Source organism: Melanerpes formicivorus, unplaced genomic scaffold (assembly GCF_026170545.1).
Source record: "Melanerpes formicivorus ecotype bairdi unplaced genomic scaffold, bMelFor1.0.p_v2 SCAF_38, whole genome shotgun sequence".
Taxonomy (NCBI): domain Eukaryota; kingdom Metazoa; phylum Chordata; class Aves; order Piciformes; family Picidae; genus Melanerpes; species Melanerpes formicivorus.
This window is the reverse complement of record NW_027142390.1, coordinates 4,786,347-4,924,492: the sequence shown is the minus strand read 5'-3', so window position 1 is coordinate 4,924,492 and position 138,146 is coordinate 4,786,347. Positions and strand designations below refer to the sequence as shown.

General features: G+C 52.2%; 5 protein-coding genes across 7 annotated transcripts; 2 read left to right on the top strand and 3 right to left on the bottom strand.

Moving 5' to 3' along the window:
- Positions 1 to 24,134: 24,134 nt before the first annotated feature.
- On the bottom strand, positions 24,135 to 39,984 carry GLYCTK (glycerate kinase). Of its 2 annotated transcripts, XM_068157917.1 has the most exons (7): positions 39,901 to 39,984; positions 36,074 to 36,119; positions 33,765 to 33,876; positions 30,179 to 30,550; positions 29,673 to 29,824; positions 27,824 to 27,999; positions 24,135 to 27,245 (listed from the first exon to the last, which is right to left on the bottom strand). In XM_068157917.1, exons 2-7 carry the CDS (start codon positions 36,090 to 36,092, stop codon positions 26,340 to 26,342), a joined length of 1,737 nt encoding a protein of 578 aa, XP_068014018.1. In that variant the 5' UTR covers positions 36,093 to 36,119; positions 39,901 to 39,984; the 3' UTR covers positions 24,135 to 26,339. The 2 variants fall into 2 exon arrangements, with proteins under 2 accessions (XP_068014018.1, XP_068014017.1); XM_068157916.1 differs by lacking the exon at positions 39,901 to 39,984 and having other exon boundaries at positions 36,074 to 36,337.
- Positions 39,985 to 41,552: 1,568 nt separating this feature from the next.
- WDR82 (WD repeat domain 82) lies at positions 41,553 to 58,770 on the top strand. The gene is made up of 9 exons (XM_068157918.1): positions 41,553 to 41,974; positions 46,875 to 46,972; positions 50,252 to 50,318; positions 50,521 to 50,620; positions 53,642 to 53,758; positions 55,219 to 55,374; positions 55,496 to 55,565; positions 57,359 to 57,501; positions 57,915 to 58,770. Exons 1-9 carry the CDS (start codon positions 41,814 to 41,816, stop codon positions 57,942 to 57,944), a joined length of 942 nt encoding a protein of 313 aa, XP_068014019.1. The 5' UTR covers positions 41,553 to 41,813; the 3' UTR covers positions 57,945 to 58,770.
- Positions 58,771 to 63,860: 5,090 nt separating this feature from the next.
- Positions 63,861 to 71,764, bottom strand: PPM1M (protein phosphatase, Mg2+/Mn2+ dependent 1M). 2 transcript variants are annotated; one of them, XM_068157913.1, is made up of 10 exons: positions 71,517 to 71,764; positions 70,265 to 70,388; positions 68,881 to 69,135; positions 68,313 to 68,425; positions 67,699 to 67,783; positions 67,283 to 67,401; positions 66,772 to 66,835; positions 65,836 to 65,943; positions 65,391 to 65,539; positions 63,861 to 65,133 (listed from the first exon to the last, which is right to left on the bottom strand). In XM_068157913.1, exons 1-10 carry the CDS (start codon positions 71,729 to 71,731, stop codon positions 64,989 to 64,991), a joined length of 1,377 nt encoding a protein of 458 aa, XP_068014014.1. In that variant the 5' UTR covers positions 71,732 to 71,764; the 3' UTR covers positions 63,861 to 64,988. The 2 variants fall into 2 exon arrangements, with proteins under 2 accessions (XP_068014014.1, XP_068014013.1); XM_068157912.1 differs by lacking the exon at positions 68,881 to 69,135 and having other exon boundaries at positions 71,517 to 71,742.
- Positions 71,765 to 71,854: 90 nt separating this feature from the next.
- Positions 71,855 to 100,275, top strand: TWF2 (twinfilin actin binding protein 2). The gene is made up of 9 exons (XM_068157914.1): positions 71,855 to 71,963; positions 82,828 to 82,905; positions 87,494 to 87,672; positions 91,322 to 91,417; positions 92,226 to 92,330; positions 97,891 to 98,016; positions 98,094 to 98,244; positions 98,623 to 98,744; positions 98,907 to 100,275. Exons 1-9 carry the CDS (start codon positions 71,939 to 71,941, stop codon positions 99,072 to 99,074), a joined length of 1,050 nt encoding a protein of 349 aa, XP_068014015.1. The 5' UTR covers positions 71,855 to 71,938; the 3' UTR covers positions 99,075 to 100,275.
- An 11,113-nt stretch (positions 100,276 to 111,388) lies between these two features.
- On the bottom strand, positions 111,389 to 119,814 carry ALAS1 (5'-aminolevulinate synthase 1). The gene is made up of 10 exons (XM_068157910.1): positions 119,517 to 119,814; positions 118,428 to 118,634; positions 117,300 to 117,455; positions 116,987 to 117,209; positions 116,340 to 116,524; positions 115,586 to 115,765; positions 115,218 to 115,382; positions 112,856 to 113,124; positions 112,227 to 112,389; positions 111,389 to 111,680 (listed from the first exon to the last, which is right to left on the bottom strand). The coding sequence occupies exons 1-10, from the start codon at positions 119,716 to 119,718 to the stop codon at positions 111,520 to 111,522; spliced, it is 1,911 nt and encodes a 636-aa protein (XP_068014011.1). The 5' UTR covers positions 119,719 to 119,814; the 3' UTR covers positions 111,389 to 111,519.
- Between the last annotated feature and the right edge of the window lie 18,332 nt (positions 119,815 to 138,146).

Sequence of the window (138,146 nt, the reverse complement as noted above, 5' to 3'; positions counted from 1 at the left end):
ATTGTGGCCTTCCAGTATCTGAAGGGGGCTACAGGAAGGCTGGGGAGGGACTGCTCAGGATCTCAGGTAGTGATAGGACTAGGGGGAATGGAATGAAGCTGGAGGTGGGGAGATTCAGGCTGGATGTGAGGAGGAAGTTCTTCACCATGAGAGTGGTGGTTGGGGCCCCGTCCCTGGGGGTGTTTAAAACCAGGCTGGATGAGGCTCTGGCCAGGCTGATGTAGTGTGGGGTGTCCCTGCCCATGGCAGGGGGGTTGGAACTAGATGATCCTTGTGGTCCCTTCCAACCCTGACTGATACTATGATACCATGATCCCAGTGGTGCTCCCCGGGGACATTGTCCATCTCACCTGGTCACCATTTACCTCCCTGGGGAGGGAGAGCCCCACGGCACAGCCTGGGGCTTGATTGTTAATCTCTGGGTGGAAACGGATGCAAGCAGGGGAGAGATAAATTAGTCCCATTCTTCTGGGAAGAATGAAGTGACCCTGCGAGGTGAGGGGCGGTGGCGACGGCTGCCCCACTGGCCGAGGCAGAAATGCTAATTTCTTCTTTCCTCCACCAAACCACTGAGCGAAAAATGCTAATGGGGCTGACGGCAGGCTGGAGATAAAAGTCTGTGTGTCTGCCTGCGCGCAGGCAGATGGGTTTGAGCACCACGATAAGCTGGCAAACAAGGTAATTAAAATAATCAAAATGCTAAACAAAGGGGAGGATGGAGGCAAGTGGTACAAAAGGCTGGGAGGGACCAGCAGCTCCTGGGAAATGGCATCTGGGTGCAGGCAAGGAAGAGGAGGGCAGAGGGATGGAGGTGGGGGTGGGCTGGAGTTGAAGGACCGCAGAATGCGTTCAGGTACCCCACCTCATCTTGGAGCCCTGTCCCCAGGCTGCAGCTGCCCCCTGCCATGGAGACATCTGCCTCTTCCCCAGCCACTGCCAGGCGGTGCCTGCCACAGGGTGCTTCACAATGGGGTTTTGGGGGTGGGGGTCTCTGTCCCAGGCTGGCACTCTGCAGCCAGGAGGGAATGTTGTGCAAAGGGAGCTCAGGCAAATCCCCACCGACTGGGCAGATTTCTCTGGTTTAAAACAAGCTGCCCCTCTTCTACTGCTTGAAATGTCATAAAATCACTGAGTGGTTTGGGCTGGAAAGGACCTTGAACACCATTTACTTCCATCCCCTTTGCCATTGGGGCACACCTGCCACTAGAGCAGGCTGCTCAAAGCCTCATCCAACCTATCCTTGAACGCTTCCAGGGATGGGGCATCTACAGCCTCTCTGGGCAAGGTGTTCCTCACCACCCTCACAGTGAAGAACTTCTTTGCATCTACTCTAAACCTAGTCATTAAATCTAACCTCATGAAGTTTGCACAGCCACACCTCTCAAGCCTGCCCAGGGTCCCTCTGGATGGCATCCCTTCTCTCCAGCATGTCAACCACACCACTCAGCTTGGTGTCATCAACAAACCATCCATGCTACCCACAAGCATGTTAAACAGCACTGGTCCCTGTACTGACCCCTGAGGAATTCCTTATGCACTTGTTCTGTGCAGCATCAGCCTTTACCCTCCCCTGATGCTGTCCTTAGGCCTGGCACAAGGGACAGTGCCACCACACATACTCCCACCCTTTGTCACCCCATGTGTCTCTCCTCCCCAGCTGCACAGCACCCACTGTGAAATGTGCTCTGGGCAGTGGGAACATCCCTTCTGGGCTGCCCCCACCAGACAAGGTGCAAGGTGCAACATGCAGTGGGGATGTCCCTGATGTGCTGCCTCCACTGTGCAATGTGCAGCATGTAGTGTGCAAGAGGGATGTCCCTGATGGGCTGCCTCCATTGTGCAGTGTGCAGCATGTAGTGTGCAACAGGGATGTCCCTGCTGGGCTGCCACCACTGTGCAATGTGCAGCATGTAGTGTGCAACAGGGATGTCCCTGATGGGCTGCCTCCATTGTGCAATGTGCAGCATGTAGTGTGCAACAGGGATGTCCCTGATGGGCTGCCTCCACTGTGCAATGTGCAGCATGTAGTGTGCAACAGGGATGTCCCTGATGGGCTGCCTCCATTGTGCAGTGTGCAGCATGTAGTGTGCAACAGGGATGTCCCTGCTGGGCTGCCACCACTGTGCAATGTGCAGCATGTAGTGTGCAACAGGGATGTCCCTGATGGGCTGCCTCCATTGTGCAATGTGCAGCATGTAGTGTGCAACAGGGATGTCCCTGATGGGCTGCCTCCATTGTGCAATGTGCAGCATGTAGTGTGCAAGAGGGATGTCCCTGATGGGCTGCCTCCATTGTGCAATGTGCAGCATGTAGTGTGCAACAGGGATGTCCCTGATGGGCTGCCTCCATTGTGCAATGTGCAGCATGTAGTGTGCAACAGGGATGTCCCTGATGGGCTGCCTCCACTGTGCAATGTGCAGCATGTAGTGTGCAAGAGGGATGTCCCTGATGGGCTGCCTCCATTGTGCAATGTGCAGCATGTAGTGTGCAACAGGGATGTCCCTGATGGGCTGCCTCCACCATGCAATGTGCAGCATGTAGTGTGCAAGAGGGATGTCCCTGATGGGCTGCCACCACCATGCAATGTGCAGCATGTAGTGTGCAACAGGGATGTCCCTGATGGGCTGCCACCACCATGCAATGTGCAGCATGTAGTGTGCAAGAGGGATGTCCCTGATGGGCTGCCACCACCATGCAATGTGCAGCATGTAGTGTGCAAGAGGGATGTCCCTGATGGGCTGCCACCACCGTGCAATGTGCAGCATGTAGTGTGCAACAGGGATGTCCCTGATGGGCTGCCACCACCGTGCAATGTGCAGCATGTAGTGTGCAAGAGGGATGTCCCTGATGGGCTGCCTCCACTGTGCAATGTGCAGCATGTAGTGTGCAACAGGGATGTCCCTGATGGGCTGCCTCCATTGTGCAATGTGCAGCATGTAGTGTGCAAGAGGGATGTCCCTGATGGGCTGCCTCCATTGTGCAGTGTGCAGCATGTAGTGTGCAAGAGGGATGTCCCTGATGGGCTGCCTCCATTGTGCAGTGTGCAGCATGTAGTGTGCAACAGGGATGTCCCTGCTGGGCTGCCACCACCGTGCAATGTGCAGCATGTAGTGTGCAACAGGGATGTCCCTGATGGGCTGCCTCCATTGTGCAGTGTGCAGCATGTAGTGTGCAACAGGGATGTCCCTGCTGGGCTGCCACCACTGTGCAATGTGCAGCATGTAGTGTGCAACAGGGATGTCCCTGATGGGCTGCCTCCATTGTGCAGTGTGCAGCATGTAGTGTGCAACAGGGATGTCCCTGCTGGGCTGCCACCACTGTGCAATGTGCAGCATGTAGTGTGCAACAGGGATGTCCCTGATGTGCTGCCTCCATTGTGCAGTGTCCAGCATGTAGTGTGCAACAGGGATGTCCCTGCTGGGCTGCCACCACCATGCAATGTGCAAGGTGCAACGTGAGACATGCGAGGTGCAATGGCACCGACGGGACATCGCTGACAGGCTGCCTTCAACACGCAACATGCACCACTCACCATCCAACATGCAATGGGGATGTCCCTACCAGGCTGTGCCAGGTTCCTGTGTGTCCAGTGGAGTGTCCTTCTCCTTCCCTAGGGATGTGCATCCATCCCTGGGGCTTGCCCAGTGGCCATGCCCCCCCCAACACACACCCTTGCTGGAGCAAGGAGCCCGTGAGACAGTTTTAGCAGGAGCCACAGAGGGTAGAGAAGAAGCAGATGCCCTGTGAGATGCTCTGGGAGGGTCAGGGCTGAGATCCCCCTGGCTGAGCTGCCTGCTGCGAAGGAGCTATAGCCAGAGAGCAGGCCGGCGGCTGGCAGCCTGCCCGGCGGCGAGCTGAATCTCCGGCTGCAGTTTGAAGCTCGCAGACAGCTATTTAACACAAACAGCCAAGCTGTTATCTTTTCCCTTAGGGCCACCATCCCTTTCGCTTCTCAAATGCCAAATTACAGCCTACATTTAATTCCAATGCCACGGGGAGATGCGTGTCAGGGGAGGGCAGCTTCATTTAAAATTAGCCACATTAGATTAGCGGCGATACAGCTGTGGAGGATGGTTTTGGAGAGACGAGAGTGCGTCCCCAGGAAGTTTGGGGGAATTCCTCCAGGCACGTCAAGGATTCAGGGTTTGGCAGAGTTGAATCTGTCCCATCTGCTGCATCCCTGGCTCCTGCAGAGATGCTGGCTCTGCCTGGGGATGTCCCACACTGCGTGGGGCCAGGATGTGGGGCGTGGGAGGCACGATGCAGAGCTGCCATGGAGGGATGCAGGGCACGGTGCACGTTTCCAGCCATCACCTCTTAGTGGTTTGACCAAGAGCAATTCATAAAGATCTTTAATTAAAACAGTATATTATTTCACAGTATCACAGTATCACAGTATAACTAAGGTTGGAAGAGACCTCAAGTCCAACCTATCACCACAGACCCATGACTAGACCATGGCACCAAGTGCCACGTCCAATCCCCTCTTGAACGCCTCCAGGGACGGTGACTCCACCACCTCCCTGGGCAGCACATTCCAATGATGAACGACTCGCTCAGTGAAGAACTTTCTCCTCACCTCGAGTCTAAACCTCCCCTGGCACAGCTTGAGACTGTGTCCTCTTGTTCTGGTGCTGGTTGCCTGGGAGAAGAGACCAACCCCTTCCTGGCTACAACCACCTTTCAGGTCCTTGTAGAGAGCAATAAGATCTCCCCTGAGCCTCCTCTTCTCCAGGCTAAGCAACCCCAGCTCCCTCAGCCTCTCCTCACAGGGCTGTGCTCAAGGCCTCTCCCCAGCCTTGTTGCCCTTCTCTGGACACATTCAAGTGTCTCAATGTCCTTCTTAAACTGAGGGGCCCAGAACTGGACACAGGACTCAAGGTGCAGCCTAACCAATGCAGAGTCCAGGGGCACAATGACTTCCCTGCTCCTGCTGGCCACTCTATTCTTAATGCAGGCCAGGATGCCATTGGCCTTCTCTGGCAGCACTCTGGGCAGCAGGGCACAAGGTAGTGTTGACTTTCTGGCCACAGTGCTGGCATTGGTGGGATTCTTGTGACCTTTTTCCTTGTAGGAATATGGGTTGAGCAAACAAGGGGGAATGCAGCTCTGCTGGCACACAACCACATCCTCCTCTGGTCTCTGCCCCCCAAAACGATGGTGGATTGGGTTTGTTGGGTGTTGATGTTTTTCAGGGGGGGCAGGGAGGAAATAATCAGAGGAGTTGGAAACCAGCTGTGTTGGTGTAAAAAGTGTTGGCCCAAGACTCAAAGTTGTTGTTGTTCCTTCTTTTTTTTTCTAATACCAAAATGTGGAAATGCTGCAAAGTGTGGGCAATGCATTCATGGGGAATAGTAGTGACAGCCAGAAAAAGCAGAGAGAGCCTGTAATTGCAGGCTTTCACTGACAGCAAAACAACCCTTTAATAATAACCAAATACAAAGAGCGTGCAGAGAGCAATCTTCTCCAGAAGAAACAAACACTCATTTCTCTTTTGCTTCCTCCTCGCCAGAAGCATCTCTGCTACAAAGGATCTGGCCAGCGTGCCCCACCAGGCTCTCTTCCTCCTCCACGCTGGTACTAGTGGTGCCAGCCTGGCCACACGTGAGGTGTATGATGGGTTCGTGGCACAGAGGATGCAGCATCCTGTGTGCACTGGATGTGTGCTGCCCCCAAAATCCCCTGGGCCAGGGCTATAGAGCACAGGACACTGAGAATGAAGCAGAAGAAATATGGAAGAGGAGATCTCCAGGGTTTTTTTTTGGTGGGGGTAGGGGCCGTGGGGCAGGTCCACCGTTGCTCTGACTCCATGTTCAGAGCAGAGCCCTTCAGGGAGGCTGCAGCAGGAATCCGGACAGCCTCCCCCAGCACACGGATGCTCCTGCACATCTTTGTTGCAGGGCTCCTTCTGTGCATCCTTATCATGGGATGTGCCTGCATCTCCATCACACAGATGGTCCTGCGTGTCCCTGACAGGGCTGCTCTTGCACGTCCCCATTGCAGAGGTGCTTCTGCGTGTCCCTATCTCAGGGCCGCTTCCCATCGAGGGGATGATCCTGCTCGGCACTGGTGCTAGCTGGCTGCATCCCTTTGGGTGCTCACCTCGGTTCACCCTACGTGACCCAGGGACTAGCATGGCTCCAGCAGGAACAGAAGAAATGCTGACAGAGCCACGGCCAGTCCTGTGGGGACCTCAGCATCTCCTGTTTCTCACAGCGTGCTGCGACCCTCTTGCAGCACTCCCAGTTTCAATGGGCAATATTGTCTGGCTCTGCCTTGCAGAACCCCTCTGCCCTGGCACAGCAAATCCAACCCCTTTGTTGTGGGCAGCTCTTCAGCGCCCGAGACCACCCAAAATAGGTTTAGCCTTCCCACGCAACCACCGGCTATTTTTACAGCAGGTGAGAAAGTGGTGGTGAAGGAAGAGAAGAGCGAGGCTGGGTAGAGCCGTGCCGGGCAGCGCTGTGCCGGGCAGAGCCGTGCCGGGTAGAGCTGTGCCGAGCCGCAGGGACGTGCATCAACATGCAGAGCGGCGTGCAAGCCCGACGGTGGCTGGACGGTGTCTAGCTCACCCAGACAAACTGCTGCGGGGAAAGGTGGCAAATTCAGCCCTAAAAATAGCGGTGGAGAAGGAGATTCTTTGCCTTGAGCTGGGGACAGTAAGCTGAATCCTGCCCATGGGACCTGCTGGCAGGAGCTCCTTGTGGCTCCTTCTATATTTAGGCTGCAATTTAGGCGCTAGCTCCAATTAGAGAAGCAAGGCCACATCCTCAGCTCACATAAATCAGTGGAATAACTCTGGTGCCGAAGCCACCCCGTCTGTCCCCTCCTAATCCCCAGGGGTGACATTTGGGGTGGGAAGCCGCTGTGCCCAGCCTGGGCTGGCCAAGCCGCCGGAGCCAGCCCCGGTGTTGGGGAATCTGCCGCCTCGTGGGGCTTCAACTAATGTGACTTGCATCTGTAATTTATTTTTAAAAGGGGATTCTTGCTTCCTCTCTCTCCAAGCTGCCTGCTGGCTGCTCCTGGATTTTCCAAGCAAAGGGAAGGGGAAGAGGGGTATGAATAAAATATCATCATGACAGCTTTTATATATATACATGAACCTGCTCCACCAGGCTGCAAGCTTCATTTTTAAATAAGAAGCTCGACTCTGTTCCCAAGAGGCCAGGAGAACGCGGAGGGCTTTTAAGAGAAGGGACCAAAACAGAAGAGCATTTTCCTCTTCCATCACATCAGGCTGGAGCTGGGTTAATTATGCCTCTCTGTCCTGATTTAAGCACGGGAGCTTATTCAGTACAACTGTTCCTTTATTAATGAATTGCAACCCAATTTTAACCAGAGGAAGCTGGAGGGGGGGTGGAAAAAGAGGAAACCTTTTGCCAGTGAGCTGTGCTTGCTGCTGCCTTTTGCATTTACGTAACTTCAAAGCGATGCATTTTTTAAAGCAACCTATTTTTGGGTGCATGGGTGCATGGACATCCTTGCAGATGTGCTGCCTGCCTTCTCTGTGTGTGTGTGCCCCGTGCTGCCGCATGGTGCAGCCCCTCCTGGGCACGGCTGCGATCCTCCACCCCGCTGGGATGGGACGTGGCCCTCCCGCTCTCTGCCAATGCCTGAGCTGCTGCTGGTTAGCTCTGGCGTGCGTCATGGGGAGCTTAGGACCTGGTGCCAGGCAGTCCCTACAACAGTACCCCAGGACTCTGCTCCTGCCCCAACTCACCCTCCTCGGGCTGGAACAAGGGGCTCTTGGAGGGTGTCCCAGGGAGCCACGGCACATGCTGTCCCGGTCCTGTGCCCGTCCCACGGGGCAGTGCTGACACCTCAGGGTCCTGCTGTGCCTCGCCGCTGCACCGGGGGAGTCGCGGGCACTGCCGCCCGCCGCTGCGTGCCAGGGAACTGGGGACATATGCTGCTTTTTCACGCCACGGAAACAACACCTGCTCAGCTCCCTGCTCAGCCCCAGGCAGGCAGGAAGGGAGCTCATCCTCCCGGTGGCCCTCAGGACATCCCTATGAGCCCCAGTGGGGCTCAGCATACCCCTCCAGCCATGAGCATCCACGGGTGGCTTGACCTCTGGAGCCCAACAAGAAAGCACAGCTGCTCCCCAGTGCCATGCAAGTAGAGAGCGCTGAGAGCACCTTCCCAGCCCTGCCATAGTGCCAGGACCCAGCCTGGCACCGGCGCCCACCGTCGGCACTCACTGATGGCTCACTCCACACAGGCAGAGGTGCCTGGACACGGGCAGCGGGGGGGAGGGAGGGGGTGGGCGGGCAGCCTCATGGATATTCATGAGCAGGGAGTTCGCCGATCAAAAGGCACAATCCTGTTTTCCTTTATAATATATCTGGTTAATACGGACTTAATGAAGGAATGAATAATAAATTAGTCCAATTTTGTTTTCTTTCTTCTTGGAAAGGCAGGCGCAAAGGGGGACTCTGTGCAGGTTTGATTGATAGCAGGGGCTTGCTGGGAGATCTGCTCCTCCAGCCCTTATTAAATATGAAACAAATAATGGTGCAATTGGTTTAATCTGGTTGCAGTGGCGGATGCCAGCCAGGCAGTGGGAGAGAAGGAGGAGGAAAAGGAAGAGGGATTGTCTGGTGCCTTCGGCCCATGCTGAGAGAGGGCACAAGGTCCACAGGAAGGGAGCTGGGCAGCTGGATGTGGTGGGGTGCTCTTGTTGGACTGTTAACCAAAGCAGGCTGTGGATATGGCAATGCAGGAAGCAACACTGCGTGGCACTGGCACGACCTAAAAGCATCACAAGAGGGTGGATGGGCCCTGAGCTGGAGCAACACAGGGTCTTCTGGACTCAGTGGGATGGTGTCTAAGGAGCTTTCACCAGAAGAAGGAGAAGATTACAAGCTCCATCAAGGAGAAGAGTTATGGCCACCCCAATATCATGGCCACAACTCTGGGATGGTGAGGGGTCACATGTCCCCATGCAGGCAGCACAGCTTGCTGATCCATCTCTGCTTCTGCTGGGTATGGCTCAGTACAGCCTTTGGGTTCATTTCACATCCTACCCACTGATGTGAAGCACGAGGACAACGTGTTGAGTCACAGGCCACCGTTGCATCCTGCACCTGGCTCAACCATGGGAAGGGTGCCACACAAAAGCTTGTCATGGGTGGCATGCCCACTTCCAGCACCACTGTGCCCTGCTTGGAGGTGTCACCCAAAGCAGTGCCCAAGGCCAGCTTATACTGCAAGGTCTCCTCTCTGTCCCCCCTGGTATGAAGGACATCTCTGTCCTCCACCCAGCCTCTGTCGGTGCAGCAGGCGTTTGGTGTGAAAGCTGCTCAGCTCCAGGTAGCTTTCCACTCCTATCGCTTCAGTCAGAAAAAAAATCAGGGATTCCCAGCTGCCACATCCCTTTGAGGCTCAAAGTCCCTTACTGGAGTCCTGGCCACGGTGGGAAGCCAGGCTGGGGATGAAAGCGTTGCTTACCTGCTTACTTCTGCTCCAGCGCTCCACGCACGGATTACCAAAAGTAATTCCCCCGAGAGAAGGAGGGAAAAAAGAAAGGGGGGGGGGAGAAGAAAAGGGGGAGGGGGGAACAAAAAAGAAAGAGGAAAAAAAAAGAAAGAAAAGCCTGTGCTGTGGGAATGACCAGCTAACCTCGAAAGCCTCTTACCTGGCTAGATTTAACTGCCTTTGTTGCTGCATCAGCCTGAAAAATCCCCTCTTGCATCATGTTGGTGTCGCCGACAGCTCCGAGCCGCTTCCCGGCCCTTTGTAATGAAAGGCAGCTCTGTGCAGCGCAGCGGCCAGGGCTCCTCTGCTCCCTGTTTGGGCTTTTCTCCTGGGAAACCCGGCTCATGTACTGTGGGTTTTTAATTTGCAGGCCTGTGCACACTGTGGTCGGGGATTCAAAAGCAACCTGGGCAGGATTTGTTTGTTACCAGAGAGCCGGCCCAGCATTAAAATGTCTTCTGCCTCCTTGAGCCTGCTTATCGCCATGATCCGAATCGAGGCACTCCCGGCTCACCTGCAAAGTGGCATTTCTGAGCCATCTCTCCGATCTATTAATTAATTAATGGCTCTATTAATGCTAAACGAATGGTATGGGTTGTGCCTGAGGGCTGCGGACATGAGGGGCAGGGGAACTTTGGTGAACCCAGGATGTGAAGGCGAAGCCTGTGGCTGTCCCAGGGCAATGGCACAGGTGAGCTGCAGCTCCCACACACTCCCCATCCCCATCCTTCTCCAGAGAGAGTTCCAGGGCTCCCTCTGCATCCAGCTGTGCCATGCTCTAGCCAGCAATGCTGTGGGATTGGGAGTGGACAGGACACAATCAAAGGGCAAAGGTGGGGATTTTTGGGAAGCAGCAGAGCATGGACATCTGCAAACCACCTGCAGCGTTAAGCTGTGCCCCAGGCCCAAGGGCCATCTTCCCTCAGGGTTTTGGAATGAAGTTGCTGCCCTTAGGCTGGTATGGGCATACAGGGTCTTCATCTTGCAGCATGGCATTCCCCTCTCACCATTCCCTCTCTGCCTGGCATGAAGGGGAGAACTCCAGGGGCTGGTGTTTCCAAGCCTGGATGCCATCTGTGCATTCCCTTTGATTTTTCTGCTGGCTTGGCCCTAGCCCTCAGAGATGGACAGGGAGGCAAATTGGTTGTGAGGTATCAAAGGCCAAGGCATGCTTATGGATGGGGCACAACACCAGCCCCAGTGCCCTCTCTGAGTTGGTTTCACCTGGGATAGGGTGTGGCAGCCAGCTTACCCATCTTAAAAACATGGAAGAGTGCCCATACATGCATGGTTTTGGGGACCTGTGCGTGCCCCAGCACTGAGCTGCAGCACCGGTGTGGAATACACCTGCAGTGCCCTATTGCCCCGTGTCTGGGGACAGTCAGCCCCTCTCCTGGACCTGACACCACTCAGTGGGCAGGGAGCGAGGAAGAGGCCAGTGATGATGTTCCAGTCTGGCTGAGGTGGATCTGGTCATTCCCCCAGGGTGGGTATCGCAGTCCCAGGCTGTACTCCCCTGGTGCTCCCCCTATGCTGGCCCGTGTGCTCCCCTTGTAACCCACATGCTGCTCTGTGCCCCGATCCGAGGCTTTGCCCTCCATCCTGGACTGGGCTCCACCTTCGCTCCATATCTGAGCTGTGTTCCACCAGTACATCCCCGGGTCTGGGGGTTCCGGGAGGCTGTTGGGCGGCGCGGGGCGGGAGGCCGAGGGCGGCTGCAGCGGGGGCATGGAGAGCGGCCGGCGCTGTCGGGCCCCAGGGTCGGGGCCGGGCAGGGCGGACCGGCGGGGCCGGGGGGAGGACGGGGGCGGGGAGGGGGCTCTCGCCGCCCCCCCTTTCCCACTGCCCGCCCCCGCGGCAGCGCGACTCGGCGGCGGCTGCAGACGGGGACGGAGGCGCCGAGCAGGTAGGACCGGCACCGGCATCGGCACCAGCACCGGCACTGGGACTGGGTCTGGGACAGCGACCGGGACTACGACCGGGACCGGGACCGGGTGATGGAGATTTCGCTGCGGGAGCAGGAACGGGCACCGGGGCGGGTGCACCCCGGCTCGTCTCGCTGAGTGCAGGGGCAGGGCGGGAAGCGGGGCCGGATCCTGCCCGGCCGGTACCGGCCTTGGCGGGAGCATCTCCGCGGATGGGGAGCGGAGGAGCCCGTCGCGGGGGTCGCCCCTCTGTCTCCCCCTGCCCCGGCTGCCGTTGGCCGGCGGCGCCCGGCTGGAAGCGGGGCCGGATTCCTGCTGCTGGAGGGTGCCGGGAGGGAAGCGCCTGCCTCCCGGGACAGAGGGTGTGCGGTGCCGGAAGGCTCTCGGGGTGATGGGAGGTTTCTCGGGTACTCCACGGAAAGCGGGGCTGGGGTATGCTGGGGGCTGGCGAGGGCGTGGGCGCCGGCTGCGATGGTAGGTGGATCTGAGGTGGGGACCCCTCGCCCGCTTGCTGGGTCTCCCACGTCCTCAGTGGCCACCCTTCTGGCCACCGTCGTGGGGACACGGAGGCCTGCTGAGGAGCCCACCCGAGAAAGGAGCAACCATAGGGAGCCGTAGCCGTACCCCGGGGGACCGAGTCCTTGTCTCCCCTGCTCACCCTGCTCCACACAGAGCCCTGGCCCACGAGGGACAGACGCCCTGGGGGACACGGCGTCTCCCTGGCTGGTCCCGGAGGGCTTATCGGGATGGCCGGCATCGGGGTTGCGGTATGTGTGACATGGCCGAGCTCCCCGCTCAGCTCCGGGCTGCTGCCTCTTCCCTCCGCAATTTTTTACCCTCCCATCTTCACGTCTATCTCTGCAGCCTCCGGTTTCTTTTTTATCCTTCCCTCTTGTTTCAAGATCCGTGGGTTTGTGTGTGTGTTTTTCCAGCCCCCCCCCCCACACCCCGCCTGTTTTCTCATCCATGCTCTCGCCCGCTGTAGCCTTCCTCTTTGTTTCAGCTGGGGGAAAAAACAAACACCAAACCAGAAATAATTGCTTCCCTTGTAAAGTTGGCCCTGGCAGAGCGAGCCCCTGGAGAGCGATGCTGCCCTGGTGGCACAGGAGCCAATGGCAGCCCCTCCAGCCGAGGTCCCCAGTGCGGGGGGACAGCCACTCACCCCAATAAATACCTGTCACCTCCCAGGGAGGGTGGCATCGGGATGCCCTGTGGCTGGGGGGCACTGTCTGTTTGCCTGGGGATCTCACAGGTACCTCCCTGTGCTGCTTTCCTAAGGGTGGGCTTTTCTCCCAGCATGATTTGGGTGCGGGCCCTGTGTCTGGGCTTGGGCATCTCGGTCACTTTGGGTCTGTGCAGGGTGCTGTTTCCTGGGGGTCCCACAGGGCTGGGGCAGGGGCACAGACGGACTAGGGTCTCAGGGTGGGGGTTGTGTTTCATGTGTGTGCTGCTATGCCTAGGTTTGCCTTTGTCTGGAGCAGGGATGGGGGACAAGGTGTGGGGGGAGCGTTCAGCTTTTTATTTTCCCTTTTGCATGTGTCTGTGATACCATCCCCAGGAGGGAATCCCGTTTCCCCCAGCCGCCTTCACTTTGTGTCGCTCCTCCTGCGCTGCTGGGATTCACACCGGCCCCAGGTAAAAGAAGCCAGGACCGATCCGTGCTTCCCGCAGCACAGGCAGGCTGTGGGATCTCAGCTGCTCTTCCTGCACAGAGCTGCTTTGTGGCTGGGCCTGGCCTCGCCGCTCAGGTGTTGCCGGCTGGGTGCTGGTGGCAGAATCTGGCCCCTTGTTTGTAAGCGGGGAGTAGTTTTGTCCTTATCGCCATCCGCGACAGAGGACAGAGCTAGAATTTCAACGGCATGCCGCGGATCACGTCGGGCAGCAGCCGGCGTGGACAGCACTCCCGGGGGACAGGGTGCCCGAGGGAAGGTGTGGGCACCATGAGTAGGGCAGAGGAGCAACGAGGTCTGCTGAGCCCAGAGCTGAGCTGAGGGCTGCAGGTTTAGCCCTGGTTTTATTGTCTAGTCCCTTGTCTGTCTTGGGGCTGGCTCTGAAAGGCAGGAAGGAGGTGATGCTCGGGGGGGTGCCACACAGCAGGCACGAGGAGTGTTTTGAGAGGTACAAACACTCTGGGGTCTACAAAACAGTCACACAGATACCTCATCCCCAGGAAGTTTTGTTGGAGGATGTTGTTGTGGCTTTGGGCACCCAACAGTTAAGATAAACTGAATAAGGCTGGGCTGTAGGGGAGCAGAGCATGGAGGCACTCAGCCCTATGCCATGGGGTGTCCTGGCCAGGCCCCTCCAGCTCACCAGTGTCTGCCCCACCACACCAGCTCCGTGGGTTGTGTTTGGAGGAGTGACGTGTTCGGTGACGGGAGGCAGAGGGGCTGAGAGCAGGAGATGGGAGCGGGAGCTGGAGCCTGGCTGCGACCTGGGGCCGGCGTGGGCAGCCGCAGCGGGGACGGAGAGCTGGGGAGAGGGATGATGAGGGATGGCAGCTTCCTCTGACCTGCCCGGCTGCCTTCATTGTGTGCTGAGCACCGGCACAAGGTGCTGCCAGCCTCTGTCTGCCCTCTGGAAGCCGTTTGAACTCAGCTAGGGGGAAAGAAGGCTGGGTGTAGGGTTTCCTCCCACCTCCCCTTTTTCTCTTGTGCTTTTAGACACGAGACATTCCTGAGCGGATATTTGTTGCTGGAGCTGGGACGCCTCCTGCCAGACAAAACTAATGGGAAAAGGGGGGAATTGGTTTGGGAAGTTTTCTCCCTTGTCTTGATCCCTTGAGTTATTGAAAAGCCAGCTGCAGCTCGGCACCACAGGGCGATTCCCGTGTCTCCAGCCAGTCATTTCTGGTCTGTCGGTGGTTTGCAAAGAAGTCGTCATGAGTACAGGAGTGGCAGCTTGCATTGTTGTGGTTACTGCAGCGCTTTACACGGTTTTGTCTCGATTTCCCCCACCCCAGATCAGGTGTTTAGTTATCAGAATTGGCAAAGTACAAATTACAAAGCAAAAAGCCTCCGTGAAATAGTCCTAGCTCTGCCCTCAGTGAGGAGTCAGCCTCTGGAGCTGGGAGACTGAGAGGTGTGCTCTGCTGCTGACCCATGGCCTGGCCACCATCCTATCACCATCCCACCACCCACCCGGCTGGTGGCAGGGGAAGGAGAGGGGAGATGTATTTAGGCAGGCAGGGAGCGGGTGACCTTGCGAGGTCCCTGCTGTCCCGCTTTGCTCCACCACCTCTCATTTTTGCCCAGGCACTGTAGACATCTCTGAAAGCTGTAATCTGCAAAGCCCTGGGGGGCTCCACACTGTACTGCCTGCTATTATCCCCGAGACAAAGAGGGACAGGCAGGCAGATTACCTTGGCCTTTATTTTTTCAGCTGGGAGCAAAGAAAAGCCTTAAATGAGTTTGCTGCCAGGGAAGGATTGAATCGGCAGAGTCCCGAGCAACCTGTGCTCCTATCCCTCACCCCAGGAACAGCTCATGCTGCCACGCTGCTCCCTGCTCTGCCACAAAGCTCTACGGCAGGTTTTGGCTCAGCGCTGGGGCTCCCCTGCAGCATCCTCACCTCCTGAAGGCATGCAGAACGGAGCTTGGGGTGCCCAGGAACAGCCTGACACTTGTAACTGAGCTTGTACCCATCACCTCTGCCTGGTGGTTTCATTTCCAGCCTGGACTGGTGATGGGCATAGGCAGGCCTTGAATGGCCCCATCCTGCACAACTCAGCACCTGGGCTCCTCAGTGTGCTGGGGGCCTCATCCCTGACCGGGTTGGCTCTGTGCCAAGACAGAATTGCCATCGTGAGGGGCAGGTCCCCTCCATATGGTGGCCCTGGCTGGTTCCCAGCACCAGGGCAGGTGCTCTCGTCTGGGCAATACAAAACCCTATTGTTAGCACCCGCAGGGTTTGCCTCCCCGGGTGGGCACCCGTGCCAGCCCCTGCTGCTCTCCTCGCCCCAGCACCGCGGGGGAAGTGGCTTTGCCTGGCTGGGCACAACTGCATCCAACGCAGGCCGCCCCACAAAGGATGCTCTGGTGGAGCAGGTGTCCTCCTGTGGTCCCCTCCACCTTGAGCCTTCCCACTGCTGAGAAGGCTGCTGGGTGGGGTTTGTCAACTGGCCGCTAAAGTGCTGATGGTTTCATGCCTGGCACTTAATTATTCCCCCAGCTGCCGCCGCTATGTGCCGGTGAGTGGTGCTGGCTGTGACCCCGCCGAGCCCCACCAGGCTGCTGCAGCCCGGGGAGCTGATGGCAGAAGCACACCCCACGTGGAGTTTAATTATTGGCTTTCTTCCTTAGCAGAGTACATTGGCTGACCTTAATGCAATTAATTAGGGCTTAATCAACTTCTGGTGGCTCAGCACAGCACACAGCGATTCCTGCCTTTCCAGGAGGGTTTATATGAGGCTGGGGAGGGGTGGGATATGGGCTTCAGGCTCAGTGGGGCTGTGCTAGCAAGTGGAGCTCAGTTAGCTGAGTGGTAGGGTAAGGTTCATGTGTCCTCCCAGGCTGGGCTTGTGCTGGAGATGCTGGTAAAGGCAGGCAGGAGGTGACCTGAGCTTTGTAGAGCCTGTGCTCAAGGTAGTGCCTCTACGAAGAAGTGCTCATGTTGATTGTTTCTGGCATTGTGCTGAGCTCAGGGTGGCTTCTGCAGGACTTACCCCTGTGGCCTATATTGGGCTAGGACTTCCACATTCTTTGAGTGCTCTTTGCTAGTGATGGGACTGAGGCTGAGTTGTGAATCCAGCAGCAGCTGCTGGTGGGTGGCTCCCAGGTTTGCACTGAAGGCGCTGGAGGTGATGTGTGGGGAGCCCCTTCACCCTGCCCCCCACACACACCATAGCAGGTGTTAGCCCTGGAGATGAGAAAGGAACTGCCAGTCACTGGCTCTCCTCAGGCAAGAGGGAGCCTCCTTCCCCTCCTTGTCTAGCAGCATCTAATAACTAATAGTGCTAATTAATACTGCAGGATGTCCTCTGACGTGGGCCCTTGGCTCTGCACCCCATTGCTCCCTGCTGGGTGCCCCACCAGCGTTTGGAGCCTTTTAAAGAGGGACTGAGGCACTGATGCCTAGTGTAAGGGTGTATTTGCATGCTTTGTGACTCCAGCTGCTGGCTTTTAGGTTTCCAAGCTAGTGGACACTTGCTGGCATAACTTGTGACAGGGTGTCCTGTCCCTAGGCTGCTGGCTTCATCTGAGAATGAAGTGACTCAGCCTCGGCCCTGCAGAACGCCCCTGGCAATATGGGTGTCCCTGTGTGAGCAGTGGCATCTCCCAGTGTCGGCTGTGGAGACGGGGACTGGGACCAGGGCAGGCCCTGCCACATGCCCTCATGTTCCAGGTGCTTTGGTGCCAAAGCAGCTCCCACCCCATAGAGTTCCCCTGTTTCACTGGGTCCCCATGTCCCTGGCTGCTCCTAACTCCAGAGGTTGTGTCACCAAAGCCCCCTGGTGCAGGCAGCCCAGTGCCGGGACTGGGAGGTGGTGGCAGGGGCCGTGCCAGCTGCCGTCGCTGGCTTGTTTGCTTCAGTGCTGGTTCATTAATATCGAAGAGCTAATTAGGATTCTGCAGCCCTTTCCATCCAGCCCTCTCCTTCGGAGGCTGGAGGATACTTGTTGTCTGCAGGATTTTGCTGCAGCCCCGTTTAAAGGATTCAACCCTGTTCTGTCCCAGCCTGGAGGTTTGTGTCCCTCTCACCCCTCCCAGCTCATCCATGTGGCTAAAGCCCCTTGAAGCCTGGCAAATGGGAAGTGGTATTTGCCAATAATCCCTCTGCTCCCGTGGGCAGGCTTCTCTTATTACAGATTATTAAAAAACCAAAGCCCAGGCAGCAATAACTGCTGCCTGGGGAGAGCCCAAGCACAGATTGCTCCTGGTCAGTCCCCACCCGGCAGAAGAGCCCCAGGCAGAGGCAGCGTGGCATGGTATGGCAGAGCTGGATCTCCTGGAGCATCTTTAGGTATCTCCAGCCCCTCTTGAAAGCAGAGAAGGGATTAGCCAAGATTGTCTTGCTCCCTGAGAGTGAGTGGGGATTCCTACAAGCTGCAGACTAAATCCTGCTTCTCCCTACAGAAGCTCCATGGAGCCCTGGAGGAGGTGGAATAAACCCCACCCTGGCTTGCCATGGCTCCACACCTTGATGACACTGTCCTCCAGCCTCACTCTTTTCTCCATGGCTGGGCAGGGCAGGGCCAGTTCCTGCACTGGCATCTCGTGGGCACAGTGTAGAGCCACCACTGCTCACTTGCCTTCCCTCAGGGACAAAACCTACCTCTGCTCCCAGTTTTTTGGTTTACTTTGCAAGGCTTTTGAGAAAATATGCCCAGAACTGGGGATGCTGTCTCTGGGACAGGGCAGGGATGTTGCTCCATGTTGCTTCAGGTCTGGCAAAGAGCAGCCCAGGGTCTTCCTTCCTGGAGGATGGGTTTGTCCCATGGGAAGTGCAATCCACAAAAGAGCTGTAGTTGCTTTGCAGCTTTGGTCACAACAACCCTGTGCAGCACTACAGGCTGGGGTTGGAGTGGCTGGAGAGCAGCCAGGCAGAAAGGGACATGGGGGTAGTTGTTGACAGCCAGCTGAACATGAGCCAACAATGTGCCCAGGTGGCCAAGAGGGCCAATGGCATCCTGGCATGCATCAGAGATAGTGTGGCCAGCAGGAGCAGGGAGGTCATTGTGCCCCTGTACTCAGCAGTGGTTAGACCACACCTTGAGTCCTGTGCCCAGTTCTGGGCCCCTCAGTTTAAGAAGGACATTGAGACTCTTGAAGGTGTCCAGAGAAGGGCAACAAGGCTGGGGAGAGGCCTTGAGCACAGCCCTGTGAGGAGAGGCTGAGGGAGCTGGGATTGTTTAGCCTGGAGAAGAGGAGGCTCAGGGGAGACCTCATTGCTGTCTACAACTACCTGAAGGGAGGTTGTAGCCAGGAGGGAGTTGGTCTCTTCTCCCGGGCAACCAGCCCCAGAATAAGAGGACACAGTCTCAAGCTGTGCCAGGGGAAGTTTAGGCTGGAGGTGAGGAGAAAGTTCTTCACAGAGAGAGTTGTTAGCCTTTGGGATGTGCTGCCCAGGGAGGTGGTGGAGCCTCCATCCCTAGAGGTGTTCAAGAGGGGCTTGGATGTGGCACTTGAAGCCATGAGGTGTTGGGTGACAGGTTGGACTTGATGATCTCTGAGGTCTTTTCCAACCTTGTTGATTCTATGATTCTTTTTCTGCCCTTTTTTCCCCTCCTCTTTTTCATGAAAAGATACTAATTTCCCTGCAAGAAGTCTCCACTGCAGCTTGAAAGACTTCACGGCATGGGTTGGGGGGGGGGGGGGGGTTCCTTCTGCTTTTAAGTCATTTCCCCTTAAAATGTCATTCAGGGAAGGCTGCTTTTTTTAAAGCAAAAGTCTGTGATGACATTTTAAGTGGAGAAGAAAATTGCTGCTTCGTTTCAAAATGTCAACTTTGAGTGGGGTGAGTTTCATTTTATTTTTTGTTCCAGTGTTTCCCAGGGGGGGAAAAAAGCAAAATGATTTATTAGGCTCCAGCAGCCACTGCCCACCCCTTCACACCCCCCCAAAAATAAACCCTTTTTGCAACCCAACTGCACTTTTGCAGCAGGGAAACTTATCATAGTATCAGTCAGGGTTGGAAGGGACCACAAGGATCGTCTAGTTCCAACCCTAACTTTAGCCAGGAGACGTGGTGCTTGGGCGGGGTGCTGCCCTGGGAAGGGCCCAACCCTGTTGTAGCTAAACCCCAGCCCCCTACGGCGAATCCTCTGCCACAAAACTCTGCCAGGGGCCTGTGGGAGGCTGACTCCATCGCTGCTGACCAGCTTTGACCACTGTTGGTGTGTCCAGGTTCTGAAGCTCTCCTCTGCTTTCCCTCAGTCTCGCGCTCCTGGTTTTCTTCCACGCAGCTCTCCTCGAAAATTGCTTGTGCTAGATTAGGCTGGAGACTGGAGTTATCTTCCTTTTATTTATTAGGGCAATTATACCTAATGATTCACATGCTCCTGGAGAGTAATTACTCCCAAATACAGCACTGCCAGTGTTCTTCCCCAGCCTGGATGTGGTGATTCACAAACACAATCTTTCCCTACGATTCCAGGGATGATCCCTTAATTGCCGATTTGGTTCGGAGGCAGTTACAAAGTGATCGAGAACCCAGGGGCACCATCACTGCTCCCAGTCCTCTCCAGTGGTGTGCTCACTCACCTGCTTCTCGCCACTGCCACGCCACTGGCCACCACTGCTTGCCTCCTGCCTGGGTTTTGCTGAAGGTTTCAGCTGAGCCGAGCCCCCTAAGCTGTGGGATTGGTGCTTCTCAAGGACCTGCAGTGCTTGGAGGGACTGCTCAGGATCTCAGGGAGTCTCACAGTATCACTAAGGTTGGAAGAGACCTTGAAGATCATCAAGTCCAACCTATCAACACAGACCCCATGACTAGACCATGGCACCAAGTGCCACGTCCAATCCCCTCTTGAACACCTCCAGGGACGGTGACTCCACCACCTCCCTGGGCAGCACATCCCAATGACGAACGACTCGCTCGGTGAAGAACTTTCTCCTCGCCTCGAGTCTAAACCTCCCCTGGCACAGCTAGTGACAGGACTAGGGGCAATGGAATGAAGCTGGAGGTGGGGAGATTCAGGCTGGATGTGAGGAAGAAGTTCTTCCCCAATGACAGTGGTGAAGCCCTGGAATGGGTTGTCCAGGGAGGTGGTTGAGGCCCTGTCCCTGGAGGTGTTTAAGCCCAGGCTGGATGAGGCTCTGGCCAGGCTGATCTAGTGTGGGGTGCCCCTGCCCATGGCAGGGGGGTTGGAACTAGATGATCCTTGTGGTCCCTTCCAACTCTGAGTGATTCTATGGTCCAGTAATGGCTATGGCCACAGCCTGGCTGAGGGAGAGCCAAGGCTACCCCCCATTAGAGTCACTTCTTCCAGGGTGGGCACAGCTCCTCCACCCTTCCAACGTGTTGCAGTGATGTGGCTCAACCCTTATCTCTTCATAGCACTTGGAGCAGTTGGGTGAGAGTTCATGAAATACTGATGTGGAAAGACAAACCTTCCAGGTTTTGCACCACAAAAGGTCCCCTTACTCCACATTGCTCATTGTGGGGCAGTTGCAAGGGATGTTACCCCCTGTCCCAGAGCCTGGCAGCCCTCTTCCTGTGCTTCCTGAGGGAGGGAACATGTAGACACCCTTGCTTGGGGAACTCTATTCACTGTGAAGGGTCTGCCTGAGCCGGAGCATCCTGTGAGGGATGACACACAGAGTCCAACCTGCTGAGCTGCTCTGGCCTCAGGAGAAACCTGAGCCCTTGGGATGGAGGAAGGTTTCAGAGAGTGTTTTGAAGGGTATTGATGCTTCCCAGTGCTGCCACATGGCTTGGAAAGACAGTTTGGAGCTTGAATTTCTGCCTTGTGGGTTAAGGGCAGCCTAGGATGATGGCTGCGCTGTGGTTAAGCTTTGCTGGTGCTGCCCAAGGCCACCCTGTGGTGTTTAGCCAGAGGCTGGTGATTTGCCATAGTGTCTTGGCCCAGTGAAAAGCTGTTTTTTGGTGAGCTCAGTGAGCACAGCATGGCTATGATTTGTTCTTTGCTCTTTTTTAGCTAAAAGAAGCTCTTCCCTTCTCGGTGTGTGCGGGCTGCACTGTGCAAACCTGCACCTGCCACCCAGCCCCTCCTGCCCTGGGCACTGCTCTGGGTCTCCCATCCACAGATGCCAAAATTGCTGCTGGGATGAGAAGTGGGAGGAGAAAAGGCAGCACAAAACCCCCTTACTGCTCGCTGCCACTTGCCTTTATCCCCAGCATGGCTTGGGTGGGTTCCTGCAGCAGCCTGCCCTGGTCACCCTGCTACCCCAGCGTGTGGGGCTGCTTGTGGCAGCTGCACCAGCAGTGCTCAGTGAGCATTCACCAGGGCAATAGCTCCCTGGTTTCATTCCACCCACACCCAACTTCTTAGCAGAGGATCCATGCCCATCTGCACCACTGCCTGGCCTCAGTCAAGAGCTCCTGTGGGCAGCTAGGAGGCCGCTCCTAATGGGCTACCAGGGGATTTGTGCTCTGACAGCTCCCTGCAGCTGCCCTCTCCACCCGCCAGGCTCTCCTCAGTCAGATGGTGGAAGATGCTCTGACCACTGTGGGGAGGGGGCTGGCTCCTTTTTCTCCCCCCATCAGATGTGTGTGATGGTGCTGGGGGGTTGCCTCGGCAGGGCTGGTAAGTCCTGGGGACAGCAGTGGTGCAAGCAGAGGGTGTCTAGGCTGGAGGATGATGCTCTAGAATGGGAATGGGCACGGGGGGGTCTGGGTGTGCCACAGGACAAGTCTTGTTTCAGTTCCAAGAGGGATCTTGGGTGGGAGGCCCCTGCTAGCTGGGAGAGCTGGGAGCAAGTGCTGATATCCTGTGGGGCTCCCTCTCCAGCGGCTCTGGGGCCTCCCACGCTTTCTCCTGGCTGAAACCTCATCTCTCTTCTGTTTGATGCAGGGCTCCTCTGCCTCCCCAAAGACCCTACACAGGGGCTTGGGGGGGTTCCCCAGGGCATAGCCCCATCTCAGTGGTGGCCATGGCAGCCACTGCAGAGGGACTGGCCCGCCAGCCTGCCAGCACAGAGCAACTTGCAGCCTGCTGTCTTGTATGGCTTTTTATTCCTATGTGATTATGCATCCCACTTCATATAGGGATTGAAGCCGTGCAATACGCCAGGGCCCTACGGCGGAGAGCAGCCCCTGTGCCGCAGCAGCTGGCCTCAGAGGAGCCACCACAGCTATCCCCTGGGGGGCTGGAGGAGGGCTTGCTGGCCTCAGCCTGGGCTCTGTTCTGCATCCCAGACTCTGTCCTGCATTCTGGGCTCCCTTGTACTCTTGAGGTGCAGGTGGGAGGGGACCGAGCTGCTTTGGGGTGAGGCCAGCACATACCCTGCTCCCTGCACTGCACCCCCTGGCAAGCGTGAGCCTGGTTCTGCACATCTGCTATGGAGAGCCCTGGTGGCTGCACTGATGTGCTCATACCTGGACACACCCCTACTTTGCCCCTCACTATTCTGGGAGATGGGCAGCACTGTCTGGGTGCAGACACTGGAAGGAGGCGCTGCCAGCACAACGAAAGATGAAGAGAAGGAGCTGGGGGACAGCCACGACAGCAAGGGATGCCCCAAGTACGATGCTCTTCGAAGTTTCTCAGGAGGCCTCAGAAGCCCTTTCAAGGTTTGTGTTAAACCTGTCACATTAGCAAAAGTAGAGCAAATTCCCTGGCTTGTGGAGGAGCTGAAAGGCAGCCCCCTTCCAAGCCCTCCATAAAGGAAGGGCCCCATTAACACCTAGTGAAATATTAGCCATTAATCAGGCTCCATGCAAAATAAAACCATCCACATTTATCATTATTGGATCCTTAATGAAGTGATAATGGGAATGCTGGGGAGCTGTGATATTAATGTCTCCTAAGAGGCAAGAGCAGAGCCAAGGGCAGCAGCCAAGATTTTAATTTACTGCCAAAAGCTCGTGCTGTTAATAAGGCTGTTACTTCTCCTGGCCATTAGCACTGTTTGTCTACAAGCAGCCCACTTGGGAGTGCAAATCAACCCCAAACACACCTGGGCTTTGCTCACCTGCTCCCTGCCCAGTGGCTGGATGTGCTTTTCCCAATGGCTGGCCCTGTGTTCCCTGCCCATGTGCAGGGATGTGGCCAGGGAGCTGTTGGCCATCTCCACCCATCACCCTCCTGGCTGCTGTAGAGTTTCACTTTCCCATCGAAAAGGGAAGGGATTGGGAGCTTCAAAACTAAGCAACTTTTATTGTGCTCACTCTATTTGTGATTCCTTTTCTTAGGCTCAAGCACCCTGGAGCCAGGACAGCACAGAGCTGGCCCCAGTGTGGCCTGCACACTGGGCTCACTTGGTGTGACCACAGTCACAGTCTGGGTTTCCTCATCTGCCCAGGTAGGCTCATGTGATGCTAATATCCCATCCAGCACAGTGCAGGCAAGCTGTAAAGCCTTGCTCAGCTGTGGTGCCTCACTTAAGTTCCCAAAGGAAAAGTCATGGCTCCTGGCAGGCTCTGCAGCCCAGAGACAAATCATTACTGGGCAGGTAAGCAGTGCTGTTGCAGCTTTAGATGCAACTGTTCCCTGCAATCCTTGCAAAACCCAATGAGTGCAGCCCACATCCTGTGCTGGCTGATGCATGGGGCTCTTCACTAGCAGTGAAGGGCTGCAGGCTGGCTGATGCATGGGGCTCTTCACTAGCAGTGAAGGGCTGCAGGCTGGCTGATGCATGGGGCTCTTCACTAGCAGTGAAGGGCTGCAGGCTGGCTGATGCATGGGGCTCTTCACTAGCAGTGAAGGGCTGCAGGCTGGCTGATGCATGGGGCTCTTCACTAGCAGTGAAGGGCTGCAGGCTGGCTGATGCATGGGGCTCTTCACTAGCAGTGAAGGGCTGCAGGTCAGAGGGGCTGGCTTGGGTCAGGAGAACTAGCAGCCAGTTCAGTGCTAAGCACTGTCCAGAGGAGTAACACAATGCCTTGTTGGTAAGGGGTGCACACACTCCAAACCTCCTTTTCTTCCTAGGCAGAAGATACACCAGACCCACCTGAGCAATCCCTCAGAAATGGAGTTTCTATCTACCCAGGTAGAAGCATCAGAAGAGGAAAAGTGTTTCTATAACTGGGCTGTCCTTGGTCAACCTCCCTGTACTGTTATCTCCTCTCTAGAAAAGAAGGGACAAGAACAAAACCATACATGGAGGCCAAGCAAATGGAGATGTGAAGTGCACTTCAAACAGCTCCATCCTTTCAACAAACCTTTTATTATTCTCCTCTCCACCCCAAGACAAAGTTTGTTTAATTGTCAGTGGAAAGCCACTGTGCAGAAAGCAAGGATGCTGCTCAGGGTACAGGTGGGAGGCGTTTCCCACGAGAAGCCAGCCCGAAAGTGGAGTCACTCCGGATGTCACTGGAGCAGAACTGGACAGCCAGCATTAACAACCATTTGGAGCCAGCTCTGGCCAGTTATCCTGGCCCCAGCCCACGCTTTCTGGCTGTACCGCCGCGCGTGTCGGGGTCCCCGCGGTGCTGGCACGCCCGGCACGGCAGAGGCGTCCTGCCAGCAGCCTCCAGAGGAAAATGCGCGGCGCAGAGCTGCTCCTGCACGGCTGCCACCTGACATCACAGGAGCACCACAAGCCTTAAAACGCTTGGCAGGTTTTCCCCGGCAGATCTCAAAGGCGTTTGCCAGCGTGAGCAAGTTCAGGCACGTTACAGAAGACCTTCAGGCTCGGAGGACAAAGGAGACGTGTGGATGAGCTAAAACCACCAGGGCACGACCAGTGTTTTGAAAGCCCCAGGCTTTGCCTTGATGCTACGCCTGGGCTGTGGCCCAGACGGTCCAGCTGCCAGTCTGGCATCAATACTGGGCCCCGTGATGGTCTTGCTGATATCCCTCGTTGTTACATATTGGCTTTGAAACCAAAGCAGGAGGTGTCACATCGCCTCAAACATCCGCCCTCCGACCCCTTTTGGAGCAGGGCGTAGAACAACCGCTCAGTGAGGCTGCACCACCGCTCAGTGAGGCTGCACCACCGCTCAGTGAGACCCCACTGCTCAGTGGGACCCCACCGCCCAGTGAGGCCCCAGCGCTCAGTGAGGCCCCAGCGCTCAGTGAGGCCACCCCACCGCTCAGTGAGGCTCCACCGCTCAGTGGGACCCCACCGCTCAGTGAGGCGACACCGCTCAGTGAGACACCACTGCTCAGGCTGTTGGCAGCAGAGTGTATTTATGTCACAAGATGAGATCAGCCACACCAAGCAGGTTGGTCTGTCTGTCTGAATCAAGCATGTCCTATGAAATCAGGGCTGGATGTTCAAAGGAGCTCAGCTCCCACTCAGGCTCTGTAACCAACAGGCAGATATTCAAAAGGAGTTGGACATGTTGGGTCATACTGGCTGCCGAGCTGAAGTCTTTTGAATATCCAGCCAAAACCTCCACCCTGCCTGTTGCTACAGGCAGAGCCCTTCTGAAATCCAGCCCCACTGTGGGCTCTGCATCCTGGTAAGCCCAGCTCAGCTCTGCTCTCCCACATCTTGCACAGCAGTAGGTGAGGAAGTCGCAATAACCACCACATCCTTCTGCATGTGGAGCAGCAGCTCCCTGTCAACACGCAGCTCCAGCAGCTCTGCCTTTTGATCATCTCAGCAGCGTGGGGCAGGAGACCTGAGCATGAAGGCCTCCTTGCCTTTTGTTCTGGAGAATTAGCAGAGTTAATCAGAGTGACAGCGACTTCTGCCTCAGAGCAGAAGAAAGGTCAGTGGCTCAGGCTGAATGCAGGACTGCTCTCTAGGCAGTTGGAAAACAGCGCTGGGAAAGCTGGTCACACACACACAGCTGGCATGGAGGCTCTCCTGACACCTACCAGCAGGGAAGATGTCCTGTGGAGGGAAGGAGGCTGGAGGAAAAAGCCTCCACTCAGCTGGCTTGCCACTGCACCTTAATGGTCCCCTTCCTTATGCTGCACAGCAAAGGTGTATCACTCTCTGTGTCATTGTCACTGTGCACTGCCTTTCTGTCATGTGTCCAGTATCAAATGCATCTCTTGGCCAATGTGCTCCTCAGCTGCACTGCTAGGTGTGCATCATGCTGGGCTTCGGGTCTCTGTGTCTCCTCAGGTTTCCCTGAGGTCTTTTAACTGTAGTTGAAACAGTTACGAGAGTGGCAGCTCTCAGCAGAAATGTTAAATCTGGCCTGTGTGTCTGTAATGTGACCTCCTGCCTTCCTCTGATCACTTACATGTGCTGGCTTTTGCTGTGGATATCCACTCCTGTCTGATTAGTGGATTCTTTCTGTCAAAGATATTAGAACCCCAGAGTCTTAATGTGAGTAGGTTACATTTGCCTGCAGTATTGATGCTTTCAGTTATCCCTGGTCCTATTAAATGCACCTGGGTATCTGCAGAGGGAGCTCTCATGATCTCTCTGTGGCTCTAATTAAAATAGCCTGGATGTCCATGACGTTGGTGCCAGTCAAGCCTGTCACCAGGAGGTGATGCCCGTCTTGGAACCGGCTGAAGAACGTGTAGGAGTCATTGTTGCTGAGAAAGGCCTCCACATCGAGGCCCTCCTGCAGTGCCTCACCCACCAGCTCTGGGCTGCAGAAGGCTCCTGCTGCCTCCGTTGGCCCATCTTGCCCATCTGTCCCCCCACTGAGGAAGATGATCTCACAGCTCCCCGGGGGGCTGCTGGTCTCCATGGCCTGTGCCCTGTGCAGCCCCAGCGCCACACGCAGGGCCAGCTCCTGGTTCCTCCCTCCCTTGCCGGTTCCTTGAAGCTGCACCGTGGTTTCTCCACCAGCCAGGATGCAGACCGGTCTTTTGGGCCCTACGCCTCGCAGGGCCTGCAGGAACTCGGCAAGGTCCAAACCAGGGATCTCCAGCTCTGCCGCCAGCTGCAGGAGGCTGCCCCTGAGCCCATCGCTCAGGGGCCCTTCTCCGAGGCCAGTGAAGCTGAGGTGCAGCAGCTGGATCAGCTGGCAGTACAGCATGGCAACGTGGCTGACCTCCCCGCGGACTGCCGTGCTCAGAATCACAGCTGTGTAGCCCAGGCCCTCAGCCTGGCGTTTGGCCTCATCCAGTGCCAGCCTGTTCGAGCCGATGAGGACGTTGCAAACGTGGGAGTAGTCTTCTGGAGCAGTGGGCTTGGTGGGAGACCTGGACAGGACTGTTTCCACTGACTTGGGCAGGCTGTGCAGCAGGTTGTATTTGGTGAGTATCTGCAAGCAGTCTTGGATGCTGTGGGAGCTGGCAGCAGTGGGCCCACTTGCTATGATGTCCAAGGGGTCACCAATCACATCGGAAAGGATGAGGCTTACCACCTGCCAAGAGAAATGCCTGCAGATTATTATGGGAGGCAGAGACAGGTGACCACACCCTGGGATAAGTGCTGCTCTGAGTTAGTGTTGCACCAGCAGGGGCAGATCTTGTCTCATTCTTGGTTTAAGGCCCTTTTTGAACTCACACATCTAAAATGTCCTTTGATGCTGCACCATGACAACGGCAGACGTAACCTGTGCCACTGAACCGAGCCTGGGTTCAGTGATGGTGCACACTAAGGACAGTCCCCAGGGGAGCCAAGGGTCAAACCCAGCCTTAAAAGTGCTGTGGTGGAGCACCAGCACATTGGAAGTGCCTGCTGAGTGAGGGCTGAGGTATGCTGAGAGCAGTGTGATGGGACAGGCAGCACAGTCTGAATTCCTCAATCTTTCACCTCTGTTTCCCTGAGAGTTTGGGTCCTCAATGCAATCTGAGCCACAGAGCCCCAAAACAGTGTGCAGAAGTTGTTTACTCAGTGAGGAAAAAACGCTGCAAGCATGCTTAGGGTGGTTGATTAAACCCCTGTACCCCTGTTTTGAGGGGGTGGTCTCTGGACAAGCAGGAGCTTCCCCTCGGTTACCTGCGCAGGATACGCGCGCCGGGCCAGCCCTCCACCCTTCAGCAAGGACAGAGTCTTCCGGACAGTGTTCAGCTCCTGGATGGCAGCTCCTCGGGAAGCCAGCATCTTTGTGAGTTTCTCCTTCTCTTCAAGAAGGATGGGAGGGATGGGAGCAGGCAGTAGGGCAGATCCACCCCCTAGGATATAGAAGAGATAGCAAGGACAGCAGGAAAAGTAGGACAGGAGGGGGGGAAAAAAAGGCTGTTCAGCGCTTGAGCCTTTCCTCTTCCCTCACCAGTGCTCAGTGGGAAGGCAGGGGTGGTTGGGGAACTATGCTAACTTCTCTGGAGAATTCAGTCTTCTTCAGCAGTGGGTTTTGATCACTGCTGCCCTGCCCAGCAGGGAGCACAGGCTCCACGACTCACACAGCAGTCAGCGCCAAGCAGATGGACACACTGCCTGCTTTCCTGGCTCCATTTATTCAGGCCAGTGTGTAAAAAACACCAGCTCTAGCTGCAGCAAGATAGAAAACTGCTGAACTGCACTCATCTAGGCCTAGGAGGAAAGGAAAGTGAGAGTGTAACACAAAAGAAAAAGCACTCCCAGAATGATAGCCTCATGGATGGGAATCCTGTCTGATGCAGGTGGGCACTGGAAAGGTGGCAAAGGTGGCAAGAAAAAAGGCTATAAAGGAAAAGTGGAAGGGATGGAAAATACAGAGCAGAAAGGAACAAGATCTGAGCAGAGAGTGGTCATGCAGAGAACAGCTGAAAGCTACTGTCAAAAGGCAAAGCCTGCTCCGAGGTTTGAGACAAATCAGCATCAATAAAACATGATGAGCAAGAAAAACAAATGCAAATGCCTGTGTTTCAGTCAAGAGCCAGGGCCCTAGCTGAGAGGCAGGAGCCGTCGGGGACCGGCTGCTGTGTGGGAGTGCACATGCACAGGGAGCTGCAGCCGCGAGGAGATGCTGTGCAGGCTCCCCGAGGGGATGAGGAGTCTCTTAGAGATCCCCATAGCCAAGGGATAGGAGGAAACCCAAGGGAATCCCCAGCAACTGCAGCTAGATGCCAGCCACTTGGGTGTTTGCCTAATGGCACTACTTTCTCTGCACCAGATCAGGCAGCAGCAGTGCAACCAGAGGAAAAAAAAATCACTGAGCAGAGAAGGACCAAGGGGTTCCTACAGCACTGCCCCACGCCCTGCATGCTTTTGCCCTGCAGCACTCACTCACCAGGCTGACCTCAGGCTGGGGGGATGTCACTGTATCCCTTCTGATGCACAGCACCCACCATCTTTGTACAGCCCTGCCCCTGGGGACAGCTTGGGCGCCCAGCACCCATGGCCTGGGAGTGTTCATGCCTGACCCCGCAAGGTGTGCAGCGAACTGTGTTGGAACACAGGGGCCTCATTTCCAGGGGCCAGGGAGCAGAAAAGCCCTGGGAATCCTGAGAATCACACCTCTGCAGAAATTTGGAGCATGTGTGTCTACCATGTGCTTGCTTCTCCAAGCCTACATCCCCAGATGTAAGGAGGGGTCAGGAAGAAAGCATGTCCTTGCCAAGGGATGGGAGCAGCTGGCAGGCTGTGCCCAGAGGTACCATCTCACACTGTGCCCCAGGACCGAGCCTACGCAGCTCAGCCTCTCCCCAGTGCTGGAAGGCAGACTATCCACTACAGCACCAGGTAGCCCTGTGCCCTCTCCTTGCTGCCTCCTTGGAGAAAGGCCAGCAGGAGGAGGGAGAGAAAGAATCACAGGGGTGCTGAAAGGGCTTGGCAAGGCACAGCACTCCCCTGCTGCACGGTCGCGTGTGGATACACGGCTGGAGGGGCCCTCAGCTCAGCCCACTCCATGGGATCCCCACTTAACCTGAGATGAGCACCAGGAGCAGGTCATCGGCAGTCAGGCCCTCAGCCAGCTGCTGGATGGCTGTTGCTCCCTTCAGAGCCTCTGGGTCTGGGAGGTTGTTCTTGGCACCTTCGATCACCTGGATTTTGCTGTGTGGCTTCAGGAGCATCTCCCTGGTGAGGTAAGAGAGGCAATCACACCACTGACAGGTGCACCTACACAGCCAGCTAGGCTGTCACTCAGCAGGGAAACAAGCCTGGTGCAGCAAAGGTACACAGCAGGTGACCAGGACAGGGAGGTGTCTTTCCCAGGGCCAGGGAAGCAGTGCAGCCAGTGCAGGAGATGGGCTGTGTCACTGCTGCCACTGGGACGTGATGGAGGTTGAAGAACAGGGTGGTGAGGTGGAAGAGGTAGGCACTAGAGCCAGGACAGCTAGAAAGGACCGAAGGGGTTCAGAGCAACATCACACAGAGGTTAAATCTAGCAGCCTATTCCCCTTAAGACTGTCCAGCCACTGCCCCCCTTACTGCATTCCTGCTTGCTGAAGGCTCTCCTGGATGCCGAGCGGCACATTGATGATCCCCTGGAGCAGATGGTCTCCCAGGATCTCTTCTGCTGCTGCAGCCATCCCCAGCACAGCTTTGCCAAAACCCACCAGGTACAGGTTCCTCTTCACTGGGAAGGCCTGTTCTTTCACCAGCAGCTGGGGCCCCCCATCTCTCTGGAGCTTCACAGCCCTCTTGAGCATCGGGGCTGGCCGGACAGTGCCCACTGCGCTGCGGAAGAGGGCCAGCGCGTGCTCGCGGAGGGACATGCTGCGTCTGCTCGGTGGTGTGGGATTGTACACACTGCCAACACAGGCAAGGCCTTGACAGCTGGGGCAGCCAGCACCCGCCACCCTGCAAAGGAAAGTCAACATTTTTCACTAGCAGAAGAAACGGGGTTGCTACAGAGAGAGCAGGGAGGACAAAACATAAGCCATGGAGCTCTAGCTCCTGTTTCTCCTAGGTTAAGGTGACACACCAACAGCACTTTCCAACCCCTCCCCAAGGCAGGAGGAGTGGAAGGACAGTGTCACATTCAAACTGTCAGCTTGTGGTCCCCCTGCAATCCCACTGCCTCCTCCAGGGAAGGTGAGCCTTGCCAGCCAGCTTCTCCATCACTGTAGTTTGCCACCAGCAAGCCATCATTTGTATTTGTTCAGTGTTTGACACCTTTCCAGAGCATGGAATCTGCTCTCTGTCCTGGAGAGAGCGGGGTGCCCGAGTGGAACAGCTTTTCACTACATTAACTCCCTTCCTCGTGCTAGCCAAGTGCTGATCTCATTCTCTGGCTGTGCACTGCTCCATGTGTCCCTGCAGCATCAGGCACAGGCTTAGGAGAAACAACAGGCTTGCTGGCTGCCTCATCCCTTGCTGATGGTGGCCACAGAGAGACCGATAATGAGGTTCCCCCACCAAACAGCAAATTAACACAAGGCCTCATTTGCCTTCATTTTGTAGTCCTCTCATAATCCATTAAAATCACACCTAGAGCCCAAATAAGAGATCAGATCCAGGCAAAGTTGCCAGCTGTGTCTGTGAAAGCCCATTTGAGCTAGCCTCTGCTGACTGTTAGCATTATATGCAGCAGGTCTGTGTGCGGACCGAAAGATCTCAACTGCTCAAGGGCAGACACTTGTCTTGACAAAGGAAAGGCAGCCCCTGCCAGCACACATGCATCTATTCCCTCCCAGTGTTTCTCCTTCCTTCTGTTAACTGGCAGCAAGTTCACTGTTGGTTTCCCAAGATCAAAGATCTTTGTGATCTGCATCGCTCCCACTCATGGCAATTATGGTGCAGGCAATTAAGGCAGGGTGCCAGGAAGCTGAAGCAGCCTGGGCAACACACTTGATCACAGACTCATTCAAATTACCTGAGAGAGTCATTCCTCTCTCCACTAAACGTCCCTCACAGCAAACTCCTGGCCAACCTGTCAGGCCATGGCTTGGATGGGAGCACACTGCATTGGGTTAGGAACTGGCTGGAGGCTGAGCCCAGAGAGCGGTGGTGAATGGTGCCACATCCAGCTGGCAGCCAGTCACTAGTGGTGTGCCCCAAGGATCAGTGCTGGGCCCTGTGCTCTTTAACATCTTTATTGATGATCTGGATGAGGGCATTGAGTCCATCATCAGTAAATTTGCTGACAACACCAAGCTGGGGGCAGGAGTTGATCTGCTGGAGGGTAGAGAGGCTCTGCAGAGGGACCTCGACAGGCTGGAATAAACTTTATTAGAATAAACCAAAGCAGGTTGGAAGAGACCTTCAAGATCATCGTGTCCAACCCATCAACCAATCCAACCCACCCAAACAGCTAACCCATGGCACCAAGCACCCCATCAAGTCTCCTTCTGAACAGATTCTGGACAGATGGGCAGAGTCCAAGGGCATGAGATTGAACACATCCAAGTGCTGGGTTCTGCACATTGGCCACAGCAACCCCATGCAGAGCTACAGGCTGGGGTCAGAGTGGCTAGAGAGCGGCCAGGTGGAGAGGGACCTGGGGGTGCTGGTTGATGGTAGGCTGAACATGAGCCTGCAGTGTGCCCAGGCAGCCAAGAGGGCCAATGGCATGCTGGCCTGCATCAGGAACAGTGTGGCCAGCAGGAGCAGGGAGGTCATTCTGCCCCTGTACACTGCACTGGTTAGGCCACACCTGGAGTCCTGGGTCCAGTTCTGGGCCCCTCAGTTTAGGAAGGAGGTTGACTTGCTGGAGTATGTCCAGAGAAGGGCAACGAAGTTGGTGAGGGGTTTGGAACACAGCCCTGTGAGGAGAGACTGAGGGAGCTGGAGTTCCTTAGCCTGGAGAGGAGGAGACTCAGGGGTGACTTTATTGCTCTCTACAACTACCTGAAGGGAGGTTGTAGACAGGCAGAGGTTGGTCTCTTCTCCCAGGCAGCCAGCACCAGAACAAGAGGACACAGTCTCAGGCTGCACCAGGGGAGGTTTAGGTTGGATATTAGGAAGAAGTTCTATACAGAGAGAGTGATTGCCCATTGGAATGGGCTGCCCAAGGAGGTGGTGGAGTTACCATCACTGGAGATGTTCGGGAGGCGACTTGATGGGGTGCTTGGTGCCATGGTTTAATTGATTAGGTGGTGTTGGATTGGTTGATGGGTTGGACAATTATCTTGAAGGTCTCTTCCAACCTGGTCTATTCTATTCTATTCTATTCTAAACTGATGTGCTTCAGTGCAAGGCTGGCTTCTCTTGGAGCAGCTGAGGAGTCCAGAGGTCTCTTTATCCTAACACTCCCACAGCACTGCAAGGTGTTAATCATTAAGCCACACAAGCTTTAGAACAGCTCTGCTGGGGCTCAATTTGCCTTATTTTCCTGTGAGGACCCAAAGGCTCTGTGAAATTCTCAACACAAGCACCTTCTCAGGCAACAAAACCTGGGCACACTCTGAAATGTACTGGGCAGGGTCTTGAAAACGATATATATGGAAAATCATCAGCTTGCCAGAGAAAAAATATCTGAGAATCAGTTCAGTTGGAAAAGACACCTGAGATCAGCAAGTCCAATCACAACCTCTGTTCTTAAGAGAAACATTTTAAGGGCAAACCCAAGGCAGATTAAACTACCTTCCTTTAGCTGCTGGTCAGAAGGACCAGCTTCTCAATCACAAGGAGAGGTAAGAACAAAAGACAGGGTGTCCTGACCGCTTAGTTACTGGACCTGAACTTTACGGCAGCTCATGCTGCCAGCAGTTTAAACCACTGAGCCTCAGCCCTCTTACAATGAGGGCCAGAGTAACAGAGCTAACACCAGTGAAGTCATCTGTACACCTCTCAGGAACTGAGATTAGCATCTCTGTTCCCAGCAGATCTCTGATTCACCTGGCAGCCCAGCGCAATCAAAGGAAGGTGTTACAAAACAGAGGTGCATCGCGCCCCAGGTCGCCTCGTCTGAGCTGTGCTACAGGGCTTGGAGAAGTAGTTGGAGAAAAAGGCTTAAATGGAGCCAGGGAGTTTAGGAAAATAGAGCCTAAGGCTGTTAACAGACTCTGTCCCTGCCTTGATGGTTTTGTGCACGGCTGACCCTGATGACCAGGGGAATGGAGAACAACCAGACCTGCCCCCGTGGCTCCTGTCACGTGTGTCCTCCCGGCAGCTCCGCTCAGCTCCGACTCCAGACGCGGCGCAGCAGGCGCGAGGTGTTGAAAAGCGATCCTCTCCTACCGGAGCTGCAAACAGAAGTGCCAGCTTAATTCATCTGGCACTGTGTACATACTGCTAATGCTTGCTCTGGAAAGCATTTCACCACAATAGCAGGCATGTAATCTGTTTTCTGCACTCTGAACTCAGATTATATTTTAACCATGGGGGCCAGCTCCAGAGCCAGCTGAAGCCAGCGTGCATCCTCCCATCGCTTCGAAGGACTCCAGGGCACGCCACCGCCTCCCATCGCAGTGCACAGGTGTAAATGCAGAGTGAACCTGGTATAACTGCCCCCCCCCCCGCCCCTGCAGTCAGAGGTTATCCAGCTTTACACCAGTGCAACAGAGAGCAGAATTTGGCACAGCCCCACTAGCTCTGGAGGTCTCAGTGTGTTATTCTGCTCTTTGTCAGCTCCGATTAGACACGCAGGCTTGCTGAAGGCTCCCCTTGGAATGGGGGTGCTGCTAACGATGCCACAAACCCATCTCTGTGTAATTTATTTATGCAGGCTCAGGCACTGGGTACGAAATGTCATCAGGGAACAGCTATAAATCAGTGTTACATGGATATTAACATGAAGCAAAACTCCTTCTTGTTTTACTAGGACTTTAAGAACGAGACCAAGAGAACTGAACACCACCCCACACACCAAGGCACAGGCAGCCCTGGAAAGAAAAAGTAATCCAAATGGCAACTCTCATGACTACCTCCACAGATGGTAGGTCTAGAAGTGATGCAATTGCCAGTTAGCTGCTGTGTGTTGCTTGTGAGGAAATTACATTCTCACATCCCTGCCTTTTTCCTCTTCCCACTGCTGGATGGGAGGAATCTGGGCTGGGAGAGGGGGTGATGATGTGACTCTTGTTGCTTCACCACTAATCTTGGTTTCTTGGGGCAATCACCCAGGGGCGAGCAAGCTCCCTTCTATATGGATATAAGGTAACATGATACAGGCAGTAGCAGGGCTCAGGTTTGACACCTTCTCTTTGTCTCTGCTCGGGATAATTTGGAGCTGGGGAATAGACAGTCTCTTGGAACAATTTCTAGACGTTTGCATTAAGCTTAGGAGGAAAATGATGCTAAGAATTGCCTGTCCAAAGAGAGCAGGAAGACTGTAAGGGGTTTAGATTAATCCTCTTTTAATGAAAACTTCCTCAGCTTTCATTGATGAATAATGCTCACCATCTACATACTTGTTTCTGTGCATTACCATTATAAGCACTTTCTTCATAGGGCTCCTCCTAAGCCTGCAGAAATTTCTATTGTTAAGTCTCAACAAAAAAGCAGCAAAATCCCAGCTCCTCATTTTCACCATCTCTGGGAAAGAGGGAGGGAGAGGAGCTGGACTGTGATAAAATACAGGCAAAGTGCTCGTTTGCATTACCTTTCATTAACTTTTTAATTAAAGCAATTCTGCAGGCAAAGAGCCAAAGTCAGAGGGAGACAGAAACAATCCAGCACCAGGGGAAGAAATGTGGTAAGCTGCCAGGTAAATTGGATTGTGGCATGAGACCAAAAGCATGGACATAGGGGGGCATAGTCTGAGCCATAAACTTGGAGTCACACTGGGGAGGAAAGCAGTGAATAAATGAGCTGGCCATGCCCATGCAGTGAGGAAAATGAGCCAACGCCTCTCTCTGTGGCAGGTACTTGAAAGCCAGACAAACATTCCCTTCTAGGGCCAGTCTGCCATTGCTGAGCAGAGCTGAGCTACTTCAGGTGCTGTGGCTAGAGGTTTGTTCAGGGGTTTGCACCACAGGCTTGTGGCTCTCTTGAAGTCGGGGCAATTGGGCTCGTTGCAGGCCAGCCCAGCCGCAGATCCTGAGCGTTTCAGGTGCTGCGAGATTGAGGGCTACTGTACATCAATGCTCTGAGGGGGCTAAGTAACTGAGACCTTCAGGGGTCTAACTTAGTTTCTTTTTAATGTCAAGGGGACAACTCTGGATTTCCCCCAGTGTGGCAGTGACTGGCAGCTGGCCTAGCATGCACAGGGGCAACTCCAAAATCCCTGCGGGGCTTGGAAGAGATTCGAGATGGCACAGGATCAAACCCCAATTGTTCTGAGGATAATTTCGAGTTCAAGCTCCAAAAGACAGATTACATCTTTGTTACAGCAGGAAACTACCAAACACAGCAAGTTTTAGCAGTGTCTCCTGCTACTCGTTTTTCCTGCTACATGACTTTCTCCTAGCCCCTTGGAAGGTAAATTACTGCCGGGCTCACCGAGGCTTCCCGCCTCCATCGCTCATGCCTCGCCACGGGAGCTTACCTGTGAAGTACAAGAGAGCTGAGATGTTACTGCCTTTAAGTCCCCTGTTCCCACTTACTGACACATCTTTTCTATCATTTGATAGATCAACTTTAATTTGCCAGGCAAGCTCTGCTCAGGCTCAAACTTGCTGCTCCAGATGGTCCCAAAAGCATTCCGAGAACATTTTCCAGGAGAGGCACTGAACCCAGGAGGAAAACAAAGCGGCGGAGGTTTGTTCCAAGTGACTGTTCTGGGAGGATTAGACAGGGGATTTCTCAAGACTAATCTCTTTAAATGAAAATTTCAGAATTTGATTAATTTTTTAATCTGCACATGGATTTGCATAAAATTACTGCACTGCCTCATTCAGCTCTTGTGAAAGAGAAAATGGCTGCAGCTAGGATGGACCCAGCTCAGCGCTGGTCAGCTCTGAAGGGTCCAGGGCACAAGGGGGTGCTCAGGGACAGGCAGGGTGAAAGGCCCTTTTGCCTGTGCTCACTGTATTTAGAATGGAATAGGAATAGAATAGGAAAGAATAGAATAGAATAGGAAAGAATAGAATAGAATAGGAAAGAATAGAATAGGAAAGAATAGAAGAGAATAGGAAAGAAGAGAAGAGAATAGGAAAGAAGAGAAGAGAATAGGATAGGACAGGATAGAATAGAATAGAATAGAATAGAATAGAATAGAATAGAATAGAATAGAATAGAATAGAATAGAATAGAATAGAATAGAACAGAATAGAACAGAACAGAACAGAACAGAACAGGTGTGGCCAGCAGGAGCAGGGAGGTCATTGTGCCCCTGGACTCAGCACTGGTTAGGCCACACCTTGAGTCCTGTGTCCAGTTCTGGGCCCCTCAGTTTAAGAAGGACATCGAGACACTTGAATGTGTCCAGAGAAGGGCAATGAGGCTGGGGAGAAGCCTCAAGCACAAGTCCTGTGAGGAGAGGCTGAGGGAGCTGGGAGAAGAAGAGGCTCAGGGGAGACCTTATTGCTGTCTACAACTACCTGAAGGGAGGTTGTAGCCAGGAGAGGGTTGGTCTCTTCTCCCAGGCAACCAGCACCAGAACAAGAGGACACAGTCTCAAGATGCAACAGGGGAAGTTTAGGCTGGAGGTGAGGAGAAAGTTCTTCACAGAGAGAGTTGTTAGCCATTGGAATGTGCTGCCCAGGGAGGTGGTGGAGTCACCATCCCTGGAGGTGTTCGAGAGGGGATTGGATGTGGCACTTGGTGCCATGGTTTAGTCATGAGGTCTGTGGTGACAGGATGGACTCGATGATCTTTGAGGTCTCTTCCACCCTTGGTGATCCTGTGATTCTGTAACCAGGCTGGAAGAGACCTTTGAGATCATCGAGTCCAACCTATCACCCAACACCATCTAATCAACTAAACCATGGCACCAAGCACCTCATCAAGTCTCTTCCTAAACACCTCCAGTGATGATGACTCCACCACCTCCCTGGGCAGCACATTCCAATGGCCAAAGCACTGTGGTGCTCCTGCAACCGATGGTGGACAGACACAGTGCGATGAGGCCAGAGAGCTGCACAGAGGGCTTTCCAGGCAGGCAAAGAAGAATGTAGGATGGGGTCTGAACACCTTTGCTTCAAGAATATGCTGAGCTGTTGGGAAACCCAGGAGTCCTAATTTCCAATTCATGGCTTCCTATATGTTTCTTGGGGAAGAAATATGTTGCCCTCCTGACTGATTTACTCAACAGGAAAGTGTCAACAGGGTCTCTTTGCCTTTGATGGGGGATGTTGCCCAAGGCCAAACACAGGGAAGCTAAGTGTTCTGTTCAGCATTTTTTATATATAGATCAATATCATTAGTGAAAAAAATTAACTGGATTTGACATATGCATCTTACTAGTTTTTCTAGGTCACACTCCCTTCACTCCCTATATACCTTTTGGAAATGATTTTCCCATGCACTGGGGATTGGAGGGAAGAAGAATTTTTCACTAGAAAATCCTTCTGTAGCTCAATGCAGAACAGTACTACCCTGAAGCCAAGTCCATGCCAAGTCTACTTTGTTTCATCCTGCAATTTCTCAAACTCCCTATTCTGAGTCAACTTGCAATCAAAGTGGAGAGTCACTTAAAATACAGGGAAGGCTCACAGTATTCTAGAGAAAAGCTGCCAGCCTTGAGGAATGGAATAATAGAAAGGGGTCGGAATTCAGCACTGCAAACACAAGGTCATGCTCTTTGGGATTAACAGGCAAAAATTATGATCTTCTCAGCTGGAAATAATATGAGAGGAGAAAGAGCCAGGAACATTAATCAGTCACAGGATGACAATTACAGCTGCCCTCTAGGCTGAGACAAGAGGCTACGGGGAAAGCAGAAAGCAGATGTAATCTACCTCGACTTCAGTGAAGTTTTGGGCATCATTCTCACGAGAAGTGTGGGCTCAGCAAACACACTGTTAGGCTTGTTGGAAAACAGCTTGACTACTCAAGGGTCAGAGGGTAGAAATCAGTGATTCAGAGTCCAGTTGACAGCTAGTAATAGACAGTGACTCCTTGTTGGGGTTCATGTCACCCTATGGCTTCATTAGTGACCTGGACGGTGGCGTAAAGTGCCACAGCTGGGGGAAACAGCAACACATCCAACAGTGGAGCCACCTCCCAGAGGAACTGTGACAAACTAAAGGCCAGGGAAAACAGAAACCTCATGATGCTCAGCAGGAAGTGTGAAGTCTTCCTGTTGAAACGGGATCCCCATGTATCAGGGCAGGCTGGGAACCAACTAATGAGCAAGCTAATGGCAGCAACAACTACTTGAAAGTTGGTTATAGAGACAGCGGAGGCAGTGGTAGAAAGTACAAGGAGCAATGGCCACAATTTGCAAGTCAGGTTGTTCACTTTGGGCATTAGCAAAAAGTTCTTCACAGAACAGGCTGCACAGCACTGGATTAGGCCACTCAGAGAAGCTGTGGTCTCCATACCACATGGTTTCCAGGATTTGGCTAGGCAAAGCCGTGGCCAAGCAGGAGGGTGGAGCAGGCAGCTCCAGGGGTCCCTTCTCCCCACACTTCTGTGATTCTACATTGTAATAGCAGGGACAAGGTTTGCTGCTTCAGAGCATCATCCTTAGTTTCAAGAGCCCACCAAAAAATGCCACATTGCAGGATACAAGTCCTCCATGCAAGCCTTCAGTCATGACTTACTCACAGAGAATGATCATTCCCCAGCAGAGTCCAACAGAAAAGCATCACCTGAGCAGTGCTGTTTCCATAAGTAGCTCTCTGGAATTCATGCCCACCCATCTGAGCAAGCACAGGTCTGGCTGTATTGTGCAGGTCATGGTGGTATCCAGTACAGAAATGCACAGGTAGAATGACTGCATTTGATCAATATTATTCAAGCAGCAATTAAACATTCTTTTTTTTCATTAACTAGTTTTCCAGGGGCATTATCCATAATTCCTACTTAATGTGACATTTTGCTAGGAGATCCAATTATCCTGCCAGATAAATCCCAGCTTGGTATAAACTGACAAACCCGAGTTCCAGTGATTAGGAAGAAAGGCAGGAGAAAGAATTAAAAAAGGAGTGACAAAATATCAAATCAACAACCCACAGTGTTACACAACTCTAAAACTTAGCTAAGTATTGTAGGTGTTTTGAAGTGAATTGTCTTATGATGGTATTAGTGAGTCACCTTCAGGGCCCACATGAGATAATCCAGGCTTTGATCACGCAATGTACAGTGTGCAAGAGGCTTCCCAGTCCGTGCTTCTCTCCATTCTCTCATCACACAAAGAAATTAATTGTAGGTTTTGAACTGACCTGCAGCGGGGTAGCTGACCCTGAGACCCTCGGGAGTAACAAAGGTGACTTCTGCTGAGCCTCTCTAGACTTTGATGTGAAAATCTTGTCTCCATTTCAAAGTGAACATCGGTGAATCACTGTGATGAGCCAAACCCATCACACCTTGACAGCGTGAAGGGGGTTAGATGTTTAAACCTGTAACAGTGAGCTCTAGTCAGAGCAGTAAGAGCAAGCAATCTGACAAAGGACTTTAGTTTCACTAAATTGTGCATGCACACAAAACAACGAAGCACGTTTGAATGACGTGCCGGCAGACCTTTGACAATAGCTCCCGGACTTACTGTTGTTCGACCACAGGAGGGCAATGCTATTCTGAAAGCAAAATCACACTCTGTTCTGCAGACTATGAAAGGAAAAGGCAATTAACATTTATGAAGGCATCCGTGGTTTATTATTCTTCCTTTTGATTCCGAGTTGCTGGGGGACTGAAACGACAAAAGATCCGGTGTTGTTCTGAAATTAAAATAGCGAGGTGCTGGCAACCTTCAGGGGCGGCAGGGGGTGGGTTTGATACTCACAGCTACTCCAAGAATAACTTTTTAAGGTTGAGACACGTACAAAAACATGAACACGGAGCCTGACATCAATATTCATGAGAGGAAGAAAGAAAAGGGGAAAAAAAAAGAAAGAAAGAAAAAACAATATTTCCAAGGTGCCCGAATCAGAGCATCAGCCTCAAAAGCCAAGGCGTCTGTCTCAAAGGTCAAATGTCTGCTGGTGCTCTTTACGTGACGCCTTGTGTGGTGTAAACCCATAGTACTGCAGCGATGATGCTCCTGCAGCAGCGCCGAGAAGACAGCTGCTAGAATAAAAGTCACTGGGAAATAAAACCGAGTAATAGAGCTGAAAGTAGGGGGAAAGAAGGAGAAAGCGATCACTGCGCATTTCAAAGGGCAAGGTGCTAATCCTGGCCTCACAGCGGGTACAGACACCGGCGGGACTGAGCTCTGGCAGTGAAGGAGCAGCGCGCACTGGACAGTGCCCCGGGGAGGGACCTCTCGGTCCCGTCACTGCCTAGCTCCTGCGGGAGCCCCCACCCCGAGAGGCTCTGCGCCCTTAAAACTCTGCTTCCCGGCTACTTAATGCGGAAAAGTACACTTAATTCCGTATCAGCCATAATACACGCTGCACAAACCGAGCGCGAAGGAGCCCGAGAGGCACCGGCTGCGCATGCCCGCGGCCGGGAGCGCGCTCTCACCTCCCGTCCCTCTATCGCCGCAGGGCTGCTTCGGCCCCGCCCAGCACAGGAAGTGACGTTCTTCCCAGCGGCGCGAAGCTAGTACCCGCTCTACATGACGTTGTCACGCCCTCAATTCGACTTTCCCCCTAACTCAGCGGGTAATGGTTGGATGATAGCCTGGCCCCATCATCGCCTCCCGGCCCTCCTCTGGGTCGCCTTTTCCTACCTGTGGCACCCGCGAGGCGCACAGACGCTGACAGCCAGCCCGTGCCGGAGCAGGGAACCCTTCCTGCCACACTCAATATGGCGGCCGGGCACAGGCCATGCCCTCGCCGCGCTCTCCTCATCCCAGCAGGCCATGCGACCCTCCACCCCGAACTGCCCCAAAGGCCCGCAGCGGCCGGGCATGCGCCTTCCCCCTTCCCAGGGTGCCCTGCGCGCCGTCTCCTGCCGTTCCCGGAGCAGCAAGATGGCGGACACAATGAGGAGGAGCCGCCTCTCCGCGGCCTGAGCAGGCCGAACCGAGCCGGAGGGCGCCGCCCGCCTCGGCCCGCCGCCCCTCCCTGCTTTCTGCCGCTCCCCGCCGTCCCGCGACGCCCTTCCCGTCCGCTCCCGCCGCCGCCCGGAGCCCCGCCCGGCTCCCCTCAGCGCCACCGCCGCCGCCCTCGGCGCGGCCCGGCCCGGCGGCGGGATGAAGCTAACGGACAACGTGCTGCGGAGCTTCCGCGTGGCCAAGGTCTTCCGCGAGAACTCGGACAAGATCAACTGTTTCGACTTCAGCCCCAATGGCGAGACCGTCATCTCCAGCAGCGACGACGACTCCATCGTTCTCTATGACTGCCAGGAGGGCAAGTAAGTGGCCAGAACCTGGCTTGGCCTGCTCCGGTGCCTGGCTGGGGATGGGGGTGCCCGCCTTCGGGAGCGCTTGGGGCAGTTTAGGGGTAGGGCGGGGCTGTAAGGGCGCCAGTTCGGCTGCTGCCCGTTGCGGCTGTCGGGAAGAAGTGTTGCCTGGCTCTTCACCGGCGTGTCTGCGGGGAGGTAGCAGATCTGGACGGTACGCTTCAACTTCTGGTTTATTGGGTTTTAGTGTAGGCTTGGAAGGGGAACCACCATCATGCGCGACGCGGGTGGAAGGCTTATGAACGGTTACAATGGGCTGCAGAGCAGAATGGTTTTATCAGCAGTACGGGTGGTTCTGCTTGTTATCTCTGGTAGGCGGGAGCTAGCAATGGCCATTTCTCCAGTGTGAGAAAAATCACTGCTGTGAGACCTAAGTAGTTGTTAAGTTTGAAGGATTGAGTCTGGCTCCTTTTCCAGGCCTCGAAATTGGTACAGGTACCTAAACTGACTTTTCTGGTTTCTCTGGGGTTCAGTCTCGGTAATTAAAGTAGAAGCAATTGATGTGGACAGCATACAGATGTGCCATTTAAAACAGAATAATTTGAGTGTAGCTTCTTGGGTCAGTGCTGTAAGTCAGATGGGGAAAATGGTGTGATGTGTGTTTGCTGTAACTTCTGAAAACTTGATGTTTTCCTCAAAACCTAACTTCTAAGTGGGGGAATGTTGCAGATAAAGGTGGTCCTCTGTCAATACGTGTGTGATTTGCACGTCTTCAAACATTGTCTTAATTAATATTTAACCAATCAAGGTGTGTATTGATTTCTGTTACCTGTGGGTGATGAATTGAGGTGGTGTTTCCTTACCAAACAAGAGTTGCCCAGTTTATCTTCTGTCTTTCATTGATCAGTTGATGCTTGCCCTCTTATGGCTAAAGCCCCAGAAATTCACACAACACTCGAGAGGATAAAAACGTGCAGATAAGGCCACAAGTAACACGTCTTACATGGGTGCAAAAGGCATTTGTGTTCCTTGAGAGCTGCAACAAGGTGGAACAAATTATTTCATTAACATTGTCCTAAGCTGGTGCAAACATGCTACTTTAAAAATTTTGGAGAGTTTAGTTGTAGTTTCCAGGTACTTTTTGGTGTGGAGATTTAACACTGAGGTTGCTTGTCTGTTTTGTTTTGTAAAGCCAAGACTAGAGAGCACCACATAGATCCAGAAAGGGAAAGAGAAAATGAGCATGTGTACTGTAGGAGTGAGAACAGAAAGGGCAGGATAATGCAGGAATGAAGAAGAAATGGCTTGGGAGTGCCAGGAGGTAGATGTCAGTGCTGCATGAATTTCCTTGTAAAGCAGTGTTTCTGTCTCACCAGATGCATGTGAGTGTGTGTATAGATCCTCCTGTGTTCTCCAGCAGACTAAGATATCATACTTGCTGTGTTTGAAAGATTGCATCCTGCATGCTCTCTTAATGTTGTATCATGTTCATCATGTATTATTTTACACTGGTACTTGGTTGGCTTGCTTTACACATTAAAGTGGTCAGTGTTCCCCATCTGACAGAGTGACCTCTTACTTGTAATGATCTAATTTTGATGTAGGAATAGGTAACTCTATACTTATGGTGTCTGATGTGGATTGTATTCTACATCCTAATTATATACACGAGTAGAAAGGCTGAGTGATTTTAGTGCAGATGGTATTGATTGCTCTTCCCCTTTCAAACTTGTGAAGAATAGTTTGATGGGTTGGGAGTCATTCGGTCCTTTTATCCCCATCTCCATCCGCTCCTGATGTGTGCTTTGCATTCAGAGGGTTTGCTTTAATTAAGTTAAATGTGGAAGATCGATGGTCATCTACTGCGGCGCTACAGGACAGTGAGAGTAGTTCCATCAAGGTAACCCCACTTTCAGGATGCCTTTCTCTGGCAGCTGTAAAGTTAATTTAAAGGATTCTCAGGTATTCCCAATTGACTTAACAGTGTAACAGTGATTTTCTTAGAGGTACTTGGGTACGCAGGACACCCTTTGTCCCTCACCTGGAAAGTTTTAGCTGTGAATGGCTTTGTCACTAGGGATTTGTGTGGAGATGAAATATCAAATCTGCTAATGACTGTTGAACTGAAGTGGTGTAGTTTGTCAGTTTCAGGTCTGTAGTGTTTTGGGTTTGTTGTTTCTTAAAGCACCATTTTGCAGTCCTGGATCTGTCACCCTTTTGTCTATTTCATTACTAATGAATGGCTAAGCAGAAACCTTCTGCTTGCTGGGTTTCATGATGAGATAACGTTTAGGTCGTTTGAAAAAGTAGGGTAAAACTTTCACCCAAGTCAAAATGGCAAATCTGAGGATCTTGTTGATTGAGCAGTATGAGCAGCTCTGGGGGCAGAATCACAGCACAGTTGTGTTTGACTGTTTTAGGTACAGCCTCACCGAGTTTGCTTTGTTTTGCCACACCAAAAGGAGCCTTACAGCTATGAGAGCTGTTACCAGCGTCGCCAAGCCCCATCTTGCTGACTTTCAGTTTCTCACAGTGTAAGCAGTGATGTGTAGCCAATGACTGACAGGATAAGATTATCTCCTTGAAACATGGATTTCCTTATTGTGTATTCTAAGCTTAGGTAACAAGCTTGAAAAACATGTCCTCATTCATGAGCACCCAGTAATCTTGGACCTGAGGTTCCATTTCCATGTCAAAATGTGTACACTAAATTGTTGTTAATTTTTTAACCCATTCTGCATCACCAGATAGATCAAAACTGTAGCAAGGAGCTTAACCTGTATCTTGTTGAGGTTTGAGAGCAGAGCTGTGTGTGAAGGCAGCAGTCCTGGAGGCTGGGAATTTGTGGCTTGTGGCTGTACCCCTTGGTGGGATACAGTGGTGCTCTAGCAAAAGTTTGATTTGTATTTTAGGGTATATAAATTGTGTACTGTTTGTACAAATGAAGAGATGATGGAGCTGGACTCCTGCTTAGCTGCAGTGTTTGGTAGATCTTGGTGAGCCTGGTGGTGGTTTCCCTTGCAGTAGTAATTGCCTGGGGTTTGTTCCGTCGTCGTAGTAGATTTGACTGTGATCCATTAAAGCATTTTCCTTTGGCTGTATTGCCTTACTGGCAAGTGGGCTGGATAGGTTAGCCTCTGACTTGGAATTATGTTTAGTGGTTGTGATTTGATTTTAAAAGTACATAAAAGTGAGTTTTCTTGTTTGTTTTTTAAACACTCAGTGGGGCACAGGCAGCTGGTCTTGCATGAAGTGGCATGCTTCTGCTTGTATCAGCCTACAGGGAAACTTCACCTCTGTGAGAACACAGAAGTACCTTTTGGTAAATGCTTTCTGTCTGAATGTTGACCTCAATTGTCTCTGAATATGAATTGATTCTTCACAGAGCTTCTGTGCTCTAAACTTTTCACAGATCAGGAGGAGCCAGACTAGGCAGGAATGTCTTCGTGTTTTGAGGTTGGTGGGATTTTTTTCCAGCTTGGTCAACAGTGTAGCTGAGGTAATTACAGAGAGCAGCATGGAGAGATACCTGGGGCATAATGCTCCAGAGTTTTGGGGTCTACATTTGCACTTCATGTGCTCTTTTCAGTTTGTAGCCTGTTTGCTTCTGAAAATTGGTTTAAAAAGCCATTGATGGAGCTGAGGAAGGATCTGCTTGTGATCTGGTCTAAATGGTGCAGGTGGTGTATGGGCTTTAGTTACACTGGCCAGATTAGCTTTCAGGTAGGAGAGGGCTTGTCCCTAGCAAGTTGGTTTGAAGTCAAGGCTCTGTGGCTTCTGCTGTCTGAGAGTGAATGTCTAGTTTTGTTCTGATATGAAAAGTCTCCAACTCACTGGGTGTGTCACCTCAGACTAATGAAAACAAGGAAAAAGGAGAACATTTTAGAAATACCTTGTCTGAGGGTGTAGCCTGATAAACTTTTGGCAGTAGTGTTGGGTTTAAACCACTCCTGTTTGCTTTCATTCCCGTGCTGTTGTCTTTGGTGTGTGTTGGTAAAATATACTGCTGGCCTGTGGAATAACCAGGGTTATGACTTTCTGGATTAAAAATAACCTTTAGAAGAGACTGTATTATTTCTGGTGTGGGTCTGTACCCTTGTGGGTTGAGTGCCCAGCTTTGAAACCTCTGTGCTACCTCGGTTGAGGAAGAATGGGGGTATGTGTGGAGGCCATGCAGTGCTTAAGCAGGCACGGCTGCTGCAGGATATGCCTGTTAACCAGCTACCCCTGAGTTTACTTTGCAGTTTAAGTTTCTAGTACAGCAGTGTATCATTTACTTACCAGACCCCTAAAAATCCATTTGTTATATTACCTTCACTCTCACTGGAATGTCTTTAATTCTGTTGCAGTTTCACACTTTAATTAAGATTGGATCCGAGTGTAATTCTCTAGCAGTTTGAGAGTCCCTCTGTTCCCATTGCTTTTACAGACTACTGATATAGCTCCATGATTGTGGTAATACCAAGAAGCCCTATTATGAGTAAGACACTGTGTTCTAGGTTTTGAAGTAAGAGAACAAAAGGACAAATTATTCTCAATCTAAAATAAGTAGCAGGTTAGAGATTTGGATGGACAAGGGGATGACGAGGCACTGCTGCTTGACATGAAGGGCTCATTTTGCTTCCTCTTTATGCTCTTTTTAGAGTAGACATGGGAAAAGGGATTTTTGGAGGAGACAAGTGCATTTTGCAGGTGTTACAGAGTGCTCCTCAGGCCTGGAGATGAGATTGAAGAAAGCACCAAGGTGCATGTTTGAAAATCAAATACCAAAAGCTTTTCTTTATTTGTGTAAAATACCTGATTGCTTGAACAAATCTTATAAAATCTCAGTGAAAAGAGGCCTTGTTAATGTGTGTTTTAGTTGGGACTTCTTGTAGCAATGAGTGCCATCCTTTGTGCTTCCTTCTGGCAGGCCAAAGAGAACACTGTACAGTAAGAAGTACGGAGTGGACCTCATCAGGTACACGCATGCTGCCAATACTGTTGTGTACAGCTCCAACAAAATAGATGGTAAGTGATCCACTGGAGTTGAGTATCTGTAATCTCCTTTCACCTAAAGCTATGTGCCTGGATAAATAGCTCTAAAAAAAAATGGGAGGAAAAAACTGTACCAGCTTTTCAGTGAGAAACTGATAAAGGCTGTTAGAGATAGAGGGATTAATGTTCAACTGTAATGCACAGTGATACTCCCCTGAGCATGCTGATGTGAGCTTTATTTGTTGCTGCAGTAACTAAGAGGTTAAATGTTGTTAGTGTCATAAAAGTTCTTCTGGTCACTTTGATGTTTGATACCAGTGCTGTCAGCCAGCCTCTGTATCTTAATTCTTATGGGTGAGATGAGGTAGAAGGAGCACCTGGCCAGAAGGTGGATTAGGTGCCTTATCTCTGTGTGGTACATGCATGAGTCAGTTGCCAAAGGGGGGAATGTTTTCCCATTCTCTGTATGCAGCAGGAAGTTCAGGTAACTCAGGTCACCAGCCAAGCCTGGAGGGAGGTCACAGATCTCTTCTGAGGTTAGCTTTGCTTCTGTAATTCTTTTTTTTCCTATGTGATAGACCACTCATTTTTATGCTGTTTCTCCAGAGTGTCTGTGAGAGCTATGCTCTATAAACTGATGACATCAAAGGCTGTCTAGACCTTTGTGCCAGATTTTCTGTTAATGTATTTGAATTGAATTTAAAATGAAACTTGACCTGGCATGAAGTCTTCCTAAGGTTGGAAACAGCTACTGTTTGCTTCAAACTTTGTCTCAATTTTGTTTGTTACAGCCAGGGAGAGGTTTTTTTTCCCAGTGAACAAGTCTCTTAGCATTTTATAAATGGGTTAGAACACTGTGTATGTAAACTTGAACTAATTTCTAGAGTAGTGGCTTTGTTTTGGGTTCCCTTTTGCAGAGATGGAGCATGACAGCAGAGATACTGGTGCTTTATGGTGTGCTAGGTTATTAAGGAATTGAAAAGGTTGTGAATGTGCATCAGGTGGCAGTTAGGAGCTGGGAAGTCAGGTTAAACTAGAACAAGCTGGGCCCAAAACCAGAGGAATAAGGCAAGTTCCAATAGTGTTTGATTTAATGGTCTAAAAGGGTTAGAATTGTGATGGGAAGCTCTTGGCTTTTTAGTCTGATTCACAACCTACTTACCTTATTTACTTAGTAATTTATGTTCTGTTGCTGACTTGGCTGTTATTTCATTTACAATTAATCAATGAAATATTTTTAGTATCATTTTGAGTTCTTAAGTTTTTGTTTCTAAGCACTGATGAGCCTTTGAGGAAACAAAGCTTCATAGTCTTTGTCTTGCAGGGGTATCAAGCATGATAAATGCTTGATGAGGAGAAAAGAGAGCGAAATGATTTGGTGCTGGTACACACTATAAGCCTAATAAAACCAGCAGTGTGTTCTTTTGGGGTCTAGATACTCTCTAGTCCACAATCCATGCAGTCCTGGGCAAGGCACATTGTCTGTAACCTGTTAAGCAGTTACTGGGTGGGGAATTGAGCCCAGGAGTGTGTTATCGGAGTACTGCCGCTTGCTCCCAAGAATTGTGTGTGTTGGGAGTTGCTACCAGTCCACTCCCCACTGAATATTTCCTCAAGACATTGGAAGATAATTCCTCTTGCCTGATTCCAGGCTGAGGTAGTAGTTTGTACAGTTTGAGGGTCTATGATACCACCCCGGTACAGGAGATAACTGTACAGGCCACTGCCTTGCCTGGGACAGAGCGCTGCCGACAAAACGGATCATAAAGGATCGTCACTCCCCAGGGCTTCCTCTTGAGGAAAGGAAGGTGGAGTCCTGCATGGATACTTCAGAAGCCAGGTAACAACAGTCCTTGCAGAAGAACCTAGAAATGTGTCTTAGGAGCTTACTTGAAGCGTGATTGATACTGGCCATGGTGGGATGTGATGATGGTGTTGGGGATTAACGCTTTGGATAGTCGCCTCATGTCTCTTGGAGCCTATGTGTGATCAGCACCATGTTTCCAGCTTGAGCAGTCAGCTTTAGTGTTTTTGTCAAATACTGGAGGATGATCTGGAACTCTGATCTCAGCTTGGTGCGAAACCTCAAGTGAAAAATGGTAGCTTGAGCCTTTTTTTTCACAGCAACTGAATTTTGCTGAATGAATGAGCCTTTCAAAAAGCTCTAAACACAGTTGCCCTTCTGAGTGTTAAAATGCTGTCTGCATATTGTATCCTCTTGGCTCTTGTTCTTCTGAATCAAAAGTAAAAATGTCCTTTTCCCTCAGTATCTTTGGAGCATCAGCAGTGTGGAGTCTCTTCACGCTCCGTGGTGCAGGTGCATGATGACAGTCTCTCTCATCCAGACATAAGTTAGTGCCCTCTAACTAGTGAGAGAAGGAATTTTGCTGTTATTTTCAGATATCAGAGGTTCAGCTGGTGCTCTTGACAGTTCATCTCTCAGATGGATCTGCTCATAAAGATTAAACAGTGGCTTCTGTGCTTTAATAGCTGTTTCCTCTTACAAGGGTTTCTTGTACTCTCTGAGAGGAAGGCTCAACAGCATCTTCCAGAACCCTGAGCTACTCTTGGTATATTCATCTATACTCAGAATAAAATTGCCACTTGAGAAATGGTGGTGGTGCTGCTGCTTTGATTTATTCCATATGTTTTAAGATTGCTTTAGGTGGCCTAAGTTTTAGATTACTCTTCTGTCCTCTTCTTAAAGCTTAGCTGCTCTAAGTACAGAGGAGGTATGAAGCTGCTGATCATCAGATTAAGAGAACAAGAAAGGAAATTTTCTACTTCTTACTGCTGTTGTCCTGGCTTTGAAGCTCATGTTTTTATCTTCTCTGGATAAATGGTAGCATTTGCACACTTCCTGTGCCTGCTATTTAGGTGGAGACTCACTTGCTGGATGTGTATGTAGGCAAGACAGCCAAATTTATGCTGTACAGGGGGGAAAAAAAAGCCTGGTAGTATCAGCTTTGTAAATGTAATACTCATTTTTGTGAGAACAATGAAGTCAAACCCAATGCTACTTAAATCCTAGCACCTTTGAAATTACCTTACACAAATCACATGGGAGTTTGGCCTTTGAGATATGATAGGACTTAAGACTGTGGGAAGTATTTTTTTCCCCCCCTAGTGCCTGATTTTCAGTTCTGCCTTGGAAACAAAGTTGGTTTGTGTCTGTTTCTTGATTCTGTTTCAAAGGCTGACTTGAAATTAACCGACCCAGCTTACTCACCTTGGCAAGATTGCTGTTCGTGAGCAGTTGTAGGTAATGTTTGGCTGGGGGTGCAATAAGGCTTGTGGTTTGCTTGTTTTCAGACACAATCCGATACCTCTCCCTGCACGACAACAAATACATTCGGTACTTCCCGGGGCACACAAAAAGGTAAGAGGTGGCTTTGGAGACAGTGCAGGAGAAAATGAAATGATGATTGTAACAGCCTTGAGTTACATTAGGCTTGCTCTGATTTTCACTTTGCAGAACTATTAATGGTAATCAGGAGCTTGTGCACAGATGTGTGGGGGTAGGTGGGGTTCCATTCACTTCGTTTGTATGTCTCTGATGCATGTGGTTGTCTGTGTTGCAGAGTGGTTGCTCTTTCGATGTCTCCAGTGGATGATACTTTCATTTCTGGGTCCCTAGATAAAACTATTCGACTTTGGGATCTCCGCTCTCCAAACTGCCAGGTGGGATGTCAAGTTCTTGCCCACAGTGTGTTGCCTTTTCAGTAAAGGGATGGCAAATAGATACATGCTTGTTACGAAACAGCTGCTGCCAGAAATGTGTGCTGCTGATGTGTTGTTGACACCTTCCTGGAACGCTGAAGGAGCCTCACTCACAAATCTCTCTGAAATATGTATGTCACATTGTGTAACACCACTCACTTTCACCTTTGTCTCTGCTGGAGTGACACTGGAAAGGCTAAGAAGTAACACCCACAGCTGATGAAACAAGAGAAGAGCTGGGTGTGATCAGCTTGTTCATCTGGCTGCTACCTCAGGCAGAAAATGTTTTCTGTTAGCCAGCATCTCTGCTGGCTTGTGAATGTGTCTTAGAGTGGTTATAGTGTGTTTTAAATTGGTGTCATTCAACTTGATGAAGAAACTGATGATCTAAAGTAATACAGCAGCTGTATGGTCTACCTGCTCCTTTTATCAGCTTTGTTGTTTATCAGACCTGTTTGGGGAGAGATTCAACTTTCCAGCAAGGCAAAACCTGATTTATTTTCATTTCTTTTGCTGGAATACTTTAATTGTTTTTATTGGAAGGAGGCTTGTGTGGGCTGAGAAAAGTATCAGAGCTGGCACTAGGGGCAGGAATGAAACACTCTTGAGTAGAATCTCCACCTTTTATTGATGATGAGCTGTTTTTAGAATAGAATTAACCAGGTTGAAAGAGACCTTTGAGATTGAGTCCAACCTATCATCCAACACCACCTAATCAACTTAACCATGGCACCAAGCACCCCATCCAGTCTCTTCCTAAACACCTCCAGGGATGGGGACTCTACCACCTCCCTGGGCAGCACATTCCAATGGCCTATTTCCTTTTCTATGAAGAACTTCTTCCTAACATCCAGCCTAAACCTCCCCTGATGCAGCTTTAGACTGTGTCTTCTTGTTCTGGTGCTGATTGCCTCGAGAAGAGACCAGCCCTCAGCTGGCTACAACCTCCCTTCAGGTAGTTGTAGACAGTAATAAGGTCTCCCCTGAGCCTCTTCCAAGCTAAGCAACCCCAGCTCCCTCCTCCTAGGGCTTGTGTTCCAAACCCCTCCCCAGCTTTGTTGCCCTTCTCTGGACGTGTTCCAGCAAGTCAACAACTTTTGTCCCTCTGTCTGGACATGCAGTGTTGTGTTTTCCTGTCTTCCCATCTCACTGGCACTGTTTTTCTTATGAGACATGGCTATTTGCTTTTTCCAGATGATGTAACTGTTAATGCAAAGGGAGAACAGGTTACATTGCTTACAAAATGGTGTTACCTGTCTTAAACCCAAGCTTTTTCTGGCCAGAAATTTTCATTTTGCCTTTCTCCAGGAGTGTGCCTTCAATGCCTGTTTCCCTTGGCATGAATCTTGGTTGATGAGATAGGGTTGTAAAATCAGTGTTGGGTCTGAGATTTACACTAGTGCCTGAAGTTATAAGAGTAGAAAAAGTAGGACTTGGAACTGGAAGCTGCATTCAGCAAAGTTGGGGAAAGAGGAAGTGTTTCTTGTGATTTTCAGTTTGCCCATGAGATGGCAGCTGTAGTGCCTGGGAATACTATCTGGAAACCAGAGAGAGCCACTTGTGAGGGCTCAGAGTACTGGCTAGCTCACTGCTTAAGCTTTCAGAGATGACAGGGAAACTGTCCTAAATTGGAAAGAGGAGAGATGTAGTGAAGTCTGGATTTCTCCAGAGAAGAATGGTATTTCAGAAATGCAGGAACTCCTTAAATGTTTTGTTGGCTTACTGAAAAATGTGTTCTTCTTTGTGTGCCCAGTGACATAAAGAGATTTGGCTCACACACAGACCTGCCAGTCAGGGTCATGTGTCTCGTTGGCTTCTACCAAATTGTCTTAGGTCTTTTCTACTATGTGAGTTAAGAAAAAGTTAACCTAAAAATAAGAATCTATAGCAACCTGTCAGTCTTAGTATGTAAAGCCTGTTGGCTTGCAGAAGGTGTGAATTTTCATTAGATGGGTAAAGCCTGTTGGCTTGCAGAAGGTGTGAATTTTCATTCGATGGGCATGGAGAGTTCAGCAGTGGTGTGCTCTGTAGTGATTTCTACCTGCTCCCCCCACCCCTTGCAGCCATATTATTAGTGTTGCTCTCCATCCCAGCATCAGTGTCTTGTGGTGCTCTCTAGTCTGATTGTTAATGCAGCCTCATCATAATCCTTTCTCTGGGCAATTCTTGAATGAGGTCTTGATTTGTTGTAGTGTAAACTTTGTCATTGCAGCAAAGTGGAAGCTCTGTATGGTGGCCTGCAGGAGTCAGAGTTGTGCTTGAGAGGCTGTGTTCTGAACCTTTGTAAAATGGCAATACTTAGAATTGAAGTGCAACTGTAGGCTGATGTTCTGCTCACAGTCATTCTGCCCCTGGACACTGCACTGGTTAGGCCACACCTTGAGTCCTGTGTCCAGTTCTGGGCCCCTCAGTTTAGGAAGGAGGTTGACTTGCTGGAACGAGTCCAGAGAAGGGCAACAAAGTTGGTGAGGGGTTTGGAACACAGCCCTATGAGGAAAGACTGAGGGAGCTGGGGTTGCTTAGCCTGGAGAAGAGGAGACTCAGGGGTAACCTTATTGCACTCTACAACTACCTGAAGGGAGGTTGTAGACAGGCAGAGGTTGGTCTCTTCTCCCAGGCAGCCAGCACCAGAACAAGAGGACACAGTCTCAGGCTGCACCAGGGGAGGTTTAGGCTGGATGTTAGGAAGAAGTTCTATACAGAGAGAGTGATTGCCCATTGGAATGGGCTGCCTGGGGAGGTGGTGGAGTCACCATCATTGGAGGTGTTCAGGAGGAGACTTGATGGGTCGCTTGGTGCCATGGGTTAGTTGTTTAGGTGGGTTGGATTGGTTGATGGGTTGGACACGGTGATCTTGAAGGTCTCTTCCAACCTGGTTTATTCTATGTAATCTGATTCTGTGTAATCAGTGGGTTTAGAAGGTGGGGGTAGAGATGGGAGCATTAGTTTCACAATGTAATTTGAACCACTGCTGTTTTCCAGGGGTTAATGCATCTCCAGGGGAAGCCTGTGTGTTCCTTTGACCCGGAAGGGTTGATTTTTGCTGCGGGAGTCAATTCTGAAATGGTGAAGCTTTATGACCTCCGTTCTTTTGACAAGGTGAGCTACCCTGACTTCACTTCTTACCCTTGGCCAGCTTGTAAAAACTAGTCCAAGCTCAGTATTCAGAGGCTGGATTTCTTGACTCCAGCTTGCTGTCTGTGGTGTGCCAACTTGGCACTTGGAGAGTTTTCAGGAAGTCTGTGTCTCACAAACAGAAAAATCCTGAAATGCACTCTTGAACCAATATTAAAGTTTGCATCTGCTAACTCTAGAACCTCTTTCAAGCTCCTTTTTAGGCTTTTTGGTTTTGATGTTTGGATCTTTGGTTTTTTTCTTTGCTGCTTATTTGGTGAAAATATAAGACCCTTAATGGGAAGGTTGCAAGTTCAAGCCTGCAGTGTGGGCAGTAGTGTCCTCCCTACTCTAGTCATGAGGTCTGTGGTGACGGGTTGGACTCGATCTTTGAGGTCTCTTCCAACCTTAGTTAGTGATACTGACCCAGGATTGTTACAAAGAATGGGAATTCCAAAGGAAGCTCCCCCTCTACTCAGCTCTGGCGAGACCCCACCTGGAGTACTGCCTCCAGTTCTGGAGCCCCTATTAGGAGAGGGATGTGGAGGTGCTGGAAGGTGTCCAGAGAAGGGCCACGAGGATGATCAGAGGGCTGGAGCACCTCTCCTATGAGGACAGACTGAAGGAGTTGGGGCTGTTCAGTCTGCAGAAGAGAAGGCTCCAAGGTGACCTAATTGTGGCCTTCCAGTATCTGAAGAGGGCCTACAAGAAGGCTGGGGAGGGACTGCTCAGGATGTCAGGTAGTGATAGGACTAGGGGGAATGGAATGAAGCTGGAGGTGGGGAGATTCAGGCTGGATGTGAGGAGGAGGTTCTTCACCATGAGAGTGGTGAAGCCCTGGAATGGGTTGTCCAGGGAGGTGGTTGGGGCCCTGTCCCTGGAGGTGGTTAAGCCCAGGCTGGCTGAGGCTCTGTCCAGCCTGATCTAGTGTGGGGTGTCCCTGCCCATGGCAGGGGGGTTGGAACTGGATGATCCTTGTGGTCCCTTCCAACCCTGACTGATACTATGATACTAAGCTGTAATTGGGTGGGCAGCTGAACTGGCTAAGCACTGAGCGCAGGCAGTTGCATGGTTTTCAAAGCAACAATAGCACTGGGCTCAAGCTCTTTCTGTAACTCTGGTGAGCAGCCTTGTTTGGAAACTTCCCTCTACCTTAAATTGATTCCTGCTGTCAAATGTGGTATAGCATGGGACCAAGTATTGAAACACCCTGCTGTGGCTCTGTTTGCTATAGGTTCCTACTTCTTTGAAACTTACCCAGTGCAGTGACTTGCTTTTGCCATGACAGCTTCCTTTTCTTTGGGGTTTTTTTTTCCTTTCTTTTTTTTAGAGCTGAAGATGTTATTGTGAGAAATCTTAACCTTTTTTTCTGACAGAGTGCTGTTAGCAGCAGTGCATGCAGAGCCTACACAGTGTTTCTCTTCTGTTTTTTTTTTCCTTGGAAGGGGCCATTTGCTACGTTTAAGATGCAGTATGATCGAACGTGTGAGTGGACAGGCCTGAAGTTCAGCAACGATGGCAAACTCATCCTCATATCAACCAATGGAGGCTTCATTCGACTGATTGATGCCTTTAAAGGAGCCATCCTGCATACCTTTGGGGTGAGCACTTTGCCTGTGCTACCTACTTGCCACTTGGTGTTAGTTCTGGGAGCAGGTGCCCTTTGGCTGTGAGATTACTGTGGACACACTCTAGTACATACTCTCCTGTTTTGTGCCACAGGGTTATAACAATAGTAAGGCTGTCACGCTGGAGGCATCATTCACACCAGACTCTCAGTTCATCATGATAGGTAAGATAATTCTTCTTGGAAAGAATTTCAGTGCTCTGAAACTAGGGGTGTTATGAAGGACTAAAATTGTGTCTCTTGGGAAGGAGGATGTATTTAGTGAATACAGTGCAGCTGTAAGCTGTCTTGGCATTGACAGTTTTCTAGTTTATTAGTTTCCTCAGTGTTTTCTCGACTGAAATGTAAGCAAGCCTGCAGGAATTACTTTTCCCTTTATGTACCAATGCTATTCAAAACAAAAAAGCAAAGAAACTGGCAGACTGTTGTAATGCAGGGAGACCTGTCATATAATCTGTCAGGGATCCTCACCTCGTGGCTAGGATGCACTCACCTGCTGCCTCAGTGTTCTGGGGATGTATATTGTGACCTGCCTTTCATTGCCTGATGAGCAAGACGCCTCTCTCTGCTGGGGATTGATCTTACAGTCCTCTCAGGGATGTTCTTCCACTGGTAATGTGCTGGGGCAGCTGCAATTTGTTCATTTGGCTCTTGTAAACCCCCATGTCTGTGGAAACAGCTCTGCTTCACTCTTGGTAGAAACAGCAGGCATTAGTCTGATTCCTTTGGCCCAGGCCCCCTTCCTCACCTCCCTGCAGGAGGGACTCTTGAGTGAAGTTGGTGGCATAAAGCAGCTGCAATTCTTGCAAAGCTGGTGCTATGGGTTGGGCTCCCCCACAATAAGCACTTGAGTCACTCTGCTGCCCAGCAGGACCTCTGAACACCAATCAGAGCCATCGGAGGAGTTCTGCCCTCTCCTAGCACTTCATCTTGTGCTTACTTACGTGGCTGGTACACTAGATAATGTTTAACTTTGTGGTCATGGGTATCTGGATCCTCATTTTTCCTGGATGAGTCTTGGCAGAGCAACTATTTTTTTCCTTTGGTGTGCTGGCCTGAGAACTTCCTGATTGCAGAGAAAGAGGGGTGGAGTTCTTTGTTTGGTCTGTCTCTGGAGAGCCCTTTATTGCACATACCTTCCTGTTGTGCCCTTTCAAATGTGAACTACAGTGGAAGAAGTTCCAGAACACTTAATTCTGTTCAGATTCACATATGATTGAGCTGTCATTTGGGCTGCTGAGTTTTTCCTCCCTGAAAGGCTACACATATAAATGCAGAAGAAAGCTCTTTGTATTTTTGTTAGGAAGTCTATTTGAAATGAGACCAAAGCATAACTCAATTACCAAACCATTAGGTGCCCAGCCTCAGAGTTGGCAAAAGACCATTTTAAGATGATAAACCTGTCCCAGTGTGGGAGTGTGGAGGAGTCAACATCTCCAGTGCATGTGCTCCTCTTGGACACAGTGTGTTGGAATCTGGTTATCTTCAGTGCTAAGGCCTTTGAGTTGATTCTGTGCCTTCCAAGTGAAATATTTGTCTCCTTTTGTGTCTGAACTGAGAACTTGTGTGAACAATGACTCTTAACAGCCAGCTTTCAGCCTCTCACACATTGGTGCAAGTTGGCAAGGGTCTTTCCTCAGTTGGATGGTGTCAGCTCTCCTCTTCTACTGGGTGACCCTAGCTGTTGACCTTATTGCCATAAAGGTGTTGCACTGTGCTGCACGGTTGAGTCTCTGCAGTGCAGAGATACAAACCTGCTGCCTGAACACTGGTGTGTAAACTCCAGTAAGGTTTTGGAAGTGCCCTAGCAGTACTCTTGAGAGTGTTAAAGGTTTAGCTGTGAGGATGAGGCATGCTTGTTCCTCCAGTTGTCTGACAGAAAAAGGTTATGTTCTGCGTTCTCTCTGCTGGCCTCCCTACTGCATCTTGCATGTTTTGCTTTTCACTTCTGCCTGCAGGTTCAGAGGATGGGAAGATTCATGTTTGGAATGGGGAAAGTGGGATGAAGGTGGCTGTGCTGGATGGGAAACACACAGGGCCTATAACCTGTCTGCAGTTCAATCCAAAATTCATGACTTTTGCTAGCGCATGTTCCAATATGGTAAGCAAAGGGTTTGAAATTCCTCCTGGCTCACTGAGGTGCTGACCCTCCTGTAAATGAGTCTGAGAAGGCTCAGTGCTGCTGATGGCTGTTGTCTGTTATGCCTGGATTGTGCCTTGCCTGGCAGACAGATGTGTGAAGCAGGGCACCTGGCAAGCCAGGGTTTGAACCTAACAGATGAAAGGAGAGCAGTGAGTGAGACCTTTAGGTCCCTGTGCATGTTCAGTTTGTGTAAGACTGGCTTGCTCTAAAGAGGGTGCAGTATGAGCCACACCAGTGTGAGCAAGGATCATAATCTTAAGATGTTGGGGGGTGTTGCTGCCTCTTCAGTAGTCTCTGCCTGTGTGCTTAGGGTAGCAGTGACCAGCTCCTGCGGTGTGCTGAGTGTGTGTTCTTCCTTTGCTCTCTTGTAGGCCTTTTGGTTGCCAACCATCGATGACTAATTGCTACGCTGCAGCTGCTGCTGGATGATTTCCATACTGCTAACAGCAGCACATCACTGCAAGCATAGTATTGGAATTGCCTAGGTCTCCTAGACTCTGTTCCTGCACATGCCTCCATGTCTTACCTTTATTTGGTGCATTCCTTTGCAAGGACTCCCTGGGCTCAGCCTCCTGGCATGTTCCAAAGTGGCATGCTACACGTCCTTACCTTACAGTCTGTGCCCAGCAGGCTTCAGCTGAAGTTGGAACTGACTGACACAGTATTACTTCTGAGAGCAGTGAAATCTGTTTTAATTACAAAATGTTTTGTGGCATTTTTTGAAGCTGTTATTGTGTTTTTCCTTCTGTAAGTGCACAAGGTGGTTGATGCTCCAAGGTTGAATGTGCAGTTCCTTCCCATAAGTGCATGTTTCTCACATTTGGGATCTTTCTGCTTTCACTGCAGTCCACAGATGCAAAGTTACTTGTGTGCCAAATGTGAACACTGACAGCATCCAACTTAGAGAGCAGATGCTGGATTCTCTTGCAGTGGAACGTGCACCTAAAGATGGGTGACTGTGAATAGAGATGATGCATAATTACCATCTGGTTTCTGGCAGTTTAGTGTGCAGCAAACTGTACAGGTTCTGTCCACTGCCAGAGCTTACCCTGCTGTTTGCTGTGCCAGCATCCCAGGGGGCACAGACAGCACTGCTGAAGGTCCAGTCAGTGTCCCAAGCAATAAAGGAGGCTGTCAGCAGGAGGATGAAGAAACCAAGCTGAGACTGAAAGTCTGCCTGTGTATCTTCGTTATATGTCATCTTGGCTGATCTTGTCTGTAAATATTGGGGGGGGGGAGGGGGTGGAGGTGCTGGGAGGGGCAGGGGGAATGGGCCATATTTTTTTACTTTTAGATATTAAAGAATATGATGTGGGCCAGTGTCATGGGCTGTCGAGGCTGCTTACCTTCACAGATGCAGTTTCCTTTTCGCCTCCTGGTTTGTGAATCGGCTCCGTTACCTTCTTCCGCTGCTGGCCTCAGATCTCCATCCCTCTGTTGGTAAAACTGATGTGCACTTTGTATTTTGTCCCAGGTCCTGGGGGTTTTCAGAGACAGCCCTAAAAGAGCAGTGCTTCCTTTGTTAGGTGGTGTCTGCAGAACTGAGCTTGCAACCTTACGTGGGGCTGTGGTGACTTCTGCTTTCTGTGGCGCTGTTCCAAGGGACAGGAGGGATGTGCTCTCTTGCTCCAGAGAGGCTTTGTGGGTGAGTGGCACAGAGAGGCTGGCAAGCTGCTCTTCAAGCCTGGTTCTGCTTTCTTACTCCTGCACTACTGCATTGATCAAATGCATCCACCAGCAGGCTGGGACAGGCTCGGTGTGACTGAGGTGTCCATTCCATTCTTGCCTTTCCAAACACAGCTGGCTTTATGTGCAGGGCTACAGCTGGGAAAGCTGATTCTTTCCCTTGCCCAGTCATGCATGCTTCCCCTCTCTGGAGTGTGAAATGCTGGCAAGGTGGCAGGCATGGGCATGTTCCCTAGCACTCTGCCTTAGGTCAGTCATCTAGGTGTACCTCTGCTGCGGCAAAGTTCATCTCGGCTGTGGGGGCCTGTCTCACTTGGAACAGGTCTCCCTGGCTGGAGGAGGGAACAGAAAGCTGGACCAGATGCTTTTGATCTTGTCCACCAGGCCTGCTTTTGATCTTGTCCACCAGGCCTGCTTTTGATCTTGTCCACCAGGCCTGCTTTTGATCTTGTCCACCAGGCCTGCTTTTGGAGATGCAGGTGAGAGATCCATGCTGTCACACCAGCATCCCTCTTGCCATACTGGCACCTCGGATGGCCAGCCCAAAGGGAGATGGCATCCCAGTCCTCAAGAGTTGATTAGCTTTCCACAGCCACCTCTTCAACTCAGTGTTGTTGTATTTGAGGCTGCCTGGTGCTATTTTACCAGTGTTGGTTGTATTTGAGGCTGCTTGGTGCTATTTTGCCAGTGTTGGTGTTTCTGTCAGCATCTGTATTCTGCAGTGGTTTGTACCACACAGGTGTCTGGGGGGGTTGGAGTGCATTTTAACAGCTAAACTGTAACGTTCAGTAGTAAATCATCTTTCAGGGGTTTGCCAAGTCTGTTGCCTGTTACTTTTCACAGGGAAGCACTTGGAAGTCTTTTCTTGGGTTCCTTGGGATAAAGCCCTTAAAAATAAAGGGGTCCAGGAGAGCTGGACCTGCTTCAAGGAAGAACCTTTGAAGGCACAGGGACAGGCTGTGCCGATGTGCCGGAAGATGAGCCGCCGGGGCAGACGGCCAGCCTGGATGGGCAATGAGCTCTTAATAGAACTAAGGGGAAAAAAGAGGGTGTAACATCTTTGGAAGAAAGGGGAGACAACCCACAGAATGTTTAAGGATGTTGCTAGGTCATGTAGGAAGAAAATTAGGGAGGCAAAAGCACATTTGGAGCTTAGCCTGGCCTCTACTGTGAAGGACAACAAAAAGTCCTTCTATAAATACATCAGTAGCAAGAGGAAGGACAAGGACAACCTCCACTCCTTGGTGGACATGGAGGGGAATGTTGCATCAAAGGGTGAGGAAAAGGCAGAGGTGCTTAACACCTTCTTTGCCTCAATTTTTACTAGCAGGACAGAATGTCTTCCAGACAGCTGGCCTGCAGAGCTGGCAGGTGGAGTTAGGGAGCAATATAGTTCCCTTGTGATCCAGGAGGAAGTAGTTAGAGACCTGCTCAGCCACTTGGATCCCCACAAGTCCATGGGACCGGATGGGATCCATCCTAGGGTGCTGAGAGAGCTAGCAGATGAGCTGGCCAGGCCACTCCATCATTTTTCAGCAGTCCTGGCTCACTGGAGAGGTCCCAGAGGACTGGAAGCTGGCCAACGTGGTGCCCATCCACAGGAAGGGACAGTTGGATGAGCCAGGGAATTACAGGCCTGTCAGCCTGACCTCAGTGCCAGGCAAGATCATGGAACAGGTCATCCTGAGTGCAATGACACAGCACTTACAGGATGGCCAAGGGATCAGGCCCAGCCAGCATGGATTTAGGAAGGGCAGGTCCTGCCTGACCAACCTGATCTCCTCCTATGATCAGGTGACTGCCTGGTGGATGTGGGCAGGCCTGTGGATGTAGTCTGCCTGGACCTCAGCAAGACCTTTGACACAATCCCCCTCAGCAAACTCCTGGCCAACCTGTCAGCCCCTGGCTTGGACGGGAGCACACTGCGATGGGTTAGGAACTGGCTGGAGGCTGAGCCCAGAGAGTGGTGGTGAATGGTGCCACATCCAGCTGGCAGCCAGTCACTAGTGGTGTGCCCCAAGGATCAGTGCTGGGCCCTGTGCTCTTTAACATCTTTATTGATGATCTGGATGAGGGCATTGAGTCCATCATCAGTAAATTTGCTGACAACACCAAGCTGGGGGCAGGAGTTGATCTGCTGGAGGGTAGAGAGGCTCTGCAGAGGGACGTGATGATCTTGAAGGTCTCTTCCAACCTGGTTTATTCTCTTCTATTCTATTGTCTTCTATTCTATTCTATTACTCTTTGCAGATGTGGTTTGAGCACTTGTCTGAAGAGTGTTGATCAGCTCTCTTCCCCTTGTGGGGGTGTAAAACATTGCATGTGGCAGTGTGAAACGTTTCAGGGAAAGGGGAGCGAAGGGCTGGTCCTGAAGGACACACACACTGGAGTGAAAATAAATGTAAAGGTTTGTGCACAACACAGCACTAAGGCTCAGTTCAAGATTAAAGCCAGATGCCTTCCCAGGGCTGATTGACACCCACACAGAGGCAAGGAAATCTTTCTCGGTTGTAGCACTGAGTGTTTTCCATCTGCCTTTAGAAGAGGGAAATGTGCCAAGTGTTGTCAGGGAACTTGAGTATCACATAGCTCTAGGAGGTTGGACAGGAAAGGTGAATAAAGCTTTTAGCATTCAGCTTGAGAGCTTTTAAACAAAGCCTCAGCACTGCCATTCCTGTCCTCTCCTTGGCAGCCAGCTAAGGAGAGATGGACCTCATCAGAAACAGCGCTCCGTGGTCTAATGGCATGTCTAGCTTTGTGTGAAGCCAAGCAGGAAGCAGCATTCCCCCTCCAGGCTTGACACTTGAATGTTCCCCATGCTCTTTAGGATCAGATAAAAAGACCTTACTTCAAAACAAATGGGAAGGGAGACTCCAAGCACACCTCTAAATAAGCAGTGGTGGTGGCTGAGCACATCTGCTGGGGCTGTAGGAGATTTTTGGGTCTAATTCTCTGGGTTACTATTTTGAGAGAAGATTTTTTATTATTATTACTATTTTTTATTGAGGCTTGCAGGTCCTTGGTCATGTCCCAGGTCCTTGGTCATGTCCCAGCCCCTGCTCTGGGGGACACAGGAGCAATTGAGTGAGCAAATCTGGAAGCAGCAGTGTCTCTTTTCCAATGCTTCTGGGGCTGTATTTGCACTTGAAGAGACTCGCTGGGATTTTGGGTTGAGCCAGGATCCCAACTTGGAAGTTGGTCTCGTTGGCTGTGAGCTGCTCTGAGGAGTTTGCCTCCTAGGTGGGATCTGCTGGATGGGGGTGAATACACGGAGTCAACTTTGTTGCAAAGTAACTACACATGTGGAGAATTCAATGTTGTGGCTGCTACCAATAAAGGTTTTGTAGAGAGATGAGAGAGTGCTGTAAACTCTGCGTGTCCAGTGTGCTACAACTTGCTGCTTTCTTAAGAGGGGAAATGACAAAAATCATCCCTTTGTTTTTTTAACAAAAGGCCCCAGTTCTGCAAGGCTGTAGTGAAGTTCATGATGTTCTGATCCCTACATAAATTGCCTGTTTTAAGAGAATTCTTCTTGCCTAGGAATACATGAGGATAGGGAAAGCGGTCCTGTGACGACTGCTTGTTGAGGTATGGTGCCTGAGGTAGAAGGGTGCCTGTGGTTGGGATGGAATAGAGACCAGGGATGGAATAGAGACCAGGGATGGAATAGAGACCAGGGATGGAATAGAGACCAGGGATGGAATAGAGACCAGGGATGGAATAGAGACCAGGGATGGAATAGAGACCAGGGATGGAATAGAGACCAGGGATGGAATAGAGACCAGGGATGGAATAGAGACCAGGGATGGAATAGAGACCAGGGATGGAATAGAGACCAGGGATGGAATAGAGACCAGGGATGGAATAGAGACCAGGGATGGAATAGAGACCAGGGATGGAATAGAGACCAGGGATGGAATAGAGACCAGGGATGGAATAGAGACCAGGGATGGAATAGAGACCAGGGATGGAATAGAGACCAGGGATGGAATAGAGACCAGGGATGGAATAGAGACCAGGGATGGAATAGAGACCAGGGATGGAATAGAGACCAGGGATGGAATAGAGACCAGGGATGGAATAGAGACCAGGGATGGAATAGAGACCAGGGATGGAATAGAGACCAGGGATGGAATAGAGACCAGGGATGGAATAGAATTAACCTGGTTGGAAAAGCTTCCTTTCTCAGCAGGAAGGTGGGGAACTAGCTTTTTGGAGTAACAGGAGACTTGGGTCACTGCTGTAACGTGTATATAGCATTACAGCTGCTGGGGTGGGGGTCAGCAGCCAGCGTCAGGTTTACATGGGTGTTGACACGTGCTTTGTTTTCAGGTGAGACACAAGGGGAAGCTGGGGATAGATGTGTTTTGTTGCTTAAGCCGTGAGCAGAGAGCTGAGCAGGCTGCCCTCATTCCTGGGCCCAGGCCTCCCACTGCAGGAAAATCATCTTTTGACACCTAGCCCTTGGGGGGTAGTACTGCTGGGGGAGTAGTTGTAGCAATAGACTGGATTATGGCAACAACAAATCCAAAGCAAAATACTCCTCTGCTATCTTCTAAAGATGTTTATGTTTTTTTTCCCCATCTCAGATCTGTGCAAAACCTCTGTCAAGGATAACACTGCTCAAGATGTAGCTAAAAGTGGTTTTTATTTGGACTTTTGTCCTTCTGGACCTTCAAACACACACTGAGGTTTGTCTGCTTCCCTAGGGAATCTTGCAACTTGTGTAATAAACAGTGAAAACCACAGTTTTCATTTCAGACAGAGGGCTGGGAACCTTGTCCAGACCTGAATTTGCCTGGCTAATGATCTGGCTTGAGAAGCAGATCCTGGGAGTTGCAGGCACAGCTCTGGTAATAAGCGCCTGAGATTCAGCACTGCAGACAAATTTAAACAAACTGGGCTTGTTGTACTTGGAGCTTATCTGCTAAATCAGCTGATGCACTGCAACACTTCAGCTCTTGTCAGTGCCACTGCTACAAAGCCAGCTTTGCTGTCAGGAATGGCCTGAGTGAACAGGAAAAGTGTTAGCAAGTGGTGTGGGCTCAGATAGCTTAGAAGTCTGTAGGCTGCATCCCGTACTAACATACTTAAAGGCACTTCAATACCAGTAAGGCACCTATCTTTACACAGGAGGCTCCTGTACACAGTGTGTAGCTCCATCTGCTAACCACCTGCTTTGAGGTGGTGTTGCCTACAAATAGAAACTTCCTAGAGTGCTGCTTCAGCACTTTGTGTTACGTGGCTGTGGCCGGCACTGTCTTGGCAGCCCCCAGGGTTCTTCGTATTACAGCAAGTGGACGTGAGGAAAACTAGCTTATGCATCCAGTTTTGTACAACTTGGTTCAAGTCTGATTAAAAGTGAGCTCTTGAGACTGCTTGGATCTCAAGTGATCCACCTTCTTCAGCATGAAAAAGGGAGAGGGGTTTACAGAAAGGTGGATTGGAGCCTTGCTGTACCACAAAGGTGTCACAAAAAGTACCCTTCAGCTTGCATGGCTCTGCTGCCATTCCTCCTTGGCCCAACGAGAAGACAAGAGTAAAGGAATGATTTGTTTGTTGCTCTCTGTTCCTGTCTTGCATGTTCTTCAGAAGGTAATGTTCTTGTTAATTTTCTGGCTGTGCATTTTGGGGTTCCAGTGCAGATGCTCTTGCTGGAAGGCAGTGTACGTGCACAGCAGAAATCCCTTGGTCTCAAGGCTGATGCCGAATTGCACCACAGCAGGGGGACACAGAGATCCTGGCTGTCATGCTAACAGTCACTCCTCATCTCTCTTGTGTAGTGGGATGACAAATACAGAGATGTCATCATAGGATGCCTCATGGCTGTCATCCAGCATCCACTGGTGGCCTCTCTTCTTTCCCCTTGCTCTGCACACCAAGCACTTGGCCAGTTCTGAAAATCTGTGGGTGGAAAATATGCAAGGTCTGGGTTAAGATTGCACCATTCCCATAAGAACACTGTCAAATAGTAAGGTTTTTTCAAAGAGACCAACTTCATCATCCTTTCTTTAGGATGGGGAAAGATGAGAAGGCAGTTTCCAGTCACAGAAAAGAGTGCTTGCTCATGCTGGACTCAACCTAGAAGCAGAGTAAGCTCAGCCTGCTTTTGGTCTGACCAGGTTCTTTGAAAGGGAAAATGATGCCAAAGCTGATGTTACCTGTGAGGATCTGTCCTGTTTTCTGCAAGAAAGCTCCTGACCATTTGGGCCACCTCTCTGTTGCACAGAACATCCCAAAGGCCATCAGTTGCCATGATAAGAACATCATCTTCCTCAATGTCATGCAGAGCAAAGTCAAATATATTCACCTGGAAAGCACAGGAGCAAAGCAGTGACCATTCCTGCTAGGTACCAGAGGGGTCAGGGAGATGGCTTCCCCTGAGAGATGACAAAGTGGAATCAGGGTGCTTTGAATCTTTGATGTCCCCTTGCTGCTCTGCCTCTAGGTTCCTCTGTCTTGGGGATTCTCTGGGCAGCATGCAGAGAGGTGGGGAATCCAACAAAAAAAGGACATGGCTAAGACCTGCTAGGTCTGTCACAGGTGGGTGCTACAGAGAAGGAGCAGCTTTATTTCACCCTGCAGTTCCCATGTGCTGTGACTGACCTTGGGGATGCAGGAGAGGAAAGGTTTGACTTCAATGTTGGTGTCGATGACTTTGAGCTGATGATCCCCCAGACCTCGAGAGACAGCCAGGGTCCCCAGCAAGCGAGCCTGGCCCCAAAGAAAGCAAAACAGTACTGAAACACACCCAGGCCTGTCCTGACTGATCTGTGTTGCCTTTAGAACCCTTCTCCAAGCACCATTCAGAACCTGGAAGACTAACTGGAGACTTCAGAGACTGAGGAATCAAAAACAGCAGCCTGCACATGGGCAGCTCCTGGTGGCCCCTGGGGTTACCACACATTTGAGTAAATGCTACAGACCTCAAGAAGCTCCTGGTGGCATCTGCTCTTGATTTGGGGTGGTGAGGAAGAAAACTGGGCTGGGTTGGTGGGGCCTGGGTGTTTTCTTCTGGCAGGGGAGGTTCTGCACTGACTCCTTGCAAAAGGAGTGGCATGTGGGTTGTAGTGCTGGAGGAGGTGACAGGGCTTTCTGCTCAACCCCAGCAGGGAGATGCTGGATGTGTGCACTCACTGCTTCTCCCTGCTTCCTCTTTCCTTCCCCAGGCTCCTTTTCTCAGCCTCCCCTCAAGGAAGGTTTGTAGGAAAGGCACTAGTTAGAGCTGGAGGAGACAGACCAAGTGGATGAAATAAGTTCTCATCTCAAATAGGAGATGAGGAAAGGGCAGGCTGGCCTGGTGCTGCTTTGGGCTCTGCTAGCATGTACTTGAGGAGGGTGCAGCCTCACTGCTCTGCAGAGCTCTGGCTTACACCAAGCAGGCAGCATGGTGCTAGTGAATGGAGCTGCTTTTTAGGGGTTGGGGGACTGCACCATGCTGCAGAGGCCCAGTCTGCCATAGTGCCCTGGAGCGTGACAGGGATGCTAAGGACCCCCAGCAGACCTGCTTCTGCCTTCCCAATGTGTAAAGCATTAAGCTACCTGCTTCCCATGACCATGGACAAGAGGATACTTGAGGTCAGCTTTCTCCACTGTCTTGTATCCCCTGGAACAGAGAATTCACCATTCATTTGGGATTTTTCCTGGCTTGATGGTACACCCCAGCTGCAGGATTCTGACTGCAAGTCAAGCCCTGTGGTGTCCCCACGCACAAGCAGCTGACTGAGGAAGAGGCAATGTGACTTGCTGAAGCAGAGAGAGTAAAGATGACCCCTTGCTGAATATCCAGGTGTTTCTCCCTCTCCTCTTCCTGCCCACCTTGTAAATGCAGGGTAGGACTCACTGCACCAGCCCCCACCTCACATGATCCTCATAAGACCATCTCAGCTATTCCCAAACTGCCATGCCAAGGCTGCTCACAGCATCCTTCACTTGATCTAGTGCAGCTTTGCACCATCAAGCCCACTGCTCTCACCAGCAGGGCATGCCCTTCACAGCAAGTAGGTAAAGCCAGCTTGTGCTGCAGCCTTCTCCTCAAGCAGCAGGGACTCACCAGCCCTCCATGAAGTAATCTCGGTACAGGACTTTCTGGCCCACATCATCTCCCTTCAGCCTCCGTGGAAACTCAAAGCGTGTGAACTCACTGTCCAGCAGCTTGGGGAAAAGAAAAGCCTGAAGGAGGGAACAAAGGTGTCAGGATGTACAGGTTCTGCTTCAGCACAGCAGGGCACCAAAGCTGCTTCTGCCTCAGCACTGGTACTCCCAGCAGAATGGAGAACAGAACTGCAAAACACATTCCAAGGAGGGTGTCAGCATCCCCCACAGGCTGTTAGGTGAATCTTGCCCCAAGGCTAGTGGCAGATGACATCCTGGCCACATAGTGGCTTCTAGGAAAGCTTGCAACAAGCAAGAAGCCCTCTCTGACCCAGCCACAGCTGGATTGTCTGATGTGCAGAAGGAGTTACTCACCAGGTGTTGGATTCGCTGTCTCTCTGTCTCAGGTGTGAACTCACTGCTCATGGGCACAACACTGTCCTTCAGAACAAGAATTGCCCTGTGAGGGGGAAAAGGCAGAGGGCTGAGCCACTGCAGCCCTCCTTGTATCCAGGCTGGCCCCAGAGTCAGCCAGCTGCAGGTAAGCAGCAGCAGAGAGGTGCTGGAGAACAGCTCTGCACCCAGAGCAGAGCCAGTACAAATTACTCCACTGCACTTGCCCTGTTGCAGCAGTGTTGCCTGGTTTGACAGCGCTAGAGCTCACTGCTAGAGGAATGGTGACTCAAGACCCTTGAAGAGTCCTTGAAATTGCCTTCCCCTTGCAAACACCCCCTGGGCAGAGCTCACTGCTGCACAGTACTGCCCTGTAGCTGGGCAGTGTTTGTAGTCCCTTGACACCCCCAAACCCTTCCAGCAGGCATGAGAGCAGCCATCCTTCCAGCAAGTCCTGTGGCAGGCAGAAAGGCAATGAAATGTCTGGGCTGCACATGTACCTTCTACAGGATTAAATATGAAGCTGGAACTCTTGCTTAGCTCCCAGCTGTCATCCCCCAGCAACTCCTCCCCACCATCCCTTTATGATGGCTCACCTGCTATCCCCAGCATTAGCCACATACAGCTTCCCCTGGAAATAGAGGGCAGCCAGAGCAGTGCAGCCTCCTGACTGGTTTGTAGCTTCCATCTCCTGCCCAATGACTTCATCCTGTTGTTTAAACAAGTTTGGAGAGTCATGAGACAAGCTGCTGCTTTCTGAAGCTACCTCATGCCTCCCAGCAGAAATCCAGAACCGAAACTGTGCACAGGTCACAGGAAACCAGCAAGGTGAAGACAATGTTGCTTTGGTGCAGCCAACAAAGGACTTGAGAAGCACGACAGGGAGATCTCCAGCTTGCAGATGCTGTTCCAGTGTGACAGTGGCTGCCCTCTGGCTCTAAAGAAATGCATCCCCTGGATGCAGTTGAGCAGAAATGCTGCAGCTTTGCTGTGGGCCAGCACTGCCAATGTGCAAGAGACCTGAAGCAGAACTCGGGGAGCTGACCCAGCGTGATCTCAGTGCTGAGTGCTGGCTGAATGTCACTGCCTGCTCAGCGAGCTGTGGGAACTGCAGGCCATGCCCACCCCCGGCAGCAGGTCCAGGGCCCTGCAGGAGGCACTCACACATTCCTGGAAGGCGTTCTCCAGGGCTCCCACCACCAGGTCTGCTGCGTGGATGTGCTTCTCCTCCACGAACTGGGGGTCGCTGTCGCAAACGCAGCGCCCGCTGAGGTTCATGGGGGGATGTGCCTCTGTGATGCCTCCCACAACCTCCTCCAGCTTCTGCTTGATGCAGTAGTGCAAATAGTTGGAGGCGATGATGGCAGCTTCTGGGCCACCATGGCCGTCAAACAGTGCCCAGTAGTAACCAGTCAGGAACTGCAGTGAGGAAGAGGGACAAGACAGCAAAGAAGAGGGGGAAGGCAGAGGCTAGACCGGTCATGCAGATGGCAGGCTCGGCAGACAGGACATCCCTGCTCATGTTTTGCCTGCTTTTACCACCCCAGTTACCCTTCCCTGCCACAAGCTGATCTGTGCAGCTCAAAGCCATGTGATGCCTGGGTGCTGCTCTGCCAGCCCCTGCATCTGAGCTCTGGGTAGACTGCACCGTGAGTACCATGCCCAGTTCTGGGTTCCTCAGTTTAAGGACACTGAGATACCTGAACGTGTCCAGAGAAGGGCAACAAAGCTGGGGAGGGGTCTGGGGTTGTTTAGCCTGGAGAAAAGGAGGCTCAGGGGAGACCTTATTGCTGTCTACAACTCCCTGAAGGGAGGTTGTAGCCAGGTTGGGGCTGGTCTGTTCTCTCAGGCAACCAGCACCAGAACAAGAGCACACAGTCTCAAGCTGCATTAGGGGAAGTTTAGGCTGGAGGGGAGGAGAAAGTTCTTCCCAGAAAGAGTACTTGGCCATTGGAATGTGCTGCCCAGGGAGGTGGTGGAGTCCCCATCCCTGGAAGTTTTCAAAAAAGGCTTGGATGTGGCACTTGGAGCCATGGTTTAGTTGTCAGGTGGTGTTAGGTGACAGGTTGGACTTGATGATCTTCTGAGGTCTTTTCCAACCTGGCTGATTCTGTGATTCTGTGGCTGGATTAGCAGCTAACCACCCTCACTAACTTTTCCTCTGTAGTTTAGGGGAAATAGGGTCTTCTACCAGATCCAAGGTAAAGCTGCTCACAGGAGAGAGCATCCCTGTGCCTGGTTCATGCTGCTGTCCCCAGGTGGTAACAATACATACTGGCTCTTGAAAGAAGAGTGAGGGCAGTAAAGGTGAGGGCACCAAGTAAATGGCTTGGACAGCCTCAAATGCTGCAAGTCATGGCCCATGGAAGTAGAAATGGCATATATGGGCAGTTGGATGTTAGCTGGGCAGACACAGGGTCTGTGGGTATGTCCCAGGAAAGGCTTTCAGTGCACGGGCATGTAGGACTGATGGGGCAGCCTCATGTTTCCTGTACCTGGGCCATGGGTGCTGGCAGCAGAGTAAGCACAGCCTGCCTTGGGGCTATACCTGCGTGGAGCACAGGATCAGCCATTCATCATCCTCCTCCAGGCCTGGCTCTCTCCTCCGGATGGAGATCTGGCAGCAGGCTGCTTGGTCCTCATTGAACTCTGACTTCTCAGCATTGATAACTCTGGGGGTGCAAAGACTCCAGGTAAGGTGTGTGGACATGATGCACCTTGCCAGCTCCCAGCCAGCTCTGCTGGGTGTTCTGCAGCCACAGACAAAGGCTCCACGCTGCCCCTTCCCTCCAGCTTCCTGCTCCTTTTTTGAGCTCAGGGGTCTCTGTGCTGGGGACCTAAATAGCAAGTCCTTTCTGGGGGGTGTGGAAAAGCTTGTCCAGGATCACAGATGAATTAATGGTTCTGGAGCTCCCTGGCCTCAGGCAGCCCTTGTCAGCAGCCCCCGCTGCGCTATTTCCTTGGTGACACAGTGAACTGCAAAGCCACCAGCGCTGGTTATCCTTCTAGCCTTGCTAATGTCTGTCCCTGGATGCAATGCTCTCCTTGCACGCTGCACCATCCCATCACCTTGGGCTTGTGATGTGGTCTGCTCGAGGATGTGGGGACAGCTCCTGGCTGGAGCATTCCTACTTGATCCATCCCTTCTGCCCTTAATAAAGAGCAAGCCCAAAGATTTAAAAAGAAGACTTTTCCCCCTCCCTTTGTTTTAAAGGAGCTTTGCTAGGAGCAAGGGCAGAGTTGCCCAGTGCTGCTACCCTGAGGAAACCACTCTCTGCTCCAAACGACCCCCCTGCAAGGGAGGGCTTTCTGACCAACACGGCAGTCTGAGGGAAGAGCCCTGTCTGATGAGGGCCCAGAGCAGGGGACAGGTGACAGCCCCGTGGTAAAATTCTTATGTGTGCATTAGGGGACGAGACCCTTCGGCTAACCTCATTCTGCTCGCAGGGCTGTCCCTGACTTGTCACAAGCAGGGGTGCGGAGGAGGCATTTCTGCCTGCGAGCCCTCCTCCAGAGCAGTGCTAAAGCTCGGTGCTTGAGCTCAGGGAGCAGCGTGGGGCTGTGAAGGGACGAAGCGGGGTGCGACCACCCCCCAGGCACCTCCCCAGGAGTCCCCTAAACCCCCCGCCCCGAGCAACACCCACACCCCTCGAGCCCGCTGACCCCTCAAAGAGCCCAGGCGGCCCCCCAGACTTGGACTACCTCCCGTGCAAGCCCCTCTAAGTCCCCTGGGAGCGCCTGTAGCCGTGCACCCCGCAGCCCCCTCCCCGGGGCGGCCCCCGCTGGTGCCCCGCACTCACTCGGCGTAGCCCGCGGCCCAGGGCAGGGGCCGCTCGGGCCCGGTGCTCCGCACGGCCCGCCCGTCCTTCGGGCTCTCCTCCACACCGTCACGCAGAAACTTCGGCCGGCGGTAGCTGAGCGCCGTGGGCGGCGGGCCGGCGCCGGGCCCCGGTGCACCCCCCGGACGCTCGGCGCGGCGGCTCCGCCGCCACCGCCGCAGCCACACGGCGGACATGACGGGGCCGGCCTTGGGCGCCGCTGCTGGGCGCCGCCAGGGGGCGCCGTAAAGCGACACCGGCTCGGCGGCTGCCGCTCCTCCCCGGGGCGGTGCGGGCGGCGGCTCCGGAGTCCGGAAGCGGGCGGTGCCGCCTGCCCAGCCGTTTCCTGCCCGGGACGCGGCGGAGCGGGAGCGGAACGGGACGGAGCGGAGGAGAGCGGAGTCATGACTCACCAGACTGGCATCCACGGTAAGCGATGCCCGCCGAGCCGCTGGTGCGCTCCCAGCCCTCCCCGCGGCGTGGCCTGCCGTTCCCGCTGCCGGACCGGGCTGGGCAGGCATCGGACCTCCACCACCTCCAGCCCCACCCGGTCTGGGTTCTCTGCGCCCTCCTCGGGAGGCAGCAGTAGGGTCGCACCCCGAGCATCCCCGGCCTCGCCGCGCAGGCTGCCGGGCGGTGCCGCGGTAGCGATGATGGGGGCGATAAGATGAAGCTTCCCGAAGGAGCCGCAGGTTTCCCTGCAAGTAGATGGGGGCGGGGGACGGGGAGGTGGGGGGAAACGACGGCGACAGCGACACTGAGACAGGCTCAGAGCATTTGGGTGCTCGTAGGAGGTGTAGGAGGGATCTGGCTCCGGGGATGCTCCGGTGAGGGGCTCTCCGGCATCCTTTGTCTGGGCTGATGCTAATGCACTGCCGTGACACCGCTCAGAGCGACTTCTGCTGCGGCAGCACCGTAATCCTCGCGGATCTGCTTCGTCGCAGCCCGTCATCAGCCCGGTCACATCTCTCCTCTTCGAGGGGGATGCTCGCCTGCCTCCCAAAGGGATTGCAGACACTCGAAATAAATTCCTACTTTGACCATGGCCCTTAGTTTTGGGAGCAAGCTCCCCAGTTTCTCTGCTTGCTCCGTATAGAACACGGCCAGCACCCTAAAACGGTGGCTTTTGCTTTTATAGGTGGTTTTGTTGCATGACTGTGTTCCCTCATGGTGTTCCCTCCTGTTCCTCACCTGCCAACTCAATTAACAATATTAATCAGGAGATGCTGCATAATTTATGTAACTGAATCAATATGTGAGTAGGGAGCAGGGATGTGAGAGCAGCTGCCCCTGGAGCCCTGCTCCATGCTCTAGCACTGCTGCATGCCCAGGTAGAAGAGCTGGGACATTGCCCTCACAAGTACCTTCCTCACAGCCAGCACCTTTGCACAAGGGTGTTGAATTTGTGGCTGCTGTTCCCTCATGGCATGAGCATCCATATTCCTTGGGTGCATGGCCAAGAGCATCCTTCCCCCTCAGGTGTTTCTGGAAGAGCTGTAGTTAAGAAGCAGTCAGCCATGGTGCTTAGATGTTTCTCCCACTTGACCTGGTAGCTGAGGATGTTTGGGTTCAGATCTGGCGCCTCTGGTTCAAGCTGAGGCCCTGAAGCTCAGGCTCTAGTTGGATGCTCCATTTACATTGAAATAATAATATTCTTTTCTACTCAGTGGGATGATCCTCAGCACCCACCTGAGCTCTTGCTGTGCCGACCCTGCCCTGCAGAGCTCTCCCACGGGGCTAGGGGCAGGCAGCTGCCTGTTGCGCTGCCTGTGCCCCAAGAGGCAGCAGCCTGTTGCCGGCCGTGGCACCCATCCTGCACCACTGATGCCATCCTCCCTGGCACCCCATCACTGGGGGGGATGCAGTGGCATGGTGAAGCTCTCTGAGAGTGCTGACCTTCGGTGACCTTGGTTGCCTACCTGCTGGGCCCGGTGCTGAGAGTCACTGCAGGCTGTCATTGCCTGCAGGCTGTGATGTGCCCTCTCAGCAGCACACTGCTGGAAAGAGGAAGAGGCTCAGACTTCCCCTGAGGAGCCACAGCCAGTGCATGGTGGGGACAGGCCCAGTTGCTCCGCCCAGGCAGCAATCCCCAGGCTGAGGGTGGCATAAAAAGCTCCCTGTGGTTATGAAGATGACTTACTTTGGGTGGCCTTGCAGCATTTTGGAGCTCTTTGGGTGGCTGAGCTCTCTGGGTCCTCTCCTCCCCTCCATCCTCTGCTGCACAGTCTGTATTCTTCAGCAAAGCAGCTGTTTCCCCTCTTAAAGCAAATCTGCCCCTCTACCACCTGCAATGCTCAACTGGGGTGCTCTGGGCTTTAAGGGAACCATACTTGGGGATGGGGATGGGGATGATATCTCATCCCTCCCCACCCAGGCACAGTGATCAGATTAACTCCTTTGCTCAGTAAAGAGCAGATTCGGTATCAGATGAGGGGCAGCAGTCCCACTACTGCTTCCATCCCCTCTGCTGAGACACTGAGGTCTGTTGTGTGCTGAGGAGGAAGGATTTTCCTCATTTGCCTGGTTTCTGGGGCCTCATTATTGTTGCAAGCACACATCACTTCATGAGTCTCCATTCCCAGGTCTCCCCCGTTTCATAGTTTCATAGTTTCATTCAGGGTTGGAAGGGACCACAAGGATCATCTAGTTCCAACCCCCCTGCCATGGGCAGGGACACCCCACACTAGATCAGGCTGGACAGAGCCTCATCCAGCCTGCTCTTAAACACCCCCAGGGACGGGGCCTTGACCACCTCCCTGGACAACACATTCCAGGGTTTCACCACTCTCATGGTGAAGAACCTCCTCCTCACATCTAGCTTGCAGGCAGGCATCTGCTCCCTGGGGCAGCTACCATCAGACCTGGCTGGCTGCCTTAGGGGATGGTGTGGGCAAGCTGGAACCAGATTCTGGTGGCACCCTGTGAGAGCAGTGTGACATGGTGATGGGGGAGCCCGTGGAGCAGCCCCCCAGCTGTGAGGATACTAAGTCATGCTGGCTCTGGGGGAGAAGCAGGTGGTCTTCAGGGGTGGGATGTGATGGCAGGGAAGAGCTGCAGGTTTGGGGGGTTTAACTGGGGGGAGGCTTTCATGCAGAGGCAAGAGGATAATTATTACTCTTTGGTAGGTTCCCTTGAAGTTCCTGGCAAGAAAGCAGAGCTGCCATGGAGACTGCCAGGCTGGGGAGGCGGTTGGAAGCTATCAAAGGTTGCTGTGGGCTTCTTGGGGCTGGAAACCTGCTTTTTAACTACAGCTGTGAGGACTTGCCAAGAGTTTTCAGTCTTTGTTCTGCCGTGAGTAGCATTAGATGGGGACAGCATTCACTGCTGGAGTTTAAAAGCCAGGCCTGGCTGCTGTGCCTTAGGAACATGATGCTCAACAAGGGCTTTGATGCTAGTGGGAAGTCACCCAGTTGCCTCTGGGTGCTCTTTTGTGACCTCTGAGTAGAGAGGGGGAAATGTAAAGGGGGTGGCTTATATTTTTTCATCTAGAAAGTAAAGAAATCAAATGCATGGTGTTTCTTCAAGCAAAAAAATGGAGTTTGGGACCAGCTCTTTCTGGGGTCAGTAGCAAGACGTAGGGATGGGGAAGGACCTTTGCTCCCATCTGTGGCTGAGCCTCTGCTTTGCCCCAGGACTGAGTCTTGCCCCAGGAGTGTTTGGTAGGAAACAGCCATTTGCTTCAAGAGAAGCACAGTGGTGATGAACATAGGCAGGAGTGATGTCAGATGGGGAAAAGGAGCAGAAAAAGGGAACCTAGGAGCTGCTTGGTCTGCAAAGGTCTGCTGTAAAACAGCTGGCTTCCTGATTCCTTATTGAGAAGAAAGCTAGAGATGAAAAGAAGCAGCCTCCTCAGTCCCTGTCCTCCTGCCATGCTGGGAGGCAGTGCTGGCTCCCCAGGTGCCTGACCACTTGAATTCAGGGGCAGCTTTGTGGCTGGGATACCAGAGGTAATGCCCTAACCAGGGATGTGTCTTGGCATTTGTGGAGGAGGAGGAGAAAGGATGACTGGTCCGTGGCCCCTGGGGTCCTTGGAAGACAGAGGGCACTGGGCTGCTGCAAGAGTGGGTTTGAGGAGCTGGTCCCCACTTGTGAGCTCTTTTCTGGGGCCAGTACCCAACTTGGAGGTTGACACCCAGCTGGGGTGGTGGCCCTTGTCCCAACACATCAGGATGACCAGAGCAGCACTGGGGGTAGAAGACCAGACAGACATCCTAAGATATCAACCCCCTTGAAGTTAAGCACCTAAAGGAGTGAGGTAGAGGAAGTCTCTTGGACAATGGGCATTGAGAGACTGCAACAAGATTGCTGCCAGCATCTGTCCCTGGATCCCTGTCCCTGTTGACACCCAAATCCAAGCTCCCAGCAGTGCCTTTGCTGGGCAGGGAAGAGGGGCAGTGACCAGCAAGTTCTGCAGCAAAGCAGGACGGGGCATGCTGGCACCACCTCTTGGCTTTGGAATGCTGTCACTGTGGGTGTCACTGATGCTGCCCACAGGGGTGAGCACTGCCTACCCCCAAGTGAGGGGAGGGCTGGGTGACTCTGCTCCAAGCTGCCAGAGCGGAGGGAAGATGAGTCCTGGGCACGCACATGGAAAACCAGGGCTTGGGAAGCAAGCTGCTGGCATCAGGCAGGTGGCTGAAAGCCTCTGGGCAGGATTTGCAATGCAGACCAGGAGTGGCATGAAATCCTGCAGGATATGGCCCAGAAAATGGGGAGAAAAGCTTTGCTTATGTCCTCTCTTGCTCAGATATTTCCCCCCCCCCCCCTCCTTTCTATTTTCTCCTGACATCTGTAGCTTTTCCCCAGCAAAAGGATTCCCTCCAAGGACTTGATTTTTTTTTTCAATGGTGAGAAATAAAATCCTCTTAGCTCTTAAACTGGCCAGCTATGACTGTCAGCAGCAAAGCTCTCTGCAGCAAGCAAGCTGAGCAGGCACTGCATGGGAAAGTTACATTGGAATAGCCTGGAAAGAAGGAATTTTAGCCACGGCTCTTCTGCGCCTGTCGCTGTCGTGCTCCTTCTTGGATGCCCTGGCAGGAGAGCTACCTGTGCAGGACAGCTGTGGGTGGTGCAGATGTAACTGTGCTCTATTCATCAGCATCTTGACTGCTGCCTGGCCAAGCATCCCTGGAGTGTGGACAACTTTTGCCTGGCTTTGTGGTTAGATTTTTGGCCGAGTTTCCCTGCTGCGCTCCGGACAGTGAAAGGGAAGCAGACACCTGGAGGCACATCGACTTGAGGATTATGTCCAGGGAATGAAAGATTGATGGCCAGAGGCTCGAGTTTCCAGTCAGGAGAGCAAGGTGACTCCATGTATTGAGAGAGGCATCCGTTTCAGGGAGCATGCATTATTGATCTGGGAGCTGGGCACTGCCATCGGCGTCGGGGGGGACTGGCAAAGGTCGGAGACGCCAAAGCCTGTCGCTCCCCCAGCAAGTGAGCGAGAGCATGGAGGAGGGGAGGCAGTGTTATCTCTCCTCCACCCCCACCCTGCTGGTGCTTCCCCAAGGGCTGTGCAGGCGGCTCAGTTGCCACCCTGGCATCCCCAGGGAGAGGCTGTCCCGTTGCTGTGGCTACGACTGTCACTGCTGCGTGGGGCCCCTGTGTCCCTCCAGCTTCCTTTGGTCTGGCTCTGCTCAGATAAGCTAATGGGGGCTGTAAGCATCAGAAAAAGGGATGCAAGAGGCAAGGGCTGTTTTGGTGGGGTAGTACCTACAAACACCATCCCACTGCTCTGTCTCACAATGTTTTCAAGCAAGTGTGAGGCTTCAAGCCCAGCACTGAGATCTCTGAGGGGGTGATCCAAACGATGGCACCCGGGGCCAGGGCAGTGCCTGCTGTGGCTGCAAACAGGGTGTCCCCTCAAGGAGTGCAGAGATCTGGCCACCCTGCTGGTCCCTCAGGCATAGGTTCTTCAGGCTTTGGTCTGCACCTGCTCAGTGCTGAGGAGGAGGCAGGCACCACTGTGCCTTCCTACCACCAGCTCCTCTTCTCTTCTGGAAGCTTGCCTGCATGATCAGGGCCACCTGAAGGCCAGCACTGGCCAAAACATCACCTCCCTGTCCTGCTGAGCTGCCTGGCCTGTGTGCCCTGGTGCCAATGGCTGGCTCTGCTCAGCCCTCCACCCCAAATGGGTGGCAGGTGCTGCTGGACAAGGAGGGTTTGTGTTGTAAGGGGCCCTGGGACATGCTGTTAGCAGACTGCTAGTTGGAGGTGGCTCGTGAATAGGAGACAACTCGTCTGCAGCCTACAAACAAGTGGGAGAGGGAGGTGCTGCACGACTTAGTGGCTGGAGGCAATTTTTGGGCTGTCATGAGAGAGTGGCTGAGGAGGCATCAGGTGCTTATGCCCAACAAGTCTGCCAGGAGGGTTGGTGGCAGGGCTGGGCTGCATTGTAGAAAGGCCAGAAGGTTTCTCAGGATGTTACTAAGCTCTCCCTGCCTCAAAGCAGCAGCAGCCCCTGAGGGGTTTTTGGGGGGGACAGGGACAGGTTTGGCAACCCTCAGGACAGAGTTTCCCAAATGCTGTGGTGAGACCTGATGTTTTTGGCTGGAAAAGCAGTACAAGTAGCTGTTCATTTTTCTTCTCTGGGATGACCAGCCCCAGTTCCTTTGCTTACTGCTGCACCTCCTGGTCTCGGTGCTGCCCGTCCCGTGCCTTGCTCCCTGCACAGTGCTGAGCCTGGATGTGCTGTTCGTGCTGTGCCTGCAGCTTTGTCAGCAGCAAACAACTTGGTTGTGCTCTTCTTCCTGCCTTCACAAATTACTTTGCCTGCAATAACGTGGAGTGATTAACCTGAACTTGGCTTGCAACCCACCTCTCCTCTCTGGAGCTGCTGGACCCTTCCCTGCACTGCTGTAGCCGGTCCTTCTCCTGCTTACAGTACTTTGCTTCCTACTGAGTTTCATCCTGTTTCTTTTTTTCCCAGCCCATTTCTCCAGTCTCCTGAGAGACCAGTGAATTCTTCTCCAGCACGTGCTTGCACCTCCTCTAGCTTCCCACCTTACAGCTGCAGGAAGTATTACTGTGGTTGCCAGAAGTGTTCATGGAAATGTGGACCAAACCTGGACCTACCACAGGTCCCCAGGAGACCTTGCTTGATCCACCCTCTGATACCTCCCATGCAGTTTTGTGCTTGTGCTGTAGAGGTTCACCACCATCATGTTTCCTAAGCTGGCTTCTGGCACTTGGAGGTGCTTAGGAATCTGAGTTGAGACCCCTGAAGCCCACAGGTCTGTGGCACTGCTGCAGGACTGATCTCATGCAACATCATCTCGGTAGATCCCTGCTGGCTGTAGCCCAGCATGGATTTGTTTCTGGATTAATTGTTCCAGGGTTTTCCAGGAGCCCATGTTTAGAGGATGAGTTGGACATGCAAGGCCCCCTCCAGCCCTCTGCCCCACTGCTCCTGCCTTTCCCTGATTCTTGTGGTTTCCCCACCTGTGGGGTTTTCAGCACTTGAGCTGAGTCCTGGAGGGACTTCCTGGCAGGGAGATGCCCAAGGGCAGGGGTACTGCTCCTCTCCATCTCCAGGATCTCCTCCCTGCCTTTCTTCCAGAGCCAGCTGTGGACATTTATATTGCTATTTTGGGCACACAAGACATCTCATCGAGTCTGTTGTGCCAATTAAGTGGTAATCATGCTGTAAGGGAGCAGGTGCTGAGCTCATGCCGAAGCCTTTGCTCCTTTCCTGGCTCTTGGCTCTGCATCACAAGAGGCAGAAGGGGGCAATGAAGACAACCTGGTGATTTGTTTCTTTTATTTCAATGAAAATTGTGTTGGTTCTTTCATTACTCTTTTCTTTTTATTCTATTTTATTTTATTTTTTGGCAGAACTAAAACTTGGAAGCCTGCTCTGAGTTCTTTGAAAGCTCTGCCTCCGTCCCCTCTGGAAAGCATCTCCCTCCCTGGCAGACCTTGTGGTATTTCCCACTGTGTGCTCAGCTCCTCCAGCAGCATCTGTGCTTTTTCCCATCCCCTGAAGGCCCTCTCTGACCACCCAGGTCCCAGAGCTGGGCCATCACTTGTCAGTCACTGCACTGCCACTCATCCCAGCTGTTCATCCAGGACTTCTGGGCACTCCTGGTGTTTCCAGGTGGGCCGAAGGGTTGTGTTTTCCCAGACTCCTGATTTTCCAGACCCCTGTGTGCCCTTGGGCTCTGGGAGGGATGGGGTGAAGCCCAGAGGGATTTGCAAGCCAGTTAGTGCTGCAGAGCTTCCCTCTTTCCCCCCTGCAGCTGTTGCTATAGAACATCCAAGACCATTGTTATTCTCTCCTGCTTTGGCAGTGCAGTGGGAGCTGGTGAAGCTTAATGCTCCTCAGGAGCTGTTGGCTCCTGCATGAGGATTCCAGGGCATACAAATGTCTCTTTTTCCTCCTCTTCTTCTGCCTGTGTGCTTGCAGCAACCACAGATGCCACCAGAAGGAAGCAGCTTCTCTCAGCAGGGAAAGGGCTAAAAATACCAGAGCATCCTTGGGTGGGCATGGTGGAAGCAGGCTGAGCTCCCAGCCAGTGCTTAGAGAAGGTGAAGATCTGCACACAGGAGCTAAAAGACCCAACTGTCTTGATGCTGATGGAGGAATAAGGATGGTTTGCTCAGGCTGGAATGATCCTAGCAAACTGTCTATGTGTCCCCCTAAACTGCTCTGGCAGACTGATGTGCCTTTGCTGGGTGTCTGTGTGCCTGTTCCCACGGGCTCCTGCTGGGGTGGCATCTCCTGGTTTGTACCCCAGTGCTGCTGTTTGCAGGGTCCCAGCCTGGGACCTCTTATTTGTGCCTCTCCTCTCCATGACAGGGAAAGCCATCTGCACCTCTGATTAGGGCAGGTTTTGACATCTCAGATGTGTTGCTTGAGGGAGACAGGGAGGAGTACCCCAAGGGGCTCCCCAGGACATCCCTGCCCACCTCTCAGCCTGTATCACCATCAGCATCTTCACATGGGGAAAAATCCACGGCCTCTCCTTCCATGGGGCTGGGGGAGCTGTGAGCAGTGCCCAAGCCCAGGGTCTGCCTCCACAGGACAGAGGGCACTGGCATGTAGTGGAGCTGGTGGCCCCGTGCCCCTTGGACAAGTGAGGGTAGCATCAAGCCTCCTCCTGCAGCCAGGGGCCTGTGCCAAAGGGTGGTGCCCACAGCTGGGGGAGCTGAAGTGGGATGGGTACAGCCCTTGTCCAGCACCACACCCCTCTGGCTGAGGGAGTGGTGGCTTTCTCTGCAAAGTGTCCTCACTGTGGTGCTCTTGGGCTTCAGGGGCCGAAGCAGGGCTCCTTCCTGCTGTGGGCTGCACTGGCACCGTGCTCAGTTATGGGCAGGTGACATGGCCAAGCACTGGGAGTCAAGGGGCTGCTGCCAACAGCTCTAGCCCAGGACCTGACTCTCTGCCAGGCTGGCTTCCTTAGTGTCTCTGCCAAATGCAGAGCTGCCTGCAGCTTTGGACTCACAGCACCCCCTGGACCGTATAGGAGGAGCTCAGGTGTGTAACTGAAGGGGCTTCTGGGGGCAGTTGGGCTGGGAGATGCTCCTTGTCAGGGAGCTCAGCCTGTCCAAGCTGCTTCTCTTGGGTGTTGCCTTCTCCTATAGTGTGGTTTGGGTGGGACAGGGAGCTCTGCATTGATAAGGGTTCCAAGGTGGGCACATTACACTTCCAACACTGAAGGAGTTGGGGCTGTTCAGTCTGGAGAAGAGAAGGCTCCGAGGTGACCTCATTGTGGCCTTCCAGTATCTGAAGGGGGCTACAGGAAGGCTGGGGAGGGACTGCTCAGGAAGTGATAGAACTAGGGGCAATGGAATGAAGCTGGAGGTGGGGAGATTCAGGCTGGATGTGAGGAGGAAGTTCTTCCCCATGAGAGTGGTGAAGCCCTGGAATGGGTTGTCCAGGGAGGTAGTTGAGGCCCCGTCCCTGGGGGTGTTTAAGCCCAGGCTGGCTGAGGCTCTGGCCAGGCTGCTCTAGTGTGGGGTGTCCCTGCCCATGGCAAGGGGGTTGGAACTGGATGATCCTTGTGGTCCCTTCCAACCCTGACTGATTCTATGATACTATGAACACTGGCTGTGGACTGCTCCTTTCAACACCTGCTGCCAGCTGTTGTCTCCTGGTAGGACACCAAAGACTGGTTGCTGGTGCCTGGTGCTTGGGAAGGAAAGTGTGCAAAGGAAAGTGGGTCCCCAAAATGCTTCCTGAAAGCCTTCCTCAAACAAAGCCCTGCCAGGTCTGGAGCAAAACCCCAGGGGCATTGCCTTTCCCTTCTTAGAATAAACCTTTATCTAGAATAAACCAAACCAGGTTGGAAGAGACCTTCAAGATCATCGTGTCCAACCCATCAACCAATCCAACCCACCCAAACAGCTAACCCATGGCACCAAGCACCCCATCAAGTCTCCTCCTAAACACCTCCAGTGATGGTGACTCCACCACCTCCCCAGGCAGCCCATTCCAATGGCCAATCACTCTCTCTCTATAGAACTTCTTCCTAACATCCAACCTGAACCTCCTCTGGCGCAGCCTGAGACTGTGTCCTCTTGTTCTGGTGCTGGCTGCCTGGGAGAAGAGACCAACCTCTGCCTGTCTACAACCTCCCTTCAGGTAGTTGTAGACAGCAATAAGGTCACCCCTGAGCCTCCTCTTCTCCAGGCTAAGCAACCCCAGCTCCCTCAGCCTCTCCTCACAGGGCTGTGTTCCAAACCCCTCACCAACTTCGTTGCCCTTCTCTGGACACCTTCCAGCAACTCAACCTCCTTCCTAAACTGAGGGGCCCAGAACTGGACACAGGACTCGAGGTGCAGCCTAACCTTCTCCAGCTTCAAACCAGTGCCTCCAGCTTGGAGTCTGCACCTTAAGGAGCAGCATCCCCACCCCATGCCTCGAGGCCAGGATGCCCCAGCGCACCGGGCCGTCTCCCAGGCACCCCCTGGGCGCACACCCTGCCGGCCTGTCAAGCGGATGAACTTGTCACTTGAGCTCTCCCCGCCCGCACCAGCCAAGCCATCAGCTAAATTTGGGTGATTATGTTCACCCAGGCCAAGGATCAAGTTCTCTGGATCACATGTGCTCCCAGCTGCTGGCTGACTCTGCTGCCCTCAGGGGGACCAGCGCTTAGCTCCCAGCTGTTTGGCCTCGGAACTGTTATTTTCCGTAGTTTATTGGGGTGCCGGAGATTTTGTTTGGGGGGTTTTTTGTTGTTGGATTTTGAGTTTTCTATCCTGCCAAGTTGCTCCCCTGCCTGGCCAGATCACCAGGCAGCCCAGCACCTGCTCTGCCTGCTAAATCTGATCGTGATGTTTCTGGTTCTTTCAGCCACCACGGAGCTCAGGGACTTCTTTGCCAAAGCCCGGAACGGTTCGGTTCGGCTCATCAAGGTCGTCATTGAGGACGGTAAGTCCTGCCTTTGAGGGCTTTGATTTGCACCATGTTGGTTCTCTGTGTCACCTCTCCTCCTCCTTTCCCCTTTGTTCCTGTGGTGCCAGCTCGTGGCTTTTGGAATCGTGCTGCTGGGGCTCCCTGGCGCCTGCCAGGCCGGAGCTGACGTAGGAGCTCACACTCTGGGTGTGCCGAGGAGCCCCGAGGCAGCGCTGGGGCCAAGCAAAGCTTTGCCAGTGGGGTGACACCAGCGTCCAGGGTTGGGGCTGGGGTCTGGGGAGCTTTTGCTGCTCTGTCCAATGATGCTATGGGACCCCTGGGAGAAGCTCTGTGGGTGCCACGGGACCTTGGCTGGGAGCAATATGCAGGATCTTCCTCCCTGGACGTGGTGTCTCGTGCCAGACAAGGAGATGCTCAGGACAGGCAGGTGCTTTAGTGTGGGGCTCAGCACAGGGCCTTGACTGCACCCCACAAGGGATGCTGTGCTCTGAAAGCCAGCCCAGCCCTGCTCCTGTGCCTGGGGCTACCCCCAGCCCCATTTGCAGGCTGGCATCGACCTGGCCACGTTTTTCCCATGGAAATGTGCTTCTAGGCCTCAGAATCTATCAGATAAATAAGTGAAGCAAAGCACTGATTTGGAGATCCCAGCAGGAGCCTCTGTGGTGTAGGTTTTCCATCACCTCAGCCTCTCACAGTTGCATATGAATGACTCATGGGAGCAGGGATGCTAATGCTCTGCCAAGATGCTGTCACCAACTCCCTTGGGTGGGCCTCCAGGACCAGGCTGCAGATGCCAAGGTGGATGTGTTCCTAAGGAGCCTGTGCTGGCCTTTGGAGGTGCTGCAAAGCCTCATTTGGGAGAGCAGCACACCTTGAAATGCATTGGACACATCAGGAGGGCCAACTTGTTCATTGGTGTTGGCTTTGTCCTCAGTGAGGTCTCTCTCTGCTGGGAAGTGACATCTCTGCTGTTTCTTTGGAGGATCTGTGACAAGGATGCTGCTTTCTTGGCTCCTTTTCCTTTCAAGAAGTGGGAGTCAGGATATGTCATGGATGCCCCCAAGCCTGGACTTGGATTGTGGCTGTGATGCTGGCAAGAGAGACTTTTTCCCATCAGTGGAAACTCTGTCCAACCATCTCCACTCAGGCCAAACATGTTTATTTTAGGGGTACCTGGAGGTTTTTACCCTTCTCCTTCTCAAAACAGATAGTTTTGCTGAAGGGCTGTGGGATAATTTTCTCTTTCTGATGTGTCAGCAGCAGCAGGTGCTTCAGGGACCAGCCTTGCTTTGTGCTTCCCATTCTGACTCCCATACCCTGCTGCTGCATTCCCCCAGCCTGGCCCATCCATGGGCAGCTCTGGAGGAGCTCAGGTGTCTGCAGAAGTCTCTTGAGATGTGGTGGAGCCCAAAGCAGGTGGAAGGAGGAGAGCCAGGAGCATCTCTTCACCACAGAGCTTGGCCTGCTAGGGACAGCACCAGGTGGTCTCAGCAGGCTCAGGGACCTCCTGCCTGCCCTTCTGTGCAATTTAGTACAAGTTGCTTGGTCCCTCTGGGCCACTGCTCTTTTCTGTAACACTGAAGAAGACATCAGCCTGCTGCTACCCACCAGAGAAGGACCCTCAGCCAATAATGAGCAGCCAGGCAGATGTCACAGCTGGACAGATGGACTTGAGCATGCTGACCCTGGACAGGATGCCTCTTGAGCTGGCTAGGGAGGACATGCCAGCTGCCCTGCCTGCACAGGAAAAGAAGAGGAGAAGCCTCCAGAGCCATCTGATGGCTTGCAGAGGACCTTCTGCCCTATGGGGCATTTGTCTTGGGGCTTTTCTGAACAGGCAGTGGCTGGTGGAAGGAAAAGGAAGATGGTGCAAAGAGCCTTATGGCAAATGCATTGTGTCTAGGCATCCCAGGACAGCATCTAGGGCTGAGCAGCCCTCTGGGAGCTCTTTGAGCTGATACTGCCTTTAGGGGGGCTGGATAGAGAAGGTATGAGATGGGCAGGAGGTTGCACACTGAGGCTTAACAATGCTTTCCTGGCATGAGATCTGGTTGTGGTCCAACATGAGTTTAGTGATGCTGTACCCCACGCTGTCAGCCTTGTTTCTGGACAAGATTGGCATCCTGGCACGTTTCTCTGTGTGGAGGTAGTGATGTGCACTTTGCAGCCTCTGTCTCCTGCACTGTCCTGCTGCCAGAGCTGCAGCCTCCACTGCCTTCTATGGGCATCTGGGAGCAAGGCAGCCTGCTGCAGCTCAGTGCTGGGGGCACCCCCACCTCCAGAAATGCTCCCAGCTGCCCTTCTTCCAGCAGAAAGGGAGCCTGAAACAGCCAGTGCTGGTGAGGATGGTTTCCTGAAGGATGGCTGCTACGAGTTTCCCTGTCCTGATGCTTCCCAAGGAGTTGAATTTGGCCCTGAGTGGATTGAGCTGGGCTGTGAGGAGCCTGGTGGGAGGCAGGGAACTGAGTGTCTTTTCCAGCCCAGGGGGAAGCTGTAGGCTGCTGGCTCATGGCAGCAGGGCTGGGATCCAGCTTGGACACAGCCTGGGAACAGCCTGGGGTGATCTGACACCGACTGCCTCGTGTGTGAGGTGCTGGGATGTTTGGCAGACAGAGGCACCCATGAGCTGCCAGGGGGCTTGGCCAGGCAAATTCCTCCTCAGGATCCCAAGTCTTCATGATGCACACATCCATTTGCAGGGCTTTGAACTCATTTCAGGGGTGTGCTGAGGTTTGCACACTTCTCTTACTCAAAGCAGGTAGTTCTGCTGAAGGTAAAGTATCTTCAGCATCACCTTCTCTGCTGACCTTGTTACAGCCCTGGCAGCACATGCCCCTTGTGCACAAACAGCTACAAAGCCAGCTTGCTGTGGCAGGGAAGGGCTGTCTGGGGGAATTTCCTGCTGGGAAGGAAGGTGGGGTTAGGCCACACCTTGAGTACTGTGTCCAGTTCTGGGCTTCTCAGCTTAAGAAGGACATTGAGATACTTGAATGTGTCTAGAGAAGGGCAACACAGCTGGGGAGAGGTCTGGAGCACAGCCCTGTGAGGGGAGGCTGAGGGAGCTGGGGTTGCTTAGCCTGGAGAAGAGGAGGCTCAGGGGAGACCTTCTTGCTGTCCACAACTCCCTGAAGGGTGGTTGTAGCCAGGTGGGGGCTGGTCTCTTCTCCCAGGCAACCAGCACCAGAACAAGAGGACACAGTCTCAAGCTGCACCAAGGGAAGTTTAGGCTGGAGGTGAGGAGAAAGTTCTTCCCAGAAAGAGTAATTGGCCATTGGAATGTGCTGCCTGGGGAGGTGGTGGAGTCACCATCCCTGGAGGTGCTCAAAAAAGGCCTGGATGTGGCACTTGGAGCCATGGTTTAGTTGTCAGGAGGTGTTAGGTATTAGATAATAGGTTGGACTTGATGATCTCTGAGGTCTTTTCCAGCCTGGTTGATGCTGTGATTCTGTAATGGGCCCAAGCCCTTTATCCCTCAACTGTTTTCCTTGGCAGCTTTTGTGCTATGAGATTCATTGCTGCTGAGCTGGGTGGGAGGGAGAGGGTCAGAGAAGCAACTAAATCCTGGCTGCCAGTGGGCAGTGGTCCAAGCAGGGTGTGTGCCAACATGCACCCCCTGGAGTGCCATCTGCCCAAACCCCAGCTCAGTATGCTCTGGCACCTCCAGATTTGCCTACCTCTTGCTCTTGGTCCTGACCTCTCCCCTCAGACCGTTCTACATCTCAAGTGGAACAAAAATACAAGGTGTTCTCCAGCAGCCTACACTGATCATTGCTGTTGCTGATGCTTTTCCATCCAGTCATCCCAGAGCCTGGCTTGGCTGGGGGTTTCCTGTTCATACAATGCCTGCAGTTGCGTTTCAGTTCCAGCTGAGCACTGCACAGCTCGCAGGGCTCCAGCCCCTCTTGTGTAGCAGCTGACCAAAAGCCCCTCCAGACACCTGAGATGCAACCACCAGCATGAAATGTGTAGATCAGTTCCAGAGGCTGGGGCTGTCCTGGTGTACCTGTCAGGCTGGGCTCTCTGGGACACCTCTGGTCTCTTCAGGCACAGCTTTTGAGTATCAGCTCTAAATTTAACTTCTGTGAGGTTAGGGGAATCCAACAGAAGCAGCTTGGGTTCACTGTCCCAGTTTTTGCTATGGGACCTTTCTTCTGCTCAGGACCCCAAATCTAGGTGATTCCTCACATCCCTGCTGAGGTGTTCTACTGCCCCTAGTGCTTACCCAGGTGGGATGGAGGAGGTCTGTTCTGTTGTGAACAAGGAGGGATGGTTGGAGACTACAGAGCTGGAGGGAGCAGAGCGCAGGGAGGCTATGGATGGTCAGCAGAGAGGAGGACATGGGACAGGAGGTTGTTGGACAGGAAGCATTTGGGTGCTGGCAGAAATTCAGTCCATCCATGGTGGCCACAGTCCTGATGGCATCCACCAGTGGGGGTGTACAGTCCTGGATATGCTTCAAGACCTTGATCTGTCTTTCTGCAGGCTGACATCGTTGCTGCTGCTCGAGCTGCAGCAGGCCCTTGGACAAGCTGCCTCAGGGTCCTGCGGGGTGAGCTAAGCCTTGCCTTCAGCTGACACCACCTTTCCTGTCTTCTCCTTGCAGAGCAGCTCGTGCTGGGAGCCCACAAGGAGCTGTCCCGACGCTGGGATGCCGACTACGATGCCTTGGTGCTGCCCCTGCTGGATGAGCAGCAGCCGTGCTACGTGCTGTACCGCCTGGACAGCCAGAACGCCCAGGGCTACGAGTGGATCTTCATCTCCTGGTCCCCCGACAGCTCCCCGGTGAGCTCCCTGCCAGCTGGGACGCCCCAGTGCGTGCTCACACACCTGCTCTGAGAGGGGGAGGGTGCAGGAGGTGCTGGCCAGGATGCCTTTGTGCTGGGGCTGAGGAGGAGCGTTCCCACCCTCTGTGTCTGTGTCAGCAAGTGGAGACTGGTTTGGGGAGGGAGCAGTTTTAGGACACAGTAAGATAGGCTGGACCCTTCCCATGTCCTCTGCAGCACTGCATGGGGAGGTGTGGAGGGTCTGGCATAGTATCATAGTATCAGTCAGGGTTGGAAGGGACCACAAGGATCATCCAGTTCCAACCCCCCTGCCATGGGCAGGGACACCCCACACTAGATCAGGCTGGCCAGAGCCTCAGCCAGCCTGGGCTTAAACACCTCCAGAGATGGGGCCCCAACCACCTCCCTGGACAACCCATTCCAGGGCTTCACCACTCTCATGGGGAAGAACCTCCTCCTCACATCCAGCCTGAATCTCCCCACCTCCAGCTTCATCCCATTCCCCCTAGTCCTATCACTACCTGAGATCCTGAGCAGTCCCTCCCCAGCCTTCCTGTAGGCCCCCTTCAGATCCTGGAAGGCCACAATGAGGTCACCTCGGAGCCTTCTCTTCTGCAGACTGCACAGCCCCAACTCCTTCAGTCTGTCCTCATAGGAGAGGTGCTCCAGCCCTCTGATCATCCTTGTGGCCCTTCTCTGGACACCTTCCAGCACCTCCATATCCCTCTTGTAATAGGGGCTCCAGAACTGGAGGCAGTACTCCAGGTGGGGTCTCACCAGAGCTGAGCAGAGGGAGAGAATCACCTCCCTTGCCCTACTGGCCACACTTCTGATGCAGCCCAGGATCTGATTGGCTTTGTGGGCTGCAAGTGCAGACTGAGAGCTGCATGTAGATAGGGGACCATGTGTGGACTATGGGGCTGGATGTAGGGATGGGACCATGGGGCTGGGAAGTTCCCATCCCTGTAGGTGTTTAAAAGCCATCTGACTGAGGTGCTTAAGGACGTGGTTTAAGAGTTACCTACAAAGAAATGTTAGGTTATGGTTGGACTTGATTGTAAGGTCTTGTCCACCCAGGCAGTTCTATGATCCTACCACAGCTCTGGCCAAAAATATCACTGGGAAGAGCTGGTGCTGGCAGCAGCCCTCCTGGCCGTGCCTCCAGCCTAGCCCCACTGTGCTAGGGCTGATGCAGAGCGGCTGCTGCCGCACCTCCAGGCCCAGCTCCCAAAGCAGCCTTGGAAAGGGCCAGGCAGGCTGTCCCCCTTGTGCTGCCTTTGGCACCTGTTGGGCTGGCTTGTGGGGTTGGAGACAGCATCAGAGAGTCCATGGAAAAGGGCTGGTTGGGAGGGAGCCTGGTTCAGAGGGTGTCAGCAGTACTGCTTGGAAAGCACCATCTGGCTGAGGCCATCTCTGTAACGGGCTTTCAGCAGGACACAGATTGCCTGCTGGGTCAAGCATGTGCTCGGGGTGTGTGTGTGTACACACACAAGCTGTGACAGCACAGAGATGCTGTATCTTTAGCATACAAGTTATATCAAATACATGATACAGAGATTTACTGCCATGGTAACAGGTGTGCTGGGCATTTATATGAACTGTGTTTGTGATACAGATCACACATGTTTGATGTTACTGGTGTTACATAGAGTACCCCTCCAAGAAAAGGGCCTGCCAGTTTGGTGAGAGACCATCACAGAATCATAGAATGGCTTAGGCTGGAAGGGACTTTCTTGATCACCTACTCCAACCTCCCTGCCATGGGCATGGGACACCTCTCAACTAGGCTCAGCTGCTCAGGGCCTCATGCAGCCTGGCCTTGAACAGCTTCAGGAAGGAGGCATCCACAACCTCCCTGGGCAGGCTACTCCAGAGCCCTGCCATCCTTGTACTGAAGGACTTCTTCCTAAGATCCAGTCTAAACCTACTTGCCCTCAGCTTAAAACCATTCCCCCTTCTCCTGTCACAGGACACCTTCAGGAGAAGTTCCTCTGCAACCTTCCTGTAGGATCCCTTCAGGTACTGGAAGGCAGCTGTAAGGCATGCCCCCTGCAACCCCAGAGTCTTCTCTTCTCCAGGCTGAACAACCCCAGCTCTCTCAGCCTATCCTCATAGCAGAGGTGTTCCAGTCTTTGGATCACCTTTGTGGCCCTCCTCTGGACTCACTCTGTGTCCTTCTTCCAATGGGGACACCAGAACTGGAGGCAGTATTGGAGGTGGGGGTTGCACAAGAGCAGAGTAATAGATCTAACAAGTATGGTTTCTCATCTGTGCACATAGATGTATGCACACATTCATAAGGGAGACCTTATTGCTGTCTACAACTCCCTGAAGGGAGGTTGTAGCTAGGTGGGGGTTGGTCTCTTCTCCCAGGCAACCAGCACCAGAACAAGAGCACACAGTCTCAAGCTGCACCAGGGGAGGTTCAGAGTGGATGTTAGGAAGAAGTTCTCCGTAGAAAGAGTGATTGGCCATTGGTAAGTGCTGCCCAGGGAGGTGGTGGAGTCACCATCACTGGAGGTGTTTAGGAAGAGACTTGATGGGGTGCTTGGTGCCATGGTTTAGTTGATTAGGTGGTGTTGGATGATAGGTTGGACTCGATGATCTCAAAGGTCTCTTCCAACCTGGTCTGGTCTGGTCTGGTCTGATCTGGTCTATCCTATCCTATCCTATATAATAATAATACAGAATCATAGAATCAACAAGGTTGGAAAAGACCTCAGAGATCATCAAGTTCAACCTGTCACCACAGACCTCATGACTACTAAACCATGATACCAAGTGCCACATCCAGTCCCCTCCTGAACACCTCCAGGGATGGGGACTCCACCACCTCCCTGGGCAGCACATTCCAATGGCTAACAACTCTCTCTGGGAAGAACTTTCTCCTCACCTTGAGCCTAAACCTCCCCTGGGACGGCTTGAGACTGTGTGCTCTTGTTCTGGTGCTGGTTGCCTGGGAGAAGAGACCAACCCCCTCCTGGCTACAACCTCCCTTCAGGTAGTTGTAGAGGGCAATGAGGTCACCCCTGAGCCTCCTCTTCTCCAGGCTAAACAACCCCAGCTCCCTCAGCCTCTCCTCACAGGGCTGTGCTCAAGGCCTCTCCCCAGCCTCATTGCCCTTCTCTGGACATGTTCAAGAGTCTCACTGTCCTTCTTAAATACAATAATATAGTAGATACTAATCTAATTTTGTGTGTGTGTGCCTCTGCAGATACACAACTGGAATACAATCATCTGGGTAGAATTGTGTGTGTTGTCTGCACATACATGTAGAGTAGACATTGCAAGGAACATCTTCACTCTGAAAGGGTTCTGAAACACTGGGACAGGCTCCCCAGGGAGGTATTTGAGTCTCCATCCCTGGAGATGTTTCAAAGAGGCAAAGATACGGTGCTGAGGGACGTGGTCTTGCACCAGAGATGGTAGAATTTGGCAGTGGTTGGATCTGATGATCTCGAAGGCCTTTTCTAAGGGAAGGATCCTGTGATTCCATGTGTGCATATACATGTGTGTGTATATACAAAACCCATAAGACTAGGGTTTTTTCTATATATCTCAAAAAGCTGTGGAGCTGCTGCTCTCCAGGCCCCCTGTACAGGATCCCCTCTCTCTCTAACCACACTTGCCACCCTGCTCCCTCCCAGGTTCGGCTGAAGATGCTGTATGCTGCAACCAGAGCAACGGTGAAGAAGGAGTTCGGTGGGGGGCACATAAAGGATGAGATGTTTGGAACAGTGAAGGTATGATGATGCTTCCTGGGCAGTCTTTTGGGCTCAAACCTGAGAGCCTACCCTGAGCTCAGCACTGAAGTGAGGCAGGACATGGGATGCTGGTGTTTGGAGGCTTGTCGCCAGCACTGCTTTAGTCTCTTGGGTGGCTGCTGCCGCTTTGTCCTGCCTGCATTGCTGCAGTCAGTCTGTGGTGGAGACTGTGGAAGAGAAGGGAGGAAGGCTCTGAACTTTACTCAGTGGGATCAGAAGCACCAGGTGGTGGCAGTGTCACTCCAGCAGCCAGAGGTGCTGCCATGCCAGGGTCGTCTGGCTGTGCTTCCGCAGCAGTACTCGACTGCAGGTTTTCCCTTGCCTTTCAACAAGGGAGCTGCCCAGCCAGGGCCTCCTGGGCATCAGCCCACCTCTGTGGCTTCTTGTGCTGATGGAAGTCAGGGAGCATTTCTGGTGGCTGCCTCCAGCTCCAGTGCCCATCTCTGCTGCTCTGGGGCTGTGGTCCTGACATTCCCGCTCACGCTCACAAGCTCTGTTAATCAGCTGGAGGAGCTGCACCTCAGTGGCTGTGAGTGGCTGAGGAGGAGCAGGGTGGTCTGAATGAGCATGGGTGGTCTTGGGCATGGTTTAAAAAGGAGCATGGGATTTGCAAGGAGGCATCTGAGAGCACTGCTTGGGTTGATCCTCCAGGTAAGGAAAGAGACCAAGACCCACTGGGTTGCTCAGATGCAGCCTCTGTGCTGGGTCTGCATCCAACCCTGCAGCAATAACCAGCCCCGATGAGCTAAGCACTCCCTGATGCTTCCCCCTGTCCCTCTGTCTGCAGGAGGATGTGTCTCTGAGTGGTTACCAAAAGCATGTGTCCTCCTGCTCTGCCCCAGCCCCACTGACTGCAGCTGAACAGGAGCTCCAGCAGATCCGCATCAATGAGGTGAGCGTCCACCAGCCCGGGGAGGAGGAGCCAGGACTGTGAGGTGCAGGGATGTGTCTGATGCTGGAGGTGTGGGAGTGAGTGTCCAGCTAGAAGGGGTTGCTCATTCCTACTGTATGCTCATGTAGCTCTGTGGTTTAACCTGCTCCTGCCCTCACTGAAGCAGACCAAGCCTCCTCGGGGCCAAGTTGGTGGCGTACAGAGGAATTTACAGACACCTTCTGCTGGAGGCCGTGAGCTCAGAGCTCCACTCCTCTAGCTGTAATTGCCATCAGAAGGTGGTCTGAGGCTGAGAGCAGGCAGCAGTCTCTAGCCCCTGGGTACAGGGCAGAAGCCAGAGCTGAGCCTGAGTTTGTGGGGCAGGCAGGAAGGATCTGGGCTTATCTTTGGGTGCAGCAGCCTCCTTTCCCCTGCTCTTCCTCTGTGGCTATATACACGAGGGATGCTGTCCAAAGAAATGCTGGGTTGAGCCTAAATTTGGGGGGCTATTTGCTGGGAAAAGAGTTGGAAGTGGGTAGGGTGAGATTGGTGGCAGAGAAGGCTGCAATTCCATTGCCTCCCCTGACAGTATTTTATGGCACTGTGGTGCTGCAAAACAGCAAGGCAGGGGGAAGGATTGGCTCCCTGGGTGGGAAGACAGTCTGGAAGCAGGATTTTGTTGGGATGGAAGGGTTGGACTTGGGTATCATAGAAACCCTTCCTGTCTAGAGGAGCATCCCTTGCTCTTCTACCTGTGCTGGCCCTGTGGGGTTCATGGGTGGGTCAGGACTTGCCTGGGAGATGTGAAGACAATCAGGCTGATGCCATTAATTAGTGGCCAAGATGAAGCAGGAGATTTCCACCTTCCAAAGCAGGTCCTGGGACAGCAGAGTTGAGGGGCACTTGGGAGATGTCACCAAGGGATGGTCTCCACTGGGGGGGTTTCAGTGTGGTTATCCCAGCTCCTAGTCTGGAGGGGCTGAGCAGGAGTTGTGCTGGAGGATCCAAGGTGATGTCCACACTTGGACAAGAGAGAGGTGGATGCTGATGGTGGTTCTGTGGCTTGTTTGGCACCTTTGGGTGCCTGTGCCATTGCCTTGGCTGGCCAAGTGCTGCAGGATTAAGTAGTTTTGGGGGGGGGTGGGAGGTTGTGTCTCACAGGGTGGAGTGCCCAGGTAAGTGGTGCCGTGGTGCTGGTTGTGCAGTTGGTCTGCCATGCTCTGCTTCCCACCCTTACCTTTGTGAGGGGTGACTCCTGGGTGCAGGTGCTGCTGCTCTTTGGGTTGGCTGGGGCTGATTTTTATATGTGTGCCACCCTGCATCAGCCCAGGCCAGGGGCAGTGCTCACTGGCACTTAGGAGGAGAGGAAAATGGATTTATTTTTGCCTGTGGATTTAAAGGCAGGAAGTGCTGGGTGTGTTGGTGCAGGGACTGTGCCTGCTCAGCTTCAGGCATGAGCAGGAGGGGATGGGAGCTGTGACTCGGGTGCTCGGTGCCACACTCGGGTCCTTGGCAGGGGAAGCTCACTCAGTGCAGCTTCAAGCAAGTTTCTGGAGCCACACAAAGCAGAGGGCTTTGATCCAGAGCAGCTGTGTGGGAGCAACTCTGAACCTGTAGCACCTTGCTCAGTGCAGCAATGCCTCCAGCCTGGCACATCACCCACAGCCTCACAGGGTCCTTGCAGGTGTGTGCACAGGCTGTGGGGTCCCTGCGCGAGTGTGCGCATTGCACCGTCGTTTGGGGGAGCAATGCAGAGTGTGGGTGTGAGGCAGCTGCTGGGCAGGCCCTGACCTCAGCATTTCTGTGTCCCTGCCCATGCCCCTGCTAGCTGTTCAGGACTCTGCATGGTTCATCCAACCCAGCAGGATTTTGGAAGTGGCATGAGGGACATTGTTCCTTTAAAAGCCACCAGCTCGCGAGTGCTTTGCTGTGCCCCTTGCCTGGAGCTGCTGCTGGGGCTGCTGCTCCCCTCTAATGCTGTCAGTGCATGACACCCTGAGACACCAGCCTGGTTTGCAGCCTTTACTCTGAAGGAGCTGCCAGGAGCTCCCTGGGAACCTCCTTGACCACCAAACAGTTTGGAGAGGGGGTGGCAGGAAAAGTGCAGCAGCAAAAGAGGAGGGGAGGTGATGGTTGCATAGCAGCAGATCCAGGGCTGGCACAGCAGCCTTGTACACCAAGATAGGAAGGACTCAGGTTTGCAGGTCCCCCAGAAGGGTGCCCAGACTTTGGTAAGGCAAGTCTTAGGCTGCCTGAGCCAAGCTTCTCCTGAAGGAGTTGGGGCTGTTCAGTCTGCAGAAGAGGAGGCTCCGAGGTGACCTCATTGTGGCCTTCCAGTATCTGAAGGGGGCTACAGGAATGCTGGGGAAGGACTTCTCAGGATCTCAGGTAGTGATAGGACTAGGGGGAATGGAATGAAGCTGGAGGTGGGGAGATTCAGGCTGGATGTGAGAAGGAGGTTCTTCCCCATGAGAGTGGTGAAGCCCTGGAATGGGTTGTCCAGGGAGGTGGTTGAGGCCCCGTCCCTGGAGGTGTTTAAGCCCAGGCTGGCTGAGGCTCTGGCCAGGCTGATGTAGTGTGGGGTGTCCCTGCCCATGGCAGGGGGGTTGGAACTAGATGATCCTTGTGGTCCCTTCCAACCCTGACTGATGCTATGATACTGTGGATTGAGGCCTGCAGGGGCAGAGGCCGTGCTGCGAGCCCCTCTCCCGCCCGGTAGCTGGGTGGGGGCTCACCGCAGTTTGTCCTTCGCTTCACATGTATGTATTATTTTTAATAGCTGGAGGATGTCGCCAGCCTCCCTGAGCTGGAAGTTGTCAGCAGACCGTGGGCTAAGACATGGCTTTGCATTTGGCATTGAGCTGCTTGAACACCCACAAGTGGGAGGTCCTTCTAGAAGGATCGCAGGCTCGGAAACATGGAGGGGAGCCAGGCGTGACACACTGCTGGGGCCGCGGGGAGGAGGGAGGGAGGCAGGGAGGCGGCTTTGCAGCTGGAGGATGAGGCAGAAGAGCGAAGAGGAACTGAAGGGGGCTTTGCTGTTGCAGTGTGTCATCTGTAGCTGCCCCCCAGCACTGGAGAGTGGGTAGAGCAGAGGCTTTGCCAGACCTGAGCCCGTTTCACTGAGCCAGTTTTTAATGGTTGTGAGGAGGGAAGCAGAGAGGAGGTCATGCTGCTAGGACAGCTTTCCACCCCTTGTAGTTCACTGTGTTTCGTGTTGCAGCCTCAGGTCTTCCCAGTCCTACTGTAACCTTTCCAAGCCTCCTTGCATTTGCAAGGGAGAAGGATGAGGATCTGGAGGTGTTGGCAGTGGCAATGTCCCTGTGCCACACCTTTCGGTAGGGCAGGACCAGGCGAGCCTGTGTGCTTTGTCTGCATCCTTCACTTGTTCTTGGGCCCCTACTGGTGCTGTGGCATCATGGGGATGGTGGAACAGCAGACCTCTTGTCCATCTGGCATCAGATGACACCTGAGCAAGATGACACCTGAGCAATTGTTTCCTGAGAGCTGTGCATTCACACCATGCTCATCCTCCAGGATGCTTGGCATGGATGTAGGCTTGGGCAGGTTTTCTTTGCCCTCACTCCTTTAGTATGTGTTGCTTCATGAAGGACAGCCCAAAATCTGTTGCTGCAACTGCTGGAACTCATCCTGACCCTGGCTTGGAGCCTTCACTACCCCAGACCCTGGGTTGGAGCCAGCCTAACTGGGGAGCAGGCAGGAGATAGGGGGCAGGGACGGGCTGCGTGCAGTGACATCAGCAGAGGCACTGCCAGGGCTGGGGCAGGGCCTCTCCCTCCTGCTCATCCTCAGCACTGATGTCTCCCTTGTCATTTTTTGCTGCTCTCCCTGCCTGCTCCGCCAGGACCTGCCTTCCCTGGCCTCCAGCAGAGAGATGGTATGGCTCCATCCTCCTGGCATGTCGGTGTGCTCCCCACCCCTTCTCGTTTCACACGAGCCCCCCTGTGTCCCCGCGCGGGGTGCCGCTGACGGTGTGTCTGCTCTCCCCACGCTGGCAGGATTCCTGTTCCCAGGACTCGAGCACCGAGCTGGTAGGCTGCTCTGACCGCTTGCTGCCCGGCTTCTCCTTCTCCCCGGGGTGTTCTTCTGCATGCTCTGCCTTGGGCACCGGCTCCCTCCTCTGCCCAGGCTGTGGGTACCACGTGCCACTGATGTAGTGAAGGGGGCAGCCTTGTAATGAGAGCTGCTTTGGTGCTGCCAGGCTGGTTTTGAGACAGGAACTAAACCTCCTGTGTTTCTCTTTGGCATGCCTTCATTTTTCCTTCCTTTTCTCTATTGGGGGAGGGAAAAGAAGGAAGAAAATCAAAATAATTAGAAATAAACCAAAAAAAAAAGCTGGGCTGTCTTTATCCAACATCCCCCAAAGTGATCCTGGAAACCTTCCAGATGAGGTTGGACAGGATTTTGAGCAACCTGATCTATTTAAAGATGTCCCCCCTCACCGCAGGGAGGTTGCACTAGATGACCTTTGAAGGTCCCTTCCAACCCAAACCACTCAATGGTTCTATGACCCTAGAGGAAAGGGACTCCCACTCGCTGCAGAGCAGCCAGGTTAGTGTTGCTGGAGTGTTCCCTTGGGATCTGGCTCTGATCTAGTGTGAGGTGTCCCTGCCCATGGCAGGGGGGTTGGAACTGGATGATCCTTGAGGTCCCTTCCAACCCTGCCAGTTCTGTGATTCTGTGTGTGTCTGGAGGTGGGACGGGCTCCTCCGCCGTTGGAGTGACGCCATCTCCCTGTATTCTGTGGCAGATGGTGGGGGGCTGCTGCTGCTGCCCATTGCTGGTAGAGTCCCCGGGCCCCGAGGAGGTAATTCCGCACCTGCCGCGTCCTGCCCCTTCCCCTCCCTGCTGCCGGCTCGCAGCACCCGCCGGGCCTGTGCGGGGACCCTGCTTGTGGCTGGATGGAGGCCCCTGGGGCGATGGGGTGTCTCTGCAACCTCTTTCTGCTCCCTCTTTGAAGTGAGGTTTGGTCTCATCGACTAGGGGGTTCGCTTAGGGTCCACACAGCAGCTGCTGCCTTGCAGGGGTTGCAGGGAAAGCAGGCCAGGGTCTTTGCGAGCTGCGGAGCTCCAGTTGCCCAGCTCCGGTGCTGGAGGGGACGCCTGGCTGCTGCGGTGAAACCCACTGAGGAGAGGCTTGCCCTCCCTCAGCACCCATGCAGCTGAACATGGTGATTGCAGGGCTCTCCCCATCACCCACAAGTTGTGGTCAGAGACCATCAGAGACAGTTACACACCAGCACTGGTCGCAGCATCCCTGCCAGGGAATCACTGGGAAGCATCAGGTTTGAACTGTTGTGTTTTTTGCTGGGAGTGAAGCAGAGGGGTCCAGGGCTGCATGGCTGGGACTGAGTGCTGTCCTGCTGTGATGGTATGGTGACAAGCATCTCTGCCACGAGCCTGGCAGACTTTCAGTGGTCTCATGCGGTAGTCCCCATGAGCTGGGTGTCAGGCAGCTCCTTGGATGAGAAGACTTTTTGCTGTGGCTGGTTTTCCTTTGTCTCCCTTCCCCACCCTTTGCTGGTCTCTGTCCTGATGCTCGGGGTGGTCTCCATCCCCAGGTGAAGACAGAGATCAGCGTGGAGAGCAAGCACCAGACTCTGCAGGGCCTGGCCTTCCCCTTGCAGCTGGATGCTCAGCAAGCCATCCAGGCACTCAAGCAGAAGAAAATCAACTACATCCAGTTGGTGAGTACCTCACATGGCTCCGCTGTTCCTCCTGCCTCTGCTTGCTGCCTCTCATTCCCATTTCCTCTGTCCATCAGAAGCTGGATCTGGAGCGGGAGACCATCGACCTGGTGCACACAAGCCCCACAGAGATCACTGATCTGCCCAAGAGGATCCCCCAGGACTCAGCTCGTTACCATTTCTTCCTGTACAAGCACTCACACGAGGGAGACTACCTGGAGTCTGTCGGTGAGTGCCCTGGCGCTGGAGACAGCTGGTTAGAGCCTTCACGGGTCCCTGCTCTCCCTGGACCATTGGTTGGTTGAGGAGCAAGGAAAGGGATTGAGTTGATGCAGCAAGAGACTTTGAGCCAGTTCCTGCTTGCTGGCAAGTCCTTTGGTGCCAAAAGAAGCTGCTGTGTGCAGTGCAGGCTGCTCTGGGTGCTGCCATGAAGGCTTTGTGCAGCCGCTGCGTTGCAGATGTAGCGGAGCCAGGGGAGATTTGGGGAGGAGTGGTGGCTGGGGTGGCTCGCTTCTGCCTCTGAGGAAACTGGGACTCTCTGGGCTGGGGTGGGATGTGGGTGCCATGAGCCCTGGCGACACCACAAGCCCTGCTCTCCTCTTGCAGTCTTTATCTACTCCATGCCTGGGTACAAATGCAGCATCAAGGAGCGCATGCTCTACTCCAGCTGCAAGAGCCGGTTGCTGGACACTGTGGAGCAGGAGTTTTGCCTGGAGATAGCCAAGAAGGTAAGTGCAAGCCCATCTGGAGGTGACAGAGCAGAGACCTGTGCTGGGAATCTGCAAGGGACTGGGTTGCAGCCTTGCTTCGGCCCTGCTGATGGGCTCAGGGGGGAGCTTGGTGCCCCAAAGAGGGAGCTGCTAACCTCCTCTCGCCGCTCCTGGGCGCAGATCGAGATCGACGATGGCGCTGAGCTGACGGCGGAGTTCCTCTACGAGGAGGTGCACCCCAAGCAGCATGCCTTCAAGCAGGCCTTCGCCAAGCCCAAGGGGCCCGTGGGCAAACGGGGACAGAAGAGGCTGATCAAGGGGCCAGGCGAGAACGGCGAGGACAGTTAGATCCCCGGCACCGGGCGGTGAACGGACAGCATCCCTGCGGCGCTTCCCAGCTTCCTCTCCACTGACCTGGGGATCTTTCCCTCCATCTCAGTCTTTTTCTTCTCCCTTTCTTTATTTTTCCTGTCTCATTCCTTTTTTTAAAGAGCAGGATGGCTTGTCACACCTGGGGGCAGAGCGATGGGGAGGGGTCAGGGGGTGTCGGTGTCTCTTTTCCCTGCGTCCTTGTTCAAGCCCCGGGGCTGCCGGCGGAGGACAGGAGCAGCAGGGCCACGCTCCCCAGCCTTGCTCCTGTTCCCCCTGGGGTCAAAGCCGCTGCTGTCGGTGCCCCTGGGTGACTGAAGGACACACGTGCCTGCAAGCTGCACTATGCAAAGGGAAGGGGGTGGCGTCGAGGATTCCTGTCTGAAAAGAGAAAATGCTTCTTTCCCTGCTCCCCCGGCCCCCAGATTGTGCTCCTCTGTCCCACTCACGGTGTGCAAGGACCCTCTGCCCCAGACCTGGAGTGATCCTGCACCCCTTGAGGGTGCGGGCAGGACCCCTCACTGTGAGGTGAGTTGTAGTGGCACAGATGTGTCTGTGGGACTGGCCAGTGGGAGGCAGAAGGTCTCCCCTGCGTACTGAGCTCAGCCTCACCCTGGGGAAAGGTCATTCTGCCTTTGGGCGATGCTTGCATCCCCTTTTGACCTCAACCCCATCCCTATTTAGGATGGAAGCTGAGGGGACCTCAAGCCTTGGTGTCTTCCCTCCACGTGCCCTGACCCCCACCATCACCCCCTGGGTTTGCTGCTGGCTCTGGTCTAAGGGAAGCCCCATGTCTTAACAATTACATGGGCTATCCCAAATCCTCGTGTGGGGAAGTGTGACAGCCCCTGCCTGCCCCCTTGGGGACATCCCCAACCACCAAGGGCCATCGTTGGCTCCGAGGGCCAAGCTTGTTGCTGTGAGTTAGGCCTCACTGGGGGCTCTGGGGGAGAGCACCTTGCTGCTGGGTACTAGGGAGGGCTGGAAAGCCGCTTGCCTGCCCAGGGAGATGGAAACAGGGCTGGTGGCACCTGCCCTCTGCTTTCCTGCTGTGACGATGAGCGTGCCGATGTTGCCTTGACCTCGGCGGAGCGGGCGGTGGGGGGAGTGAGGCTGGGGGGAGCAGAGCACACTGTACTGAACGCTGTATTTTCTAAAGAATAAAGTATTTTTAAAACACTCTGCTGCTCCTTGGAAGTCCCCTGGGCTCCCCAGGGTGGGACAGTTAGCAGCTGGGAGCACCGGAGCTGCAAAGCAGATTGCTTGGACGTTTCAGGCAGGGAGCCAGCGACCACCACGGCCTGCCTGCTGTTGCCACAGGGGTTTGGGACAACCCTTGAGTGCCTGGCACAGTTTTAATGTTTCCCCCCCCCCCCCCCCCCCAGCAATGCCTAGAGCCAGAGCTGGCTGTGGGAGGCAGCCTCCCTGCTCAGCCCTGCTTCCCTTTTTTTAGGGCTGGGGTTGCAAGGCTGCTCTGCCACTGCCTGGGGAAGGCTGCTCTCTTGGCTGTGAGGAATCCCTGCCTGCTGAGGGGGAGGGAAGGAGGGAGAGAGGATGCTGAACCAAGAGAAGAGTTAGGAAGGCTACAGGGTCTGCCCACATCCCTCATACCCCTTGCCCAGGGCAAGGCAGACATTCCCATGCTCCTAGGAGGGAAACCAGACCCCACATCCCCCTCAGTGGTGAGCCACTACCCTGCCAGAGCTCTTCAGCATCCCCAAAAATGACCAACATCCGAAGTCCAACTCCAGCTTGGCTCTGGGGTATGAATTGCCCAGCACTGGATCCTGTTGGAAAAGTAGGGAAGCTTATCCCAGCTGTAACACAGCCACTGAGAGCTGCTGCCTGCCAGCTCCTCTGCCCAGAGAATGTCAGCTGCCATTTGGATAGAGCCTTTGATTTACTACGGTGTCCTGAGCAGGTTTCCCAGTGGAATAGCTCCCTGCACCAGGACAGCCTGGGTGTCAACAAGCTCAATGAGCCTGTGAAGTTTTGCACCAGGGCAGGGCCCCCCATGAGATTGATGATTGGGAAGATGGCTGGAAAGCATAGGAAAATAAATGGGGGAGAGAGAGAGTGTTTAGGAAACAGACCAAAACCCCCCAGCAACACCCCAAGCCCAGATGAGTTTCCCTTTGGCACGGAGGATGCTGGTTGCTGGTGCACAGGGAGCAGCCTCTGTGCCAGAGAGCTCCCTCTGCATTTAAACACTAGCAGTCCTGGGCTGCCACTGCCAGCGCTGTTTGACAAGCTGCTTCACCCTTCTCCTTCAGATCCTGCTCACCTTCTGTGCTTGCTGATTTTTAAGCTTGCCCAAACAGTGACAGGGAGTGAGGGGTGGCCTCCATTTTGCACCTTGCCAGCACAGCCACCCCCAGCTGAAAGTCTTTCCTGTGCTAAAGGACAACTGCAAGGTCCCAGAGGAGATGGCCAGGAGCAGCCCAGAGGCTGCAAATCCCCAGATGGGCTCTCATCCAGTCCTACCCCACTCCATCCTCCAGCCCATTCTCTGTCTTCCATCCTATCTTGTCCTCCTCTGCCTCAGACTATCCCATCTTGTCCCCCTATCCCATCCATTGCTTCCTGCCCTGCTGTCCCACCTCATCCCACCTCATCCCAGGCAATCCTGCATCCTCATCTGGTGTGGGTGTCAATGGCTGGGTGCAGATGCAGGCAGACAGCGTGGTGCTGAGGGCAGCCTGGCTCTGCATAGCCCTCAGCCTAAGCCCCACAGTCCTGCTTGCCCTTCCCATGTCTTCCTTGTCCCAGCCTGTGTATCTGGTGGCCCAGGGCAGGGGCTAACTCCTGGTGGGGCCACTATGTGAGGTGTAAGGCTGTTAGCTCTGCTGCTGAAGCTTGAGGGCAAAGGAGCCAAGGAGAACAGCTGCAGAGTGGAGTCTGGGGGATAACAGCCAGAGGATAGGGGTTGGTGAGACTGGTGAGGGGGCTTCAGGGAGAGGCATCCAAGGAAAGGCTGAGGGAGCAGGGCTGTTCAGCCTGGAGAAGAGGAAACTTAGAGGGGACCTTATCATTCTCTACAACTAGCTAAAAGGAAGTTGTAGTCAGGTGAGGGTCAGGCTCTTCCCCCAGGCAACCAGTGACAGGACAAGAGGGCATGGTCTGAAGCTGCACCAGGGCAGGTTTAGGTTGGATGTTAGGAAGCACTTCCTCACAGAAAGGCTGATTAGGCACTGGGATGGACTGCCCAGGGAGCTGGTGGAGTCAGCATCACTGGAGGTCTTTAAGGACAGATTGAATGTGGCACTTGGTGACATGGTTTAGCTGATGTGGTGGTGCTAGGTCATAGGCTGGACTTGATGATCTCAGAGGTCTTTTCCAGCCTCAATGATTGTGTGAGGGAATCCCAGCTGCTTTGGGCCAGGAGGTGTCAGGAGAAAGGATTATTCCTACTGAAGCTGTTGTTTATGCATGACAGTAGCCCAGGGAGGGGGGGCCAAGGAGAAGAGAAGAGGGAGAAGAGCAAGACACAGCAGCCCCCTGCTGAGCAGCTTCCCATCTATCTTTCTGCTCTCCAGAAAGCCAGCAGCATGCTCCAGCTCTCTACTCCAATGGCACTACAGAAAGCAGAAGGTCGAAGGAATCCTCCTGCCTTTGCCCGAGGTTTTCCCTGTCTCGGGCCACTGTCTGCATTTAGCTTGTGTCTGGGGATAAACTGCAGCAGTTGCTCTACCACCAAATGAGCTCAGTGGAGCTGGGGAAAAGGAAAGAAGCCCCACAGGTTGGAATGACAATGGATTAAATCACATAACCAGAACGATATCGATGTCAGTACAAAGCACATGAAGTTATTCTCAGCCCAGCAAAGGTCCAGCAGCCACACGGAAGAGGAAAGCAGTCTTCAAGGGCAGAGGGAAGAGAAACAGGGTCAGCAGGAGTCCAGGCAAGGAGCTCAAGCAGAAAGCTCCTCTCTCCTCAGCAAACTGCTCTCTTTATACTGTGTGATGTTTATGGTCTGGAATGACTTGTGAGCAACCTGAGTCAGCTCTCCTGGCAGCTAATGGCCAGCAGCCCATGGCTGGCCTGTGGTTCTGTCCCAGCAAAGCCAGGACAGCCATCTCCTGTGCCTGGCAGAGGCTTCTTCTTATACACTGGCCACTGCTCATTGTATTTAGGTGAACCCTTAGTTTAGGTGGCCTTAACAGCTTGGATCATGTTTCCTTACAGTCAGCACCCAGTGACAAGACAACGAAGACTGTGAGGACATCTCAGAGGTGCCCAGCTGGAAAGCTTCAGAAATGGGGCCTGAAGATGCCCAACCTTGCAGCCATACCAGTGAAGACCTTCCTTAAATCCACTCTAAATCTACTACCTTTCAGTTCAAAGCCATTACCCCTTGTCCTGTCTCTGCGTGCACTACAGCTTTCCTTGGGCCCTTTTGAGGTATTCATCTTCCAGTAAGGTCTTCTCAGAGTCTTCTCTTCTCCAGGCTGAACAACTCCAACAATCTCAGCCTGTGCTGGTGGGGCAGGTCCTCCAGCTGAGAGGGGCTCTGTGAATACTGTGGAAAATTAGTACACTAGAATAGATGGAGTGGGATGGGAGGGTGCTGCAGTGGTGCAGGAGGAGCCAGACAGCTGGTAGGCAGAGCCCCAAGGGCTGCAGGTGCTGGGTTCTCTCTGGAAAGAGGATTACCAACTCAGAACCAGCTCAGCACCAAGCAATCCCCAGGGGAAATCAAAGCCTGCAGAAGCTTGGCTGCTTCCCCATGTCCCTACACCCAGCACACACACCAGTGGCCCTCCTCTTGCTCTTTAAGGTTTGAGTTTAAAAGGTCTGCTCTGTTGTCTACCAAAAGCTCTGGGGTTTGAGGCAATGCTTGGGAAAACTGTGCTTGGTTGGCAGATAGTGGCATCACCTCAGGGAATGTGTGCAAGGGGACAAGGCCACCCCATCACAGCATTTGCCCAGCTGGGCAGGGAGCTGCGGGTGGATGTGGCCAGCCAAGCACTCAGGTATTTTAGGACTCATTGGTGAGGGTTTGTGGGCTCCAAGGCAGATGAGCCACATGGGAAAGGATGTGAGCAGGATGCTTCTCCCTGCAGGATCCCCAGGTTAAAAAGTGGAAATGGCAAGATTCCAGAAGAGAGAATTCCTTCAGCTTCTGCTTCCCTGAGAGCTGATGTGGAGGATCTGCAAAGGAGCTACACCTGGCTGTAAGCTGATTGTGTGAATTGAAAGAGCTGCCTGGCATCTGGGCTTTGAAACCACAGGTGTCCATGGGAAAGGGATATATGAGCCCTCACCCTCTGAAGGGCCCCGCACCCTGCCCAAAGCCCTGCCTGGTGGTGGGAGCCAGCAGGAAGGAGGGTGAAGGAGGTCAGGAGTTGAAGGCTTTTTTACCCAAGAGGGTGAGTATGTCCAGCACTATGCAAGCCTAGGGGTGTGGGAGGGGAGGAAGGAGCCTAGGGATGATGAAGGTTTGGGAGCAGGCTGGAGGGTTGCTGGGGCACAGAGCATCCTAAGTAATGGGGAGACCTGTCATAGGGGTGCTGGGCTAGCAACTCTGGGCCTGGAGCTACCTTTGCATTAGGCTTTGATCCCTTCTGCTGGCACTGCCTGCAGTCTGGCTGGTGTCTGCTCAAACTGCCAGCTGCTGGCAGAGGCAGGAGATCTCTTTGCAATCCCCTTTGCAAAGAGATCCCTGCTGCTCTTCCCTGGGGAGTAACAAGTGTGGGCATTGCCCCCTCTCTTCCTTCTGCATGCCTTCCCCCATGCCTGCCAAGAAGTGGGCTTTGTGCCAAGGTGGACAAACCAGGTAGTGGAGGGAGGGATCCTGTGCTGGGGCTGGTGGGCCCAGGGTGCAGAAGGGTGGCTGCAGCATCTCTCTGCAAGCCCTCACCTAGGGCAGAGGTTCAGGGCAGTGTCTCTTGCTGGGGTGTGTGTGCCTTTGGGAAGGGTGGCTTCTCCTCAGCCCTTAAAGCCTGGCACCTCCCTGGGAGCAGCAGCAGATCAGGCTCTACTAGGGATGAGGAAAAGCCCCATACCATGGGGCTTGGCTGCTGTCTCCTGCTCCCTGTGATGAAGGGCAGGGCTTAAGACCTCTGACCTCTTGGATGTCTCCCGGGGTTAGCAGCTTGTTTCTGCCTGGATCACCACACCTTGTCTGTCCCATTGCTGTCTGTCCCTCCAGGCAGGGGCATGAGCAGCCGTTCCTGATGGCTTAATTCTGAGCTGATGTTATAAATACTATCTAAAAGCAAGTCTCAGTTCAAGGCATAATCCCAGACTGATGTGTGGCTGAGTGGCTGAGGTGAAGGAGAGAAAAGCAGAAGATTCAGATCTGTGATGTTATTTGATATTCAGGGTGAGACCTGTTGTCTCTCTCTGCCTGGAGCCCACAAGAGGTGGTGGCTCACCCAGAGAGCCCACGTTCAGCCTGGATTATTCAGAGGAGTAGAGCATGGGTTTGCTTTGTGGGAGCAGGAAAGGAAAGCTCTTTCAGGGTCTGAATACATCCTGAGAGAAATGCACCAGGCAGGAGATTCCCTGACCTACAGATATCAGAGCTCATGGGGCTTATCAAGCTCAGACATGGGCTGTGTGGTCCTCTTCATGGCAGGAATCATAGAATCAACAAGGTTGGAAAAGACCTCAGAGATCATCAAGTCCAACCTGTCACCCAACACCTCATGACTACTAAACCATGGCACCAAGTGCCACGTCCAATCCCCTCTTGAACACCTCCAGGGACGGTGACTCCACCACCTCCCTGGGCAGCACATTCCAATGGCTAACAACTCTCTCTGTGAGGAACTTTCTCCTCACCTCAAGCCTAAACCTCCCCTGGCACAGCTTGAGACTATGTCCTCTTGTTCTGGTGCTGGTTGCCTGGGAGAAGAGACCAACTCCCTCCTGGCTACAACCACCTTTCAGGTAGTTGTAGAGAGCAATGAGGTCTCCCCTGAGCCTCCTCTTCTCCAGGCTAAACAACCCCAGCTCCCTCAGCCTCCCCTCACAGGGCTTGTGCTTGAGTCCTCTCCCCAGCCTCCTTGCCCTTCTCTGGACACGTTCAAGAGTCTCAATTGAGGGACCCAGAACTGGACACAATACTCAAGGTGTGGCCTAACCAGTGCTGAGTCCAGGGGCAGAATGACTTCCCTGCTCCTGCTGGCCTGGACTTTCCAGAGGAGTAGAGCATGGGTTTGAAAGAAACCCTGGCAAACATGACTGCTGGGAGATGGAGCAGGGGTGGAGAGGTGCAGTGTGAGAGATGTGCCCCAAAGTAAATGGGTGCAAGGCCCCAGGGAGACCAGAGCTGTGAATTTGGTGATGTTGGTAATGTGCCTATTATTGTTACTACTGCTATTGCTGGCTAGCAGACAGGGTGGTTTTAAGGGCTGAAAGCAGCAAGAGGAAAAGCAGAGGCTAGGAGTGGTTTTCAGGGTGTTTATTTCCCTGCAGGATTCTGTTTCAGCAAGGGGCATCTGGGGCTGGGTAAGGCCAGTGAAAGCTTCTTGCATCATGGGGCAGCAGCAGCAACAGCCCAGCAGCTTGGACAGCATCCTCCCTCTCCTGAAGCAAAGCCCTGCCAGTGGGAGAAGCTGACCCCAGCCTGCTGGGCTATTTTTAGTTCAGTTCCCTAAAGAAACAACAGTCATGAGCTCATGATGCTGGTTTCCTCCTCCTGGACTGAACTCCTGAGTTATTTCCAACCATCTACAGCATAGGGCAAGGGGCTTGGTGGAAAACTGAGGCCCCAAAAAGTTTCCTGAACACTAGCAGCTTGCTAATTAGCAGTCTCTGCCCATGGGACCGTGCTGCAGACAGGTGGAGGAGGGAATGAAGGGGTGGAAGACACCACAGCTTGGCATGTAGTCCTGACCATGGCAGGAAGAACACCCTCCAGATATGACTTCCCAGCAAGGGGGAGCACTTGCCCCTCACAGTATAACATCACAGTATAACTAAGGTTGGAAGAGACCTCGAGGATCACCGAGTCCAACCTATCAACACAGACCCCATGACTAGACCATGGCACCAAGTGCCACGTCCAATCCCCTCTTGAACAGTGACTCCACCACCTCCCAGGGTAACCTGTTCCAATGACGGTTGCACTTGGGATGCTGTTGCTCTCCCTGTACTGCCTGAGTTTTCTCTGTTGTACAAATAGGCTGAGAGATGGAGGAGGGTTTAGGGAGTTTCATAGTATCATAGTATCAGTCAGGGTTGGAAGGGACCACAAGGATCATCTAGTTCCAACCCCCCTGCCATGGGCAGGGACACCCCACACTAGATCAGGCTGGCCAGAGCCTCATCCAGCCTGGGCTTAAACACCTCCAGGGACAGGGCCTCAACCACCTCCCTGGACAACCTATTCCAGGCCTTCACCACTCTCATGGGGAAGAACCTCCTCCTCACATCCAGCCTGAATCTCCCCACCTCCAGCTTCATTCCATGCCCCCTAGTCCTATCACTCCCTGAGATCCTGAGCAGTCCCTCCCCAGCCTTCCTGTAGCCCCCTTCAGATACTGGAAGGCCACAATGAGTTTAGGGCTACGTGGGGGATAAATAATTTTTGTCCCAGACAAATGCTAGCAGTGGCTTTACAGCTGTGTTCTCACTTGCTAACTCTGCCACCAACCATTTGTCTCAGTCTTTAAACATCTTTTACTGATTACTTCCTCTATTATTTTTCCAGAAACCAGAGTAAAGTTTATGTAACCATCCCTAGTTATGCAACACACCACTGAAGCTTTGTTTGCGGGGAAACAATATGTGTCTGTTGGGTTTTCCCCCCCCATTCTTTGTTCTTTTCATTGGGGGAGAGGGAAATGTATCCTTCCCTGTGTGTCTCACTGGATTTGTCTTCTTTTGCAGCCAAGTGATGGATTTTTCGCTGGCCTCTGGCTCCACGCTGGTTCTGCTTTCACAGCCCTGTTTGCCAGCACCTGAACTGAAGGTAACTTCTCACATCTGATGTTAATTGGTGTGGAGGTATCATAGTATCAGTCAGGGTTGGAAGGGACCACAAGGATCATCCAGTTCCAACCCCCCTGCCATGGGCAGGGACACCCCACACTAGAGCAGGCTGGCCAGAGCCTCATCCAGCCTGGGCTTAAACACCTCCAGGGATGGGGCCTCAACCACCTCCCTGGACAACCCATTCCAGGGTCTCACCACTCTCATGGGGAAGAACATCCTCCCCACCTCCAGCTTCATTCCATTCCCCCTAGTCCTATCACTACCTGACATCCTGAGCAGTCCCTCCCCAGCCTTCCTGTAGCCCCCTTCAGATACTGGAAGGCCACAATTAGGTCACCTCGGAGCCTTCTCTTCTGCAGACTGAACAGCCCCAACTCCTTCAGTCTGTCCTCATAGGAGAGGTGCTCCAGCCCTCTGATCATCCTTGTGGCCCTTCTCTGGACACCTTCCAACACCTCCACATCCCTCTTGTAATAGGGGCTCCAGAACTGGAGGCAGTACTCCAGGTGGGGTATCAAGTGCCACACGCCAAGGTTTGTCCTGCTCCTCTCATTTCAAAGGTTGCTAGCTTTGAATCTTGGGATTTAGTTCTCTCCTGTGACCAACTAGGAATAGCTTTTGAAATTACAGGCTGGAGAAGTGGGCACAAGCCAACCTCATGAGGTTCAACAAGACCAAGGGCAGGGTTCTGCAGCTGGGTCGAGGCAATCCCAGGCACAAATCCAGGCTGGGCAGGGACTGGCTGGAAAGTAGCCCTGAGGAGAGAAACTTGGGGGTGCTGGTGGACAAAAAGCTCAACAGGAGCTCTCAGTGTGCACTTGCAGCCTGCAAAGCCAATCAGATCCTGGGCTGCATCAGGAGAAGTGTGGCCAGCAGGGCAAGGGAGGTGATCCTCCCCATCTGCTCAGCTCTGGTGAGACCCCACCTGGAGTACTGTGTCCAGTTCTGGAGCCCCTATTACAAGAGGGATGTGGAGGTGCTGGAAGGTGTCCAGAGAAGGGCCAGAGGATGATCAGAGGGCTGGAGCACCTCTCCTGTGAGGACAGACTGAAGGAGTTGGGGCTGTTCAGGCTGGAGAAGAGAAGGCTCCCAGGTGACCTCATTGTGGCCTTCCAGTATCTGAAGGGGCCTACAGGAAGGCTGGGGAGGGACTGCTCAGGATCTCAGGTAGTGATAGGACTAGGGGGAATGGAATGAAGCTGGAGGTGGGGAGATTCAGGCTGGATGTGAGGAGGAGGTTCTTCACCATGAGAGTGGTGAGACCCTGGAATGGGTTGTCCAGGGAGGTGGTTGGGGTGCTGTCCCTGGAGGTGTTTAAGCCCAGGCTGGCTGAGGCTCTGGCCAGGCTGATCTAGTGTGGGGTGTCCCTGCCCATGGCAGGGGGGTTGGAACTGGATGATCCTTGTGGTCCCTTCCAACCCTGACTGATACTATGATACTGATACTTAATTTCTGGTAGCTGGGCCCGTTCTGTGCCTTGTTTTTGATCCCCTGCTTTCAGAGTGTGAAGTAGCTGCTATAAAAACGAGGAGGAAAAGTTTAGCTTCTGAACTGGTATGTAACATGAACTGGGCCAATCCTGAATGCTTTTAGTGAAGAAATGCTGTGTTCACACAGCTGTGTGTCACACAGCAGGAGCTGCCATCCCCCACGTGCATCACTCCCATCAGCAGTTTGGAATGGCACATTATGGTGCTGGGGACACTATTGTAGGAGAGGCTGATGTAGGATCTCACTTGATGTGGATTTGGGTTTGGCTGATGTGGATTTCACTTGATGATGGCTCCAGTTAATGTAGTAATAGAGCCTAAGACACAGAACAGCTCTCTTCAAGAGGTGTGTATGCATCCAGTCCTAGGCCATCAACTGCTCACGGTAAGGCAGGCAGGGTGCAGTGGTTTCTCCTTGGGTAGCACTGAACTTGCCTCAGTAAGATCAGGATAATGTCACAACATCTGAAAGCAAATCCACTTCACCAACTCTGCAATCCCTTGCACCTCTGACAGCCTGGTGGCTGAGTTTGAGCATGCCAGTTTGTGAACTGCCTTGCTTAGTAACAGTGCAACATCACCAGGTTCATCCTATAGCCTGATGGTGGAGAGCTTCCTTCTCTCCCACACAACACCTGTGCAGGACTGAGGCAGCAGCCACTCCACTGCCTGGCAAAGAGCTTTTAAAAGGTAGCTTGACTGCCTGGGATGTCAAACATCTTAGTAAGACTTCATCTGAGAAGAGCAGTGTGCACATGCTAAACTGACTCATGACTTCCAGGGAATGATGATGATAATTATAAGTTGGGCTTCTGTCTCCCTTGTGTTATTAAAGTGAGCTTGAGCATGCCTGTGAGCAGGACAGCAACAGACAATGCCAGGAGATTGGCTTGCTACCACATGGGAATTAAGAGTACCTGGACAGAGTAGCTGTTCAGTGCCTTGTGGCAGTTATTAGTTGTGCATGAAGCAAGAAGTGCTTTGCTCTTGCCTTTATGCCAATATTGATCTCTCAGTACACACACCCCCCCACAAAATGAGTTTCTGCTGTTCAAAGCATGCCCTTGCTCTTCATAGTCATGAGGTCTGTGGTGACAGGTTGGACTTGGTGATCTTTGAGGTCTTTTCCAACCTTGGTGATTCTGTGACAGAGGGCATGGCAACTAGGCAACAGGCCCAAGTTTTCAGTGTGGTAGAAGCAGCACTGATATCCTCTTACAAGGACTGATGTCTGAGACCTATTAGAGTGTTTTAGTGAGAAGCAGCTTTCACACTGTGCACTGGAGAGCTGATCATGCAGGCTTGAAGCAACACAGCCAGAGGCAAGTTGTTTTTACCACCTGTAGTGTTAAACATGCCCTCCTTCCCCAGCCACTCCACCACCCTGCCACATTGGTTTTGTGACTGACAGAAAACATCACTCAGTAAATCCCAGTAGCACTACTTTCCTCCTAATAGTGAGCACCACACTAAAGACCACAGCAGGAATGTTTGTGGGCAAAGGAAGAATGTGGCAGTAGAGGGAGACAGCATCTGCAAGAGTTAGATTCTAAATGCCTGCCTCCAAAAACATGGGTGAAAGCTTATCACACAGCAGTTCTGCAGCAGCATGTGCTTTCAGTGCATGTGGTCCTAGAGCTACACCTTGAAGAGCTTTCAGGCAAGCTCAGGAGGAGCTACAACTACCCCTTTTCTCCTCAGAAATAAACCCATCCCTTGTAGCACACCAGGCTTTGGCACATGCTCAGTGAGGAGACAGTACTCCAGCTGAAGGGCAGTAAGCTGCAGCCTTTTTATTCCAACCACTGACACTGCAAGTTTCACTGAGAGAAGGTAAACAGAGAAACAAACAAGCACGAGTGGGCATCATGGCTCCAGAGATTTATTTTCAGAGCTTGATGCTTAAACTATGATTAAAATGCTTAAGCAATTTAAAAATATCACTGACTGGGTACTGGAACTAGACAGGAACACAGCTAGCAGCAGTACTTTCATGCACTGACAGATACCAGTTTGCTCATGCCACTGAAGTAGGATCTTTCCCTTTCACTCATCACTTCAAAATGCAGGGGTCTTCTGCAGAAGTTGCATTCAGCTGATGAATGTGGTTTCAGCTCCAGCCCAACATCCTTCCAGGTAGCCAGCAGTTTTTCTGTTAGGAACAGCAAAGTTTATGAAGATCAAAGCTTAAGGCAGGAGGTTGCTTTGGAGAAGCAGCAGAGATTCACATACCTATTCTCCCAGCCAATGAGGGGTAACAGGAATTCACTGTGACAATTTACTGGACTGAAGCTAAGTCTCAGCTATCCCTCATACTACCTCTGACAGGAGCCAATAGTTACTTTTGCTGGAGAGATCAATGTCTAAGATGGGTTAACAGCTCAGCCAAGGAGGGCAGATTTCATTTGTTACATGGGGGGCCAAAGAAGATTAGTTTGGAGAGTGCATGAGTAGAGCCCCAGCAGAGGTGGCTGTGACAGTACTGGTTGAGTACAGGACTGCACTGCTCATGCACAATCTGTTCTAGGCCTTCCCATGTCATGCTCAAAGCATGCTCAGTGCAGAACTATGTGCTGAAGTGGGAAGACACTGCCCATCTAGTGACATCTGAAACTGAAGTACTTCCTGGTCTCAGCTTCAATACAGAGACTGCAGTCAGCTCAATCTTTTCATGGCACTGAGGCAAGGATCCACTCACCAAGAAAATAGCTCATCATCTGTGGGGTGTGGTGAGGCGTGGGGGCAATACGCAGCAGTTCTTCTCCACGGGGAACTGTGGGGTAGTTGATTGCTTGGACATAGATGCTGTGCTGGCTCATCAGCTTGTCACAGATCTCTGTATTTTTAGCAGCATCTGCAACCTAAAGCTCAAGATGGTGAGTTACAAAAAACCCCCAACAAACAAAACCCCAAACCAACCAAAATGTGCACAGTGGCAAAACTGTCAGCCCAACTTCACTAGCCACAGGCATCATAGGACTAGTGAGTCTTCCTTGGGCTACCCTAAGCAGCACATACAGCAGAAGAGAGCTAAGTTTGTGCTGTAGGTCCCTCTCTGAGCACAAGTCTAGGCAGGTAGCTCTTGATAGCCAAATTCTTCCCTAGCTTGCTGCCAGTCTTCCTGCCTTTCTGTACACTGTTAGGCTGTGGGTTTCAAACACTGCCCTCCTGCTTCACAACATGTATACAAGCTGAGGCCAGCTAAAGGCAGACTCCTAGCACAGCTAACATTCCCAAAGTTCAAAACTAATACCTGAAAGTGTAGCGCTGCCATGGATGTGGAAACAGGCACTGCTGTCCCTTGTTAACAGCAGCACAAGTACTCACCCTTACAGGAATGATGTGACTGGGGCAGTGCACCACAGGAAGCCCTGCATCCATCAGCATCTGTCTCATAAGCTTCACGTTGCGCTGGTGCTGGCGCCTCAGAGCTTGCCCCTCGGCACTCTTCAGGGTTCGGACAGATTCCAGGGCCCCAGCGAGGAGCATGGGTGGCAGGGAGGTGGTGAAGATAAAGCCAGCAGCATAGGAACGAACAGTGTCTATCAGAGAGCTTGTACTGGAGATGTAGCCTCCTACACAACCAAATGCTTTGCCTGGGGAAAGAAAGAATAGAATAGAATTAACCAGGTTGGAAGAGACCTTTGAGATAGTGTTGGGTGAGGGGTTGGACTCTATCTAATCAACTAAACCATGGCACCAAGCACCCCATCCAGTCTCTCCCTAAACACCTCCAGGGATGGGGACTCCACCACCCCCCTGGGCAGCACATTCCAATGGACAATCACTCCTTCTGTGAGCACTGCATCCAGTTCTGAGCCCCTCAGTTTAGGAAGGATGTTGACTTGCTAGAACGTGTCCAGAGAAGGGCAACAAAGCTGGGGAGGGGTTTGGAGCACAGCCCTGTGAGGAGAGGCTGAGGGAGCTGGGGTTGCTTAGCCTGGAGAAGAGGAGGCTGAGGGGAGACCTTATTGCTGTCTACAACTACCTGAAGGGAGGTTGTAGGCAGGCAAGGCTGATCTCTTCTCGCACGCAACCAGCACCAGAACAAGAGGATGCAGTCTCAAGCTGTGCCAGGGGAGGTTCAGATTGGATGTTAGAAATTCTTCACAGAGTGATTCTCATTGGAATGGGCTGCTTGGGGAGGTGGTGGAGTCACCATCACTGGAGGTGTTCAGGAGACTTGATGGGGTGCTTGGTGCCATGGGTTAGTTGATCAGGTGGTGTTGGGTGAGAGGTTGGACACAATGATCTTGAAGGTCTCTTCCAACCTGATTTTTTCTATTCAATTTAAACCAACTGAAGTGAACCTCTTCCTAACATCCAGCCCAAACCTTCTCTCGTGCAGCTTGAGACTGTGTCCTCTTGTTCTGGTTGCCTGGGAGAAGAGACCAACCCCCACCTGGCTACAACCTCCCTTCAGGTAGTTGTAGAGAGCAATAAGGTTCATGTTCAGCCTACTATCAACCAGGTTCCCCCAGGTCCCTTTCTGCCTGGCTGCTCTCCAGCCACTCTGACCCCAGCCTGTAGCTCTGCATGGGGTTGTTGTGGCCTATGTGTAGAACCTGGCACTTGGATGTGTTCAATCTCATCCCCTTGGACTCTGCCCATCTGTCCAGCCTGGCAAAATCCCTCTGCAGAGCTCTCCTACCCTTTAACAGGTCAACACCTACTCCCAGGGGCAAATCAAGCTTATTCCTTCCACCCATGAGAAGGGTACTTAAGGTTTGTAACCTTTCACTCATTCCTTTGAGTAGTGACTACATACTGTATTCATGGCAGGCAACAACTCCAGGCCCTCCTCACTAATCTTGTATTTACTCAGCACATGTTACAGCTTTGTAAGCCAATCCTGGTAACATGGATCTAGTTATTACACAGCAAGGACAGTTCAGGACTCTCAAACAAACACTCAGGTTGATTGAGGAAGATCTCAGAAGCCAAATCATCAAGCATACACTTCAGCAGCGACTCCAAGTGATCAACACTAAGTCTCTCAGCAGATTTAAAATAATCTGGTTCCAGAAAGGCTATAAATAGCCTGTGCTCCTAAGAGCACACAAAAGCCCCCCCCCCCCTTCCAAATGTTCAGGCACCAGAACACAGCTGCAGAGAGAATCAGGATGCCTAGTGAATGTTTGTTTCTCTTAGGGTGAAACAAGATTCAAGTCTCCAAGCCAGGAATTTCCCTAGTAAGTTTTATTTACATTTTGGAAGGTGTTTAAACAACTCTCCAGTTTGCAGCAGCAAACTTAGTCCTAAGCCTGTATTCTACTCAGATAATAGCAGTTGCTTCAGTACTTGCCAAATCTCTTTACATAACTCCACATCTCAGGTTTCTAGATTAGGAGCACTCCACTGCACATAAAAGAACTAAGTACTACTAAATATAGAGTACTACCCTACTAGCATTCTCACCTGAATTTATTCTGGAGTTGTGTAATATGCTTGTTTGAAGAAAAAGCCCAATGCTAGCTTCACTGATTTCTGAGGCAGTGTAAGGAGCTTAACACAAGCTCTTCAAGCAGTGGGGCACAGCCAAATCCTCTGAGCTCTTTGGAAAACCCTTAACCCTAACAGCCTTTAGCAGGTTCATTTCAATAGCCTGATTTTTGAGTTAACCCACTTAATTTGTCTGCTCAGCAGCTTTGCTGCCTTGGCTTCTGTAGAAGTGCCAGACCATGCATACCGAGCGTTCCAGAGATGATGTCCATCTTGTGCATGATTCCATCCCGGTCTCCTATGCCACCACCTCGAGCTCCATACAGCCCCACAGCGTGCACTTCATCCACAAAGGTGATTGCTCCATGTTCATGGGCCACATCACACAGCTCTTCCAGAGGACAGACTGCACCTAGGAACCAAAGCAAGAGACCAGTGGTTTAGGATTCTCTGTACACAGCTTGGGTAAAACACCAGGGGTACCCCAAACACAAGGCACTTCAGGAGACTATTTTTGTGTAAGTCCTTATAGCTCTGTGCACTTCTAGGCCTAAAATACAGATGACTTGAACACTAACCACACTGGAAAGAGAGAGGAATTTGATGTCAACTTACCATCCATTGAGTGGACAGTTTCAAATGCAACTATTTTAGGGGTAGATGGATCAGATTTCTTCAAGAGCTCTCGGAGGTGGTTGACATCGTTGTGTCGAAAGATGTGTTTTGGCACCCTGCTGTTACGGATCCCCTGGATCATGGAGGCATGGTTTCCAGAATCAGAGTAGATCTCACAGCCTGAGGAAACAGCCCAGTTACAATTCAAGCATGGAAAGCATTAACTGGTTTCCAGCATTCCTGGATGTATGGAAAGTGTTGAGGCACCAAGTGTAGCATGCTCAAGGAAGCAGTGCTCTCAATTAAAAGAGCAAGTTGCAGATCATGAAGCAACAAATATTTAAGGCTTATTTCAGGTGTTTAAACTAACACCAACTTGAGCTTAAGGAAGGAAGTTGTTTCCCCCCCCACCAAGTCCTTCATATTTTTATTTAACTCTAAGGTAGAAGTTCACACCCACAGGTGGGAGAATGCTGAATTCCTGCTGCCTTTCAAGTGGCATTTAAATGCAAGGGCAAAAGGCTCTGTGCCTTTTGTCCAATTCCTTCTGCAGTTCCTAAGTCTCAGTCTCTATAAGCTGCTACTATGATTTGGTCAATTTGAATATGGCATAAACCCCTCCACCCCAGCCATACTTTGCTGATTGAGAAGGACAAAGCCTCACTTTGGGTAGCCACTTGTAAGATGTACTCCCATCTGCCTAGGGCAAGGTTGTGTTTCTGTGTTGGATAGGGGTTATGGTTTGAGATCTCACCTGGCAGCATTTTAGCTAGAGTGAAGAGAGTGGAGTCATTAGCTACAAAGCATGATGAGAACAACAGTGCTGCATCTTTTCCATGAAGATCAGCCAGCTCTTTTTCCAAGTCAACATGAAATTTACTTGTTCCTGAAATATTTCTTGTGCCTCCTGCTCCAGCACCATGCTGTTTTAGTGTATCCCTACAGAGGGCCCAAAGAGAGGTGTTAGCACTGCTGCATGACAAGAGTGAAGCATCATTGCTGAAAACATTCCAGTACATCAGCAGCATTGTGCTACAAAGGGACTGGCTGCAACAAGCAGCTGTTAGGTTTGAGATCTTTGAGCAACCTGCACAACTTGGGGATCCAGTAAGCTAAGAAAGCAGTTACCAAGTCCAGCTGCAATATACCATCCAGTTTATCTGGTAACGTTTGAGGGCTTCTAAAGAAAACCCAAGGGGCAGGGCCAGTGACTGACCCAGCTATGGACTTCATTACCTACTTGAGCTCAGGAGGAGAGCATAAGCTTAATTATCTACCAAGAAGAATATCAGAAGCATCTTATGGGGCAAAGTACAGAAACCAGTTCTCCAGAAGCCTTTGCACAAAAGCTTCTGTGGGGCACTACGGCTTGAAACCGCCTCTTCACACGACACCACTCACATGACTGCGGCGCACACACGAGGGTGACGGCTCATCCCCAGGTAATCATTGCTGCACCAGACAGAGACCTCTTTCTTGGTGATCAGAGAATCAGTGTAGTCATCTGCCATGGGGAAGATCTGTGCCTTCCTGTTCACCGTTTTGAACACTCGGTAGGTGTGATCCTTCTTCTTTTCATCAATCTTCTTCTCAAAGAACTGATCGTACTGGAAGGTGGATACAGCTGGAACGAGACACAGACTTAAGCACACAGGAAACAATCACAAGAGATGAGGCCTGGGGAGAGGGGGGGGCCTCAGCCAGACCACCTTACATTTTGGCAAGTTGTCCTGAAGCAGATGAGAGACACTTTCTGGTCTTTGCTTCAGCACAATATCCTTAAACTTCTTGAGCAAGTCACTCCTCTCTTCTCCCTCCAACTCTGTGCTCCTTGCTGTGGCAGTAGTTGGTATTTTGGCAAACTCTGTACCTGCAGGCATTGTGATGTATTCCAGAGGATTTAACTTGGTTTTGTTTCTAACTGGTTCAGTTGCATTCAGCAGAGCAAATATTTCAAGTAACTTTAACCCTTCATTCTTGAGGAAGCAAGTGCTGCAATCCACATCTCTCTGACAGGATCAACTACTTGCTTTCAATTTTGCATTGCAGAGGACAAAAGGAAAGCCTTACTGATTAACTACATGTATCTTGGTTACAGCATGTATTTTCCTTACAACACATTTGGTTCCCCATGACTCAAGAAAACCCCTCCAGACAGCTAAAGCATTTATCTGACAGAGCTGGCACACACCTAACTGAAGGCAGAATTCTAGCCAGCTGCTTCCTTTTCAGTCCCAGGGTTTTGTCCTATTAGCACAAGAAAATATTCCCCAGAAAACAAACATCAGTGAAAATATGCTTCCTGAGACAGACAGGCAAGGCTTTACTGGTACCAGTGAAAAGAGTTCCTTCCTTTGAAGGACAGCCCTTCCTTATCAGGACTGCAAGCCAGACAACACCCTCTAGTTCCATAAACAAAGAAATATTCCCACTTCTTCTTTTCCTGGTTGGATTTGTGCTTGTACTTGCTTAGCACTACAACCCAGCTTCTTCCATCTCTGGATATACCACCTTTATCTGTAGCAGCACCCTGGTAAAGCTTTCTTCAGCCCCCAGCATCCACTTTGGGTGTGAGCAGAACAGCTTGAGTCACACATTTAGACCTAGCACACTGAACTACAGCACATGGTATTCCCACACCAAAATCACCCAGAGGAAACACTCCACAATGCTGTAGGTATGCCCTTGACACCCACATTCTGCAACAGCTTTTTATTGCAGTCTCCCATAATCCTACCTACATCACTTAAGTGGTGACTGTTAGACTTGTCATACCACAGGGCCAAGTCAGGCACCAGAAGTTCTGGGGAGGCACCGACACTTCAGCACACACAATACATACCTTTCCTGTCCACCTGCATTTCCTGTACATCCTCCTGGAGCTCTAGGCTAGCTTTGCAGAAGACATTACTGTTCTTGTGATTCATCTGAGCTGCCAGGAATGGGCATTTGGTAGCAGAGCCATGGCTAGTACCAGCAGGTGGGTGGCCAGTAGGCGGCTGGGTTCCATCTGTGCTTTGTTGGGCTACCTCTTTGGCATTTTTGGCCTCTGAGGGCAGAAAAGGGAAAGCATATCAGCTTCATCGTTTTCACACACTGTCTTAAGGTTTTCCATCCATTACCTTCACAATTGATTTGACATAAGCCATTCAGCAATTGAGCAATTACATTATACATCACTTATACAAGCAGGAAATCCCAGTAACGCCCATGGGGCATCTGATTTAAGATGCTAGATGTACCTTCTGAGGGATAAACCCCTGTATCTTGCTTTTGCTCCCAAAGGAGAGATTTTCTTTTCTAGAGTTAGACTGCCCTCAGCCACTAGTCCTCCCTCTGCTGCCAGTCTCTTTTCAGTGATGCTCTGTGATAGGGCAAGGTACAGCAGGTACAAACTAGAACACAGGAGGTTCCACTTCAACAGGAGGAGACACTTCTCTACAATGAGGATGAGAGAGCAGTGGAACAGGCTGCCCAGAGAGGTGGTGGAGTCTCCTTGTCTGGAGAGGTTCAAAAGCTGCCTGGCTGTGTTCCTGTGTGACCTGCCTTAGGTGATCCTGCCCTGGCAGGGCAGCTGGACTCGATCTCAGGAGGTGCCTTCCAGCTCCTAGCATCCCGTGATTCCCCCGAGAAGCAGGGTGAGAATCCCAGGGGATGTCAGCGGGTGAAGGTGGCAGAGGCCCCAGCTCTGTGATTCAGGATCCCCAGCCAGAGCCGGCTGCAGGACAGCCAAGCAGGCCAGTGTCTTATTTGTGCCCACCTTTAATTACCAGGGACATTTAAAGGGTTGAGCAACCCTCCTCTCGAAGCTGCCTATTCCAGAAGTTTCCTCCTCGATCTGATCTCTGTATACAAAGGTGACCACGTCTGTCCTCAGGACACCTCCCCGTGACCCAGCCCGGCGCCCCGCCGCCCCTCCGGCCGTACTCACCCCGCCGGGTCGCGGGGGTCTCCTCCTCCGCTTGCTGCCCGCGGGCTGCGGACGTGGCCAGCGTGCGGGTGGCGGCCGGGGGCGCTGCCTCCATCATGCGGGGGCAGTGCTGGGCGTAGAGGAGCAGGGAGGGCCCTGCCTTCTGCAGGAAGGCCTGCGAGACGCGGGCCAGGAACGGGCAGCGCCGCACCACCGCCTCCATCCTCGCCGCCTGAAGGACGCTCGACCGGACGCCACCAGCGAATGGGGAAGCGAGACCCCGACAGAGGACACGCAGCCGGCCCCGGCCCGCTCCGCCGCTGCCTATATAGCCCAGCCGGGAGCGCGCAGGCGCGCTGCCGCTGCCTCGCCGCCACGCCGCGCAGGCGCGGAACGGGCTGCGGGGGCCGCTGGTGCCTGCAGGGGCTGCTCCGAGGGCACGGAGGGGCTGGAGCGGCTCCCGGGGGTTTTGTGAGCGGTCAGAGGAGCGCCGGGGTGCCGTGAAAGGATGCGGGCGGCGCCGGGCTGCCCTCGCAGGGTGGGAGAGGCTCCCGGGGCGTTGTAAGGGGCTTAGGAAGAGGTTCTATACGGAAAGAGTGATTGCGCTATGGAATGGGCTGCCCGGGGAGGTGGTGGAGTCGCCGTCATTGAAGGTGTTCAGGAGGAGACTTGATGGGGTGCTTGGTGCCATGGGTTAGTTGTTTGGGTGGGTTGGATTGGTTGATGGGTTGGACACGATGATCTTGACGGTCTCTTCCAACCTGGTTTGGTTTATTCTAATAAAGGTTTATCCTAATAAAGGAGGGGGCTCAGGCGGCTCCCGGCATGCCGTGAGGGGATGGAGGAGCCCCCAGGGCACGGGGGGATGTTGGGTCGCTCCCGGGGCACCCTGAGGGGCACAGAGGGGACCTGAGTAGCTGCTGGGACTGTGTGTGAGGGGACAGAGAGGGGCAGGCAGCCCCAGGGTGTGTGAGGAGATGCCCCGCAGTAGGGGCATGGCCCCCCCGGGAGGAAGGGGCAGGTGGTTGTGCTGCTCTGGGCTTCCTCTCGGCCCCAGGCTATCCCACGCGTGTTCCCCAGGAGTGTCGGACTCCTTACTCGCAGGACAGTGGCTCTGGGGGCCCCTGGTGTGGCTGTTCATTGGAAAACAGGAGCTCTGAGTCAGCTCTGCGGGGGGAGCCGGCGCTGCTCAGACTCATCCCCTGCTTCCTGAACACACCTGGCTCCCTGCGGGTTCTGCACGGGGCCTCGGAAAGCACCGGCTGGTCTCGCTGGTGACAGTGGCATGCTGAACCCCTCTCATTTTAGAATATTAGAATAAACCTTTATTAGAATAAACCAAACCAGGTTGGAAGAGACCTTCAAGATCATCGTGTCCAACCCATCAACCAATCCAACCCACCTAAACAACTAACCCATGGCACCAAGCACCCCATCAAGTCTCCTCCTGAATACCTTCAATGACGGCGACTCCACCACCTCCCCGGGCAGCCCATTCCAATGGGCAATCACTCTCTCTGTATAGAACTTCTTCCTAACATCCAACCTGAACCTCCCCTGGCGCAGCCTGAGACTGTGTCCTCTTGTTCTGGTACTGGCTGCCTGGGAGAAGAGACCATCATCTGCCTGTCTACAACCTCCCTTCAGGTAGTTGTAGAGAGTGATAAGGTCACCCCTGAGTCTCCTCTTCTCCAGGCTGAGCAACCCCAGCTCCCTCAGCCTCTCCTCATAGGGCTTGTGTTCCAAACCCCTCACCAACTTTGTTGCTCTGCAGCCTGTGTGAGTCAGTTTCTCTGTCGGTGATGGGTCAGGCTTCCACTGCTGTGTTGTTGAGGCGTGTCGCCGTTGCCCCAGGGGTTGGAGATCCTGCTCCTGCGAGAATGACAGCAGCAAGGAAAAACCCTGGAGCCTCTGGTTTGCAATGGCTATTAAGGTTTATTTGTTTAAAAGAGTATTTACAGGTGGGTAGTGATAAAAGGAGCTGTCCTTATGTATGTGGTCATCCGAGCTACAGTAGCAGTAATCCCTGTGAGCACAGCCTGACTGCCGAAGTGTGGAAGGAACGGAGAGGAATGGTGCTGACGCATTTTTTTCCTCATCTTGCGAAACAGTGATTTCATGGAAGACAGGATTTGGGCAGAGAACTGCCTCTCTCTCTCAGCCTTGCCTCAGCCAAGCCAAAACCTGGCTCAGGCACTTTGAGGCAGAACTGATTTTTGTAACAGGTGTAGAGTTTTGAGGAGAGCTCTTTGAAAGTTTGCTCCTTGCATGTAGTCACTTGTAATTACTAGAAGGTGTTTGCAATAGAGTGATTAGGGAAATGCAAAACCTGCTTAGAACTGTGGTTGCTGGACTTAAGTTTGTATTAGAAACCACTTAGTAGAGTAGAAAGTATTTGACAGCATTTGCCTGTTGCAAATTAATCTATAGGTAACCCTTCTGTTAGGGAGCAGGGGGAAGAGCAGTGGGATAGTTGCCTGACCCTTCTCTCTTCATTTCTGACTCACTTTGAGGGTGCTGGCTGCAGTGTGCAGACTTTGTGATCTGAATAAGTAGATCAAGAGGAAGGCAGCCTTAAACTCCAGCACAATGCTAAGCTCTGAGGTGGGAAATGGGACTTCTGCCCTCATGCACTCCTTGAGGGGCCCCTGCAAAAAGCAGATAGGACTTGACAAAGCAGGGCATGGGATTTGGGTTTTAGTAGGGCTTTAAACACAGTTCACTTCCTGCTTATTAGGAATTAAAGACAATATTGTGTAATAAGTCTAGGTGCTTAGATCTCAAACAATGCAATTAATTATTCCAGCAATGTGGTGTAGAAATTGTCAGCAACAAGCAGCCCTTCATTAGTGGGCACTGTTAAAATAGATAGTTTTGTTTGATTAAACTAAGGCTGTGGGGTTTGACCTGAGTCTGTGTAGCAGTTCTGATAACAAAAGTCTTGGTCATTTAGGAATGTGAGAGCAGTGCTTCACATTGTGACTTCAGTTTGCACATGAAAAGTGCTCTTCACAACTGGCTTTCAGTTACAGTTACATGCCACTAATATTTGCACTGTGCAGCATACAATAGCTTATTACCACATGAAGTTGAAAGATAGCTGATCTGTGTTTCAGATCACTGCTATCCCCATCCCACTGACCATCAACACTTGCTTCCATGCTTTGATGATGCTTTGTATCACAATAGTTAGTTTAAAAAATGAGGAACCATGGCACATTCTGCCATATAAATACCTGACCAGTGTCCCTAGAGCAGAAAGTGATGTATCTAAAACCTAAGGGATTACTCCCATGCTCCTTGGATTCATTTTGGTTTTAACAACAGAAATGAAGTCTCAGAGTTTCATAGTTTCATTCAGGGTTGGAAGGGACCACAAGGATCATCTAGTTCCACCCCCCCTGTCATGGGCAGGGACACCCCACACTAGATCAGGCTGGACAGAGCCTCATCCAGCCTGGGCTTAAACACCTCCAGGGATGGGGCCTTGACCACCTCCCTGGACAACCCATTCCAGGGTTTCACCACTCTCATGGGGAAGAACCTCCTCCTCACATCTAGCCTGAATCTCCCCACCTCCAGCTTCATTCCATTCCCCCTAGTCCTATCACTACGTGACATCCTGAGAAGTCCTTCCCCAGCCTTCCTGTAGGCCTCCTTCAGATACTGGAAGGCCACAATTAGGTCACCTCGGAGCCTTCTCTTCTGCAGACTGAACAGCCCCAACTCCTTCAGTCTGCCCTCATAGGAGAGGTGCTCCAGCCCTCTGATCATCCTTTTGGCCATTCTCTGGACACCTTCCAGCACCTCCACATCCCTCTTGTAATAGGGGCTCCAGAACTGGAGGCAGTACTCCAGGTGGGGTCTCCCCAGAGCTGAGTAGAGGGGGAGGATCACCTCCCTCGACCTGCTAGCCACACTTCTCCTGATGCAGCCCAGTCCCATGTGCTTGATTCAGAGCATGCTGACTATTTTTCCTCCTCCTGTTTTTCCTTTATTACTTGACCATGGTCTTTAACTCAAGGTGACAGGTGGCATATATTTTTGTTGTAAGAGGCACCAGAGCCGAGTAGTGTGCAAATGTCCTGGCAGAGTATTGCAGCAGGCTGCAGAGCTCTTCTGCCTGGGCACCTGCCACAAAAATCTGATAATCTTTCTTCATCCTGACAATCTTACCAGCAATACCTTGCCGTGTTGCAAGGCTGAGGGATGACTTACATTAGTTTGCTTTGCTGATGGACTTCAGAAACTCCTGGTTCTGTATTCAGAATTGGTTGTGGAGTCTGAAGCCTGAAGAGCATCTGCTTTTTACACAAACATCTTTCAAGGTTGGCAGCTGAGGTACAGCAGCCTTGGCTATGATATGGAGGCTTCCAAGTGGAGCAGAACTCTCATCTGTCTTGTCAGTCTTCCCTGCTATCTGTGCTCTTGATCAGACCTCTCAATAACCTTTCTTCAGAGCTTGGTTGTGGTGAATTTACCTAACCTTGTAGATGGCAGGAATTGTGCAGAGTTAAATAGCAATGGAATGACCTTAACTTGACCCTCATCTTGGAGAGCTGCTGAAGGAACTTGTCCTTGTCCTTGTCCAGAGATGGCTGTGAGCTCTGGGACCAAGAGAGAGAGGAAATGTCGGGGACAAAGGGTGTCTTGTCAACTGCTCTGCCAGTTCCCTCCCTCTGGAAATTCTGCCAGCCAGAGCTTACATGTTGAAGGTGAAGTAAATACTAATAAAGCTGCAATTAATTAAAATTTCTTAGGGCCTCAGTGGATTAATTAAATAGCATTTAAAGGTGTTAATTGTGGCAATGTATTACCATCTTCCTACAGGGCTCAGGAGAAACTAGCATGAGGTGCCAGGCACATGCTCTTTGCCACACTCCAGAAGGAGAACTTCAGACTGTGAGAAAGGGCAGTACCTTAGCAGCCCACAGGGAATTGGGAGCCTATCCTGAAGGAGGAAGCAGGCTTCTGTAGCCTGTCTGGAGAGACATGGCATGGAGGTATGATGGGCAGGGGAGAAGGAACATCTGCCTGTGAGTATGTAAAGGGCAGAGTAGCCTGTAATGAAAAAAGAAAAGGACTTAAGCTGAGGGGATAGCACTGGTGTGAGAAAAAGATTGGTTGAGTTGGCCATGCCCAAGTTTATGTCAGAATGTGGGTAGCTCCTAGCTATGACTGAGTTTTGACATTGGCACCTGAGATGCTGTGCACCAGATGGATTTAGCAGAGGAAGCAGGCCTGCCTGGGACACGGCAGCAAGGAACAGGAAGATGCCACTACCCTGAGAGCCTCTCCTGATGTTAGTTTTCTAAAGCCCATTCCATTCTGATGATTTGCTCATTTCTGTGCTAAATGAGTTGCAAGAGGGGGGGAAAAAAAGGTTAAATTCCAGCAATTTAGGAGGTGGATGGGAAGCTGTAGAAAGTGCTTCTCACACAGAAATTGATGGAGGGGTGGAATATCCCCTGCCACAGGGTGAAGCTGAGCTCTGCAGGTGTCTGGAAAGAGCTGCTGCTGAGGGGAGTCTCTTTCCATGGTACCAGTTCACCATATAGTCTCAGGTATAAGTTAGCTTCCATGCTTCTCTCCCATCCCTCTTCTTTCAGGCATGGTTTGTCCAATATTCTTGGAAACAGAATTTGAGTCAAAGGTTTGTAGCTTTCATCCAGCCTCACATCTGGCAGCTCTTGGAATCTGAGTGCATTTTATGCTTTTAAGAGAACATTTAGATACTTTAGGAGAAAAGCAAGAGTCAGAAATCCCTCTGCACTCAGCCTGTACAACACGAGCAACCTTTAATCCCTTTTGCCCACTTCTGAAGTCAGAGCTGTGCATATTCCTAATTTTTTCCCACCCAGTCAATGTCATCAGAGGGCAAGCCAGAAAAACAATTCCCTCTCCCCATGCACAGGCCACTGTCTATATTGAGATCTGAATTTTCCAAGGGAGTGGCTGTGATCCTGACATCTGGATTTAATCCAGGCTTAAATTCCAGGCTTAGATCTGAGAACTTCCACCTCCAGTCCTGAGACCAGCAGCTCTTAGATAGAACTTAGTTTACCTTTTAAGGCAAAATTTGAATCTTGTGATAATGGCCAGGCAGTGAAAAATTCTTCCCATGCTGAATTTCTTCAGCAGATTTTCCTCATTTGGATCCAGTGTCCTTACATGTCAGAACAGGAAATCTCATTTCTGTATAGGACCCTCTCAATCAGTAGAGAATTTGACCAAGGTGGAAGAACTGCTGGATGCTGAGGCAGGTGTGCCCTGCTGAAGAGTCACTGGGCAGCACCCCTTCTTCACAGACACAGGCTAGGCAGGCTTCTTACCCCATCTCATACCAAGCACCAAGTTGTTTTTCTCCCCAGTGTAATGGAGATCTAAAATTCCTGAACTGCCAGGGCATCTTCAGAAGGGTGTTGGGGCAGGACACTTTTGCCCATAAGCCAGGCCACAGGTGCTGCCCACTGATACAGAGGAGTTTGTTCTCTTGCCACAAAGCTGGTGAGGGGTTTGGAGCACAAGCCCTGTGAGGAGAGGCTGAAGGAGCTGAGGTTGCTTAGCCTGGAGAAGAGGAGGCTCAGAGGAGACCTTATTGCTCTCTACAACTGCCTGAAGGGAGGTTGTAGCCAGGAGGGGGTTGGTCTCTTCTCCCAGGCAACCAGCACCGGAACAAGAGGACACAGTCTCAGGCTGTGCCAGGGGAGATTTAGGCTGGATGTTAGGGAGAGTGCTTCATAGAAAGAGTTATTGGCCATTGGAATGTGCTGCACAGGGAGGTGGTGGAGTCACCATCACTGGAGGTATTTAGGAAGAGACTGGATGGGGTGCTTGGTTGCATGGTTTAGTTGATTCGATAGTATTGGATGATGGGTTGGAGTTGATGATCTCTGAGGTCTCTTCCAGCCTGGTTAATTCTATTCTATTCCATTCTAAGTCCCATTACAGGGGCATGAATCAGGGTCAGTGGGGACAGCAGAAGATGTTGCTGCCTTCATACGAGGTACCCTGCCTTTCTGCTGAAGGGCACCCCTCCCACACTGGGGCTGCTGTGGCCTACAGCCTGTCTGATGAACACATCCAGCAGTGGTTTACCCTAATTCCAGAATATCTCCTTGACGTCCAGTTGCTCCAGATGTGGAAAATCACACTATAATCTTTCTTTGTCATCCTGCAGCCTCAAGTTTGTGTTGTTTTGTGCAGCACATGGCAGGAAGTGATACATGAATCCTTTCAGGTACTGTGAGCTTTGCCACACTTGCAGTGATTTGCATTCACATCCTTGTTTGTTCCTCTCTCACAGTTTTCCTCCTGTTAGAAAGAACCAGTAGGCTCCAACCAGTGTATTTTTAGGTAGGATTATTGGTGTAATTTTTCTTGCATATCTAAGCCCTCATCTCTCTTCAGGACAGAGACATCACCTTCTACATCCAGTTTAAGAGCTTGAACTCTCTATGTAGTTGGCAGAGAGCAGAAATACCTTAGACAAGGTGAACCTGAGTGCTTCCTGTATGGAGGTATCAGAGTTTGGGGGAAAGAACTTAGTTCTTGAGTCAGAGCTCTCTATGGCTCTCTGAAACTGGAGTTTCCAGACAGAAATCACGGAATCACCAAGGTTGGAAGAGACCTCAAAAGATCATCAAGTCCAACCTGTCACCACAGACCTCATGACTAGACCATGGCACCAAGTGCCACATCCAATCCCCTCTTGAACACCTCCAGGGACGGTGACTCCACCACCTCCCTGGGCAGCACATTCCAATGGCTAACGACTCTCTCTCTGAAGAACTTTCTCCTTACCTCAAGCCTAAACTTCCCCTGGAGCAGCTTGAGACTGTGTCCTCTTGTTCTGGTGCTGGTTGCCTGGGAATTAAGTAGGTAGCCTGCTCCTCTCTACATGGGAAGACAGAGGAAAGAAGTAAGTGTCTGTTCTTCATCTGAATTTAAACACTCCAGGACCAGAGGGACACTCAAGTCATGTTTACATAGTAAAGTACCTTTGCTACACTGGGCAGCTCTGGTGACCTCATAGCTGCATTGGTTGTGGGCATTGGCAGGAATATAGAAGTCAGAGCAGAAACAGGAGTGTAAAAGTCCTTGAAAACAAGAACTTGATCCACAGTAGTGAAAAATGCTGTGCTGGAACCTATGGGCTCTCTCTTAATGTCCATGCTGGGACTTTTCTGTGCAGCAGGATGTGGCTAGAAATGAGCATGCCTTGTTCCCTCTCACAGAATCACCAAGGTTGGAAGAGACCTCAAAGATCATCAAGTCCAACCTGTCACCACAGACCTCATGACTAAACCCTGGCACCAAGTGCTCTCTTCTCTCACTCTGTAAAAGTGTACTGGTTTTGCCTGGGCTAGAGTTTATTTTCCTCATAGCAGCTTGTATGGGGCTGAGTTTTGGATTTGTGATGAAAACAGAGTTGACAACACAGGGATGTTTTAGTCATTGCTGAACAGTACCAAGCACCAAGGGCTTTTCTGTTTCTCACACTGCCCTGGCACCCTGGCAGCAAGAAGGCTGGGGGTGCACAAGAAGTTGGGACAGGATGACTCCAGCTGACCAAAGGCATATCCCACACCATATCACACAAAGCTCAGCAATAAATATGGAGGGGAGAGAGGGGGTGGGTGGTGGAGGTTACCCAGGGACTGGCTGGACATTGGTCAGTGGGTGTCCCACAGTCCTGCCAAGACACTAGCATATTCAAGTACCCTCACAACTCAGTCACCCCAGACCCACTTTGACATGGGAAATTAAATCACTTGTGTAAACTGATGTGATCCTGTTTGGCAAAATGGACATCCCCTGGTGAGACAGCTTTGTAATCAGTACTGTTTCCTGCAGGTGTACGTGCTGCCATTCCTCTCCCAGTTGTAGTAATAGGAAAGAGGGCTAAAGGGATCCTATGAAGTCCCAATAGACTCTGATCTCTTTTGGGTGGGTAAAAATGATGGGATTTCAAAAGGCTGTCACCTTAACATGTCAGTTGCAGGTACAGTACACCTACAAGCAAGCCTACTTGTGGTCTGTTTCAGCAAAGGTTTATTTATTCTCTGCTTAGGCACCCAGTATTTTAATTTCTGCTGCTGAGGTTGATATTTCACTGAAGTAAGAGCAGGAGAAGCATTTCAGAATGAAATACCCACTGATGACATCAGAAGGTGGGAGAAAATCCCCTTCCTGACTAGACCCAAGCTGGGAATTTCTGTGTGGGTGTTACCTCATGAACACATCCCCAGTGAGGCAGCAGGACTCTTCTTTGGGAGGCTTTGTCTTCTTAGCCAGCTGTTTCGTAGCATTAGGTATAGCTGGTCTTCAGGCTGTTCTAAAGCAAGCAATAGAGGGAAGTGTAAAGCAGTTTTCATCTTTGTTTCCATCAAAAGTCAGGAGAGCTTTATAGTTAAAGGATTAGTTGTTCTAGTTAATATTAGTTGCTCTAGTTGTACAATTTGAGGTGTTTAGGAAGAGACTGGATGGGGTGCTTGGTGCCATGGTTTAGTTGATTAGGTGGTGTTGGGTGGTAGGTTGGACTTCATGATCTTGAAGGTCTTTTCCAATCTGGTCCTTTCCCCTTTCCCCTTTCCCCTTTCCCCTTTCCCCTTTCCCCTTTCCCCTTTCCCCTTTCCCCTTTCCCCTTTCCCCTTTCCCCTTTCCCCTTTCCCCTTTCCCCTTTCCTCTTTCCCCTCCTAATTAGAGTTAGCTCCTTGAAAGAAACAATCCAAAGGGTTGAGAGGGGAGTGACCAGGCAGTAGAGCAGAAGGATGCCTCACATCTAAGTAGAGATGTTCCAGACATGGCAGTTACATGAAAGCATGTGGTAATAGGGTATGAAACACCACAGGGCCAACCCCCCTCCCAGGGGAGTGGGAGGGGAGTCTGTGTAACACCACAGCCTGTGTGCCAGAGCAGAAAGCTGGGAGGATGAGCTATGACCTTCTTGGTGTTCAGCCCCATCCTCTGCAAACCTTTTCTTCTCCCAGTGTGAGTGATGGTGTGTTGTGCCCATGGGGCTTGCTGTGCTATTTTGCAATAGCTCTTGTTGCTTAAACTTTGAGGTGCAAGACTCATGATTGCTCCTCATGCTTTAAAGATTATAGATAAAGTTAGAGGGTGGTGATAAGGTATTGAAATGAGAAGTGTCAGCAATAGGGGAAGAAGGGGCCTGTGCTGAAATATCAAGGGAGGAAATTAGCACATTTTATCTCTTATCTACTTGGGAGCTGCAGACCAGAAGAGCTGTGACATGTTGGGGTCATTGGGAGTGTAAGAGGCTTCCATTCCTTGTTTGCCTTTGTACTGAACTCTTCAAAAAGCTGGCAAGTGCTCTGTTTGCTCTGTCTTACAAACAGCCCAAGTCATGCAAAGCTCTGGGCTCTACTTTCAAAGCTTCTGGCCCACTCTGCCTGCCAAGCAGTACAGGCAGTACCAGGAGGGGTATGAGTGAGGACCAGCCAGGACAGCTGGGATGGGAGGTTGCCTGGGGTACTGTGACCCTACTAGCAGCCTTTTCCTCATGTAGTTTATTTAACCTGATGGGTTTGCAGCTGCTTTGGACAGCATTCCAGCTGAAACCAACTGGCTAGAGGACTCAAGGAGATTGGTGTGCTGATCAGACCTTGTCTTGTCAGGTGTTGGCTTGCTGTGGTGGCAGTGGCTGGAGAATGTGTTGCTCTTGTATCTCCAGGAGACATGGAAAAGAACTTGGAGTCTCAATCTTCTTTTCAGGAATCCCTCCACTTAATCAGGCATATGCTTTCTCTTGGCAATGAACCTTGTCCCACCTCTGGGCAAAGAAAAGAAAAGCTGGTTCTAGGTGTCCTAGAAAGAGATGGAAGAGCAAACACTGCATAACAAAAAACAACAGGAGTTGAGTTGAAAGGGATCTGGTGTGAAATTAAGACCAAAAGGGTAAAAATACAAAGCCAAGGTTGTCATTCTCCCTACTTTGTGCTCTGTTTCTCCTGCCAAATTGATGGTAAGAGCAAGTCAAGGGAGAGCACAGGGTTCCTGCTGCCTTAGCACTAGTGACTGATCATGTGTGGTTTTCTACAGAGCTCTGCTAGTCTCATGGAGCCTGTATATACATTAGACAATCTAGTCTCTTCAGACTTGCAAGTTGCAGCATTTTGCTCCAAAATTTCTCCAGAATGGGAGAACTTGAGTGTAGCTTGGTTTAAATAGTTCCAATCTTGATTTTGAGAGACCTCTAGTCTTGACAGATCTCTGCTTCAAAGTTTACCTTGAAAAAGCAATTCAGAGTTTATGTTCTCACAAAGTTTCTTGTTTCCAGTGTGACATTTAATCACCTGTTAATGAAACAAAATACAATTCAGTGTTGGGCCAGGAGGGCTCTCCTGAGGCACCTCCCACTTATCACTGACAAGGGAAGATCAGTCTTACAGGGAGAAAGTACCAAGCTATGAGAGAACATGGTGTGGAGGAGTGGGGGCTCTACCCAGGCAGATAATTGTAAGCAGGGAAGTTCTTTACAGTGAGAGTGGTAAAACAGTTAAACATGTTGCCCAGGAATGTGGTTGAGGCCCCATCCCTGGAGTCATCCAAGATCAGACTTGATGTGGCCCTAGGCAGCCTGATCTGGTTGGAGGTGTCCCTGCTCACTGCAGGAGAGCTGGACACAATCATCTTTGAGGGTCCCTTCCAACATGATGCCATCTGTGAACTTGGGGTGAAGAGTAACTGATGCTCTCCAGCCATCAGCAGCACCGACAGGCTTTGGGGTTAACTCTGCTGCACAAGGCTGGTGCTGGGATGCTGGGGTTTAGGTGGTGGCTGAGCAGGTTCCCTACAAGCCCTGATGACACTCTTGTATTTCTGTGGACTGGCACTTTGAATTCAGCCTCAATGAGGTGTGCACAGCTGGCAGGCAGAATTTCAGGGTTTGACAAGGGGAGAGGTGGGCAGGTTGCCTTGCAGTGTTTTCCCTGGGCCCGTTTACTACTTAGAGATTAATTCTTCGGCCCCTGATGGAGTGTGCTGAGCTGGGCGGGTGTGAGGCAGGCCTTTTTGTTTTGCCAAGCTGCATTTTGTGAGGCAATGATGCCTTGGAAGAAGCAGTTTTGGGGAAAGATGTCATGCCAGGTAACACACATTTAGTAGGCCAGGCTCATTCTGTCCAACCTGCAGGAATGAGACTCTGCAGTGGAGGGTAGGGTACCTAGGAGGGAGGCTGTCCCCACTTCAGCTACAAAACAAGAGCTAACAGCTCTACTATGTGAAGTTGTGTCAAGCCTCTCAATCCTTGTGCTATCAAGTGTTAAAATCCAGAAGGGTCTTCAGGGCTTGTGTAGCACCTGGTCTTGCACTTCTGCTGGAAGGGAGAGAGAGAGAGAGAGGAGTAGGCTAGTGCTTGGCACAGCAAGCAGGTGTGTTGCTCCCCTGTGGGTGAGTGAAGGGGAAAAGCTCTGGGTTCCCTTGTGAGCCCCTGGGACCATGGGTTGCTCCATGCTACTTGTGCTCTCTCTACTAGTCTCAGAGAGGTCAGTAACCTTTCCTGAGTTTGCTTCAGCTTGGTTCCCAAAACCCTGTGTCACTTCCACAGCAAAATCCTGCCAAGATGCATTTGCCATGAAGGACAAGGAGATTTTGAGCAAGTAATTGAGATTTCAAGCTCCAATTAAAGAGAAAATCAGCCAGAGCTGCTTCCTAAGCTTTGTGTTTTAATTGGAAGAAGTGATTTCAGTACATCCTTCCCAAAGTCCTTGCACTGTCTCTTGGTAGCCAGTGTCCTAGTTTTCATGGTGTGCTCTTGCAGCAGCGCAGTCCCTCACCCAGCTGCACTTGGAGAGAGGAGAACAGTGCATGTGTGTGGTGATGGTGCTTGTGCATGCTCTGCTACTCAGCATTTCCTTGGGCAGAAATAGTGTGCTGTGTTTACATGGCAGCTCTTCTGCTTGGTACTTGCTCTGGTTTAAGTGTATGGAGTCATGCCTGCTCCCCTGGTGTGCTGTCAGTTGTGCATGTTGCTGAACACAATGCCTTTGGGGGTGGTAGTGAGCACAAGTGACACCTTAATAAGGGTCCCTGGAGACAGGACTTTAATGCTAGGCTGCCCCTTTCTCCCAGCAATTGTCATTTTAGAGCTTATTAATCACACATCCCTCACTTGAAACAGCTATTTTTAGTGCTTCTGCTCTGTGCTGAGTCCTCAGAAGCCCTTTTAGCTTTTGCTGGTTTTGCTGGTGGTGGCTGCTGTTTAATTGCTCAGGTAGCAAAAGGGGGGCTTGAGAAACCAATCAGCACTTTCTCAGCTGGTCTCCCTGTCACCAGTGGATTCCTGTGGAGCAGGAGATTCAGAGGGATCGTGTGTAGGTGCAAAAGACAGCTAGCTGTAGAGGCCAGGGCACACCACATGATCTAGACTGTTCTCCCAGGTGTCAGCCTCCATGCCCTCGCCCCCAGTCCCTGCCACCCAGCTGCCAGATGGGCTCTCCACTGTGAAGGTCAGGGGCAGGTCTTTCTGTCAAGTCAACAACCTGGCCCTGCCAGCACATGAACTCTCCTAACCTCTTCACTGTCCTCGATCACCCTTTGCATCACCACTATCTCAGGGTGGTAGTTGTGAGTCCAGCATGTTAATTTAACCCTTTGAAAGCAGCACATGCAGAGAAGCTGGTACCTTTCTGCTTCTTCCAGGGGAGTCAGGGGAGGAAGTGGGGTAGCATCACCCTGGCACAGAGGGGTGTGAGGGAGAAGAGCAGGGCAATGGCTGAAGCGCAGTGCAGGGAGCCAGGGCTCAGCTGTCCAGCAGTGGCATGGCTCTGCTGCTGGAGTCCTGTGTCTCCCTGTCCTGGGCTGTCTTCCATCTTGTCTCTCTCCTGTTTCATGGTTTGGGCAGTGGTCAATGAACAGGGTCCAGGCTGCTGTTGTGTCCTCAGAGGAGCTGGGGAGAGCCTGGTATGTCTGATGGTTAAGAGTCTGGCAGAGAGCAGGCTGGGCAAAGCTGCTGCTGCTGCCAAATGGGATTTTGTCCCCAAACCTCTGGGAGCTAGGCTAGGCTCTGGCATTTTCCCTGGCCTCCTTCTGGGCTTAGTGTGCTACTGTATCTGTCATCATCTCCATGACAGATGGGGTCTCTTCAGGATTAATTAAGGATCATAACCATGGCCTAGTTACCAGACTTGCACTACTGTTACTAGAGCTCTCTAAGGCTGTTTGAGGGAGCTTCTTACCCTTCTCTGCTCTGGTTACCCGCTCCATACGTCCTCCTGGGACTCGCTCTGAGCCCCAGGCAGGATCACCTTACATTCATTTCTCTAATAGATTCCTGCCTGACCCTTGGGTAGGTAGGTAGCTGCTTCCTGCTTGTGGTGCACCTGTTGGTCTGGGGATTAGATATGCTGGCCTACATCTTTTGCAGTGTTATCTCCTGTTTGGGGGTGGGGCTGAAGATAGGGAGCAATCAAGCTGCAAAATTGGATAGGATGGTGCTGGAGGCAACATCCTGAGACAGTCCACTTGTGTACTGCCATGCCTTAAACTATCCTGTTGCTGAAGGGATATCCCAGGGTGTCCCTGCTCTCAGCTACTCAAATCCTTCATTTCTAATTTGTACTCTATTGTAACAAGCCTTTAGGAATGCTGCTCATGAAACAGCAAAAATGACTAGAGCTTGAGAAGTGAATTGAGTTCAGGCTCTTTTAACCCTGATCCTTGCCAGCCAAGTTTTCAGGTGATGCACTGTTCCAGCCAGGAGTGACTCAGTCTCATGTTCCTGTGGTCTGCAGATCTGCTACAAGCTGATTGATCTTTAATCTGGGCAGAGGCTGCACCACGGGGATCATGATGGAGACTTGACCCCTTTACATCTGCCTGTTCTATCCTTCCCTTCCTTTGCTGCTTGTTTGGTGAGAGCCTGCCTTGCCCTGATGGGATTTCACACAGCCAGGCCATTGCATGGGCTCACAGCCATGTGCTCAGGGGCTGCACATGGCATACTTACTGCTCATGTGAGGAGAGTTTGTGTTCCTGAAGCTCCCCTCTGTGGCCCCCATGGAGCTGGCCCTTAATTAGCCTGATGCTCTGCTCAGGGTCTGATTGTGTCCTCAGCAAGATCCCAGCAGCTCCTGCTGATTTCAGACAGGAAGAGCACGAAGGAGGCTGTTGAGTGGGACCCCAGGGAAACAGCACTTCGCTTTGTCCTCAGACGCATGCACAGCAGGGGAACTGCTTGCTTTTCTCCTCTATCTTGGCAAACATCTCTCATGTTCCAGTGACCTGCTTATTATGTAGGTCATCATCAGCTGGAAGGAAAAAACAATCTCAAAAGTAGGAGAAATCTAGCAGGGCTCCTCCACCAACCAGTTCTTTCTGGAAAAGCAGGGAAAGTTACCTTGGTTGCAGGGGTGGCAAGGCAGCACGGCCTGATCCTCTTCCACCCACCTCAGGCAGAACCTACAGCAAGAGGAAACTGCAGCTGAAGGGATGTGCAATGCTTTGAAAGCATGCAGATCTAGGGCATGTTGTGATGGGGGAGCAGTGCATTGAGGTAGACAAAAGGCACTTGGCTAGAGTGGTCATGGGTTGCTTGCCCTTGAATGACTTTCTTGGGCTTGATTTTGGTGATTAGGAAGGAGGCTGTTCCTGTTCTTGCCTTTGGCCTTTTTCTGCACTGTGGTGACCTGTGCCAGGTGTGCTGGAGGAGAGGGCCCTGCTGGGAGACAAAATTGTCCCACCAAAGGGGACACAGAAGAGGCAAATGCCTTTACATGTGAGAAAGTAAACCAGGCACCCGAATCGAAATTCATCTCGGTGTCACACCGGTGACATCACCCTGGGGCTTTGCTTGTGCTTATTTGTAGCAGAGCTGATACCTTGCAGTGCCCACTGAGGAAGGAGAAATCCCCTAGCATAAACTCCTTGACCTAAGCAAGGGACAAACTGCTCTGTGAACAACAGGTTCTGTCTGACTTCACTTACACTTGTCTCTGCTGCAATAACTCAACACCCCTCACCATCTTTGCTTCTCTCCCAAGTCCTGTAAGTATCAGCTGGACTGGAGGCACTCTGTGCCCTGGCTTCTTCCTGCTTGGGGAATTGTGTCTGTGTGTGTGTTTGCTTGGCAGTCAGCAGGCAGGTAGAGCTGCAGCCTTTCTTTAGCAGGAGCATGAATGTGGCTCCCCTCTACCTGCTCATTGAGGGATTTCTCTTTCCCTTCAGAAAGTCTAGAAATGTGATGTTTTCAAGCAAGCAGCCTTGACAGGAGATGCTGACATCACTCACAGGCTTCACTAGCAATCAAGGTGATGTTAGGAAGTGAGATTTCAGGATGCTATGTTCTTGACAGTGAAGAGGTGTATGGGACTGTGGGTTGGGCAGCATGCAGAGGACTGCCCTGCTCTGTTTTGCTGTTTCTCCCTCCCTAGGTGTCCATCGTGGCTGTGATACTGTTCACTCTAGCAGGGCTGGCTGAGCAAGCCATTGCTATGCACTTGTGCTGTTGCTTCATTCACTCCTGCTATGCCTGAGTGAAGTCTCTCCAGTTGCAGAAGGTTCCTGGCACAGACTCTTGTGCTTGAAGGTGTGACTGATCTTTTCCCAGACTACAGGTTTTTACAGAGCTGCCTGCTTTCAGATGTGCTCCCTGCCAGCCTTCACTCTGCTGTGCTGCCCAGATGCAGCACATGCCTCTGTGACTGGAATGTCCTCCCTGCTTAGCATCTTGATCTTGGTGGGTTCTGTTTAATATATGAAGATCTTTGTGTGGATCCCAGTTCTCCTGCTGTTTAACCCAAGGGTAGACAGTCCTGCTTGTCTCTTCATACCCAGTAGACTAGAGGGAAGTCAATGTAGGAAGCAATACAGCCATGACATTTTGAACAGAATGACATTTTCTTCACCTAGGGTAAAAAAGACATCTCCCATGCTTTGTGCACCCATGTGGAGCAGAGCATTAAGAAAGCAGGCAAGCAGGCACGTATCTGAGCTGGGGGCACTGCCATGTGACCTGCCAGTGTGCCACAGACAGGCAACTTGGAAGTCTTGCTCAAGATGTAGGATTAGGGTAAGTGCCTAGCACAAGATTGTCTGAGTTAGACAGGGGCTGGGTGCCCTGAGGCTGGAATTGTCATGTTGGCTTAGTGGGTCCTTGCACAATGAGGCCCCCGAGTGCTGTAGACTGCAGAGTGCTGGAGCTGTCATGTATGTGTGGTGAAGACATTGAGGATAGCCTGTTATCTTTGCTTGGAATAAGGGTTTGATTAGCAACTATCTCACAAATTAGTTGCTCCTTCAGTTTGCATGAGCCAGCTCCATACACATGCCAAGTCCATCTGTCCTGGGCAAGCGTGCAGCTGGTCTAAAGGAAAGCAGATGAGCTTTCCTCATCCCAAGCTTTTCCTCATCAGGCTTTTTCTGAATTGTTCCCTGCATGGAGCAATTCTCCAACAGCAGGGGTGAGTCAAGCAGTTCTTGTCAAGGCTAGCCTATTCTTTTATCTCTTGGTTTTATTCTAAATTGAATACACTGTCTCACACTGCTGTTCCCAGCACGACTGATGGCAACAAATAGCCAGCCAGGAATAGTATGCATTGTGTGGTAGCTGGGGAGAACCTCCTGTTCCCAACATCTCTGGCCTGTCTGGGGCTTGTTGCCATGAAATTGTGGAACTTAACTAAAGGATGATTTGGCTGTGCAAAAATGATTTAAACCACTGATTAACTGAGTTTACTTTTGCATGTCTCATTGTCTTCAGAAGCTGATGAAGCCATAAGCTTAGTAAGATGTAGTGACTAAAGTTCCTAAATGGGAACCCAGGCAACTTGGTGTTCTAATGGACAGTGGATACTTTCCCAAGGGAACAACAGGTGTTATGGTCTGGACAGAAACCAGCCTTGAGGTTTTGAAGGGCAGGTTGAGACCTATGCTGGCAGGCTGGGATCTTTGCACATCTTTGGGAAGTGTAACGAGAAGACAGTCTCAAGCTGTGCCAGGGGAAGTTTAGGCTGGAGGTGAGGAGAAAGTTCTTCACTGAGAGGGTCATTAGCCATTGGAATGGGCTGCCCAGGGAGGTGTTCAAGAGGGGATTGGATGTGGCACTTGGTGCCGTGGTTTAGTCATGAGGTCTGTGGTGACAGGTTGGACTTGCTGATCTTTGAGGTCTCTTCCAACCTTGGTGATTCTGTGTGTCTGGTGTTGCTCTGGACAAGAGATGAGGTTAGGTGGCCCTTAGACTTGACTTCTTGAGACAGAGGCATTGGCACCACTCTGCCTAGCCTGGGGTCTCTGCATGGTTTTCTGTTGTGAGAGCACATCCCTCCTTTGCTCAACTTTGCTTAGGTCACATCAAGATAAGTTTTGATACTGTTCACTGCAGGTTTTCACCACGGCACCGCAGTGTGACGGTTAGTGCGGCCTCAGATGTTGCCAAACGGTTGTGGGTAGTGGAAGAGCTGTACTGGAACATGGAGGGTCTTTAAAGTAAACACCAGCCTGGGTTTTGAATAGTTATTAGGCCTGCTAGTGAGTTGCAGTCCCACCAGTTACTTGTCTTGCAAGCTTCAATTGCTCTACAAATGAAACAACTTTAATTAATCTTGAAGTAGACAACGTTGGAAGGAGTGAAACACATTGGCTGTTCGTGCTGCAATGAGCTTGCTGCCACCTAGGGTTGCTCTTCCATGT

Excerpts from the sequence above, each read along its gene's own strand:
- GLYCTK (XM_068157917.1), bottom strand. Across the intron at positions 30,551-33,764 it reads GACAGGAGCCACGGGGGCAG|GGTGGCGGGTGCTGGCTGCC; the intron begins GTCTGGTTGTTC and ends TTTCCTTTGCAG. Across the intron at positions 29,825-30,178 it reads CTTCAGCAAGCAGGAATGCA|GGAGATGCTCCTGAAGCCAC; the intron begins GTAAGGGGGGCA and ends TTACCTCACCAG.
- WDR82 (XM_068157918.1), top strand. The coding sequence starts at position 41,814 with ATGAAGCTAACGGACAACGTGCTGCGGAGCTTCCGCGTGGCCAAGGTC. Across the intron at positions 50,319-50,520 it reads TTCCCGGGGCACACAAAAAG|AGTGGTTGCTCTTTCGATGT; the intron begins GTAAGAGGTGGC and ends TCTGTGTTGCAG. Across the intron at positions 55,375-55,495 it reads CCATCCTGCATACCTTTGGG|GGTTATAACAATAGTAAGGC; the intron begins GTGAGCACTTTG and ends TTTGTGCCACAG.
- PPM1M (XM_068157913.1), bottom strand. The coding sequence starts at position 71,731 with ATGTCCGCCGTGTGGCTGCGGCGGTGGCGGCGGAGCCGCCGCGCCGAG. Across the intron at positions 69,136-70,264 it reads TGATCCTGTGCTCCACGCAG|TTCCTGACTGGTTACTACTG; the intron begins GTATAGCCCCAA and ends TCCTCACTGCAG. Across the intron at positions 65,944-66,771 it reads TCCATGGTCATGGGAAGCAG|GCTCGCTTGCTGGGGACCCT; the intron begins GTAGCTTAATGC and ends CTTTGGGGCCAG.
- TWF2 (XM_068157914.1), top strand. The coding sequence starts at position 71,939 with ATGACTCACCAGACTGGCATCCACG. Across the intron at positions 91,418-92,225 it reads AGATGTTTGGAACAGTGAAG|GAGGATGTGTCTCTGAGTGG; the intron begins GTATGATGATGC and ends CTCTGTCTGCAG. Across the intron at positions 98,745-98,906 it reads GCCTGGAGATAGCCAAGAAG|ATCGAGATCGACGATGGCGC; the intron begins GTAAGTGCAAGC and ends TCCTGGGCGCAG.
- ALAS1 (XM_068157910.1), bottom strand. The coding sequence starts at position 119,718 with ATGGAGGCGGTGGTGCGGCGCTGCCCGTTCCTGGCCCGCGTCTCGCAG. Across the intron at positions 113,125-115,217 it reads CATCATCTCTGGAACGCTCG|GCAAAGCATTTGGTTGTGTA; the intron begins GTATGCATGGTC and ends TTCTTTCCCCAG. Across the intron at positions 112,390-112,855 it reads GTCACATCATTCCTGTAAGG|GTTGCAGATGCTGCTAAAAA; the intron begins GTGAGTACTTGT and ends CTTGAGCTTTAG.